General features: G+C 35.8%; 1 pseudogene; it reads left to right on the top strand.

Annotated features, from left to right (window-relative positions):
• Positions 1-23043: 23043 nt before the first annotated feature.
• On the top strand, positions 23044-143650 carry LOC149192279 (CTP synthase-like; annotated as a pseudogene).
• Positions 143651-144179: the final 529 nt, after the last annotated feature.

The following is a 144179-nucleotide window of genomic DNA, read 5'->3' as shown; positions in this document are numbered from 1 at the left end:
CTCTTATACATAAAAAAGCAGATGTTCGCCTGAGTCCGGTCTCCGGAGTACCGTCACTGCATTATGCTATATATATAAAAAAAATTGGTCTCCGGAGTACCGTCACTGTAGTATGTAGTGTGTATATAAAATTAAAATTGGTCAATTTTCAATACGTTCGCTCAATATGACATTTTCAAAAATTATTGGCCAGTGAGTGATGACGTGTAGATTTAGAAATCAATAATATTTTTTTTTTTACCAAACCTCATAGCTGCCAAATTTATGGGAGACCAAGGACCAAATCTCACCTGCAAGTCGGGTATAGAGCAGACTCACGGGAAAGGGGAATCCGCCCCTCGAGCTGCCACCACAGTAGGTCATTGTACTCAATGAGATTTGAACTTCGGTCTGCCCGGGCTTCGCCCATATGACTTACCATCAAACCACACATCACTGTACAGAAACCAATAATATTTAACGTATAAAAAAACAAAAAAACAAAAACACCGCCGTCAAATTTAACCCCTAGATGGAGGCATGTCCTCTGCATGGCCATCACGTGTCCAGGAACTCTGACACACCTATGCTACCAAGGCGAACAATATTTCCGACGCTATATGATATTTAATTACGTAAGAGCCCGGCAAGACAACCTTCGACGTACTCTGAATTGGAAGAATTAGTACATACATACACCCCTCAATACATACATGACATCTTGACGAAGCAGCCTTAAAAACTTGCCCTAAAAACTTAATAGTAAATATTAGTAAATTGGAAGAATTAGTACATTGGAAAAGTGTATTTATCTGCTTAGTAACCTACTATTTTAGGAAGTAGTGTTAATAATATGTATATTTGAATTATAAAATATTTAATTGATATTAAGAAAATTAATTAATAATTTAATTATAAAAAAAGTGGTATATTAACTCAATTTTTTTTGGAATATGGAATGTGATGATAATATGAGTAGTTGAATTATAAAATGTTTAAGTGATGTTATGAACTTAAATAGTAAAATAAGTATTATTCAATTAAATTTAATAGAAATAAATATATATTTTTGAAGTATGGGAAAATTTAAATTATTCAAGTTATTAGCATAGTAAATTTTGATAGATCTTAATATTTTTTATATAGAGTCAAGCATTACTATGTATAAATAAAATTTTGATGTGAAATTACATCATCATGTGCAAACAAAACCTATTTACTTAAAATAATTTATTTGAAAACTTCCATTATCGTTGATAGATTATTAATTTGTTTCCTTCTATTTAACATACATCACTTTTTAACTATTTTAAGCCATACTTTAAGACCTAAGAAAAACACCACAAAATTGACTGGTAATATTTATTTTAATGCTAATTTACTTATCATTATAATAAAGTATTAAAATAAATCAATTAATTTTTTTCAAGTTTTTAAAATTTCGATAAATCAAAGTTATTTAACCCAGGTTTAAAATATATAAATAGTTAAATAAATACATTGACATAAATTAAAATTTTAACATAAATATATTATTATTTTTTAAATTTAATAAATAAAAATTAATTCAACTTAACGATAATTGTCATCTTCATCATGATCATTATTGATAATGAATACAATTATTTTAATAAGAAATATGTTAAAGTGAAAATTGTGTTTATCTTATGTCCTAGAGTATGGCTTAAAATAGTTAAAAAATTATGTTGGTTAAAGAGAAAGAAACGAATTCACAATGTATCAATGAGAGTGAAAGATTTCCAATAAATTATTTCAAGTAAATAGGGTTTGTTTATACATGATGATGTAGTTTCACATCAAAATTTTATTTATACATAGTAATGCAACTTCATCAAAAGTATTGAGATCTATCAAAATAGACTAAGCCAATAACTTGAATAATTTAAATTTTCCCATACTTAAAAAAAAAATATTTATTTTCAATTAATTTTAATTCAATAATACTTATTTTACTATTTAAATGCATAACATCACTTAAATATTTTACAATTCAATTATACATATTATCATCACACTCCACCATAAAAATTGAGTTAATATATCAAAATCTAAAAAAAATTTTTGAATTAAATTATTAATTAATTTTCTTAATATCAATTAAATATTTCATAATTTAAATATACATATTATTAACACTTCCTCATAAAATAGTAAGTTACTAAGAAGATAAATACAATTTTTCTAATGTACTAATTCTTCCAATGTACTAATAAGTTCTTATCGTTGTAGCCTTAGGATTTCATGTATATCCATGTATGTATTGAAGGGTGTATTAAAGGGCAGGGTGTATTAAAGGGCGAGAGGGTATCCAACATCTAGGAGTATGTCAAAGGTTGTCCTGCGAGGTTCTTACGTGCATTAAATATCATATAGCCTGGGAAATATAGTTCACCATACTACCAAGCACCATTCCCGCTTGTCAGCTAGACTAAGAAAGGACAATTGACTCAAAACCAAATATAAACTATGAAAGGCTAGGAAAAAAATACAGAAGCTAACGAGGATAGTACAATGAAAATAGCAAAGACGGTTACACAAATCGAAATCTTAAAAATCAATCTGACAGGTGTTTGGTCCCTATATTATCAGTGTAACCCCTTATTGTTATTAGTACCCCCTTATTATATTGGTGTGCCCATGTAATCCCCATATTGTTATTATTGTGCCCCATAGAAGCCCACTATTGTTATTATTGTGCCCCATAGAAGCCTACTATTGTTATTATTGTGCCCTTACATTATTATTGTTATGTTGGCTCTGATTATATTATGACCCCTTAAACTCCTATAAATAGAAAGGAGGTCTTATCATTTGTATCGTCCAATAATTGTTCATTTGTGTTATGTAAAGGAGGTTTCCCCCTCGAAGAGGCTGAATTCTAAGGCGTTGATCATTCTTTTCTATCTTTTTATGAGTTTGTTTCATAACATTTGGTATCAGAGCTTTGGATTCTAGGGTTTTACTGCTCCAAATAGGTCATCGTGGAATTTTCACTATAACTTTTTTTCTGCAACATTTCAGAAGCTAACAACAGAACCCATTTGATAAGAAATCACACTAAACCTCGGGTCTAAATTTTAGATTTTTCATCGCTATAGTTTCGAAGATATGGTCCAAGACATTTAGGGTTTTTGCAGGCCCCTGAATTACATCCAAAATGGGTGATCTTGGAAAAATTGTCATAACTCTCTCTCGGAGTATCTGATTCAAATTTAGTAAGAAGCAACAGAAAGAAGACAGACTGTAGTTTGTTGGGTATCCATTTTAGAACCTAAGGTTGAAACAGTGACACATGGCACTTTGTACAAGTTCTCTCTACTGAACCATTCTATAATTAGGTCATCGCGGGAGATTGGGCATAACTATTCCTTCGAGAATCAAATTGTGATTGGACTTGCGGGGTTAGAAAGAAGACTTAGAGGGATATAACAAACCGAAATTTTAAAATTTGAAGATCCAAAATTACAGAGTTACAATCGTTTCAAGATCTAGCTCCTAAACTCAAGAAAAAGCGATATGAGAAAGTTTGATAGCAAGGATCTGGTAAATTGGATACTAGAGATGGAGAAATATTTTGATCTACATGAGGTGCAACTGTTACAAAAGGTACATATTGCATCTTTGTATTTAGAACCAAATCAATTTTATGGTATAAAGGGCTTTGTTCTTGTAAAGCACTTTTCACTTAGTAAATTCTCACAGAAGAAATGATAGCACATTATGAGGATACAAAGAGTAACACCTTCTTTAGCCAATTGATAAATCTCGAACAGAATGGTTCAACGGTAGAGCACATTAAGGACGTCTAAAAATTTAATACAAGGGTAAATGATATTCCAGAGAATAAAAGGATTGATGTCTTCATAGGGGCTTTAAAGGATAACATTCAACATGAGGTTCGTCTTTGGGAACCTGATTCATTGCAGAAGGCATTCAGGTTGGCAAGAAAAATTGAAAGAGAAATTATGGAAACAATGAATCCCACCACTCATGACTATAATTATGGAAGTTTTTTTTCTCCTAGCCTTCCACAACCTACAAGGTTTACACCACAACAATTGGAAGAAAAAAGAGAAAAAAGGCTTTGTTACAATTGTGATAGAAAATACACTAAAGGTCATAAGTGTGCTGAGAATAAATTATTTTACATAGATTATGAAGAGGAGGAAGAAAAGGATCAAGAAAAATCAAAAGAAGAGAATAAACACCAGGAACCAACCCCAGAGAAAGAAGAAATGAATCCGACCATATCTTGTAAAGCATTGGCAAGAATCACCGCTCCTCAAACTCTTAAGATAGAAGGACATATTAAGAAGAAAAAGGTTCAAGAAGTGAAATATTAGATCAATAAAGAAGGTATGAATCTGACCATATCTCGTAATGCATTGGTCGGAATTACCACTCCTAAAACTATCAAGATAGAAGGACATATCAAGAAGAAAAATGCTCAAGAAGTGAAAGATCACATTGAGCATCAAGAAATGAATCCGACCGTATCTTGTAATGAATTGGGAGAAATTACCACTCTCAAACTCTCAAGATAGAAGGACATATCAACAAGAAAAAGATTCAAGTAGTGAAAGATCGCATCGAGCATCAACAAGAAGTTCTCCAACTTTTAAAGGATAACGCCACTTTGGTGTAGAATCGAATGAAACAACAGGGAGATCAACATTGCAATGAAAGAAGTTTTGATGTAGGTGATTAGGTATTTTTACGGCTACATCTCAAGAAAGCTATTTATGAGAAGGAAATGTTGGAAATACTACATGCACTTAATAAATGGTGACCTTACCTAATGGGAAGACACTTCAAGGTAAAAATGGATCATGATAGTCTTAAATACCTTTTAGAACAAAGATTATCTTTAGAAGAACATAAAAAATGGGTCACAAATATGTTGGGTTATGACTTTGAAATCATATACAAAAAAGGGAAGCAAAATGTTGTTGCAGATGCACTCTCAAGAAAGGATGAGGATGTGGAAGCATTGTTTTGTGCTATTTCTATTATCCAACCAGATTGGATAGACGAAGCAAGGGATAAATGGAAGAAGGACGAAGAAGTGTGGCCACTTATTCAAAAGTTGCATAAGATCCGAGTTCATACAATATTGCTAGAACTTCATGAGGAAGGAAAAATCATACTGGAACCTAGAGCAGTCACATAAACAAGAACTCGACAGCTATGAAATTGATCAATTTCAGAGTATCTCATCAAGTGGAAGAACTTACCCGTTGAAGATTCCACATGGGAGGACACAAATTTTATACTGAAGCATCAAAAACTACTCAAGCATTGAGGACAACACTTTTTTAAGGAGAGGGGAATTTTAGGTTCCTATACTATTAGTGTAACCCCTTGTTGTTATTAGTACAACCCCCTTATTATATTGTTGTGCCCATGTAGTCCTCATATTGTTATTATTGTGCCCCATAGAAGCCCACTATTGTTATTATTTTTCCCTTACATTACTATTGTTATGTCGTCTTTGATTATATTATGACCCCTTAGACTTCTATATATAGAAATGAGGTCCTGTCATTTGTATCATCCAAGAATTGTTCATTTGTGTAATATAAAGAAGGTTGTCCCCTCAAAGAGGTTGAATTCTAAGGTGTTGATATTTATTTTCCATCTTTTTATGAGTTAGTTTCATAACAATAGGGCAGAGAAAAAAATGGCTAGAATATAACCATGTACGTACAACCATTAAATACTCCCCTCTGCCAATATGACCACCCTAAATAGAAGAGTACTTTTTAATAATACATAAATGACCCACACCTTCCCACCACTGATCAAATTTGAAGCGTTGCTCTTATTTTCAATTAGAAGGGCATATATTCATACAACCCTTCCATAATGAAAAGTAAAAAAAAAATAATCAATTTCAATTGGAAATAGTATATTATCTTTACATATCACTTTCTATCAAATTTAATGCTCCCGTGGGCACAAAATTCCTAAGACACACATGCATCACATCTACAAGTATATAATAATCTTAATGTTTTTTATATTTTTTTTCTTTTTTTTATATTCTTATAATACTACTACTATGTTGAAAAAGACAAATGAAATGTTCATATTCACTTGACTATGGTGCACTTAGAAAGGATAGATTCTTTGATTACTCATTATCATAACACTTTATTTTGGTCCTCGGTTGTCACTATGGTAAGATTCCTTATTTACAGCTTCACCAAAGCTTGACAAACTAGCCATTTCTTGAGGTCAAAACATAATAAATTTGAATAAAATTACTCAAAGTTACCCAAACATGAAGTAGCTTCAGACTTACTTTTAAAATTGTATAGAAGGGTGAACAATGTGTACCTTTACATTATGTACTTCTAATGGGCAGGACTTGATGGATTCGATCATTGGACTGTAACATTTTTTCAGAGAGATATGGGGAATGTTTTTGGTTTATAAAGTAATGTTGTCACTTTATAGAGTTTAGGAGATTGTTTTGAGATGAGCATTTTAAGCTTTGATGAATTTGATCATTGGACCGTACCTTTTTTAGAGAGCCATGGAGAATGCTTTTGGCTTATAAAGTAATGTTGTTTCTTTATAGAGTTTAGGAGATTGTTTTGAGATGAGTGTTTTAAGGTTTCATCTCATCTAGGATCTTTATTATCTTGTCAGTTATAAGGATCCTTATTATCCTTTAGCTTTAATCTCAGCTAGGATCCCTATTATACTATGAGTTATAAGGATCCTTATTATCCTTATATTTTTAATAGTCACTTAAATGTATTCAACAACATAAAATGATTTTTTGTCATATTTCAATTTTGACACCAAAAATTAAGGTGCTCATCTGAATTGGATCATTGGATTTTTTTCATCCATCTCGATGCATTTGGAGTCGAAAAAGTGGAGGAATTAGCTCACGGAACCTTGTTTGGCGAAACAGGGTCTGAAACATTCCGAAAGAATTTGGAGGCATCACATGACATTTTTTTGGGGTACAAGTTTTCCACCTAACCCAAACACTTTTTTATCCTATTATACAAAAAAAAAATGTTTCCAACGTTGCAAGAATCATGTGAATCGGAGTCCGTATGCAAAAGTTAAGCCACTCATAAGTTGACCTTCCTGTTTTCACACCTATAGTTCGAGAGGATTCCGCATCAACCCCCATTACTCATAGAAAAGGGGCTAGCCATGTGTTTGTGATGTAAAAGACTCTACAAGAGTCTATTTTGTAACTCTAGTTAATAGTTGATGTAGTCAAAATTAACCACTAGTAGGCTATCGGGCTATGTTACTACCGGACCACTAGGAGGAAGAGACATTCCATTCTTTCAAGAGCATTTTGTTCCATAGTTGAGAAAAGATAGCTAGGATATATAGGAGGTAGATCACACAGAGAGGATTTGTGCACTGTAGCATCCCATGGGCCACAGACATTACTTATTTATATCTGCAGCCATATTTCCAGACAGAGAAAGAGAGAGAAGTGACCTCACCTTCCAGTTGGGTTTTCTCTTGAAAGGGTTTCCCAGTAAGAATATCTTGTGTATTATGTTTATGTGAGCTTATCTTTTTGTTCTCTACTTTTATGCTTGATTTCATTTTACATACATGCATTAATTACAATTAATTTTACAGATCTAAAAATTAAATAAAACTGTAATAGTGTAGAATCTCATATTTTTGATATAATATTATCAGATCTGTCATGACGAACTATCCAGTGGAATATCCACGAATGTTTATAGATAATTTGGTATCAGAGCAGGTTTCTTTAGGTATTTTGTGGAGATTGTAAGGATCTAGATCAGCGTGGCCAAAAATTGTAAAACCCTAATCATGGGTGACGAATCTATAAACGAACCTCGTGATACTGGATTGGTGAGGTTTTTGTGGCTCAAAGAAAAAGTCGTGGATATAAAGTACAAATACAACACAACCTCCTCATGGTGGCCCTAAGCAATAAGTTAGGGATATTTGGAGAAGAAGGGGGTTCGAATGTAGAGGATAAATCAGAAGGGGGATCGGGAGACTGGGAAGACGTAGATAATTCGTTGAAGAAAGAACATGGAAAATATCAACCCAGTTCGAGTGCTGTAAACCAATCCCTATTTAAAGTGGACGAAAAAGTTGATATCAAGCCATACCATGGTGATATTGACGCTCTGAAGTTGAACCATTGGTTGCAGCAACTCAAAGTTTTTTCAGTGTCCATCAAATTGAGGAAGGGGAGAAGATCTCATTTGTACAAATCAAATTGGAGGTCCATGCACTAACTTGGTGGGAGAGCCACACTAAAACCTTGAGGTTGGAGGAAGAACCTCCAGTGACTAAGTGGGAGGATTTTAAAACCCTTGTTAAGTCATAGATTTATCCCATTGAGTACATGGAAGACCAATGGATCCAGTGGCATTACTTCAGGCAAAGCTGGTCCAAAGCGTGCATGAGTACATCATAGAATTCAGAAAGATGGCTATAATGTTCAGTATCTCTCCAAAGAACCCAGATGTACTCAAGCATTTTCGGGGTCTGCACTACCATCTCCATGAGAAAGTGATTTTGTTCAAGCCCAAAACGGTGGATGAGGCTTGTGTAAAGGAACAATACCTGGAGAACATAGGCTTGAAAAGAGTGCAATCAAGTGGATCGAAGAAAAAGGAGCAACATGATGCTTCTGAGGGGAAGAAGAAGAAAAAGGGGGGAAAAGATAAAAGGACAGAAGTCACAACACACCAGTGTAGAGATCCTAGAAACCACTGTAACATTAATGGCCATACAGAGGAGAAGTGTTGGAAATTTCATCAGAAGCTAAACATGAAGAAAAAGAAGAAAGATATTAAGAAGAAGAATCTAACGGCCACTAATTTGAGCAACCAAGTTGAAAGCAACTCATATGTGGATGGGAATATTGTCTGTACATTAGTATAGAAGGAGGTGAATCTGAGTAGCCTTCAACAACAGGAAGAGAAAGAAATGACCGAAGTCTTCCATGTAAAGATACAGGTGAAGAAGACAAAGATTGATGGTCTCTTTGACTTAGGATCACAAGGAAATATCATTGTAGTAGATCTAGTCAAGAAGTTGGGGCTGGAATTTTGTGACCATCCAAACCCATATCCACTGGGATGGGTACATAAGGATGTAGAGATGAAGGTAACAAACCAGTGTAAAATTAGATTTTCTATGAGTGATGATTTTATTGATGAAGTAGATCTAGATGTGGTTCCACTTGATATATGTGGAGTCGTGTTTGGGAGTCCATACATGTAAATGTGTGATGAAATATTCATGAGGAGAGATAACTAGTACCGAATCATCAAGGATGGAAAATCATTCATCATCAACCCGCACAAAGGAAAGTAAAAAATTTCACTAGTAAGTGCCAACCAAGCCAAGCAATTGATTAGTTCTAGCAAGAAGTATGCTTTTTTGTTTTTAAGAGAAAATAAGTTTGTAGAGGAGTCAATAATAGGTAAGGCATTCGTAGAGGGGTGTATTAAGAAACAAAAACAACAATTAGAGGATTTCTTATAGGCATACAAGGATGTGTTCTAAAAGCCTAAAGGGATACTCCCTAAGAGAGAAGTGGAGCATGAGATCGAGTTATTGCTAGACTGTCCATTGCCAAATATTGGGTCATATAGGTAATCTATTATAGAAGCAAGTGAGGTGAAGAAATAATTGCAGCAACTGCTGGAATAGGGTGTCATTCAACTGAGTACATCATCATGTGGTCCACTCATCATCATTGTGCTAAAGAAGTATGGGACTTGGCCGATGCATATAGATTACAGGGCATTGAATAAAATCAAGTTCAAGAACAGATACCCCTTACCCACGATAGATGATATGCTAGATCAGTTGCAGCAAGCAAAGTATTTCACCAAGGTGGAATTGAAGTCTGGATACCACCAAGTCCAACTTAAAGAAGAAGGTCATTGAAGCACCAGTTTTTGCATTACCAAACTTGCAACGACCCTTTGAAGTGGAGACAAATGTGAGTGGGTATGCTAAGTGACTTGTCTTGATGTACGAAGGAAGGCACATTTGCTACCATTTTGAAGTATTTCATGGGGAAGTTCTTAGATACCCTACCAACGACAAGGAGCTCTATGCCATGGTGCAAGATGTGACGAAGTGGACGCAGTATCTGATGCGAAAGGAGACAATAATCCACACTGATCACTAATTGTTACAGTACCTGCAGGCACAAAACAAGCTACAAAAGACCATGCATTACAAGGGGATGGGATTTTTACAATAGTTTCATTTGGTGATCAAGTATAAGAAGGTCATCACAAAAAAGTTGGCTGATATCCTTTCAAGGCCACCCACATCAAAGATTATAGCTTTGGGTACTCTTGTGCACATGGATCCATTCACCCATGATGCATACATAGAGGCATATTCGGAAGATGAGGACTTCAAGGAGGTGTATCAACAGTTGCAGATTCAGATTCATGTGCACGATGGATAGAACACCGTGGACTACCATCTCTAGGATGGGTTACTCTACAGGTTAGATAAGTTATGTGTTGTTAAAGATGAACGTTTGGAGCTGATTAGAGAGGCTCACATCTCCAAGGTTGCAGGGAACTTTTGTGTAGGGAAGACCATGGCTAACTTGCAGAGGTATGTGTATTCGCTCAAGATGTAAGAACAAGTAGATAGGTTCATAATAGGATGCATGTTTTGTTGTCCCAACAAATCCTAGCAGTAGGAAATAGGGCTTGTATCATCCCTTACTTGTACCTATTCGTCCTTGGGAAAGAATTTCCATGGACTTTATGGGAGGTTTACTGACAACCAGGAAGGGACATGACTACCTGTTTGTGGTAGTTGATAGGTTCAACAAGATGTGTGCTCTGATGCCATGTAAAAAGACCATCATTGGACAAGAAGCAACAAACTTGTTGTTTGGATAGGTCTAGGTACACTTTGGGATACCAAGGAGCATCATTTTAAATAGGGATACAAGATTTCTCAGTGCATTTTGGACTACATTGTGGGATAAGATGGACACAAAGTTGAAGATATCTACAAAATTCCATCCACAACTATATGGTAAGATAGAAGTAGTCAACATGACTTTGGTTCAGCTTCAAAGGGGTTACAAACAGAAGCATTTGAAGACCTAGGATGAAAATATGGTATATATAGCATTATTATAATAGAGTGGTCCACACTTCTACAGGAAAGTCCCCCTTTGAAACTTGTTTTGGATATTTTCCACCTTCACATTTGGATATTGCATATGGGAGACAAGAAGAAGTGAAGGAAGACATTATAGGAGATGCTTTGAGGGATGGAAAATTTATAGAGAAGATTAGGCAGATCCATATACATGTATAGAAAATACTGCAGAAGTCACAGGTGAAGTATAAGGCCAGGTATGATTAGCATAGAACAAAGAAATCATTCAAGGTGGGAGACAGAGTATGGCTACAGTTGAACAAGGAGAGGTTGTAGGGGCCTGATAAGAAAATCAAGGCTCTAAGGTATGGTCCCTTTGAGATACTAGAAAAGGTCAATGATAATGCCTATTGACTCAGTTTACCACCATATATGCACATTTACTTAGTTGTCAATGTAGAGAATTTAAAACTCTATGAGCCTTCCATGCTAGATCAGGAAGAGGAACAATTCCTACATTCTATGGAGGATTTGGCCCCAGATGCTTAGGCAAAGTTCACAGAAGATACAGTTTTGTAGAAGAGGTCCAAAACTACAAGACAAGGGCAACAAGACCTTTGGTAGATTAGGTTAAAGGGACAACTTCGAAGCAAAGCTAAATGGTACACTAGAGAGAAGGTGGAGGAAAAATTTCCTCACCTCATTCAGTAAAAGATTTTGGGGACCAAAATCCTCCTAAAATGCAGAGGTGTGATTCGATGGACTAGCTTCAACCCTCTTATTCAACCCAGTGATTGATCAAGGGGATGCTTCTCATTCTTATAAAAATGTCAAAAATACATAAGATTAATCAGTCACAATTTATTAGCTCAAAAATTCCTCTTGGATACAAAAAAAGTCAAATCATAATGAGGCCCTAAGCTTGGTTATTTATACAACTTAAGCTACCAACAACTTCCTTAAAATTAGGGAGGCTTGGCTCCCAAAATCAAGATTAACTTGTCTTCAACTATCACTGGCTTGGCTGCCAATGACCTCGGTGGGCTTGGCTTCTTGTAACTCCGAGCTAATGAGATATTGTGGGGAAATATTTGAGTGATTGAGGAGTTAAGGAGGGAGATCCAATCTCCTAAAATCCCTCTTTCTTGTTTACTTTCAGTTCCTGCACTTAAATTAACCAAAATTTCTCCAAATCCTAAAATTAATGCACATTAGGCCACATGACATAACATCTCATCTTTACCCTTCTCACTAAGAAAAATATAATAAAATATGTAAATAAATGTGAGAAATGTTGATTTAAACAAGTTGGAGAGTGGTATTAAGGTCCATATAATTTACCTATTGATGAGCCTCATCATCACCCCCATACTGAAAGTGTTGCTCATCCTTTGAGCAACTTAATCTATGTCCATGTCTTTAATTTCTCTTGTGGCCTCTCTGACATCCCATGCTTCCGTTGATGTAGTCTCCTCTTGTGGATAAAATCTTGCATGCTTCTCTATTTCCTCCCACTTCTTTCTTTCCTCTTCCTCCTCTCTTCCTTCTCACATGGCCAATAACATTGGTGGATTGAGTTTCAAACCAATCCAGTTGATTTTGAGTATTTGTAGTCCCTTCTTATACAGTGGGGTCCTTTGTAGTGCATCTCTCATTGTTTCAGGGGAATGATACTCCTTGATCCTTAGGTTGTATGGTATGGTGCCCCATCTCCTTTCACATGCTTGATGGCTTTCATTCCCTAGCAATCTCAAGGTGTCTTCAAAATGAGTGACTTATTTCGCTTGTGTAACTAGGTATCTTGGTGCAAGTTGGGGATCATTAGTGATGATTTTGTGGGTGCTAATTGTTATCTCAAAATCAGGCCCTGGAAGGCTGTAGACCAGGAAGACTACAAGTAATTGTTTCAAACCTACTTTAGGCTGAGGTTTAGCCTCCCCAACCTGAGAGGGCTCTCTCAAAGGATTAAAGGTTTTTTGATTATGATCAAGATGGCTAACTCTTGTGAAACAAATAAAAAAATGAAAATGGTGGAAACACAACTAACAAGTATCCATTGGGCTTATGGAGTCATATATGATTCAGTATTAACAGCAGGGTTGGATTTACATAGAAGTCAAGGCATTTAGATTTCAACACACCAAACATATAGAAGTCAGTTTACGAGTATATGAAGGAAATTAGAGAACTGTTAATGATTTCTAAGTAATCATATCCTCATAACACTGTAGATAACATGAAAAGACAACAAAAGAAACTCATTACATTGAACTCTTTATGATTCTTGAGAAGCATAAGCCAGTACTGTATTACCAACAAAAACAAAGTCTTTACATAAGCCAAATATCAGAGTTTTTTTCCATAAATTTCCAACCCCTGGTACATTGCTCTTTCTCCTATATATAGAATTCTTTTACAAGGCTGAGATTCCTCCTCCAACATGAGGGGAACTCGAATTCTACTTCTTATGACACCTATTCAAATTTTAACTACCTATTAAATGTAACAAACTGCTAACTGGACTTTTTAGAGATGTAAGTCAAATAGGAGTCTAACTCCATATCATGCTAATAATAGCCTTAATTACAATCAATTCTCATTCTTTGACAAGTGGTATTTTTTAGTTTGGCTATGGTGGGTGTTTGTAGCTGCTTGCTGGCCCTTAATGTCACATCTTCTCCATTACTCCTGAAAAGTAGGAAAGTGCCCCTGTTTACCTGCTTTTGGTTTTCCTCAAAGATACTCGAAACCAATGAACCATGACCTTCTTATTTGATTATACAAAAATATATTAGGATGCCACGTCCTTGATGTGTTGTCAACCTTTTCCATGTGTGAAGACAAGACCTCCTCCATGCTGTCTGATATATCATGAACTATAGTAACTATGATCACTTTATAACAAAAAGTTTAGAGTTCAAATATAGGTCGTTTCCACCTGTTTCTTCCTTTGTTGAATGTTGACACCTGTTACATGATCCTTTGAAAAGATTCCTTTTTCAAAAATTTCCCCTCGGTCCCTCAAAATTGGTTGACTGGGTTTTAATTATGTAGCTACAACAGTTTCATAGCGCGCTACGAAACTGCTGTGCGTTAGGCATCATTTTCAGCAGTTTCGCAGCGCGCTACGAAACTGCTGTGTAATCACCAAAACACAACCTAATACCAAAAATCTGCTATCTTCAGCTTCTTTATATTTAAACATCCTTTTCAATTGCTCCAAAGCTTTTCAAAACTGCGTGAAAATGTATGATTCTTCAAGAAAGATTATAACAAGGAAAACCATCAAAATTTGAAACATAACCTTACTTGATGTGTGACTTCCTTAAGGAGATTCTTTCTGCTGGATTAATTGTATCTTTAAGTCCTCAATTTGTTTCTTCATGACTTTGATCCCAACTCTCAGGTTTGTATTGACCTTTTTGATGAATTGTGCTTCCTTTATTATAGGGACAGTCCAGCTACGGAATTGAACATTACAATCAACCACCTCGGGTATTTGAAATGTTTTGTCCTCCCACCGAGCTTGCATTTGGTTAAAATAAACCTCCTTGATTGCAAATTTCCTGGAGGCTTTCTTCAGTCTACCAATTTCAAAGTTTGCCAATTCCAACCTCCTTTTCAACTCTTCCACACTATCTTCTTCTTGAAGGGTAATTGCTTTGCCTTTATCTTTTCCTTCATGAGGCTGTGTTACCTCCCATGTTTCATCTGCTCTTGGCAGTACCTCCTGTATGTGTTTAAAATTCCTCGTTATGGGTCTTCTTGGCTTAAAGACAAATTGATCAACCTGATCATCAAACTTGAGTTTTTTCGAGGCTTTGACTCTCTTAGCCTTGTCTTTTCCTGACTCTATCAAATCTGCTTGAACCAGGGGAGATTCTTCAATATCAATGGCTTGCAGTAAGTCATTCAAGTCTCACTTTGAAACAGGGCTTTCCTCAATAATCACTGACTTGCCTTTTTCTTTAGCTACCGAGCTCCTAGTCCTTCTTCTTTGGACTCCTTCACCTGTGTTTGATTCATGTGCACCTTCTTTGACCTGAGTTTTCTCTTTAAGGGACTGCTGGGGTGTATCTTAGATAGTCAGTGGCTTGGTGGATTCCCTTACTTGTTTCCTAGCCTTCAACTTTGCAAACCTCCTGGATCTTGTTTCTACCTGATGACCAGTTGCTGTCAGAAGATCTTTTGCAGCTTGAGGACTAAGACCGGTCTCGTTCTTGAAACCAAACATGAATATGAATGTGGGCCAGTCCCTACCTACTCTCTGGAGTTCATGCAGAACGATCAGCTTAATTAAACCGTGGTGAAACAATGAGGTCTCACAGGCTTCTTTCCTTAGCTGCACCTTATCACACATTTTTCTTAAGCTATGAAATAAGTAAAAAGGTAAATCAAGGGATATCTTTCCTGTAAAATGTAGCAGAAGCTTGAAATGATATGAATACACCTTATTATATCTCCCTTCACAGGTAAGGTACCTATGTATACAGGTAAGCAGATTGGCATATGAGTCCTTGACATAATTTCTAGGCACAGACTTGTTTAAATCTGAGTCAATGTACTCTGGCTTCAGGAATTCTTTGCAGGGGGTCATATCAAATTTGAAATTCTTAAACCAAGTTTCTTGTCCCCTTGGAATCTGAGTAACTATGGATATTACCTCTGGTGAGATTTGCAATTCGAGCATCCCAACCTTTGAATTCAACCCTATGAAATTCAAAGCAAATTCCTTGGTGATTTGTGCATGACCTCCTTGGAGTTCTCACAAAAATTCCAACATCCAACCTGCTTGAATTCATGCTCAACTTCTTTGTTTTTCAAGATAGTGTCTACACCTTCAGGTTCGTTTCTCAAACATTTGCATGATCTGTGGTCTTTTCTTTCTGCAGATCCCTCCATGAGACTTCAGCGTAATGAAGGTTTGAAATACTGGCGCTGCTCAATCTTCAATCTCTGCCTTGCTTGAATGGCTGCCTCGCTTGAAAACTGCCTCGCTTGATAACTTCCTCCCTTGATAACAATACATTCAAATTGAAAACTTGCAGACTTGTTCCTCATGCAACGAATACAATCATCATTAAGATTGTGAATACCTGGCTTTTGTTGGAACTTGCAATCTGAGCGTACCAAGGTATCTAGCGGCTGTAATGATGGAGATAAGCGGTTGGACATGATATTTGGAGTGTATAAGATGACAGTGAATGATGCAACCATAACTGAACTTGACAGATTTGACAGTTAGGAAAGATTTGCTACGGATTGCACGAATCTCCGATTTCGTAGCGCAGCCTGCGTAGGATCTGAATTATGCGCTATGAAATCACTTAAAACATGTTGTGCTGCAAAACTGCTAAAAAAGATTTATGCGTTGCGAAAACACTTCAAAATGATTTATGCGCTACGAAATCACCTAAAGAGCTTTGTGGCACATAGTAACCTTTGAACAAAGCTGACACATGGTTATGAGACTGGTGATGAATGAGAATGCATAGTTGACCTTTATTTAAGTATACCATCAAGACTCCTAAGACTCAAACTCTAAGGCAAACAAAAATCAAACTTAGACTAGCACCGACCTTTACCATCAAACTAATGTGAGAAATTTGGGCATTAGAATTCTTAAGTGATAACAGTAATGACAACCATGGAATTGATTTGTTCTACTCTGATGTAAAGGGGTTGTTTTTCTTCTCTTTCCAGCAGCCTCTTTACTTATCCCCGGCCTTCGCATGACTCATCCATGATGAAAAGGCCATTAGTTGTAAGTCCCCCATCTTTTCATTGGGGTCCCACACATTCAAGTCTATTAAGGCCAAGTTGTGTAAGTAGAATTCAGATATCTTGGCCTTATCCTCTAGGGTGCTTTGGTCACAGAGCTTAATGAACTGCCTATAGTCTTGGAAAGGCATAGTCCCTCATTATGATAAGGTCTTTATCTAAAATTGAAACCATTGATCTTTTTGGTACAAGAAAAATGAATTTGGTGGCATCCTACACTAGAGTGCCTCCATAAAGAGGCTTTCCATAGTGGCCAATTGGCTCTTATTTTCCTATATCTTCCTCCTCAGCCATGTGTTTTCAGCCTCTAGTTGAGATTTCATAACTCTTTCTCTGTCTCTTGTATTACTCAACTCCTTGCCCATCTCTAGTAGCTTCTCTTCCATATGGCCCATATCCCCTATATTCTTTGATTTAGAAATTTTTATCCAGCGCTGTGTCCTTCCTCTCTCCTTCTCAAGCTCAAAGAAGAAATGGATGGAAAATTTCTCTGGTATTACTCTACCTCCCTCAATGAATCTGTAATAGGAGTTGACATTGGGTTGTGGGCTAGGTTTCTACAACTCTTGGGATTCTCTCTTTAATGTCTTTAGAGCATCTTCCTCCTCCTATACTTGTGTTGATGCTTCCTTACTTTTCCTCTATCCTTGTTGTCCTTCCTGCTACTTTTTCTGTGTTTCTTGTAGTGCTGACAAAGTTTCTTGTACAATTGTATTTGTTTCCTGTAGGATGTTTTTTCCTTTCTGAGATGGGATCAAATTTTTTTTGATTAACTTTGCTGAGGTTGACCATGTGACAAGCCTCCTCACATAGGTGATTGACTACTTTGGGGAAGCATGTTTTGATGTGTCCCCTTCACCTTTCATTTCTAGGGAGACTAGCTTTTCTTGTCCTTTTGGTGAACCTTCAATGATTATAGGAGTATTGGTAGGTGTTTGTGGTCTCCTCTATTTGATCTTAGTGCTCCTCCTTGTTTTGAAATACAGGGGAGTCTACCTCTACCTTTTTCCTGTTGACTTTATCGGTGTTCTTAGGGAAATCAAGGCAATAATTACCTCCTTTTCTGTGGGTTCAGGAGACACTCTTGGAGATTCGTCCCCTACATTGGTATGTTTTTCAGAGCTTGCCTCATCCTTTTTTTCTTCTTCCCCACTGTTCTCTTCTTGTTACTCTTCTTCCTCTGTTTTATTTGTATTTGCCCCCTCTTCTTCTTTAGGTTCTTCCTCTTCTCCTTCCTCAAGTTCTTATTCTTCCTCTTTAGGTTCTTCTTCTTCCTCACCAGTAGAAGTTGGGTCCCTCTCATATTCAGTTTCTTCAATCACAACCTCCCTGTACATGACCATAAATGTGGACCATAGAATAAGGACTCTTGATTGGCCTAAGGAATCTTCTAGTATGAGCTTGATTAGTCCATGATGTGCTAGTTGCTGATGTTTTCCTTCCTGTACCTTTATTCTCATGTCTATTATTGATTGCAACAAGAAGTAGGGCATAATAAGCCTTCTATTAAGGGGTAACTCTTTTCCAAATATCAACTCATGGAGGAGTCTAAATTGGTAACCATAGACTATATTGAGCCTTCCTTCACAAGAAATATACTTGAGAATGTGATAGCTTACTTCATCACAAGGATAGGGAAGGCTCTCACTTCTAATCCTCAATTAGCTCTTCATCTCTCAAGAAAAATTTCTTCTTAGCATAAGTGCTACTAGCTTTATCCTCCTTTCTCTATTGCATGCCTAGAGGAAGTGTAGTGATTCTACTAATGATTTCAGGGGTAATTGTTACTGACAATCCTTTTACCACAAAAGTAGAATTGACTTTAGATTGAGGTGTGAGTGACATGGAAAATTCTCGAGCTACATCATCATCATATCCTCTGAGTAGCTTGAAGAATCCCAACCATTGATGCCTTCTAAATATCTCTACCATAGGGGGATGGAGGTGTATTATGGATGTCCCTATGGGATCCCTTCCATTGAAACCTCCTATCATTTTCTCCTCCCCGGAAAGATGACTGTAGTTAGTTTGGTGGCCTAGCTCTAGATATTTCCAAGGTGATTGTGGGTTTAGAGTTTAGGAGGGTGATGATTGCAATTCTCTCTTTATCCCCACACAATTCCTCCACATAATTCTGTCTACCCAAGCCCACTTTAATTAATAGAAAGAAATGCAGATTTTTTTTTATTTTTATTTTTTTCTCTTTCCTAGATATCTAGTAAAAAAACATAGGATATGGGCCACATACCTTTCACTATGATACCCTGGATGAGGAGAAGTTCTGAATAGTTGGGCCCTAGGCACACCCTTGCATAGTTTTTTGACAATTCCCTCTGTTTCCTATAGTTCTCTGTGTTTCCTATAGGTGTTCCCTGTAGGATGGCTAAAGCTAGTGTTGACAAGGTTAGTCCCCTCTGTTGACATAGATGATCCCTCTAGCCCAATGAGTGGGTCTAGCAACTGAAGGGACAATCAACTAGACATCTTCCTAGATTATGATTGAAAAATAGAAGAAGAGAGAAGGCCTACCTTGCTCTGATGCTAATCTGATTTCCTTTGTTGAGATCCTCGAACTGCTTGTGTCAAGGTATTTTTCTTGCTTCTTTCAATGCTTATGTACCTGCACAAAAAACCAAGATACAACAAAGAATGTCAAAACCAATAGAAAATCCAATAATAATATATTTAGCTGATCAAGGAATGCCAAAACAATACATACATGAACATATATATTTTGGGAAGACAAAACAACAGTTGTATTATTATTTAAAGAATAAAGGGGAAGCTTACAACCTTAGCCTTGATGTTGAAAGGCTCTCCTTGAGTGGTAATCCAAGTCCAAGCCAAGAAACTCTCCAACACTCCTTCTCCAAGTCTAATGAATAACCTCTAAGCACAAGCTAAGCATAGGGGTGCAAATGGACATAGATCAACCATTTGGGGATGGTAGAGGGGAAATTTATAGGCTGGGAGAGGGAGTTAGGCCTCCTCCAAAGATAGGATTAGGCCCACATCTTAAGGAGCTCACTCATAGGGATGAGACCAAGAGGTCAAAATATGAGGGTTCGACCTCATATATGTGAAGCCACCTCAATCTGGAAGCTTCTAGATCGCAAAAGCTTCTCATCCTCTTTGGTAAAACTTCCTTTTTGAGACCATTGAGGGTATGAGAGAGAAAAAAGTGATTCCATCACTAGCTTGACAAGGTGCAACAAGTGATCATCCTGGTTTGAGCTTCATAAGGGTGATGACCTTCATTTTATGGTTTCATGTGCCATTTCTTTAGGGAAAGATCCAGATATTTTCCAAGCAAAGTTATAGGAGGGATTTGAGTTATATACTTTGATGAGTATACTGTATGATGATCATGTTTCGGGAACTTTAGGGTATGCCAAAGGGAAATCTAGGAGGTGTTACAAAATATTGTGTAACACATGGGGGATCCACTCAATGTACCTCTAACATATCACGTTCATTTGTGGCATACTAAAAATTACCCCTAATTTTACTACATATTGGAAAATACCTCTAAAAATCACATTATTTAACCCCCTGCCAATACGAAACCAATATTCCTTCCCAAATTAAAAACCCCCACTTTCACTAGATATGGTAGGTATCCATTCTTTCATTAACATTTTTTATACCCCTTCATATTTTTTTGTTAACTTTGAGCTCCATTTTGTATACCTTCCAATATAAAAACCCTTTACCCCCTATACATCCCCCAATATATTTTGTCATTTTTTCTTCATTATATATCCCCCAATAGGAACCCACGTGGTATGGTATTGCTTCCCTAGTGAAGCCCCTGTGGTTTAACAGATGCCCCCTAAAGCATGAAGGAAGAATGAGGAGTGATGGCTGAAATACTTTACGAGCTCTCGGCAAGGATGTGGACACGCACTATCAAGAGACCTGCAAATCAAGGACGCATATACATATACATATTTGAAATCAAGACATGAATCCACAGCATAGAAGCAGCCATCCAGCTGATGAATATTAAATAAAAGATCCATGGTATGGGTGCAACCATCCAGATAACGAGGATCATCGTGAATATAAAGTCTCGCAGTATGGTAACATCCATCCGTATAGTAGAAACATGTGTACAATCATGAATAACTTAAAACTCCATGGACACTGAGCCATAACATAGAAGACTTAGGGTCTTCTGCTCCATCTCAACCCGATCAATGTATGAATCCCAACATGCGAATAAATGTGTTGAAGTTGAACATGCTAGCAAACCACCTGATTACCGACCAATGATGTGGGTCGTTAACAGTTACGAGAGAAACCATGAATAATGACAATGGCACTCAAGGTACAATAGTACACTCTATGAATGTGATAATTAATTTGAGATTGAACACTAATGGAATCACCCGATCGAAATCCAATAATGAAGACCCATTGTCAGATGTGAAGAAATGACCATTAAGGCATGCCAAATCTAAGGTACTGAAAGGGAGTTCCTAAATCATCTTCCTCGATAGTGAGCTGAAGTCAACAGGAAGTGACCCATTGAAAGAGGGAGATGATGAGCCCCCCATCATTGACACAAAACAAGGAATAAAGTATAATGATATTCAGTACTGTAGCAATGACTCAAAAAATCTATAGGTAATTAACTACAGATTGGACATTTCTTGAACATATTGGCAACATGACTTCGGAGTGTGGTAGAATTTGACTCAAAATAAGACTAAAGGTCATCATGAAAGAGTGAAATAGTCAAATGAGAGGTAATATGGATCACCCAAGCCCGGGAGGACAAGTGACTGAGTGAGGATATCCCAAACCTGACACGAGAGTAGAAGAGTGTCATGTTCAACAACACATGATGCCTATACAAAGGATGTCTCATCTTCATTTTCCCCGTTATTTCTAGTGAATACCTCAATTATTTTTATCACAAGCTTGAAGGGGATAGAATATGCTTGTTATGTAAGTTCATTCTTCAAATGAATCCATCCTATTAAGTTTGACGATCCCTAGGAAGGAGAAGCTCGGTCTTGTCATGGTGACAAGCCTTTCGTCGCGAAATTTTAACGAGGCCGACATAAGAATAACTCGGTATCTTTTTCACGTTTAGAGAGTTTGAAAAAGAAACGAGAAAGAAAACTTCATCATGTGCCTTTTCATAATTTTTCCCTCAAACCCAAAAAGGTAGAAAACAATATTCGAGGGAACCTCTTAACCATGTCGATCAAGGTGTAGCTTTTTCCTAAATAGTCCGTCTCAACCCAAAAAAAGGGTAAACATATACTAAGGTGACGTTGATTCATTTACTTTAATGAGTTTGAAATGACAAGTACTCGAAAATATTTTCAATTTTCAAGAGTCAACAAAGACCTGAAGGATGACTCGAGGGGGGTTCCTTTTTTGTTAATTTAAGGAGTTCGAAAAATAGATAAAATAAAACTCCTAGAATCGGTCAATTATGATCACTGTTGACATTGAAGGCACCTATAACTACATAAGAAATGCACCCATCACTGAGATCAAGAAAATATTAAAATATTACAAAAATATTTGACAAAATAACTTTCAAAACTTATAGATAGGTAAAAGTAATTTCATTTTTAACCATTTTACCAAACTGAGCTCTAAAAGTGTTTTTGTGCCCTAATTTCCTCGATTTTCATTGGCTGTTGCAAAAGATCTAGTTACCATTTCACGATTCGTTTGCAATAGGTAAGAGCCTCATCCCTTCTCTTGCATTTCATTAACATTTTATGGAATTTAAACGATGAATTTTAAGCTAAAAAAGGCATTTTTAAAATTTTGGTCGCCCATGACCATCGTGAGTATGGTCATCGACCCATGACGGTCACGCTTGAGCCCAAAGGCTCTCATGATGCCATCGAATTGTTTTGAAAAACAAGCGCAATGGTACCGAGAGCGATTTTTGGAGATTAAAAACTCATTTTAAAGCAAAAAATGTTGAATTTTATCCATGGAAAAAGCATTAAAAAGTGTTTAAATGTTGTTTGCGAGAGAAATATGGTTCTAGAGTGGAAATAAAGAGGCCATGAGGCCGAGAATCACCAAGCATCTTAAGATTTGGCATGCATAAATGCTTTGAGGGATTGTGGCCTACTGAAATTCTTCTGAACCACAGGGTTGAGGGCACAGATGGAGTTGCTACCCTATCTGATCAGCGTTTGGGATGTAGATCCCGAGATCTTCATCATCAAAGGGAAAGAAATGGAACTGGGGGAGATGGACATCTATTTCACCGTGGGATTAGCCCGTCAAGGAGAAGTCATTCAACTCTTTGGATCTCACCAAGGAGGTGAGAGTACTAGGATTCTAGTCCATAGATATTGTCCTGGTGCTGAGATAACTAACGAAGGTAAGGTGAAGATTGCAAAAATCACCAATAACCTTGTTCTGAGAACAATATTGTTCACCATGGCGTGCATATTTGGCACACAATCTCTTCATGAGCCTTCCAAGTCTTAGTGCCAGTATGCTATTGCTTGTTTGACCCCCACCGTCTTCAACTGGAGTGGAGGCCTTTTGGTGAACATGAAACACCAACTGACCAAGGGTAAGCATGGACACCTGAAGAATTTTGGCTTTGGTTCCATAGTGGGTACCTTCTTCTTGGAGCAAATACCGCTCTTTTGGTATCAATGGGCAAAAGTACCACATCCTACCCCCCGAGATCCGAGGCTCGTGAGATGGAGCTAGCTAATGCCTCGAGGAGGCAAGGGTCGACATATGCACTATCCACCAAAATTCTTCCCTTGGCTTGATGCCATCTGCTTATGGTGGATGGCTATGCTTATGTTGGCATATATATGGATCCAAATCTACCTCTGCCACAAGGCGAACAGTGGACTGACACAGGTAAAAAATTGTTTTTTGATTTTTCTCAAGTTTTACGATTTTTATGAGTGTAAACTAAGACTCAACTTATGATAAATGTGTAGATGTGGGACTAGAGAGACCGCGAGGCATGTCGCCAATAGCATGATGAGTTTCCCATTCAATAGTGGCTACGAAGAAGGGGTTGACCCCTTAGCTGAGATGGAGCACAAATCCGGAAGCCATCACTCGAGGGGTTCCAGATTACGCCACTATTGACGATGTTCCACTGCGATGGAAGAGACAAACAGTGGGAGTCTCTGTGAGATTGCATTGGCTACTAGGCCGAGTGATCGAAGCAGTCGTGTGCTACCATGACCACCGTGTAGTTTGATAGTTCTTCTAGTCTTTTACACATTTTGTAGGCTTTGGAAGCCAAGTGTCTAGAAACACTCTATTTTTTGACATTTTGATGTAAACACTCCCGCAGACATGACATATATATATATATATATATATATATATATATATATATATATATATATATATATATATATATATATATATATATTTCTACTTATGTGTTCATAACATGATTCAGTTTTACAGATGACGCAAATGTCTATCAAGAACCAAATTTGCTAATGCATCATTTAATGTATTAAAATTACGTGGAATATGTTGATATGTAATGTAATCATATTTTTTTTCCAGCAATCTAACACGCAGATACATATGCAATATTTGTGTATTCCTTATTGAATAATGATTGTTTAATTGTAACACAACGAGGTGTGAATCCAACATAACAACTAAATCCTTAATGCCAAGAGCAACTTCTTCTGACATGAGTTCAATAATTGCACTATACTCAGCGATATTATTGGTTGTTTGACCAAGACAAATACCTTGTAAGTTAATCAACTCGCCATTAGGGTCATAGAGTACCCATGGTGCGGAAGAGAGGTTCTGTGTGCTATGACAAGCACCATCAACAAAACCAATGTAATGACCTAATGACATCTGCAAAATGAGTGGAACACAAGATAAGTAGAAGAAAATATGTCTACAAAGCAAACAAACACACCAAAAAATCAAAATGCACACTATTGAATTAACACACTAATGTACAAAAGTTATCATATGAATTTCACGCATAATACTTTTACAGATGGGGTCCATTTCTAGACTCGGGTAATCAATCAACAGAGAATTAAACCAGAGTTTCATTGTTGAGTGAGGGTTCTGAGTCATAAGAAGAAAACCCTATTGCGATAATGGGAAAATGATAGATACTCGAGGAAAAAATCTCGTGAAAGGAGGCATGAAAAACTTGATCTCGTGACGAGGAAAAGGTACCCCTGGGTGAAAGATTTTGACAATTTCAAGGGAAACTGAAACGTCAATAATTAGGGTTGCAGTGATGTTTCCCATATTACCCTCCAACAAGATTTCATGTATCTAAATGGGTGTATGAAGTGGAGGTGTAGAAGAACGAGAAACAGATGCTTCAAGACAAGAAGGCATCCCACTGAGGCTAGGGAGGAAGGAAGAATGATGATGTAAACTGTTCCACGGAACTTCGTCCAGAGACATGACCTCCACAATACTTTCATCAGTGGGGAATTTCTCATTCAAGGGATTTGGGGAATCCCAAGAACCAAGCCACAGGGATGGGACATAAGTGTCTAGGTTCATACTAAAGACAATATGACTTTCTAAAGCGATCATTGAAGCTAACACAATTTCTTGATAATTTATCTCCAACAGACTTAAAGGCATATCATCGATAAATGAGTCAATTTGATACTTGGTAGGGATAATCCAAGGATCCGAGGAACCCGAGATCATATTGGCTGAATGAAGATTTGGAGGTGGGACAGTAAAAGTACCCATTAAAGTAGAGTCTTTGAAGAGACCTTCTCCCACACTCTCATAAGGAATTTCAGTATTACCCACATAAGGAACATTATGATTAGACAAACTAGAAGAAAAGAAAGATAGTTGATCAACTGTGACTATTTTTCCTTCATGAGGAAAATGAAGTACATGGAACAAAGAAGACACCAAAAAAAACATGGTGTGAGTCTAGCTTCACCCAAGAAGAAGGTTTTAGTTGAGATTGGCATCGACAACTTCTACTTCTAACTCAACAGTCTTGCCTTCTAATGTAATTCGTAAGTTTGTTAGAATACCATATGGTCGCGAATCTCTGCCATCAAAGGCTTCCAAGGTGTTTAGAGATTGGTTAAGAGGAGTAGAGCCAATGGCTTTCCAGCACGAAACTGACATGATGCAGGTAAAGGCACCTTCATAAATAACCATTTGATGAATTTTCTTTCCTTTGATAAGGACCTAGATCAAAAATGCAATCTGATGAGGAAGAAGAGGTACATGATTTTGTAGATCGAAAGTAATTAGACTCGAATCAGAAGGATCGATAACACCTATAGTAGACAGAAGTGACTTCTGCTGCATTGGATAGGATTGAAGAACTTCCAAGGAAGACATTATCGAAGGTGCCTGAGCTAAATCCTCAACAATATTGTAATGTTGCATAGCTCTAACATTTGGATATAAAAGATGACTTCCGAAGAACACCTTTAGGGGGTGGTTAGATGATGGACTCACATATAGGGTGCTCAATATGGATCAGACCAGAAGAGGATGGATTAAAAGTAGAAGGAGCATCGACAACTTCTTTCTCCATGGTCTTCTTAGACGTAGATTGATAGTCCTTGGTTCGAGTAGCGATCAAGATAAGTGATGAACCTTGCATCATGAACACCTAGGAACCTGAGGAAGTAGAAGACTGAAGCTGGTCTGCCAATTGGGTATGGTTTGATGGAAAGGGTTCTTTTAAGACTGTTGGATTCCCTTTCAGTAAGCGACTAATTTCATATGATTGAGGACAATCCTTAGTGTAATGATCCTCCTCACAGATAAGGCAAAGATACTTGGGCTTCCTTCGAGAAGCATCATTAGCACAAGACTTAAGACGGTTTATTTTTTGGGAATCAGTTTTGGCCTTATCTTTTCCCTTCTTCTTACTTTTATAGGATTTATCTACTATGGTATACTGGATAGCATGAACCTCAGAGGTTTTACCAGGACTGGAAGAATTCATAGATGGATTATTGGGACCAATGTTCAAGACTGATTTCTTCTTCGAAGAAGCTTTCACAAGAGTCTGAGACATGAACGAATCACACCGTCAACAGGTGGTTTATCCAGAGACTTCGATGCTTTCATACCCGATGATGGTCTCAGAGCATCAGGTAATATCTCATACGATGTGTGAGATTGGGAATAGACCAAGTCTAAATACTGTGCATGGGCGATAGCTTGCTATGCTATAACACATCCACCCATGGCTATGTCCTTAGAAATTTTGCTGATGAAGGATTTTGTGAACCATTTCATCAACAACTCATCAACAATATTGAACTTGATGAGGCAATGCCAATGTCTCCATTCATGGATATGATTGTAGATGTGGGTCGCATTGTATTTCTTAAGTGATGTAAGCAAATGGGTGGCAGTTTCATAGCGAACTGACAGTTGGAAATGAGTGAGGAAAGCCATAGAGAGAGAGTTAAAGTCACCGTAGGTACCTTGAGGCAATTCAATGTACCACTTAGAGGTAGCACCTGTGAGAGTTATTTGAAACAGTCAAAGATGGATAGAATCATCGACGTGCAAATTGGAGGCAAGGAAAATTTTAAGGATGGAAAATTTTCTTGAAGTTTAAAAACATTGGCGAATCTCACTAATCCCTAATATGAAAACTATTAAATTTTTATTGATATATTTGTAAAATTATTCAAATTTATAATGATTTTATATATAGTCTCTATATAATGTTGGTTATTTTTAAGGTAAAATAATTTTATATTCTAAAATTTGGGTGAATCATCTTTTATAAAAATTGGAAATTGGCGAATCTTTTTTGTGGAAAAATCATGGAAAATCAGCCCACTAGGTGAACATTAGCCCCTATAATTTTCCATGATTGCAGGAGCACTAGAGGTGATATATCATCACATGGGCTTGTGGATCCTCCTTCACTTTTCCATCAAATTTGGGACAATCATTCGGAATCTTCATTAGAACTGGAGGCTAGTATAGTGAATGAAGAATGGGATCGTTTGTGAGCATCGAAACATCGGGCAACTCCAACATAGCGAAGAAAGGAAATTACATGTTAAACAACATATAGGGCCTTTGAGGAGACCCAAATTGTGGAGTCCATCATTGTTGGTAAGGATTCTGCCCCCACATTGGCGGATTTTGTCCATATGGAATCTGATTTTGTCCCCACTGAGGGTTACCTTGCCCATAAGGAGGATTCGGTCCTGGGTAGGTTTGATACTGCCCTACCATAGGCCGCTAATGAGCATTGTACACAACATATGTGTTATAAGGCTACTGAACCTGTTGACCCTAGACATAAGTATTTTGAACCTACTATTGCAGGGGTTGACCTTGAAATTGCAAAGGCTAACCTTGCTGATACACATACAAGGATTGCTGCTACCAAGGTTGACCTTATTGCTTTAAAGGTTAGCTTTGCTACTGTAAAGGTTGGCCCTACAACTGCAAAGGTTGGCCTTGCGAGGAAAAAGGTTAGGAGGACTGCTGAAAAAACTGCATCTGTGTCTGCAAAGTTTGTTGCGACTGTTGCAAATATTTTCCTTTCAGTTGTAACAGTTGTCCTTGCCGTTGTAATGCTCGCCCTTGCTGCTATAAATATTTCCCTTGCTGCTGCGAAGGTTTTCCTTGTTGTTGCAAGGGTATTTGGACAGTTCCTGGGATTATACCCTCAGGGTATTGATAAATCCCAAATTGGATTTGGCCATATCCACCAGGCACAATGGATTGGCCACACTGAAAATAAGGTCCATCTTTAGGAATTTAAGGCGGATTTAACATAGCTTGTGAAACATATGGGACAAAGCCAGTTGGAATGGGAACTGAGCCATATATGGCTACTGGTATTGGACATTTCTGGACCTAGATTGACCAACAGGGTTAGGAATAATGTCATAAAAGGGTTGATTCATTCCAACCATGTGAGTTTGTAATCCACTCACACCATTTTCTCCAAAAATAATGGGGATATTCGGATCTTTCCCCCAAGGTAGTGACATAGTCTATCCACTTGCTAGAGGGATAGAAGAACTTATCGAGACCTGACCTAAGACCACCGGTTGAACTGGAAGAGTCAGTCGAAATGATGAAATAGGTTGAGACGGAATGCTAGGTTGAACTAAAACTGAAGTGATCGCAATTTACACGATCGTTCAAGAGGTCATGTTTTGAACGAACGAACCTGATGTAGGCATAGTGCTCAAAGACCAGATGGGGTTCTGATACAATGATGAGGCACTAGGAGGGCCTAAAACTAACTGAGCTAGAGAGGTATAACCATGTGGAAATATGGGTTCACTGAACCCAGGATAAGAGAGACATGAGACTCTTCCCATGAAAGGGAAACCTTCTGGAGGGAACTCATATCCGTGCTCATCATCTACGTGAGGAGTATGGGTAGCAGAAACTTCTGAATGACCTGGAGAGGAGACTGGGATCTCATATTCTGACTCCATAGATGGAAACAACTGGCGATGAGGAACTGGAGATGCCCGAGGAGATAACTCCAAAGGAATATCGGGCCGATCGTACATATTGTAAATATGTTGTGGAGATATCACAACAGGATCGAATAATATGTTTGGTGTATAGACAACTAGTCTTTGCAGACTTTCTAGACTTTGTGGACTCTCGGGTGTCTAGATAGGATTATCAGAGGAATTCGGATGATATTCTTTTGGTGACCAAGAACCTGATGGAGGCAGGTGAGAATAAAAAGGTTGGATACTCAAAAAAATTCCAAGTTCAACACCTTGATCGTCAAGCAATTGAGGAAGTTCCAGAAGGACTCCTTTTGAGGACCCTTCAATATTAGACAACAAAGGGGAACTATGAGGTGGACTCAATGATTCAGTCACGATGGCTTCCCCTCAACAACAAAAAAGGAAAGGAAACAACTTGATTATGGCTTTAACAATATTGAAATTAATAGGGAATTACTCAATTTGGTCTAAGAAGCAACTTCTTGGGATTGACATGTTTACTGTGGGCAGTTAAATTTAAGAAATAGAACATTGCCTTTTCATGTTTTAAGTGTCAAGAAAAGGGTGAAAAGGTGACTCTAGTCTCTTTCAATATTTTTTCGAGCATGAAAGGACAAGTTGCTCGATGATATCTTCAAATTTAAAGAGTCAGAAAAGATAAAATGACTTCTTAGGTGAATCTAGGAAAAAGAATACCAAGTAACCGTGAAATGCAATATAGACTTGAGCCAATAAATTGACCAAGGACTTGACGTATGTGCAGGAAATCTCCCAGAATGTTGTGTTTGGTGTATCATGTTTACAGTGTGGCAAACTCGACTTCCTATGGATAAAGGATTGCAACCTAGAGGGGTCTCCCTTTATATATGCGACAGTATGGGGAGCACAAGTTCGTGTTAGTGTTATTTAATGCTGAAGCGAATGACAACTACTAAGTTTTAAAGACGTCAAAACACGTCTCTAACCTAGACCACTAGATATGACTGTTAATGTTTCAAATTCTCCTTACGTTAATTGATAGATTTTAAAGTTGATCTTGTAATTATGTCTCAATTTCAAGGCCTTAATGATGTTTCTTCTTCCTAAAATGAAAACTAGATGATGAAATGAAATATTTCAATTCGATGAAGGCTAGCTATGTAGGGAAGAGAATCACTCATATCATGCATCAAACCAAATGCGAATATGCACCTATAACAATATTCAATTGCTAAATGAAAAATATGAAATATAATCTTTCATATGATAAGAAAATGAAATGCCAAAACAAATCTTAAAGCAAAATTTCCTTAAGATGTAATGATGATTTTTCTCTTTTTTCAAAAATGCAACTAATGTAATGTAGTGCAAAGGAAAAGAGACTGCAAGAAAACCAAGAAGTATGAAAATATCTTTCACATCAATGATTCTAATGCAACGCAAAATGTTCTGATAACTAGAAAAAGAATGGAACTTTCACTTTCAGTTCAAAACATAAACGAATTCAAAGAAAACACTTTCTTTTTATTCCAAAGAGACAATCGATTTGCAATCTATCACTTGTTGAATGAAGCTTAAGAAACTTTCACTATATCCACTAATGAAAACAACTTAAGGAACAATAATCAAAAAGTAAACTTGCAATCACGTCTGAACACATGAAGACTCTTTAGCACAGGCAATTGATCTCTGATCTCTTGTGGGAAGACCTACGAATGTACCGAGGTTGACCTAGAAGACCTAGAACCCTAAAAGGATAATCAAAATTCAAGAACATTAAAGCCAAGCTAAAATAGAATTATAATTAGACAATGGGAGGGTCAATGAGAAACAAACTGGTCAATCTCAGGGGGAAGACAACTGAAACTGAAAATCAAAGAGAAAACCCTAAATTTCTTACTTTTTTGCAATCATCGCACCTGTCAGGAGTAAAGTAGCAATCATCGCTACTGTAACTAAAAAACCCGCGATATCATTGCGACTGTCAGGCTCAAATCCATGATGGTCGAGGAAAAAAACAAAGAAATCCAAAATCTTAGGAAAAAACTCAAGTTAACAATCTTTAGGCAATGACACTGACTGCAAGCAAGCAATGAAGCCTAAAAATCAATGGTTGATCAAACTCATCAAAAGACAAGGTGAAGGGATGGAAGGAAAGGGTCATAGGTTCCCGAGTGGAGTTGCCATTTTGTTGACAAGGCTAATCCTCTCTGCAGATAGAGATGATCCCTCTAGCCCAATGAGTGGGTCTAGCAACTGAAGGGACAATCAACTAGACATCTTCCTAGATTATGATTTAAAAGTAGAACAAGAGAGAAGGCCTACCTTGCTATGATGCTAATTCGATTTCCTTTGTTGAGATCCTCGAATCGTTTGTGTAAAGGTCTTGTTCCTACTTCTTTCAATGCTTATGTACCTTCACAAACAGCTAAGAGAAAACAAAGCATACCAAACCAATAGAAAATCCAATAATAATCTATTTAGATGATCAAGGAATTCCGAACCAATACATACATGAACATATATATTTTGGGAAGATGAACCAACAGTTGTATTATTATTTAAAGAGTAAAGGGGAAGCTTACAACCATAGCCTTGATGTTGAAAGGCACTCCTTGAGTGGTAATCCAAGTCCAAGCCAAGAAACTCTCCAACACTCCTTCTCCAAGTCTAATGAATAACCTCTAAGCACAGGCTAAGCATAGGGGTGAAAATGGACATAGATCAACCATTTGGGCATGGTAGAGGGGAAATTTATAGGTTGGGAGAGGGAGTTAAGCCTCCTCCAAAGATAGGATTATGCCCACATGTTAATGACATATCTCATAGGGATGAGACAAAGAGGTCAAAATAGGATGATTCGACCTCATCTATGTGAAACCACCTCTAGCTTGTCTCTCTGGAAGCTTCTAGATCATGAAGCTTCGCATCCTCTTTGGGAAAACATCATTTTTGAGACCATCACGAGTATGAGAGAAAATAGAGCGATACAATCACTAGCTTAACAAGGTGCAACAGGTGATCATCATGGTTTTGAGCTTCATAAGGGCGATGAACTTAATTTTAGGGTTTCATGAGCCATTTCTTCGCGGAAAGCTCCAGATATTTTCCAAGCAAAGTTAAAGGAGGGATCTGAGTTGTATACATTGATGAGTATATTGTATGATGATCATGTTTCGAGCACTTTAGGGTATGCCATAGGGAACTACAGGAGGCGTGAAAAAATACTATGTAACAACTAGTTTTCTTCTTCAATGGCTCTTCCAGGTGGTCCCAGTTCTGTTAATCTCTAAATGGACTATGTGTGCATGAAATTTAGGAATTTTGACTATTTATGGTTGATTCTCTCGAGCACTGTGCTAGCTGGTAGTTTACGTGATTTCCACTTTTGGACCGTTGGCCCACCATTAGTTATCATGCAACCTTCCTGCGTAATCATCATCCACTCCTATACAAATTAAATCAACCACCTTTTCAACTTATGTTCTTTGATGTGACCTTGCCACATGGTGTGGTGACTAGGATTTTACTTTTTTTTTTTGGGCTGAGAGTGGCCAAGTTAACTGGCCACCTTTAGCTTATAAAATCAACCTTTTCATATTCCTGCACTTTTATCATATTCTTACGTAGGAAATAGTGTGGATGAAGTGCCATACCTGTGCCTTCCTTCATTTGGTTGATGCATGCTACAAGGTGGCTCTGTTGTGCTTCTTCTTTTTTAGGTACATGTTTTCCTTGGCTCTTGTTTTGTTGATTTCACCCAGCTGATATGTTTGTCTTCTTTGTTGTGGTTTGCATGTGCTTGGCCTCTTCTATTTTCGCTAAGCTCTGGATAGGTTCCATAGTTCTTGCATGGGTGATGATATTCTTTCTCTGCATGGATGCTGAAGTAGGAGCATGGAGATTGCTATTGTCATAACACAGGCTGCTACAGGAAATCCTGTAGCTCCCTCTTTCTTAATTATTTTGTTGTTTTTTTGTTGGACGAGGAAAAGGTAGTGAGGTAGGAGTGGAAGAGGTGGAAATGGGGGAGATGGAGTGGTAGGTGAGGGAGGACACTGATGGTATGGCCCTTGGACATTTCTATGTGTGTTTTTTTTTTATATGTTTCTTTTTGAGTGGTTTTTTTTATGGGCACAAAGGGTGGCATGGTCATGAGTTGGTGTTGGGTGAGATGTGGTGAGGTCAATGGTCCCCTCTTTCAACCTAGAATAGTCCCGCATCATCATTTTTCAACCAAAATTCCATTCCTATAGAGTTTCAAGACATCTTGTAGTACTACAGGAAACTCCTATAGTAACTACATGAAATCCTGTAGAAGTCAGAAAATTGCCTGCAAACTAGTTTTTGATGCTGGGAAATGAGGATGGATGATGGATACATGGTGGACATGAAAGATATGAAGTGAATGAAGGAGGGATGGGGTGTTTCTTGGCTTGCCTCCCTCTGCACTTGGTTTCCTTTGTTTCCTTGAAAACCTGCAAAAGTCACATAATTTTATTAGTGGGCAGGTTTGAGGTCACTACCATAACATTTTGTTCTTTTGTTCTTTTTTCTCTCTTTTTTTTTTATAGAGACACAAAGGTCACCTCAAAGGATGTTTTCAACCTATTTTCCCCCTTAGGTGTGTCAAGGGAGGTTTTTACCCAAGGATATTTTTTTTCACTCTTAGGCCTCCTCAAGGAGGTTTTCAACCCAAAAGTTGGCCTCAGGTTCCTCATGGAGGTTTTCACCTAGGTCCCTTATTGTTTTTTCTATTTTTTCTTCAGAAATAAACAATCTTCAAGAATTTGGTAAGTTGGAAGCTGAGACACTTCCAATCACATTCACTTCCTTAATGATAGTACTGATAAACTCTTCCTTTGACAAAGGTCTTTTGTAGGATTTCAATCTATAGCCATTGACAAGCAAGGAGATTCCTTCTTCATCAATGGTTCTTATTTGAACAACCCCATTGTCATGTCACTTTTCTATCACATATGGGCCCAGCCATATGCCCATCAATTTTCCTTTGAAATCCTTGAACCTGGAGTCATATAACAGTGCCCAATCACCCTCTTGAAAAACTTTATCTTTGATGTTCTTGTCATGACAAACATTTCTTTGTACTTGAGTCACCTCTATGTGTAGGAGGGCTTTCATCCTGAATTCATCTAACCCATTGAGTTGGAGCAACCTCTCTTGTTGTGCCCATGTAACATCCAAATCCAATTGTGTTGCTATTATCAAAGTGTTGTACTCAAACTCAATGGAGAGAAGATGCTTCTTCCCATAGACCAAATCATAAGGGGTGAAGCGATTGGTTGTCTTCCAAGTTGTATTATAGGCCAAAGTGGCCTCCAATACTCTGTCAACCCAATATTTCCTGCTGCTGCTCCCCACCTTTGTGAGAATGCTTTCCAATGCTCTGTTGGTAACCTCTACTTGTCCGTTGGCCTGAGGATGGTAAGAAGTTGACTTCCTGTGTTTGATCTTATGCTGGCTCAATAGATTCTGAATCAAGTGTGAGGTGAATTGAGCATCCTGATCAATGACTAGCTCTCTAGGGCACCCAAACTTGTAAAACAAATTATTCCTTAAGAACTTAGCCACTTTCTCTTCTATTGCTACCTTGACAGCCTTGGTTTCAGCCAACTCTGTCAAGTAATCAGTGCACACAATTATGTTCTTTTTCTACCTTGATGATCGATCAATGGGCCCAGTGAAATCCATGCCCCAACTTTCAAATGGCTCAAGAGTCACTTGAAGTTGCAAAGGCATTTCATCTTTGGGATTAGGTTTCCCCATTCTTTGGCACTAGTCACATTGACTGGTATATCTTCTTGCATCTTAGTGGAGAGTGGATTAGTAGGAGCCAACTTGTAGTACCTTGAAGGTTGTCCTCATGGCTTCAAAGTGACTTCCATAAGGCCCATCATGACAAGCTAGAAGGATGTCAAAAATTTCCTCCTCCCTGACACATCTTCTCAGAATTTGATCTCGGCCTAGCTTTAAGATATTTCCCCTAATCCAAGTGAGTGGTGTGTTTTTTATTATAATTCTACTCTTTTCCTTGGAGGACAGATTTGGAGGGAACTGTGAAACCACTAAGTAGTTGGCTATATCAGTAAACCACAGAGAGAGAACTAAAATAGAAAATAAGTGCTCATCTAGCAGCTGATCATCAACCATTCCTTCCTCACCTGTAGGCAAAGCTAGTCTAGATACAAAATTTGCAACTACATTTTCTCTATCAGGCTTATCAATGATAGTTAGATCAAACTATTGTAACAAAAGAAACCATCTAATAATTATGGCATTCACATCAGGATTTTCATCAAATATTTAATACCAGCATGGTCAATATGTACAAAGGTCTGGTAACCAGTGATGTAATGCCTAAATTTATTCAAGGAATGAACAAAATCTAGGAGCTCCTTTTCAGTCACTGTATAGTTCAATTCAACCTTGGATAGATTTTTGCTGATGAAGTAAATGGCATAAGGTAAATTATCATCTATCTAGCCTAGAGCTGCTCCTATATCTTTTTCAAAGGCATAAACATGGATGTGGAAAGGAAGAGCCCAATTTGGGCCTTGTAGTATAGGTGCAGTAGTCAACTTGTCCTTTATGGTTTCTAGGGCCTCTTAGCAGCTTCCTAACCATAAAAATTTGGAGTCCTTGGCCAATAGTCGAAAAAAATGTGAGGCTACTTTGCTGAAGTCCTTTATGAATCTCCTAGAGTATCTAGCTAAGCCTAAGAAGCTTCTGACATCCCTCTACTTCCGAGGAATAGGGACCCTCTTTATGATAGCAATTTTATTTGGGTCCACTTGTAGTCCTTCCTGGGATATTGAGTGGCCTATAATAGTCCTAACATTCATCAATAACTCACACTTCTCAGAGAAAAGGGATAAGTTAATTTTAATGAATTTGTTTAATACTTTTCCCAAGTTAGAGAGAGTCTCCAGGAAATCACACCCATAGGGGGTGAAATCATCCATATAAATTTCCACAGAGTCATGTACTATCTCTGCAAAGATGCTTAGGACTGCCCTTTGAAAAGTGGCAGGGTCATTTCATTATCCAAAAGGAAGGACCCTATAAGAAAAGGTACCCCAAGTGCAGGTGAAGGTGGTTTTATCTTGGTCCTCTAGGCTGATCTGGATCTGATTGTAATCAATGAATCCATCTTGGAAAGAGAAGAACTTCTTTCCTGCTAGACCATCTAATACTTGGTCAATGAAAGGTAGAGGGAAATGGTCATGTTTTGTGTCTTTGTTTAGTTCTATGTAGTCCACACAAATCCTCTGCTTCCCATTCTACTTTGGGACTAGAACCAGAGGAGACACCCACCCACTATCTGAGATGGGGTAAATGAATATTGCATCCAAAAACTTCTGTAGTTCTTCTTTAACTATATCTTTTAGGGTTGGTTTCATTCTCCTATGAGGTTGGCACAATGTCTTGCAACCTTCCCTGATGAAAATTTGGTGAGTACACACCAAAGTGTGCACTCCCTTTATTTCCTTATAACTCGAGGCAAAGGCATCCAAATTCTCTCTTAGCATGTTGCATAACTCCTTTTCGTAATGTGCATAGAGAGAGGGGTTGATTTTCAATCTTCTTTCTGGACCAAAATCCATCATCTTGATATGAGTAGTACTTGAGTCAGCTAGGCATAAATCATTCCAAGGGTTATGTTCAACTTTTTTTACTAACTCCTCAAGAGAAATGGTGTTGGGGGGCTAATTCGGGAGGATTTTCTCAATGAGGTCATCTTCGTCAGGTTTTCCCCTTTCTATAGTAGAATCTAGGGTACAGATTAGGGAAGAGTAGACTTCATCTTCCTCCTCCTCTTCTAACCTAAAGGTAAGTCATTCTCTAGAGATGGCTGAGCAAGAGGGTCCAAGACCAATTGTTTGGAAAATTTCCCATTTTTAATGGTCATATTCCCAGCCCTGTAACTTATGTAAGCATCAACAATGCCTAACCATGCCCTTCCAAGGATGAGAGGATAACCATTGAACTTGGTCTTAGGTTGGAGAACTAAGAAGTCAACATGGTATTCCCAGGAATCAATGGAGACCATCACATCCTCAACAATCCCCTCAACAGCTATTGTGGACTTGTTTACAAGATGCAAGACTTTTGTTCTCTTCATTAATGATACTTGGAGATTGAGTTTAAGCATAGTTTCCTTAGTCCTCACATTGATGGAAGCCCCAATATCGATCAAGGTATGGGGGACAATGATACCATCCATGTGCACATCTACCACGAGACTTCCAGGATCTAGATACTTCAGGAAAATCAATTGCACCAACATTAAGTCAGACAATTGTCCAATGACATTAATGGTATGGGTGTCTTTCTTTCCCCTCCCAGGATGTTTGAAGCATTTCTCCTTGATTAATTTTTTGTAGATGGGGACATTCTTGATAGCTTGGAGGAGCAGGATTTTAACACACAAGTTTTTCAATTCACCTTGAAGTTTAGTATCTTTTGGTGTGTGGTGGATAAGATGGATTAATCTCTCAAGAAAAGGAAGTGGATTGGATTGAGGAACACTCTACTCCTTTTACTCTTCAAGCTCCTCAGGTGGAGACGAAGGTTGATTATCTGGAAGCACTCTTCCAGAACTAAGGTTGATTTCTTGAATTTCCACAGCATAGGCAGGGTAAGATGTTTCCCCACTATAGATCTGTTGTGCCTATTTATTATTCGGGTTTCAATTTGGTTTAGTAGGCATCTAAGGTTGGCTAGGTGGAGCAGGGTGAAGGAGTTGTGGTTGAGATGGAGGTGGAGGCAGTAAGGCTGGAGATTGGTTGTATGGGCGCCTCCACCCCTGGGATGGTGTATTCCACTGAGGTTGTTGAGGATCATATGGATGAAATGATTGATTGGTAGGTTGGGAATGGTATTGAAGTGAAAAATACCAGGGAGAAGGTGTGGACCATGAAAGATGATATGGAGGGAACCGAGGGGGAATGGATTCATTCTAGTTAGGGTTGTAATATGAACAGGACACCCCTTGTATGCCTAGATGGTATGATCGAGGTCCTTTAGGCCTTCTTTGGTTGATATAGCATAATTTATTTGTCACCCCTTCAGTTCCTTGACATACAAGTTTCAATCTAGGTATAGAAGGGCACTTGTATATGGAGTGGTTCTCCTCATAGACCAAGCCAATCTCTATAAGATTCAATGGACATTAATTTGTAAGGTGACTTCTAGTGCATCTAGGGAAAAATATAGTTAAATCTCTTTCTATTTCTTCCTCCTTCTTCTTAATCTGCATGGTGTCCATTTTTAGAGCAAGAGTATGCAACATTTCACTCTTAAAGTCTTCGAACATCTTCCCGATTTTACTTTCGATGGATGTGTTGGAGGAGGATGAACTGGTCAAAGCTTGACTAGCCCTACCATTCTTTTTGGCTACCCTAGAATGATTTTTGAAAAGTGTCTTGATATAATCATAGGGTAACTGATAGATGTCTACTCTTGACAGCATGTTTAGGGTTTCTAGGAGATCTTCTCTAATACCTCTAAGAAGGACTAGCTTAAGTGATTCATGATTGAGGGTGCATCTAGCCCTTTTGTAGCTAAGTTGGAACCTTTCCTCTTAATCTTCTAAAGGCTCATCATTTCCCAAGGTCATTCTAAATATTTCCTCTTTGGTATATTTTGACCTACAATAATCCTTGTACTTATTGTTGAAGGCTTGTTGCATTTGAGCCGAGGTGGTGATTTTGTCCCCAGGTAAACTCATAAACCAGTGCAAGGTTGCATCTTTGAGGGTGGATGGTAACAATTTCAACTTCTGGTCATCAGAGGTATAATCTTAATTTTTGCATATGACAACAAACTCAAACAAAAAGGTATCTGGGTCCTCTAAGGTTAAGCCATGGAAATGAGGAAAGGCAGAGGGGCTTATGTTTTTCATCCTAACATCTCCATTAGTTTCTCTGATGCGAAAAGCACCCTCAATCCTGTTTTCAGCTCCATCTCTATTTTCAATCCCATTTATATTTTCAGCCATGGTGTAGGTTGGTGGAATGGTTTCTTCTTCTTCTTCTCCAACAGGCTCTTCAAGGATCTCTGGTTGTTCACCTAATGGGTCCTCTATCTCACAGCCACCAAAGAAGAGGGAAGGTTGGTGGTTAGATGTGGTGGGGGTATTTGGAATTGTTTTCCTAAGTTGTATCTACTCCTACGAGGCATGACAGGAATTTGTTTTTCCTTTTTTCAGGTTTTTTTTTAAATTACTCTTAGAATGGAAAGAAAGTGGGATTTACAACTATTTTCTGAATTGAACTACTTGTAGAATGGAAAGAAATAAAAGATTTGCAACTATTTGTTAAATGCAACTACTTGTAGAATGGAAAGAAAGCAAAGATTGGAACTATCTGTTGAATGAAAAACAAAAAGGAAAGAAGAAATCACATCTACTTAGACACCTCCTCGACAACGACACCAAAAATTGATGAGCTCCAATATTGCATCAAGGATGTTGCAACTCCTAGGGCTACCAACTTTACTTCATCAACCTGGGGTCCATACAAACTTGGAGGTGACAGTGATGTATACACACTGGATGCAATGGTCTACTTTTGTCACTTTTCAACTAGGGTGATAGACCACTAGGGTTTTTCAAACTAGTCTTGTATTGACTAGAAGGAGTAAGAATACCAAATAGCAAAGGGAAAACTATTCTTAATGCAGAAAGGAAATGTTGCCTACTCTAGGAAATAAAAGTGTTGAACTGCAAAGTGCTATAAAGTGACATGAAATCATCTAGCTAAGTATGTACACATATTTCTTACAAAAGAGCCCTAACTTAAGCTTGCATCTAACATCTATTTATCTTGACTAAATAAGCATGGAAATTATCCTAAACTATTGTGATTGTTGCATGTATGTACTAACTAGAAATTGCATAAAAGCCTTTTTGATCTTCAATTTTATGAATGTAAATGCTAATTGAACCTAGTTTGATCTTTGGCATGGGAGACAGGTATGGGGAAATAGGTATAGAATGGTGTTGAGGGTATGGAAGCCAAGCGGAGGCCTAACCTAAGCTTAGATGGTCATTTTTGCTTAATTCAAGATTAAAGTAGGCTGCTAGAGGGTTTCTTGTAGTACTACAAGATGTCCTACTTCTACTATAGGATGCCCTTTTTTACTACAGGAAACAAGTTGAAATTCATAAGAGGTACGAAAGGTAGAATGAAGTGTGGGAAAGGTGTCTAATGGGGGAATAGGGCACAAAGGAGGTACATACTACCCAAGTCTCAGCCCAAGACTTCAATATGGTTGGACTTGCTTAAGGAAAATGTCCACTTTGTTAAAAAAAAAAATTGGATTAGGGTTTGGTGGACTTTGGCAGCGTAGGTGGAGAGGAATTGGATCAGGCTGGTGAAATGAGGTCTCCCTGTAGATCAGAAACTCCTGCAACAACATACATTATTTATTCATTTATGCACAAATTCAGTTATATATGGACAGGATGAATTGAATCTAGGAAAAACAGAGTTATTAATAACTAATGGCTAAATCTATGAATGGAAGTGCTTCTAAACCATAGAAAACTCAAGAAACCAAAATGACAATTGCATGTACTTCTAAGGAATTGAGAAACAATGATCTATGCAACAAGAAATCTTAAGTTATGCAATGCTCAAATAATAAATCTGTTTTTGGGTTGTGAGAATGGAACCCTCAAACCATGATCCCATAAGGGAGATGAGGCAGAGGCCACTACCACAATATTTTCTGAAGTATTTACCTTCACTATTGTACCATTGAACTATCTATTCACAAGTAGAAGAAAATTAAGTAGTCATCCAAATACTTGCAGATTAAACAAAACATAAATCACTTTAGCAGCTAACTATGAATGTAATGTAAGCATACATATATAAAAAGAGGAACCTCTGCTACTAGGATTGGGCCCTAACCCAAGAGCTTTAGCCCTCTGAGTCAACTTAGTGCTGGATCAAGGGGATGCTTCTCATTCTTATCAAAATGTCAAAAATACATAAGAGTGATCAATCACGATGTCTTAGCTCGAAATGCCTCTTGGATTAAAAAAAAAAGGTTGAATCCTAATAAGACCCTAGGCCTTCTTTTTTATACAACTGAAGCTACCACCAAATTCCTTAAAATTAGGGAGGCTTGGCTCCCAAACTCAAGATTAACTTATATTCAACTATCACTCGCTTGGCTACCAATGACCTTAGTGGGCTTGGTTCCTTGTAACTTTGAGATGATGAGATCTGGTGGGAGAATCTTTGAGTGAATGAGGAGTTAATGAGGGAGATCCAATCTCCTAAAATCCCTCTTGCTTGTCTACTTCGAGTTCTTGCACTTAAATTAGCCAAAATTTCTCTAAATCCTACAATTTATGCACATTAGGCCACATGACATAACATCTCATCTTTACCCTTCTCATTAAGAAAAATATAATAAAATATGTCAATAAATGTGAGAAAAGTTGTTTTAAGTAAGTTGGAGAGTGGAATTAAGGTCCATATAATTTACCTATTAATGAGGCTCATTAGTTTTCATCGCTTGATGAACAAGTCACAGATATAAACCGCAATTTCAACCTCCCCATGGCAGCCCTAAGCAATAAGCTGGGGATATTTGGAGGAAAAGGGGGTTCGAATGTAGAGGAAAACTCTGAAAGGGGATCAGGAGGTCAGCGAGATGCAGATAACCAACCAAAGAAAGAACCCAGAAAATATCAACCTATTTCGAGTGTCGTGAACCAATCCTTGTTTAAAGTGGAAGTAAAATTTGATATCAAGCCATACCACAGCGAGATCAATGCTCTGAAATTGAACCACTGGTTGCAGTAACTTGAAGCTTATTTCAGTGTCCATCAGATCGAGGAAGGGAAGAAGATCTCATTCAAGTGGCTCAAATTAGAGGGCCATGCACTAACTTTGTGGGAGAGCCACGCGGAAACCCTGAGGTTGGACAAAGAACCTCCAGTGACTAAGTGGGAGGATTTCAAAACCCTCATTAAGTCACAGTTTTATCCCATTGGGTATGTGGAAGACCAATGGATCTGGTGTCATTTCTTTAGGAAAATTTTAGACCAGAGCATGTATTCAGAAACAGGGCTATGATGTTGGGTATCTATCCAAAGAACCAAGATGTACTCCTCAAGTATTTTGGGGCTCTGAATAGCCATCTGCATGAGCAAATGATGTTGTTCAAGCCCAAAATGGTGGATGAGACTTCTGTACAAGCATGGTACCTGGAGAACATAAGCTTGAAAAGTGTGCAATCAGGTGGATTGAAGCAAAAGGATCAACAAGACTCTTCGAAGGAGGGGAAGAAGAAGAAAAAAGGGGGAAAATATAAAAAGACGACAACAAAAACACACCAGTGCAAAGATCCTAGCAACCACTGCAACCTTGATGGCCATATAGAGGATAAGTGTTGGAAATTGCATCCAGAGCTAAACCCAAAGAAAAAGAAGAAATATAATTGGAAGAAGAATCTCATGGCCACTGATTCGAGAAACCAAGTTGAAAGCAACTTAGACATGGATGAGAAGATCTTTCGTACATTAGTGCAGAAGGAGGTGAATTTGAGTAGCCTTTAGCAACAGGAAGAGAAAGAAATTACCAAACTCTTCCATGTAAAGATACAAGTCAAGAAGATGAAGATTGATGCTCTGTTTGACTTGAGATCGAAGGGAAATCTCATTGCAGTATATCTAGCCAAGAAGTTAGGGCTGGAATTTCATGATCATCCAAACACATATCCACTTGGATGGGTATATAAGGATACAAAGCTAAAGGTAACAAAATAGTGTAAAATTAGGTTTGCTATCAGTGCTAATTTTATTGATGGAGTAGATCTATATGTGGTTTCCCTTGATGTGTCTGGAGTCGAGTTTGGGAGTCCATACATGTACATGTGTGATGCAATATTCATGAGGAGGGATAACTAGTATCCACTCATCAAGGATGGAAAATCATTTGTCATCAAAGCGCACAAAGGTAAGTTGAAAATTTGATTGGTAAGTGCCAACCAATTAAAGAAATTTATCAGTTCTAACAAAAATTATGTTTTATTGTTTTAAAGAGAAAATCAATATGTAGAGGAGTCAATAAGAGGCAAGGAATCCCTAGAGGGGTTTACTAAGAAAAAACAACAAGTGGAGGAGTTGTTACATGCATACAAGGACATTTTCTGAGAGCCTAAAGGGATACCCCCTAAGAGAGAAGTGGAGTACGAGATCAACCTATTGCCAGACTCCCTGTTGCCAAATATTTGGTTGTATAGACAGTGTGTTATAGAAGCAAGTGAGCCGAAGAAACAATTGCAACAGCTGCTGAAACAGCATGTCATTCGACTGAGTACATCACCATGTGGGTCAACCATCATCATTGTGCCAAAGAAGGATGGGACATGGCAAGTCGAAAATTTCCCTAGTAAGTGACAACCAAGCAAAGAAATTGATTAGTTCCTGCAAGAAGTATGTTTTATTATTTTTAAGAGAAGATCATTCTATAGAGGAGTCAATAAGAGGCAAGGCATCCCTAGAGAGGTGTTCTAAGAAACAAAAGTAATAATTGGAGGAGTTGTTATAGGCATACAAGGACATGTTCCAAGAGTCTAAAGGGCTACCCCTTAAGAGAGAAGTGGAGCAGGAGATCTAACTATTTTCGGACTCCCCATTGCCAAATATTGGGTTGTATAGGTAGTTTATTATAGAAGCAAGTGAGGTGAAGAAACAATTACAACATTTGCTAGAACAAAGTGCCATTCGACCAAGTACATCACCATGTCGGTCATCAATCATCATTGATTCAAAGAAGGATGGGACTTGGCAGATGTGTATAGATTACAAGGCATTGAATAAAATCACGCTCAAGAACAGATGCCCTATGCCCAAGATAGGTGATCTGTTAGATCAGTTGCAACAAGAAAATTATTTCACCAAGCTGGACTTGAACTCTGGATATCACCAAGTTCGAGTTAAAGAAGAATATCAGTGAAGCACCAGTTCTGGCAATACCAAACTTGCAACAGGCCTTTGAAGTGGAGATAGATGTGAGTGGGTATGCTATGGGAGTTGTCTTAATGCAAGGAGGAAGGCCTATTTTATACCATTCTAAATTATTTCATGGGGAAGTACGTAACCCACTGCCTAGGATAGATGATGTGCTAGATTAGTTGCAGCAAGAAAAATATTTCACCAATATCGACTTGAAGTCTGGATATCAAGAGGTTTGAGTTAGAGAAGAATTTCAATCAAGCACCAGTTATGGCATTACCAAACTTACAATGAACCTTTGAAGTGGAGAGAAATGCGAGTGGGTATGCTATCGGAGTTGTCTTATGTAAGGAGGAAGGCTTGTTTGCTACCATTCTGAAGTCTTTCATGGGGTGGTTCTTAACTACCCTACCTGTGACAAGGAGCTCTATTCCATGGTGCAAGTTGTGAAGAAGTGGAAGTGATATCTAATGGGAAAGGAGACAATAATCCACACAGATCACTAATTGTTACAACACTTGCAGGCCCAAAATAAGCTACAACAGACCAGACATTACAAGTGGATGGGGTTTTTACAATAGTTTCATTTGGTGATCAAGTATAAGAAGAGAATAAGAAGAGAAGCATAAACAAGTTGGTCGATATGCTTTCAATGCCACCCACATCAAATATTATAGTTTTGAGGAATCTAATGCACATGGATCCATTCAACCAACTTGTAGAGGTATGTGTATTAGCCCAAGATGCAATAACAAGTAGTTACGTTCATAAGAGGATGCATGCTTTGTTGTGCTAGAAAACCTAGTAATAGGAAACATGGTTTGTATGATCTATTACCTATACCTACTTGTCCTTTAGAAATAATTTCCATGGATTTTGTGGGAGGTTTACTGACAACTAAGAAGGGACATGACTAACAATTCGTGGTAGTTGACAGATTCAACAAGATGTGTGCTTTGATGCCTTGTAAAAATACCATCAGTGGATAAGAAGCAACGAAATTATTCTTTGGAAAAGTCTGGGTACACTTCGGGATACCAAGGAGCACCATTTTAGATAGGGATACACGATTTCTCATTTCATTATGGACTACATTGTGTGAGAATATGGACATGAAGTTGAAGATATCTACAACATTCCATCCACTGATGAATGGGAAGACAAAAGTAGCCAACAGTACTTTGGTGCACCTTCTAAGGGGTTACAACCAGACGCATTCGACGACTTGGGATGAAAATATGGTATATATAGAATATTATTATAATAGAGTTGTCCACACTTCTACAAGACAATCCCCATTTGAAACTTGTTTTTGATATTTGCCACCTTCATGTTTGGATATTTTATATCAGCAACAAGGAGGAGTGAAGGAAGACATTACAAGAGATGCTTTGAGGGCTAAAAGATGTATAGAGAAGATAAAAAATATCCATATATAGGTACAAGAAACACTATAGAAGTTGTAGGTGAAGTATAAGGCTAGGCATGATTAACACAGAACAGAGAAATGATTCAATGTGGGAGACACAGTGTGGCTACAGTTGAACAAGGGGAAGTCGTAGGGGTCTGGTAAGAAGATAAAGGCTCTAAGGTATGGTCCCTTTGAGATACTGGGAAATGTGGGTGATAATGCCTATCAACTATGTTGACCACCATATATGCTCATTTACTCAGTTTCAATTATAGAGAATTTGAAACTCTACGAGCCTTCCATGCTAGATCAGGAAGAGGAACAAGTCCTACCTTCTGTGGAGGATTTGGCGCCAGACTCTCATGAAGAGTTCAAAAGGATACAATTTTTCAAAACAGGTCCAAAACTACAAGACAAGGGCCAAAATACCTTTGGTAGATTGGGTTGAAGGGACAACTTCCAAGAAAAGCTAAATGGTACACCAGAGAGAAGGTGGAAGAAAAATTTCCTCACCTCATGTAGTAAACTATTTTAGGGACCAAAAACCTCCCAAAATGGGGAGGTGTGATCCGAATTGGATCATTATATTGTTTTTCATCCATCTCGATGCATTTTGAGAGGGAAAAGTGGAGGAATCAGCTCACGGGACCATTTTTACCAGTGGGATCCACTTTGGAAAAACGGGGTCTGAAACCTTCCAAGAATGTTTTGAGGCATCAAATGAAATTTATTGGGGTAAAAAATTTCCACTTAATCTCTGCACCATTTCATTCTATTCTACACACAGAAATATTTCCAATGACGTAAGAATCACGTCAATGAAAGTCCATATGCAAAAGTTATGCCACTCAGAAGTTGACCTTCCTGTTTTCACACCTATAGTTTGAGATGATGTCGCATTAGCCCCAATTATTCATGGAAAAAAAGCAAGCCACATTTTTTTTTATGTAAAATTCTCTAGAAGGGTCTATTTTGTAACTCTAGTTAAGAGTTGATGTAGTCAAACTTAACCACTAGTAGGTTAACAAGTTGTGTTATAACCGGGCCACTAGGAGGAAGAGGCGTTCCATTCTTTCGATGAGAATTTTGTTCCATAGTTGAGCAAAGATAGCCATGAGAGATAGGAGGTAGAGCACACATAGAGGAAATGTGCACTATAGCAGCCCATGGGCCATAGACATTACTTCTTTGTATCTGCAACCATATTTCCAGACAAAGAAAGGGAGCGAAGCAGCCTCACCTTCCAGATGGGTTTTCTCCCAAAAGGGTTTCCCAGAGAGAATATCTTGTGTATTATGTTTGTGTGAGCTTATTTTTCCATTCTCTATTTTTCTTCTTGATTTACTATTACACGCATGCACTAATTACAGTTAATTTTGGAGATCTAGAAATTAAATAAAATTGTAATAGTGTAGAATCTCAATTTTTTAATATAATATTATCATATCCGTTGTGATGAACTGTCCAGTGGAATATCCATGGAAATTTATGGATAATTTGGTATTAGAGTAGGTTTATTTTGGCATTTTGTGTCTATTTCAGGGATCTAGATTGGCGAGGCCGAAAATTGTAAAACCCTAATCATGGGCGACGAATCTGTAAATGAACCTCATGATCCTGTAGAGGTGAGGTTTTTGCAGCTTGAAGAAGAAGTCGTGGATATAAACCATAATGTAAGCCTCCTCATGGAATCCCTAAGCAATAATATGGGGATATTTGGAGAAGGGGGTCTGAATGCGGAGGACAAGTTAGAAGGGGGATCGGGAAATCAGGGAGACCCAGATAACCAATCGAAGAAAGAACCTAGAAAATAACAACCCAGTCCCAGTGTCATGAACCAATCCTTGTTTAAATTGGAAGAAAAAGTCGATATCAAGACATACCACAGTGAGATCAACACTCTGAAGCTGAACCACTAGTTGTAGCAACTAGAATTTTATTTTTGTGTCCATCAGATGGAGGATGGACAGAAGATCTCATTTCCACAACTGAAATTGGAGGGAAATGCACTAACTTAGTGGGAGAGCCACACGAAAACCCTGAGGTTGGAGGGTTATCCTCCAATGATTAAGTGGGAGGATTTCGAAACCATCATTAAGTCACAGTTTTATTCCATTGGGTATGTGGAAAACCAATGGATCTGGTGGACTTACTTCAGGAAAAAGTCGAGCCAAAGCGTGCAAGAGTACACCACAAAATTCAGAAATATGGCTATAATGTTGGGTATCTCTCCAAAGAACCCAGATATACTCTTCAAGTATTTGGGGGGTCTACACCACCATCTGTGTGAGCAATTGATGTTGTTCAAGCCCAAAACAGTGGATGAGGCTTGTGTACAGGCACAATACCTGGAGAACATAGGCTTGAAAAGAGCACAATCAAGTGGAACGAAGCAAAAGGAGAAACAAGATGATTTTAAGGAGGGGAAGAAGAAGAAAAAATGGGGGAAAGATAAAAAGACAGAAGCCACAACACACCAGTGAAAATATCCTATCAACCACTGCAACCACTACAACATTGATGGCCATACAGAGGAGAAGTATTAGAAATTACATCTAGAGCTAAACCCAAGGAACAAGAAGAAAGATAATAAGAAGAATAATCTCATGGAAACTAATTTGAGAAACCAAGTTGAAATCATCTAAGATGTGGATGAGAAGATTATTTTTACATCAGTGCTAAAGGAGGTGAATTTGAGTAGTCTTCAGCAACATGAAGTGAAGAAATGACCAAACTCTTCCATGCAAAGATATAGGTCAAGAAGACGAAGATTGATGCTCTGTTTGGCTCAGGACCACATGAAAATCTTATTGCAGCAGATCTAGTCAAGAATTTGGGGCTAGAAGTTCGTAATCATCCAAACCCATATCCACTGGGATGGGTGCATAAGGATGTAGAGGTGAAGGTAACAAAATAGTGTAAAAATAGATTTTCTATCAGTGTTGATTTTATTGACAAAGTAGATCTAGATGTGGTTCCCCTTGATGTATGTGGAGTCATGTTTAGGATTCCATACATGTAAATGTGTGATGAAATATTCCTGACGAGAGATAACTAGTACTGACTCATCAAAGATGGGAAATAATTCATCATCAATGCACACAAAGGAAAGTAAAAAATTTCCCTAGTAAGTGACAACCAAGCAAAGCAATTGATTAGTTCCAGCAAGAAGTATGTTTTATTCTTTTTAAGAGAAGATCAGTTTGTAGAGGAGTCAATAAGTGGCAAGGCATCCCTAGAGAGGTGTACTAAGAAACAAAAATAACAATTGGAGTAGTTGTTAAAGGCATACAAGGACGTGTTCTGAGAGCCTAAAGGGCTACACCCTAAGAGAGAAGTGGAGCACGAGATCCAACTATTTCCAGACTCCCCATTGCCAGATATTGGGCTATACAGGCAGTCTATTATAGAAGAAAGTGAGGTGAAGAAACAGTTGCAGCATTTGTTGGAACAGACTGTTATTCGATCGAGTACATCACCATGTTGGTCACCCATCATGACTGATTCAAAGAACGATGGGACTTGGAAGATGTGTATAGATTACAGGGCGTTGAATAAAATCACAGTCAAGAATAGATGCCCTGTTCATAGGATAGGTGATCTGTTAGATTAGTTGCAGCAAGAAAATTATTTCACCAAGCTAGACTTGAACTCTAGATATCACCAAGTTTGAGTTAAAGAAGAAGATCAATCAAGCACTAGTTCTGGAAATACCAAACTTGCAACAGCCCTTTGAAGTGGAGATAGATGCGAGTGGGTATGTTATGGGAGTTGTCTTAATATAAGGAGGAAGACCTATTTTCTACCATTCTAAATTATTTCATGGGGAAGTACATAACTACCCTACCTACAACATGGAGTTTTATGCCATGGTGCAAGATGTGAAGAAGTGGAAGCACTATGTGATGGGAAAGGAGACAATAATCCACATAGGTCACCAGCTGTTACAATACTTGTAGTATTAGAATAAGCTATAACAGACCAAGCATTACATGTGTATGGGGTTTCTACAACAGTTTCATTTGTTGATCAAGTATAAGAAGGGTAGCACAAAACAGTTGGCCGGTATGCTTTCAAGGCCACCGACATCAAAGATCACAACATTGGGGACTCTTATGCACATGGAGCCATTCACTCATGATGCAAATTGTTTGGTCAATTTAGTGTCCTAAATTTCTCTACATAAATTATAATTCCGGGTATCATAAACTGATGAAGTGTAGTGCACTGTTTGTGCTAGATAGCCCTTCTTACTTCATTGTTTTTATGTTTTATGTCGTTTTGGGGGTTTTTGGTCCTTTAGTACCTAATGATTTACAATGTAACTATCAAAATCCTAAATCTAACTTCTGTAAAGACTGCTAAGAATCTAAAAAATGAGAACTAAAAAGAGCTTAAGGAAGATTTGGAAGCAAAGTTTAATCAAGAAATGAAAACAGAGTTTCTATCTCTGCTCTTATCATTATTTCCAAATCATGAACAAAAAACTAAAAAGTGAACATGCAACTGTTGTTTAATCAATTACAAAAACCAAACTAAATGAAATACTAAAACTGAAAGTGAAATTTCAAATAATGTCTAATCTATTACAGAAACAAAACTAGATGAAATACTTAGTTACTCTACCTCTCAATTTTGGGAGAAAAATCTCCTTGTAATGACATTTTGAGGAATTATGTACTTCATTATTCTAAGAGAAGATAAATACAGGAATGCAGAAAAGACTCATTGCATGAATGAAGTATTCAACCACTTAGTTTAAGATGAGTTATCAACTAGAAGGTGATTTTAGAAACATTCATCTACACCATGAGTCAATAAACTAGTAATAAAATGGCAAGAATAGTAATGGCACTGATCAGTCTATTTGAAAATTTAAAGACTAGTGAAACAGTAAATGAAACAAACTACATTACACTACTAAATTTCAACTTCTACATACTGATAAAGACTAGAATGAAATTAAACAAAAAGAAGCTATTCTGCACTGAAAGAAGCTATTCTGCATTAGTAAAGAAATGATAAAAACTGCATTATAAACAAGGTTAGTACGAAAATGATTATGAACACTGTGAGAAGAAATGATGAGTTTACAGTTTAACTAGGAAAGACAAAGCAAAGCAAAATAAAACCTCAGTCAATGTAGGGGCCCTTTGCAACTGATCAGGTTATACGTGCTTAATCAATCTCCAAGAAACTCTTTCATATATCCATAAAACATGCGGTCTTCATATTAAAAACAAGAAAATGAGTTTCAAAATTATAGAATAGTAAGTCCGAGGTTAATACATGAGGAAATTCGAACTCCTTCCGAGTTCTTTACATAGGTATTTATAAGAAAATCATGCAACTGTTTGTGGAGAAAAATAAGCTATAGCCAAAAACACGTAGAAAAAAGGCACACAGAATTTTCTTCCCTGGCTGCTGGAGACATAAATCCAATATGGTGGTTGTTGGATTTGGTTGCATAGATGGCTATTGGAGTCCATGGGTTCAGGAAGTTGTTTCGGATAATGCTTCCCATCACTATGAAACGTGTTGGTTATCCATGAAATAGAGTCCTGTTACCTTCGATCTCTACATTTGACTTCTCCATTGATCGTAGTCTTGTGCCATCTTCCTTGTCAACCTCAGCTAGGTGAATAGGACATAGTATCCATGTCATGATGATTTCCAAGCTGCCCATATAGTTAGTTTCACCTTCTGACACTTGAAACCTATTAAAGCATGGAGGTAGCTGCGAAACAGTTGATTAACTGTAGAATAGGCTGTGTTTCGTAGCTAATATGCAAAAACTTATTCAAATAGAAAAAAATAAAAGCATAACATGTAAATCACTAAACTTCCTCCTTAAGGCAATATATATTGGTCATTGATGATAAGATTGCATTTTCTTCATGGAAAAACAAAGAAAAGAGATGAGAAGAGTTGCTACGAAAAGAGTAGTTTTGAGGCTCAACATACCCCCGCTGCAAAACCATTGCATGTCCCCATGCAATCAAAATTGTGAACTTCTTCCTCCTATTGCATTTGTTCTAACACTTATGCCAACACATCCAAATTCCTCTTCTTACTTTTCTTTTCACCGACTGCCATCATTGGCTTCCTCATAAGAAGTCTGTATTTGAGGTTAATAAGTGTTCTACTCAACTTCTTATTTTTCCTTTTTAGCTTCCTGGTTTTCTTGTACCATAATCCCAAGTGTAACATTGTGTTGTCATGAATATCTCTATCCAGCTTGTTCTGTTCCCTCAAGGTTTCATTTTCTTTTTGGATGTGCCTGTTCAGAATTTCTAGCTCAAAGATCTCTTATTTGAGAGAGCTACTTAGAGTTTCTTGTGCGGTGATAGGTTGCTCTGGATTAGCTGAATTTCTTGGATCTATCGAGGTATTCTTTTTCTCTAATGACTCTATGTAGTCATAAATTTGTTGTTGTATAGGATCGATGCCAAGAGAAGATCTACTTGGGCTGCCTTCAAAATTCTGTTGAGGGGAGTCTTGTGCACTGTGTTCAGATGGAATACTGTCAGAAGACTGAACTGGGGTTTCTTCCTCTAAGTTTATAAATTGGGCCTCTTTTGATTTCACCCTCTTCACCTTACCTCAGAGTCTAGAGCTCCTCCTCAAGTTTTGGAAGCTTATGGTTTCTTCTTTTGTGTCCTTTTTCCTCTTTCCTTTCTCCTTATTTTTCTTGATTTTCTTCTTGATCTTGGTTAGTCTTTCAGAGAGAAGTTGTTCATATTCTTATGGTGATGAAGGTTCAGGAATGTCCTTATTGATTTCTTCAACCCTTTCTTTCATTTTTCTCTTCTATTTAGTCTGCTTCCTAACCTATGGTTTAAGAGCTATCTCTGCGTCATCTTTTTGTGAGGAGCTTTTAATGCTGATATTTATCCTTCTACTTCTTTTGACATGATTTCCCTCAGATAAATCTAGAGCATCCTGTAAGAAATTCCTTACCAAGAAGTCTTCCAATGTATCCCCTATACTTCTCAAATGGAATTCAACTAGAATCTTCACTAATCCATGATGATATAGATTTGTTTCTATTGATTCAATTTTCTTTTGGACATTTGTTTCCATTCTTATCAGACTCTTCAGAAGGAAAAAGGGAAGATTGATGGTTCCATTCTCTAGAAAATTCATTAACAAACATATATGGTAAACATTCATAGACCCAAACCTTCCCTCACATGTAATTAATTTTTGCAATATTAACAATATTAACAACATGTTACTCCATTTCTTCTTGAGTGCTGAAATTGGAATCCCCTTTCTAAATACTGTAGCATCCATACCTGGGTTTTTAAGGATCACCTTCCAAGATTCATCATGAAATTCCTTATTTTTAAACCATCTTTCTCCTAGTCTCAGGAGCTCTATTGCTTCTGCTATGAAGGATTCTGTGACTGCAAATTTGATTTTCCCTATCTCCACTTCTGTGCCATCAAATGATCTTGCAAAAGATTTAGTAATTTCCTTGTGGTAGCCATCAAATTTTTCAATAAAACATAACCATCCGGCGTTCTATAACATTCCCTTAAGCTGCGGATACCCTTCCATATATTTTACCCCTACGGGCTCAGTTTTGACAATAAGCCCCATATCATCTGTTCTCGGTTACCCTTCAAAACTACTCTCATTGTCTAAGAAATGGAATGATTGCGTATATGGAAATAGAGTGACTGGGTATATGGAAACAGAATGACTATGGATATGGAAATAGAATGACTGTATATATGAAATGGCTGTGTGAATATGAGAGAAAAAAATTAAGAGTTGGCATGTAATAAATAAATAGTCAGGGTTTAGAGAGTCATAGATAGGTAGGTCACCTCATTATCTTGACCGTTAACAGGTGTAGCTCTGAAGGACCGTTTAAGTAAACGTTATGGAGATTGAAGTGCAGATCAGTTATGAAGGAATCATTGGACAGTTTGTCACAAAAGGCGGGAGATATGGCGGAGACATCGTGGCAGTAAAATTACATGATGGTTAATTAAGGAGACATGTGATCATACATATTATACAAGCTTATGTTTTCAAATTGCTTTTTGAAATAAATTTTTGCATTTACCTTTGGAACCTTTACCTTCCGCTTGCTAATGTTTTGATGTTTGATCCATAGGTACTTTAAGGATGATTGGTCTTCAAAGTTGTTTTTTCTTCAATTCCCTGCATACATGATTTTATTATGAACTGGACACTTGTGCCTAAACTGATAAACAAATTGTTGTTGCAGAATCAGCTTAGCTGCAGGACAGAATCAGTTGCAAAATGAAATCAGCTGCAGAACGTGAAACATAGAGTAAAATATGGCTTATGAATGAATAAAATGGAAATGGCTGTGTAAGTGAAAATAAGACAAGATGATAAATGAAAATGGAGATGAAAGAAATATTGGAAAAGGAAAAATTTATTGGTGAATATGGCAATGGAATGAAGTGAAATTGTAAAAGTAAAATAGAGTGAAGTGAGATGAGATAATGAATTTTGTAGAATTTAGAGTGACTGTGGCTTTTTGTCACCACTTATTATAGAAGGGAAATGGAAAATATAGGGTGTTAGAAACTCTTGATTTTCACCCTGTATTTTCTGTATAAGCATGCCAATCAATGATTGGTTTTCAAAATTATACATTTTTTTATTTTTTTATTTTTATTTTTATTTTTTTATCTAGATAGGAAAAATAAAGACTAAGTTGGTGGAGAAGAAGGATTCTTCTTCACTAACTTCATTTCAGAACTGTTCTGGAAGATCTTGATGAACTCCTCCTTTGAAATTGGTTTTTGATATATTTTTAATCTATGACCATTCACAAGAAGAGGAGTTTGACTTTCATCTATTGTTTTGATCATCATTGCTCCATTACTAAAGACTTTTTCAATTTCGTATGGCCCAAGCCAATGAGTTTGAAACTTCCCTTGAAAATCTTTAAACTTTGAATCAAATAACAGTGCCCAATCTCCCTCTTGAGACCTCTTGTCCTTGATGTATTTATCATGCCAGTTAGCCTTCTTTTGTTGGACTATACCAGTCCTTTGAACTGTCTCTTGCCTAATTTCATCAAGTTCATTTAATTGTTCCAGTCTATGCTTTTGAGCCTCTGATAAATCCAATCCCAACTGGACTGCCATATTGAAAGTTCTGATTTGGAACTCTATAGGGAACATGACTCGTTTCCCATAAATAGGTTCATAGGGTGTATGTCCTGTTGTGTTCCTCCATGTAGTTCTATAGGCCCATAAGGCTTCAGGAAGCCTTTATGCTCAATCTCTTCTATGTAGATGCACAGTCTTGGTGAGGATTTCTTCAATCACTTTATTTGTAGACTCCACTTGACCATTTTCTTGTGGATGATAGGGAGTAGATTTCCTATGCTTGATCTTGTATTCCTCCACAAGCCTTTCCATCATGTTGGATGTGAATTGAGATCCCTGATCTATCACAATTTCTCTTGGAACACCAAAACGAGTGAAGATGTCCTCAAAAAGAAAATTAACTACAGATTTTTCGTTAGCAAAACGTAATGCTTTGGCTTCTACCCATTTGGTGACATAATCAGTGCATACCAATATATAATTTTTCTGCTTATATGGAGGATTAATTGATCTAATAAAGTCTAAGGCCCACTTTTCAAAGGGTTCAATAAGTACCTGAGTTTGTAATGGCATTTCATTTGAGGGAGCAGGCTTCCCTACCCTTTGGTAGTTGTCACATCTCCTGACATATTCTTTGGCATCTTTGAAGATGGATGGCCAATAATATACTAAAGAAAGGATTTTATAGGTTGTCCTCTTGTCAGCAAAGTTTCCACCAAACGGCTCATCATGACATGCTTTGAGAATCTTAAGCATTTCATCTTCCCTTACACACCTTCTGATAATAAGATATGGCCCTGTTTTATACAATTCGTTAGTGATCCATGAATATCTAGCACTTTATTGAATAATCTTTCTTTTTTCTCTAGGAAACAAATGTGAAGGTAACTTCCCTGTAACCAAGTAATTAGCAATATCTATAAACCAAGGAGTTTGAGTAGTTACTGCAAAAATATATTCATCAGGAAACTTATCTTCAACCGGAGAATCTTCTTTGATATTCTGAATCCTGGACAAGAAATCAGCGACTGTGTTTTGTTTTCCAGGTCTATCTAGCACAGTAATGTTGAATTCTTGCAAAAGTAAAAGACATCTTATAACTCTACCATTAGTAATAGGTTTATTCATCAAATATATAATTCCAGAGTGATCTGTATGAACACAGGTTTCATAACCTGTTATATAGTGTCTGAACTTATTAATTGCATGAACAACGACTAAGAATTCTTTTTTAGTCACAATATAATTCAACTCAGTGGGAGTCAAACTCTTACTTGTATAGTAAATGGCATAATGAATCAAATATTTTTTTCCCAATACAGCTTCCAGAGTTGTATCTAAAGCATCCGTGGAAATATGGAAAGGAAGTTTCCAATTTGGACCTCTTAAAATAGGTGCTTCAGAAATTTTTGCTTTCAAGGTTTCAAATGCTAGTTGGCAATCAGGATTCCAACTGAATTCACAAACTTTTGTAAGAAATTTGAAGAGTGGAGATGTTATTTTAGTGAAGTTTTCTATAAACCTTCTATAGTATCTTGTAAATCCTAAAAACCTTCTAACATCCTTTTGGCAATTTGGAATTGATAACTTAGAGATGACTTCAACTTTAGATTTGTCAGTTTTAGTCCCATCTCCCGAAATGTGACGTCCTAAAACAATACCTTCTGTAAACATCATAAAACATTTTTCATGGCTTAGTGAAAGGTTTGATTCTTTACATCTTTTAAGAACTTTTTCTAAATTTTCCAAAGCTTCTTCAAATGTGTTTCCATAGACTGTAAAATCATCCATATATACCTCTACACAATCATGTATTAGATCAAAAAAAAATTCCTAGTACTACTCTTTGGAATGTTGCAGGTGCACTACACAACCCAAAAGGAAGTACTTGGTAGGCAAAAATTCCCCATGGACAAGTAAATGTGGTTTTATCCTGATCCTCAAGTGCTACTTGAATTTGATTATAACCAATAAAACCATTCAATAATGAGAAATACTTCTTACCTGCTAATGTATCTAACACTTGATCTGTAAAGGGCAAAGGAAAATGATATTTAAGGGTTTCTTTATTCAATTCTCGGTAATCAATGCACACCCTCCATTTACCATTCTTTTTAGGCACAATTGCCAAAGGAGAAACCCATTGGCTATCTGAAATTGGGTAAATGAAGTTTACATTCAGTAATTTTTGGTGCTCTTCTTTTACAATCTACCTAAGATTTGGATTCATCCTTCTCTGAGGTTGTCTAATTGATCTATTGTTTTCCTCAATATAGATATGATGGATACAAGTCTTAGGATCAATGCCTTTCATGTCAGTGTATTCCCATGGAAATGTAGCAGAATGTTTTTGTAATGTTTTGGTTAGCTCTTCTTGTTGTGGTTTCTCCCAAATTTTTGTTTATGTTTAATGTCCTACCTCGAAAAATTTGAATTGTAGAGCTACCAAACTCTTCCATAGAATAAAGAGACATCTACCAAGATGACAAGTATTCAACATTAGATTTTTCTTGAAATTGTGCATGATTATATTCTGAAGATGTTTCAAAATTTTCCAATGTATTCAAAATTTGACTATCTTCACTAATTTCTGACATAGTAAAGAGAGGCTGAATATCATCTTCATTATAAACCCATTCCTTGTCATCTATTTTTGTGATTTATTTTGCTAGAGGATACAGAATAAATTTCTTTGTTGAATTACCATCAGAAATATACATGTCACCAGATCTACAACTAATAAAAGCATCAGTTGTGGCTAGCCAAGGTCTTCCTAATATGAGTGGGTGTCCTCCTAGATTATTCTTGGGAGTTAAGATCATGAAATCAACATGATATTCCCAAGAATCTAAGGATACTGAAATATCTTCTAGCACACCATCTAGTTTGATTACTGATCTATCTGCAAGTTGTAGTAAGGTAGGTGTGTAAAGAATATTGGGAAGTTTAAGCTGCTCCATAGTTTGTCTACTCATGATGTATATTGCTGCCCCTAAGTCAATCAATGTATTTGGAATTTCAATTCCATTTATATGTGTTTTGACAATTGGACTCCTTGGATCCACATATTTCTGTATGGAAAATTTTCCCATCATTATGTCTTCTATCTTTCCTACCAGGTGAATTCTTTTTGTTTCTTTTGCTTTTCTTCCTGGTCTTTTTATGCTCAACTCCTTTATTGTTTTGGCTAGAATTGGAATTTCTCTAATGGATTGTAGCAAAGGAATTTTGATATAGACATTCTTCAATTCATTTAAAAAATCATAATTGGGCAACGAGATATGTTTTTCTACCCCTCTATCAAATTTTAATCTCTCAAGAAAAGGAGGTGTAGAAGTAGATGCTGGTTGCTCAATGATAGGAGTTGTGTTCATTGGTTCTTTGTGTTTCTCTTTTTCGATGTTTTGGTTTTGGGGAGATGTTTGCTCAAAACTTTAATTGACTTTAAGAGAATCTTCCTCAGAAGTGTCTTGTTCTGAAATAACTATAGAAGGTCTTTCCTTTTCTAATATCCTTCCAGATCTTAGTTGAACATCATTAAGATCTAGATGAGTAATCATGTAAGTTGGAAATTGTTGTCCTTCTATCATATAAGCATTCTAAGGGTTTTTATTGTTGGGGTTTGGTAATGGCTGGGTAGGTAGTTGATTTGGTTTCTGCCGAAATGGCAGTAAGAGTTGGGGATTTTGGCTTTGTTGTGGAGGTTGTTATGGAAATGGCAATGAAAGTTGAGGGTTCTGATTTTGAAGTTGTGGTTGTTGATTTTGTTGTTGATTATGTGGGGGAGGATAATTCTGATAGGATGGAGGATATTGATAATATTGATAAAATCTCCCAGAAGGATTTTGCACCCCTTGTGCCCACGGTTGAGATTAATACTGAGATTAATGTTGAGGTCAAGGTTGCTGCCAAGAATTCCAATTTTGTGGGGGTTGAAAATACATTTTATTATTAAATCCCTGAGTTTGTGGCCCCAACCAAGGTCTTCTTGTAACAAAACAAAGATATTCTACAAAATTTGGGACTGTTTCCTCTCGAAAGACAACCTTAAGACCTGGGATTGAAGGACAACCTTTGGTTTCATGGCTTTCTAAACATATCATACAAGTTTCTACAGTTTTTCCATCTAAAGGGCATTCCCTTAGAGCATGTTTCTTTCTACATTTTGGACAAAAAATGGCTAAAGCATCAGCCTCTGTTTTCTGCTTGTTTTGAATTTTAAGAGTGTCTAGTTGCTCACTAAGGCTCCCTAGAATGTCAGTTTTAAACTCGTCAAGCATATTGCCAATTTCTGCCCTGCTTACAGAACCAGTTGAAGATTTGTTTTCCCTAACAAGAGAAGGATCTCTTGGCCCTTTCCCTATTTTAGATTTCCCTCTTGAGAGATGAACACATAGTTCTCCTATATCACTCAATGGAAGTTGAGAGATATCTCCCTTCCCCATCATGTTAAGGATATCTATCCAGTCATCTCTAATGGCTTTTAATAAAAGAGCTTTCAAAGTTTCTTCATCTAAATTGTTCATCTTTTCTCTTTTCAAATTATAGTTGAATCTCTCAATCAAATCTTCTAAGTTTTCATCCTCTCTTTGCATCATTTTGAACACCTCATCTTTATGATTGGTAGGCATGCAATAATCCAAGTATCTATCCAAAAATGCCTTTTTCATGTCATTCCATGTTCTAATGGATTGAGTGACTAACCCCATGAACCATTTCAAAGCAGCTCCTTTCAATGTTGAAGGAAACAATTTAATTTTTTGAGAGTCTTCTAGATAGTCATAAGTTTTGCACAAGACTTCAAACTCAAACAAAAATGTTTCAGGGTCCTCACTTCTCAACCCATAGAAGCTTGGGAGGACAGATGATGAGATATATTTCATTATGGCATGTGTTTCCTCATCCACTATAGGGAATCCAAAAGAGTTATCTATTTCCCTATTTCCTCTGCCTCCTCCATTATTACCTCTACCTCCTCCATTATTTCCTCTACCTCTCCCTCTACCCCCTCATCCAAATAGTGAGAATTCTCCATCTTGTTCCTCTTTTGCCATTATAGTTTCTTCAGAGTCAGTATAGGGTTCAACCTACAAGGTTATTCCCTCCTCCTCTGTTCTTCAATTAATGGACTATGGGAGAGAGTTTCTAATTCTTCTTGCTCACAAGGTATTCCTAATTCTTAAACTATAATGGGCTCTCCTGTGGAGGTGAAAAGGGCTATCCATGCTATTGGAGATTCAAAATTTTTCTCTCCGAGGACTGTCTTGGTAGATGAAGTAGGAGATTCTTCTGATTGGATTTTTGACCCCTGGAATTCCAGGAGTCCTATGGCTGGGAGTATGAGTTTGGGATGGAGGTGTGTCTGAAGAAACTATAATGGCAGAAGAGGAACAAGATGGAGAATTCTCACTGTTTGGAGGAGGGGCTAGAGGGAGAGGTAGAGGAAACAATGGAGGAGGTGTGTCTTTTCTTTCTCTCGGTGGAGTAGGTGGTGTTGTAGGAATCAAACTTCTACCCCTAGCTATAAATCTACTCCTAGAGTCTCTTTCTCTATGCATGTCATTGTTTTTTTTTTGAATGTAAGAGATAAGGCTACCTAGTTACACTTCCCCAACAACGGATCCAAAATGTTTGGTCAATTTAGTGTCCTAAATTTCTCTACATAAATTATCAATCCGGGTATTGTAAACTGATGAAGTGTAGTGCACCGTTTGTGCTAGATAACCCTTCTTACTTCGTTGTTTTTATATTTTATGGTGTTTTGGGGGTTTTTGGTCCTTTAGTCCCTAATTATTTACAATGTAACTGTTAAATTCCTAAATCTAACTTCTATAAAGACTGCTAAGAATCTAAAAAATGAGAACTAAAAAGAGCTTAAGGAAGATTTGGAAGCAAATTTTAATCAAGAAATGAAAACAGAGTTTATATTTCTGATGTTATCATTATTTCCAAATCATGAACTAAAAACTAAAAAGTGAAATTGCAACTACTGTCTAATCAATTACAGAAACAAAAAAAAATGAAATACTAAAATTGAAAGTGAAATTGCAACTAATGTCTAATCTATTATAGAAACAAAACTAGATGAAATACTTAGTTACTCTGCCTCTCAATTTTGGGAGAAAAATCTCCTTGTGATGACATTTTGAGGAATTCTGTACTTCATTATTCTAAGAGAAGATAAATACATGAATGCAAAAAAGACTCATTGCATGAATGAAGTATTCAACCACTTAGTTTAAGATGAGTTATGAACTAGAAGGGCTTTTCAGAAACATTCATCTACACTATGAGTGAATAAACTAGTAATAAAATGGCAAGAACAGTAATGGCTATGATCAGTCTATTTGAAAATTTAAAGACTAGTGAAACAATAAATGAAACAAACTACATTACACTACTGAATTTCAACTTCTAACTACTGATAAAGACTAGAAAGAAATTAAACAAAAAGAAGCTATTCTGCACTGAAAGAAGCTATTCTGCATTAGTAAATAAATGATAAAAACTGCATTATAAACAAGGTTAGTACAAAAATGATTATGAACGCTGTGAGAAGAAATGATGAGTTTACAGTTTAACTAGAAAAGACAAAGCAAAATAAAATAAAACCTCAATCAGCGCAGGGGCCCTCTACAACTGATCAGGTTATATGTGCTTAATCAATCTCCAAGAAACTTTTTCATATATCCATAAAACATGTTGTCTTCATATTAAAAATAGGAAAATGAGTTTCAAAATTACAGAATAGTAAGTCTGAGCTTAATACATGAGGAAATTTGAACTCCTTCTGAGTTCCTTACATAGGTATTTATAAGAAAATCATGCAACTGTTTGTGGAGAAAAATAAGCTACAGCCAAAAACACGTAGAAGACAGGCACACAAAATTTTCTTCCTTGGCTGTTGGAGACATAAATCCAAGATGGTGGTTGTTGGATTCGGTTGCACAGATGGCTATTGGAGTCTGTGGGTTTAGGAAGTTGTTTCGGATAACACTTCCCATCACTATGAAACGTGTTGATTATCCATGAAATAGAGTCCTGTTACCTTCGGTCTCTACGTTTTACTTCTCCATTGACCATAGTCTTGTACCATCTTCCTTGTCAACCTGGGCTAGGTGAATAGGACACGGTCCATGTCATGATGATTTCCAAGCTGCCCATATAGTTAGTTTCTCCTTCTGACACCTGGAACCTGTTAAAGCATGGAGGTAGCTGTGGAACAGCCGATTAGTTGCAGAATAGGCTGCGTTCCATAGCTAATATGCAAAAACTTATTCAAACAACAAAACATAAAAGCATAACATGTAAATCACTAAATGTCCTCCTTAAGGCAATATATATTGGTCATTGATGATAAGAATGCATTTTCTTCATGGAAAAACAAAGAAAATGGATGAGAAGAGTTGCTAGGGAAAGAGTAGTTTTGAGGCTCAACACATACAGAGAGGCATATTCAAAAGATGAGGACTTCAAGGAGGTGTATCAGTAGTTGTAGAGTCAGATTCATGTGCATGATGGCAACAACATTGTTGACTACCATCTCAAATATTGGTTACTCTACATGATGGATAAGATATATCTTCCTAAATATGAGAATTTGCAGCTGATTAGAGAGGCTCACACCTCCAAGGTTGCAGGGAACTTTGGTGTATGGAATACCTTGACTAACTTCCAAAGGTATGTGTATTGGCCCAAGATGCAAGGACAAGTAGCTAGGTTCATAAGAGGATGTATGCTTTGTTGTACCAACAAGCCTAGCAACAAGAAATAGGGATTGTATTATCCCTTACAAGTACCTACCTGTCCTTGGGAAAGATGGAATTTCTAGGAGGTTTACTGATAACTAGGAAGGGACATGACTACTTGTTCATGGTAGTTGACAGGTTTAACAAGATGTGTGTTCTAGTGCCATGTAAAAAGACCATTAACAGACAAAAAGTAACAAACTTATTCTTTGGACAGGTCTGGGTACACTTTGGGATACCAAGGAGCATCATTTTAGACAGGGACACAATATTTCTCAGTGCATTCTAGACTACATTATGGGAGAAGATGGACACGAAGTTGAAGAGATCTACAACATTCCATCCACAAACATATGGGCAGACAAAAGTAGTCAATAGGACTTTGGTGCAACTTCTCAGGAGTTACAACCAGAAGAATTTGAAGCTACTATATATACAACATTCTTATAACAGAGAAATCCACACTTCTACAGCACAATCCCCATTTGAAACTTGTTTTGGATATTTTCCACCTTCACATTTGTATATTTCATATGGGAAACAAGGAGGAGTGAAGGAAGACATTACAAGAGATTCTTTGAGGGCTAAAATATGTATACAAAATATCAGAAATATCCATTTATAGGTACAAGAAACACTACAAAAGTCACAGGTGAAGTATAAGGCTAGGCATGATTAGCGCATAACAGAGAAATCATTCAAGGTGGGAAACACACTATGGCTATAGTTGAACAAGGGGAGGCTGCAGGGGCCTAGTAAGAAACTCAAGGCTCTAACATAGGGTCCCTTTGAGATATTCGAAAAGGTGGGTGATAATTCCTATCGACTAAGTTTACCACCATATATGTGCATTTACTCAATTGTAAATGTAGATAATTTGAAACTCTATTAGCCTTCCACACTAGATCAGGAAGAGGAACAAGTCCTACCTTCTGTGGAGGATTTGGCACCAAACGCTCAAGAAGAGTTCAAAAATGATACATTTTTGTACAAGAGGTCCAGAACTACAAGACAAGGGTAACAATACCTTTGGAATATTGGGTTGAAGGGATAGCTAAGCTAAATGGTACACTAGAGAGAAGGTGGAGGAAATTCTTCATCAACTCATTTAGTAAAAGATTTTGGGTACCAAAAACCTCCCAAAATGAGGAGGTGTGATCTAAATTGGCTCACCATATTGTTTATCATCCATCTCAATGCATTTGGAGTGGAAAAAGTGGAGGAATAATCTCACGAGACTATTTTTACCAATGGGACCCATTTTGGCGAAATGGGGTAAGAAACCTTTCTAGAGCATTTTGAGGCATCAAATGGCATTTTTTGGGGGTAAAAATTTGCCACTAAATCCCATCCCTTTTTAATGTTATTCTACACACAAAAATATTTCCAATGGTGCAAGAATCATGTCAATTAGAGTCCATATGCAAAATTTATGCCACTCAAAAGTTGACCTTCCTATTTTCACACCTATAGTTCAGGAGGATGTCACGTCAGCTCCCATTATTAATGGAAAAGGGGCTAGCCATGTGTTTGTCATGTGAAAGTCTCTATAAGAGTATGTTTTGTAACTCTAGTTAAGAGTTGATGTAGTCAAACTTAACCACTAGTAGGCTATCAAGTTGTGTTATAACCGGGCCACTAAGAGGAACTGGAATTCCATTCTTTTGAGAGCATTTTGTTCCATAGTTGAGAAAATATAGCCAAGAGAGATAGGAGGTAGAGCACACAGAGAGGATTTGTGCATTGTATTAGCCCATGGGCCATAGACATTACTTAATTGTATCTGCATCCATATTTCCAGACAGAGAAAGAGAGGTAAGCGACCTCACCTTCTAGTTGGGTTTTCTCATGAAAGGGTTTCCTAGAGAGAATATCTTGTGTATTATGTGTGTGTGAGATTAGTTTATCATTCTCTACTTTTATACTTGATTTAAGTTTACATGCATGCACTAATTACAATTAATTTTACAGATTTAGAAATTAAATAAAATTGTAATAGTGTAGAATCTCACATTTTTAATACAATATTATCATATCTATTGTGACGAGTTGTCCAGTGTAATATCCATGGCAGTTTATAGATCATTTGGTATCATAGCGGGTTTCTTTGGGTATTTTGTGGAGATTAGAGGGATCTAGATCGACGAGGCCGAAAATAGTAAAAAACTAATCACGGGTGATGAATCTGTAAACGAACCTCGTGATCTTGCATATGTGAGGTTTTAGCGGCTCAAATAACAAATCGTGGATACAAACCACAATTTCAACCTCCTCATGGTGGCCCTAAGAAATAATCTAGGGATATTTGGAGAAGAATGGGGTTCAAATGCAAAGGACAAATCATAAGGGGGATCGGGAGATCGGGAAGCCGCAAATAACCAGCCAAAGAAAGAACCCATAAAAGATCAACCCAGTTCGAGTGTCATGAAACAATCCTTGTTTAAAGTGGAAGAAAAAGTCAATATCAAGCCATACCATGATGAGATCAACGATATGAAGTTCAACCAACGATTTGAGCAACTAGAAGTTTATTTCAGTGTCCAGCATATCGCAGAAGGGTAGGAGATCGCATTTGTGTAGTTGAAATTGGAGTGTCGACACTAGTATAAAATGAGAAATTAGTGACTATGTGACTAAAAACATTAGTCACCACAACTTTTCCAACTGAAATACTACCAATTATGAGCAATATTAAGTGACCCAACTAAAAACAACTAACATGAGTGATTGATTTACTCTAGGAATAAAAATACAACTACCTAAAAAGTACCACAATAATACAAATTAGTCATTTATGTTAGTCATCTTAAATGTGTCACTTCAACATTCTAAACTTACAAGTGATAGGGGATTCAAAGGATGTTATAGATTGGCTAAAAGTTTATAATTCCTTAAACACTTTTTTATTGGATCAATGGATTATTAGAGTTATGGAGCTGATTAGAATCTTTAGGGTTATATCCTTTGATTACATTCACAGGGAATTAAATTCAAAAGCTAACAGATTACCCAAAATGGGAGTGGGAATACAACTGGGTCAAATACATTATGAAGAATACATGCAAGGAGAAGTGTTGGTTAATTAGTAGAGGACACATTTCCTTTAGTTGAAGACTTGACTTTTTGTACATATGTACATTTTTAATTATTAGGGTCATATCCATTGAACCTAGGATACTAGTTTTTAACTTGGATATCAAGTTGTTTAACTATCTTGAATGTATGTTATGAACATACACAACAATGGAAACATTAATAACTAAAGGAAAAACATTTATAGGTAGTGTCTAAATGTGTAATACACACATAACACAACCCTTTCCCACATATATATGGACCAATGTTGACCCATGATCTCCTCAACATTTTCCAATTGAAATATTTACTCAATACTTTATGGTAACCATGGGTACCCTAGTAGTCTGTGAGACACACATAACATTGACTACACATAGAAATATGGATTAAAGCCTACCCATGTTTTCCTTAAAGCCCACCAAAATTATGGAGGGTTATAATATAACCAATTGATAATGTCATTATTCTTACACGAGAGATATGTAAGGTTCAAATCACTCCCCCCCATGTCTTTTTTATGTTGAAATGATTACTATGGCTAAGGCCATAGTAATTTATTCTATCTATGATTTCCACCTAACTTTCAATACAATAAGACAAGAGCATGCAATTTGGGATTGGTGCTTGAACCCAGGTCATTGTTAAAGTAAGAACTCCAACTTATTTGTATACCAAAACTCAACAAATCCCCCACCCCCTCTCCCCCCTCCACATATTAAGTGGGTTCTTCCAAAGTCATTACTCTTGCAAGTGAGAGGTACAAGGTTCAAATTTATCTCCCGTTCCCATGTTTTCTCTTCACTAAAATGGCCATTGCAACTAAGCCATCATAAAAAAATTCATTGTATCCATGCATTGCCGAATTATTTTAGGACTTCCACTTAGTGTTGATATGTTAACATAGGAGAACATTTTTTTCAAGTTGTGACTTGAACTTGGGCAATCATTATAATAGGTTTTCTAACTTGCTACCAAACCATAATATGACAAACCTCTCCCCTCAATGTTAAAGTGGGTTTTTATACTATATTAATGTATGTTATTATTCTTACCTTCTTAGAGATCAAATCAAAAGCAATGATTAAAAAAATAATTAATTATTAATTGATATATATCAAATTTTGAACTCTAGCCATTTATGGCATATGTTAAACAACACACAAAATTTAACAATTTATGGCCATGATTTAGAATGGAATTCAATGATGGATTATCGTTACATTTGGATCATAGTTTAACTTATGGCCCTACCATGCTTAAAATTGTTTAAGGATATTTGATTATATTTTAAAACTCATAAAAACACGAATAATGTTACATTAATAAAATAATTAAAATTTATTTTTCCCAACAAAATTAGATTAAAATATGTGCATTTTGTCTATTAGATAGACAACATCGCGATATATTTTTCAAATATTATTTTGATAGCCTAACTCTGAGCTTCAACATTCTACAAACTAATATTTACTTTAAAAAGTCATATGTTAAAATTTTATAAAACACTACAAAAGACTAATAAATCAACATAGTAGTTTCCCATCATTTTAATAAAAAGATTAACCTCAACACATATTAATATGTTCAATATCCTTATTGCAAATATAAAAAGTAATATATATATATATATATATATATATATATATATATATATATATATATATATATATATATATATATATATATATTCTAAACAACTATCCTTAATTTAATTTTTAACAATTGACTATATAAGTATAGACAAAACAATAACAGGTGTGTATCAACCTGGAATAAAAACTTGAACATAGGGAAGTGGCCATTCTTTTCCATTAGCATCTCTTGCTGCTGAAAGGTAACAAAGTCCCCCTTGTTTCTGTGCACTTTATGGAGCCCTAATTTTACCTATTTTAGTGATCCTTTTATATTTCCCTCCACGAATTGATTAATTTGGTGGGAGCTTTACAATTTTAGAGTTTAAAAATTTGTTTAGACCGTTGTTGTCTTGCCTAAGAGAAAAAGTATCCATCCACACGCTCTCCTACCAAACTGTAAAAAGTAAATATTATCATCCGAAATGATGATAAGATTTGTTAGATTTCGATTCTGGGTGGTGGAAATCTATATTTAGGATCACTCCTTGTCTTTCTAATAAATTATGCCTGAGGTTCCCGAGAATTTTATGTAATGTTGAGGTGAATTTAGGAGATATTTGAAATGATATTATCTGGATATGATGCATGTGTAAATACCGGATTGTTATTTTATATCTAGGATTGGATTTTACTTCCAGACAAAAAATTAAACCCTATCATGGATTCGATTTGTCGTTGGTTTAATGGCTTTTAGCAGGGTTACTATATGATTGCCTTTCTGAAATAAGCTTGTAACCATGGGCATGTTTTCTCATTTTGGCTGAGAAGGGTTGTGAAGTGGATTAATATGGAAAATTGGGGGCTTTGAAGAGTGGAATGGTGCAGTTATGTCATGAACATAACCTCAAGTCACTCAATCTCCTCAATCTTAGATAGTGAATGTTGCAAGAGAGCGAGGATGTTGCAAGCGATATTGAGCACTCGGAGAGGCCATTGCCTTCGAATTCTGATGGATCAGTGAGTCATCATTTGATGAGTCATCATTCGATGAGCCATCATTAATAACCCAAAATTACCATTACAGACCGTCTAGCCCATCATTTGACTATCATCAACCTCACCTTTAGCCTCTAACTTCTCCCTGTCAACAAAATCCAAGTCCACAAAGGGAGGGAGGGACACAAGCCTAATCTCAGCAAGCCTCACCTCACTGAAGATAAGGGATTCATAGGAAGGAGCCATAGAAAGAAGAGGCCTCACCTATTACGATAAACTTACTTATTAATTCAATGAACAATACTTCATGTACCCTACTTCTACTTCTACTCCTCTTTTCATCCTCATCACTAAGAAGGTTTCAAGGGAGGGATGCGCCATCATATGCCAATATGCCTCACGAATCACCCACTTGGTCGAAAGAATGGTCCCCTGAGTAGCCACATCAATATTGAGGAATAAGTTTGCTGATGCAGTTGGCCTCTATGAAACTATCATGGAAACAGAGAACGAGGCTGACATTGGAAAAAGAATTTGTCTCCAAATGCAAGGTCTCATTTGGAAGGCATTTGAATGCTTTATAGAAGTTATTGTGCTCGATCTCCAAAACGTCTGTGCTCTCACACACTATGTAATTTTGTACAAAGATGAAGGGCACTTGCTAGATGTAGCGGATGTTTATTTCTCACATCTAACACTGTCTTGAGTTTTTTATTTTGTTTTTTACTTATTTTTGGGATTCTGTATAGTAGCATGTGTTTTATAGTGGATTTTGAAACCGAACGCATTTGAATATTACTGGGATGACTGAAATATATTTACAACAATGATGGCATCAATATAGAAATGTTAAAATTACATGATCTATGTTTGAATTTATAAAAAGAACACTATGTCAGTCCATAATAGATTCGTTTGACACAAGTTTTTGGATAACATCATTGGACCTATGAAGTTTCAAGCAAAGTCAACTTGTCCCTACCTTTTTAAGGAATACTTGCCTGTTATCATGTTAGTCAATGCTGATGGCATGGATTAACTAACATTGGAGAGACATCTAATAACTTGTGCGCTGACACTTCTACACACATCTGCTACAAATAAACCTGGAACATAACTGATAGGAGTTTCAACTTGTGGTCCTCCCATCAAATAGGTACTCTTGAGTGTTTGGCATGGCATCTTGACAACATTCATGGGCTGTGTTATTTCAGACAAAGATATTTCTTGTAAAGTATCGATACTCTTTAGAAGTACATATATGAATGAATTTTTTCTAGGGGTAAAGATATACTATCTTTAACCAACCGATCACATTGGGTTCATTTTCTTGGCAGTTTATCATCTTTATTTATTTATTTAATGGGGCATTCACATTACCATAATTTTTTTGGAATCCATTTAACAAAGTTATTGATGAAACGAGAAAGTGAACTGGTACCCGCTTTTTTCAGGTAGAAAAAAATCACCCGATTTTGAAAAGTGGTGACGCCAAAATAAACTCTCTTTTTTAAGCATATTTTTGGCACTTTAAATTTTCTCATGTATCAAGTATGAACATTTTTTTTCGATGTTAGTGACTTTCATGCTGATTTTGAAAAGTATTGATGCAGCATCATCCCCTTTTTTTTAGATGGTTGATTTTTGACACTCAAGCTTTTTTTTATATAGCAAGTATGAACACCTTGTTTAAATGTTAGTGATTTTCATCTTCATTTTGAAAAGGGTTGATGTAGCATCAAACCTTTTTGTTTAGAGGGCTTATTTTTTACCCTTCAAATTTTGTAATCTATTCAGTCTGGATATATTTTTTTAAATGTTTGTGATTTCAATGTTCGTAATAAAACATAAAACAAAAATTAAAAACATGACAAAAAAATTCAAATAATAAAAAAATATATAAAAAGAAAAACTTAAAAAAAAAGCCATAAAAATGTAAAAATAAAACAAAATTCATTTGTAAAAAAAAAAAAAAATTAAAAATAAATAGAATATTAAAAAATAAATAAAAAAATGGAAAATATTTCAGAAAAGAAAAAAGTTTAAATTAAAAATTTGAATATTACTTATTAAAAAAAAAATAATAAAAAATAAAAATAAAAACATCCTTTATGTTTAAAAAAAAATACAAAAAATTAACAATAAAATTAAAAATATATATATTTAAATTAGAAAAAAAAATCAAAACCAAAACAAATAAAAATAAAAATTAAAACAAAACAATATAAAAAAAATTAAAAAAAAGATAATAATAAAACAAAAAATTTTAAAACTTAAGTTTCGCCACGGCCAGGGCGGGGGTCGACCGCAGGCACAGGCAGGGAGGCAGGCTGCGTGATTAATTTTTTATTTTTTTTTAATTTTTTTTCTAGTTATTTATTGTTTTATTTTTATTTTTGATGTTGATTTTTTAATTTTTTTTTAATTTATTTTTATTTTTATTTTTTATTTTTTATTTTTTATTTTTTATTTTTTATTTTTTATTTTTTATTTTTTATTTTTTATTTTTTATTTTTTATTTTTTAACTTTTATTATTATTATTATTATTATTATTATTATTATTATTATTATTTTAATTCAATTTTTTTTTTGGTTATGCATTTTTTTTTATTTAAAAAAAATATTTTGTGTTAAAAAAATGATTTTTATTTAAAAACAAATGATTTTTATTTAAAAAAACTGTTTTTTATTTAAAAAAAATGTTCTTATTTTTATTTTGTTAATTTTTTATTTTTTTTGGGTTAAATTGTGTTTGTTTATTTATTTTTTTTGTCTAATTTTTTATATTTATAAGTTAATTTATGTTATCTTTTACTTCTTTTCTTTTAAGTTTTTTTGTCTCTTTTTTTTAGTCTCATTTTTTGTGTTTTTTTTACTATTTAAAAATTTATTTTTGTTATATTTTGATTTTTTTTTCTTATGTATTATTTTTTGGGGTTTTTTTATTGTCTTTATTTTTTTTTTCCAATATTCAAAATTTGCTTTCATTTTATTATTTTTTTTGCGTTTTTTTCTCATTCTTTTTTCTTTTTATCAATATTTAAAAAATATAAATATCTTTTGGATTATTTTTTGTGTTTTTCTTTTTGATTGTTTTTATTTTTTTCAATATCTGAATTTTTGTTTTTTTTTTTGTGTATTTTTAATTTTTATTTCTTTATACAATTATTTATTTATTTTGGTTTTTATTTTCATTCTTTTTCTACAGCGTATGTGTCGATGCTCGTCTAACCCGATCCCATTATGGGCAATTTGATAGTTGGTTTTAAAATTTCTGTTATAATGAATAGCGTATGCCCCCAGAATGTATCATTTTCATGGTTGGTCTTTAAGTCTTCATTGCAATGGGTCGAGTTCACGTACACCGCGTGTCAATTTGATGGTTGATTTATCATTTTTTTTTGCAATGTATCGAGTTGTCTTAGGCTAAGATTTTAAAATCGTTATATATTTTGCATTTAAAAGATAAATTACTCTTGAGTATTCATTTTTAAAGTGTTTTGTCATAAAAAAAAATTCATAATGTCATGCTTGAAATATTTTGAAAACTTGAGATTTTTTTTGTAGTCATAATCTTTGGTTTTAATTGCATGGTTGAAAATTTGTCAAGATTTTCATGTTTTTCTAAGTCATGATATTTTATTTTTAATGCTATGGTCGAAAACAATTACAATTTCAAGGTCTTTTAGAGTCAATATATTTTATCTTTAACAACATGGATGGAAATAGTGAAAATTTGAGACATGATATTTTATCTTTAACATCATGTCCAAGAATTGTTGGAATTTTATAGTTTTTCGAAGTCCGGATATTTTCTCTTTAACTCCATTGCTAAAAAATGTCAAAATTGTAACCCGATTTTTTTTTGTTATTCCAGAATAAACTAATTTTTTTAAGGGTGTTGTTTTCATCCATTTTTCAAAAAAAAAATTGGTTTTTACTTCCATTTAAAAACACCGTGGAAAATTTACCCTTGAAAAAAAACATCCTTCTCAAATAAACGATTTTCATTTTTGGGTTGTCTTTTCATGTTTTTTTGGGGTTTTTGGGCTCGAGTACCCGTTTTGAGGTAATAGTTCATGTTTCATCCGTAACTATGTTATTATAGTATTCAATACTGATGACATGGATTGACTAACATTGCAAGGACATCTAATAACTCACGGGCTGACACTTCTGCACACATCTGCTACAAAAATCCTGGAACATAACTTATAGGAGTTTGAACTTGTTACCCTTCCATAAAATACATACTCTTGATTGTTTGGCATGGCATCTTGACAACATTCATGGGCTATGTTATTTCAGACAAACATATTTCTTGTAAAGTATCAATACTCTTTAGAACTACATAAATGAATGATTTGTTTTCAGGGGTAAAGATATACTATCTTTAACCAACATATCACATTGGGTTCATTTTGTTGGTAGTTTATCATCTTTATTTATTTATTTATGTGGCATTCACATTACCATAAATTTTGTGGAATTTATGCTAGTATTTTCTTTCCAAAAGGCTACATTACAAAAGAAAAACATGTAGAATTGGTTCTTCCTACTCAGATGTCCTAGTGACTACAATATGCATCAATACATAAGCAATGCCAACAAGTTGATTTGCAACAAAAAAATGATAAATTAGTTGGACAACTTCATTTTTAATGGAATTCATGTCATAGCAATAATAATCAATATAGTAAACAATAAGAACATGGTTTTGAATTTTGAAAAACATATAAAGCTCAGAATGATTTCTTTTTGTACATTTGGAAACATATAAATCTTAATATGTTTTATTTTTGTTGAATCAAATTGTTCAATATTTCCCTTCCAAAATACTTGCAGGGTAGACAATCAAGTCTGATATGGATACACATATTCATATTATTGTGCCTTTTTTGGCCCCCCATTTTCAAATTTGATCTTCATGAAGTTGGAGATGAAATTTAATCTGAATAGATCCATAATGATGAAGATCATTCCCTTCTGTTAGTCTGTGATGGGGTTTTTTTCTATATTTATGATACCCATGAAATTTTAAGCATAATTTCGAAGAGCCATACCCACATGGGTATGAATGGGTTTATCTCCTTAGATAAACTAATGGGTTCTAGGCTCATGTTCAAGGCCTGTCTTATCTCAAATTCTGGTAGAAATGAACTGATGGACCCTGGTGATTTTTCAGTGGTAAAAAAATCAATGGGGAGACATCCCCAGTCACAATGAGAAAGTTGGGTCCTTGGAGTCAAACAATTATAATTTATATGCTTCTTGACATAGAAAAGGAGGATATATACTGTTTTACATGAATGATGTGTTTTTAGTAGTTGCATACATGCTAAATATCCCTTATATTTATGCCACCATTTCACATGTGAATAGGCTACGCCAAAAATTAAGTGAGCTATTTATTCTCTCAATCATGTTTTTTCCACGACTATGTACAGTTACACAGAACAACCAAATATTCATAGAATCACCAAACATCGGAGAATGAAAATAACAATAATCTGAATTTAAGGTCAAAAATAAAAACATAGATGAGTGTTTCCTCTTCATTAGAGGCAGCAGCTTTAAGGAGCTAGATAAGGAATACACGTGGAGTTGGGATTGTGAGATGGAACTTCAATTTGTTGAGCATTTTCTTCTCCATAACCAATACATGTTTCTTTTCAAATTTATTTTGTAAGATGTCAAGAAAGTCAATTATCTGTCACCAAAATCAAAGCAAAAGAAAATGTGAGTAAGACTGTGACATCTAAAGCCAAAAAGTATGCATTCATTTACCAAATAGAGCTTATATTCTCCAATGATCAATAAAAATACCCACTTGTGGAGACCAAATTGCCTCATACCTTCAAGCTAGAAGCATCGCAATGGCATCCACTAATTGATAGTTTCTCCTTAATAAAAGATGAGTAGCATGATATTTATCCAGAATATTTGTTGTAAGAATAAAGTCATTGGAATCAACCCGAATCTATAATGTCCCTGGAATTTCAAAGGCCAAAGTAAACTTAAACAATAATTAAATATAAAAATATTGATTATAACTCCATTCACAACTAGGAAACTCACCTCAATTAACCAAATTATTAGGATTACTCTCATTTTGGAATTAATATCTTGTTGTTTGGGCATAAAATCTGACACAAAACATATTTGCTGCAAAGAAAATACAACAAAGAGCCAAATAATTTTTATGATGGTCACTATATTCATGATAGTGAGATGTAGGAATTTTATGATGGAAATTACAATTATTTCCATATCAATGACCCATCCAATATTGTCGACCAAGGGTTTTAATTCACATTGTACATTGTCATGCACTTATTTGGTTATAAATTCCAACACAACCTAGTATCCCCAGATGGATCTCAGTGCGAAGACATCGCAAGTCTAAGAGTCATCACAACTATGGACTTTAGGAAAGAAGAAAGTGAAGTTGCCTAATAGGAGGTGGATATGAAGACAATGAGCGAAGAAATAGCATCAACACTAAAAAATAAGAAATGTGGATGATGATTGGGTAGTTGTAGATATTGAAAAAAATGATAGAGCCACATTAGAAGTTATATTATTAGTCTCATTAGGGCTTTTGTGATAGTATACAAAGCACAATTCTTAGGTTTTTAACCAACAATATGTTCTTTCAAATCATGTCTACAATGTCATCCTTCAAATACTACCAACTTTATCACTAATAGGACAAAACATTACACTACCACTAAGCATTGAACAACAATACACTAGATACACTATTACACCATTACTAGCATACAATAGAAATTTTCCAAGAATATACACCACAAAGAATCAAGAAACAACATTAATACATATGTATTCATGTTTTGGCTTTTATATTGCTAGTGAAAGCAAGATAGCTCTCGTCACTCAATAGTTTTAGATTTTGTCATGTTGGATTGATATTGTGGCATCTTTCTTAGCCTAATGTACAATGACATGGTATAAAAAATAAATACCAAAACCAGAAGCCTATAACCAAGAGGAAAGGGTTATAAACACATAAATGACAATAACAGAGACATTAAAAAAAATAACAATGTGGATGATGACTGGGTAGTTGTAGGGATTGAAAAAAATGATAGAGCCACATTAGAATTTAAATTAGTAGTATCATTAAGGCTTTTTTGATAGTATCCCAAACATAATTCTTAGGTTTTTAACCAACAATATATTCTTTCAAATCTTGTTTACAACATCAACCTTCAAATACTACCAACTCTAACACTACTACTACGTAGTGAGCAATAACGCACCAGATACATCATTACACCATTACTAGTATACATTAGAAAATTTGAAAGAATATACACCATGGGGAATCAAGGTACACCATCAATCAATAGGTATTCATATTTTGGCTTTTATAGTGCTAGTACAAGCAAGATAGGTCTCGTCATTCAATAGTTTTGAATATCATCATGTTGGAAGGATATTGTAGCATCTTACCTAGCCTAATGAAGAGGGACATGGTATAAAAAATAAATACCAAAACCAAAATCCTATAACCAAGCGGAAAGGTTTATAAACACAAAAATGACAGAGTACAAAAAATAGCTATTTATGGGAAAGGGGTAAGAATTAGTGTTTCTAATTACTTTACAAGGTGGTATTAATATGAATATGTTAATGAGCATACAATTGTTTCTTGTACAATCGTGTGAACCATATAGTGCACTAGAAATGATATCTTATCCCAAGGAAAAGATCTCTTGTCAATTTAGGAATTTCATATGGCCATTTATGCATATGAGGTTTTTAGAAGCCTAAGGCTCAGAAGAATCCTAGAGTTCTTAAAGTTCTAGATATTTATCACTCTAAGACACATGGTTACTCTGATGGGGCATGTCAATGTTTTCCAAGAATTTATGGATTTCCAGTGGAAGGCATGATTTAGGTCCTAGCAATTTCTTTTCTTAGCTTGTTGGGTAGTCATTAATTTCTCTTCCAAAGAAAAACTAGCTGAAGTTCAAAATTTTCACCAGATTTTATTTATGCCAATGTGTGAATTGCATACTAACTATTGGAGACCTTTTATGGATTGGATCCTATTCCTTAGGAATTTCTATGCAGCATGTGAAAATTGATAAATATTTGAAGAGTGAGACAAACACAATGGTTATTCTTGAAGATTATATTATACCTAGGTAAATATGATGTTAATGGGTTGGATCTCTATTATTTAAATCTAATTATTTCTTTGGTTGACTAATCTAGCTTAGATGGTGATGCAGTGTTTTTCTAGTTTTCTGATTTTTTAGTTTCCTTTTTCACACAAAAATAAGCAATGTGGATGATTACTGGGTGGTTGTAGAGATTGAAAAAAATAATAGAGCCACATTAGAATTTATATTATTAGTCTCATTAGGGATTTTTTGATAGTATACCAAGCATAATTCTTAGGGTTTTAACCAACAATAAGTTCTTTCAAAGCTTGTCTACAACGTCATCCTTCAAATACTACCAACTTTAACACTAATAGGACAAAACATTACACTACCACTAAGCATAGAGCAACAATACACTAGATACACTTTTACACCATTACTAGCATACACTAGAAATTTTCCAAGAATATACACCACAGAGAATCAAGACACAACATCAATACATATGTATTCATGTTTTGGCTTTTATAGTGCTAGTGCAAGCAAGATAGCTCTCGTCAGTAAATAGTTTTAAATTTCATCACGTTGGATGGATATTGTGGCATTTTTCCTAGCCTAATGTATAGGGACATGGTATAAAAATTAGATTCCAAAACCAAAAGCCTATAACCAAGAGGAAAGGTTTATAAACACATAAATGACAATAACAAAGACATTGCAAAAAATAGCAATGTGAATGATGAATGGGTAGTTGTAGGGATTGAAAAAAAAGATAGAACCTAATTATAAGCTATATTATTAGTCTCATTAAAGCTTTTGTGATAGTATACCAAGCATAAATATTAGGTTTTTATCCAACAATCTGTTCTTTCAAAGCTTGTTTACAGCAACAACCTTCAAATACTACCAACTCTAACACTACTACTGAGTAGTGAGAAATAACACACTACATACATCATTAGACCATTACTAGCATGCATTAGAAATCTTTCAAGAATATACACCATGGGGAATCAAGATACACCATCCATGCATAGGTATTCATCTTTTGGCTTTTATAGTGCTAGTATAAGTAAGATAGGTCTCATCAGTCAATATTTTTGAATTTCATGATGTTGGAAGGATATTGTGGCATCTTACCTAGCCTAATCCAGAGGAACATGGTATAAAAAATAAATACCAAAAGAAAAATCCTATAACTAGGAGGAAAGATTTATAAACACAAAAATGACAGACAATACAAAAAAGTGGCTATTTATGGGAAAGCGGTAAGAATTAGTCTTTCTAATTACTTTACAAGGTAGTATTAAGATGAATATGTTAATGAGAATATGGTTTTTTCTTGTACAATAGTGTGAACCATCTAGTGCACTAGAAATGATATCTTATCCAAAGGCAAAGATCTCTTGTCAATTTAGGAATTACATATGGCCATTTATGCATATGGGTTTTTTAGAAGCCTAAGGCTCAGAAGAATCCTAGAGTTCTTAAATTTCTAGATATTGATCACTCTAAGACATAGAGTTACTCTGATGGGGCATGTCAATGTTTTCCAAGAATTTATGGATTTTGAGTGGAAGGCATGATTTAGGTCCTAGCAATTTCTTTTCTTAGCTTGATGGGTAGTCGTTAATTTCTCCGCCAACGAAAATGTAGCTACAGTTCAAAATTTTCACCAGATTTTATTTATGCCAGAGTGTGAATTGCATACTAACTATTGGATACCTTTTATTAACTAGATCCTCATGAATTTCTATGCAGTGTGTGAAAATTGATAAATATTTAAAGAGAAAAACTAACACAGTGGTTCTTCTTGAATATTATATAATACCCAGGTAAATATGATGTTAATGGGTTGGATCTCTTTTATTTTCATCAAATTATTTCTTCGGTTGACTAATCTATCTTAGATGGTGCTGCAGTGTATTTCTAGTTTTCTGATTTTTTTAATTTCATTTTTCATTATTCCCTGAGGGTTAGATGAAGTAGAAAATAAAGTCACTTTCACAAGTTGCCCTGAATGTGCATACATAGAACTTAGAATCTATCCTATAGACTCAATGAAAGCCAATCTTGTTGTCCTTCCTGAGAAGTATTTTGTGACCTTTCTATACTATTGATAGCCTTTTCAGTTGGTGTAAGTGTTTCATAGAAAATTCTTATTGTTCCTATTTCAGGTTTCAAATTTCAATTTACTCCAATAGTTTATTTACATTTTAGCTACTTTACTGCGTTTATTTCTCGTATGTGTGCAATAGTCTATTGGGTGAAAACTAGTGTAGTTGTCCTTGCTAAGAAGTCTTTTGTTACCTTTCTATAATATTGATGGCCCTTTCAATCAAATTACTTGGGTCTAAAGAGTTTTGCAAGAGAAGTCATTTATTACAATTTACAATTCGTTACTATAAGAAAATTCAAATACTGCAAAGTCGGATTTAGCGCCAACTCATCCAATCAGGGTTTGATTGCCCTTGAACTTTTTTTTTCTACTATGAAATAATGAATTAACTTGGAAGGTATGCATGTTTTCCATTTTACACTAATAAAAAAAGTATGATTAAGTAGCGTAGTGAATTTAGAAAATTTTAGAAGTGATTATATGCCAAATTTTCTATGACATCTTTTCATATATATTATATGCGTTGCAAGGCTTGTCATCTATCCAAGAAAGCTTTTGATGAAGCTATTGCATAGCTTGACACCTTGAGTGAAGAGTCATACAACGATAAAAATTGAATCATCCATCTCTTGAGGGATAATATCACTTTTTCGACCTCTAATCTCTAGGATGGTGGAGGTAGGATTGACTTTACTATTAACTTATCCATGTTTTGTATGGGAAAGCATCAAATAATTTAGCAAACCGTATTAATCATAAATATTTTTGTTTAATTCCAAAAGTCTTTTAGATAGCATATGTTTAATATTATTCCACGGTGAGGAAACCTTCGAAATAGTCTTAATATTTGTTGCCCCTTGTCCTATAAGACAGTCTTGAATATTTTGTATGCTTTTTGTACTCCTTCGTACTCCGTCTTTCATAAATATTGTTTGCTTCTCAAAAACTAATAGTAGTTTTTTCTTTTGCCAAAACGACTAAAATTCATGTTAAGGAATTTTTTGGATTATCAAATGTCACATTGCAACTTACTTTCCATATAAGAGAGAAGTGCATTTAAGAACATACCAAAACCATTGAGTTAACTTTGTATGCAACCAAGGGTTGTTGACATTAGCTTCCCTCCAATGAAAATAACTAGAGAAGATATTATGAAAACCACCAGCTGACATGAGACCATAAACTGTATGGAAAATCCACTGTTCCAAAACATATTCTTTAAATTCTCTCCTATCCACACTGAATAGACAAACCATTGTTGAGACCAATTCTAGGAAGTCTATACATTCTATCCAGCCTTGGGGTAGATTCTTGTCATCTAATTATTTTAAGATTAAAAGATTTAGTGTTGAGTAGATAATATTTAGGATTTTATTATTTTCAACCATGAGTTTTCTTGATTATAACCAATGGTGAAAACAACTTTACTTTATCATGAAAAAATTGTGAAATCATCGTTTTTTGGCCTAGCTAATGTTTGCCAAGTTTTACTGATATTTTGGTGGAATCTTAATTTTGTCGATGTTTGTTGATTTTTACCGATATTATCTATTTTTATGATGTTTTGGATTTTTGAACCCTTTTTTATTTATCCCGATGTCGATGTTTGTAATATTGATTTAAACTAACCATCTAGAATTGAATGTTGCGGCGATACTACTAGGATTGGGGTTCAAATGAAAATATTGTTGGAATTATGATGCATGTGTTGTCCTTGATGGCAACTCACTTATAAAAGAACAAGTATAAGGTAACTAGATGACTCCATAGGAAAGTTCAGATGTGATAGAGTGTTGGAAGAGAATAATAGAATGATGGGACAAAGGTTTACACATCAGAATTAAAAGTTTGATACAGGTGAATTTTTGAAGATCTATACGCAGGTTTTTCAAGGCCAAGTCACGTATACACGAGTTTAAAGGAGAAAAGGTGCGTACAGTTTCCACACCATGGTATTATAAATACCAAGGGTAATTACCATGATATTTCCTTGTGGTATTGATCCCAACAATGGTTGTTTTGATCTCGTCTAAGAAAACCATAGCAGGAGTATGGTTTTTACATGTGGTACTGAAAAAGGCTAAACTATATAAGGAGGTGAAGATCAATGTGCTAAGTGTGCATGTGAAAGGGTTTTTGTTAAATACTTCAATCTAAAGTGTATTTTCATTGTAAGGGCCATAGTTGACACACAGATCTGAAATAACTATGCACCGATGAATACAATGATGGATCAGGAGCATGAGAGATGAAATGACTTTCCATTGTATGATCTGCTCATAGATTGACTATATCTAAGTATTGACACATGTTTTTTTATCTCTGAATATTATGATATAGGTCTTTCTAAATTTCTGAAGATCTGCAAAATTTTAGGTCAAAATTTTCATATCTGTACGCAGGTTGGTCTTGGTGAAGTCACTTATACACACGGGTTCGTTTCTTCAAAGTCATGTATATAAAGGAAAGGTTTTTGTCCATAAAAAATTGATCAACCTGATCAATTCTATTGTATCTCTGTTGTTTGTCAATGATGTCCTCATGTTGATTTGGGTTAAGTGATAATGTTTCAAGTAGAATTGATTGAATGATGAAGTTGAATTTGGTTACATGTTGATTGGTTGAAAATATTAGTGATGATTCTAACTCTATGAGGGTTTTGTAAGCTAACAAAATATTTCAGAATATCTCAAGTCAACTTTGTGTCTGATTTAGAATTACAAGTATTTAGTATATTGAAATCTATACGCAGGTTGCTCTATAGAAAAGAGTGTATACACACAGGTTTCCTTACGTGAAGTAGCATATACATGTTGGCCTATGAATGATCAAGGTTGTAGTTCATTCTATGTGTTGATGTAGTATTTTAGTTCAGTTCTGTGTTCTGGTTATAGTGATCTCACTGTTATATTTGAATTAAGTTGGTGTTTGCTTTAGTTGATCTACAAGTTGTGATGTATTAAATCAAGTGGATCTAGTGTGAAAATTTATGAAACGTGGTCCACGGATGTTGATGAGGGTTGGCGCCTTCAGTGAGGAAGTTGAAGCTTCCTGCCAATAGTAGCTAGTATTTGGATCAGTGTGTTGGAGATCCCTTCTAGTTGGAGATGGAGAACAAGTGAAGGTTGTAGCCTTTAGCAGGTGGGTATATGCGTACTTGCATGAGTCTGCACCTGTAAAAAAATGTAAGATTTTTTTTATATTAATAAGTTTGAAGACTGAGACGACAACAGTGGTGGTTTTCTCCCACATTTGGTTTCCACCTTAAATCTTGGTGTTCATGTGTGTTGCTTATGTGTGATACTTTATTTTTTTCTTACTGCACCGGCTTACTACTTATCAAATGCTTGATAAATCTCTTACATTTTTATTTAAGTTTAACAGATAAAGAATTAGTTGTTTTACAAGTTTACTAAGCATACACTAGTTTCTATTACAATAGTTGTGTATGTACGCGAGTTGGGTTTAGTAAAGTTGCGTATATTTTTTAGAAAAGAAAATTATTATTGTGAGTTTTTAAAAATACTAATTCACCCCCCCTCTTAGTATTTTTCCCAACAATTGATATCAGAGGAGGTCCTTCAAAAGAAGCTTTATTGCTTGAAGGAAGATCTCCCAATATGAGAAATCAAGATGAAACGACATCTATCAGACCACCATTCTTAAACGGAAATAATTTCATATATTGGAATACAAGAACCAGCTCCTATCTTCAGTGCCTTGGAGCAGATTTTGGGTAATTGTGGAAGGAGGTTACCAATATCCAGTAGTAGTTCCCACATATGTAGCATAAAAGAAGATGTATGAAACTAATGCCAAAGCTGTCAATGCATTATTGGGAAGTCTGACAGAATCAAAATTTTTCAAAGTTATGTAATTAAACATAGCAAAAGAAATATGGGACATAATCATTCAAAGCTATGAAGTCGATACCGAGGTGAAAAGTGCTAAACTCCAAACTATCAGAATTCAATATGAAACTCTCTGAATGCATAATGATGAAAGTATTTCTAGTTTATTTTGACATATAGATGAGATTGTAAATCACATGAAAAATATGGGTGAAGAAATAAAGGAAACCAATTTAGTAAACAAAATATCAAGATCTCAAAATCCTAAATTCGAGTCAAAAGCGTCTACCATTGAAGAGAAGTAGGATCTGTGGACTCTTAGTGCTATGCAACTTCACGGGATCCTGACTTCTTTTGAAATAAGGAAAGGAGGTCCCTCATAAGTTAGAGAAGCCTGATTTAAAGCATCTTCAAAAGGAAAACAAAAGGAAGAACACAAGGAATCATGATATATATTAGAAGAATATGTGATGAACTTTGTAAGGAACTTCAACAGTGCACTAGAAGGTTCAGAGGTAAGCTTCCCTTCAAATGTTTTGCTTATGGTAGAGTTGGTCATTATGCTGCTAAATGTCCTCATAAAGACAACCATGACAAAGGGAAGGATACTATAAAAGGTAATAGGAGACTATTTGACAATAGAATAAGTTATTATACTCATGAATATAGTTATGGCTTGTCAAATAGTGAAGAAGGAGATTCTAATCAAGATCTTAAATTACTCATGGCTTTTGAGAAAAATACTAATGAGTCTAATGATAAATTTGTGGATGGTTTAGAGGAAAAAGATTTCTTTGAAGAAATTACTCAACTCAAAATTTGTTTGGAAGAAAAAAAATAGCCATAGATACATTGAAGAATCAACTCATAGAAAAGGAAAAGCATAATGAGAGGTTAGAATGTGAAGTAGTAAGTCTAAGAAAGGAACTTGAGAAAATAAAAACTTTTAATATTAGATTTTCTAAAGGACCTAAAACCTTAGATGAAATTATCAAGGTAAAACACTCTCCTCTTATGAAGATAGGTCTTGGATACACTGGAGAAACATATCAAATAGAAAAGTCTCCAACCATCATTGGAAGCTATCTAAATGCAACAAAAAAAAGTCAACAAAGCTTCAATCCTCAGCAAAATAATAAAGGCATTCCACAGGTAAATCATGTTCACTCTAATCCAAGGATGAAAAACAACAGAAGCACCAGTCACAAGGAAAATAACACCACAATATTCTATGATCATGGAAATTTATTCTTTAATGGACAATGTTTCTCATGTCCTAATTTTGGTCATAAGTTTGCTCAATGTGTTGCATACAGAACCATCATGACTAGAGAAGCAAGTAAACAAAGGAATTAGATAGGAGTCAAGAAGAACACTTATAATAAATTCTCACCTCTTAAAGATGAAATTGAATGCTCAATTTGCAATAACTTTGGATATGAAGAATCTGAATGGAGGAGAAAATTGCGGCCAACATCTCAAAATGAGAAAATATCAACAAATTCTAAGGTATGGAAAAGGAAGGACTTACAGTCTAAAAGTTGTGGCATAGCATTGTTTGCAGAAGGACAAGAAAATCAATGGTACGTTGATTTTGAATTCTCAAAACACGTGATAGGTGATAAAGATAAAGTTATTGCATACAATGCTTTAGAGAAAGAAAAGAATGTCACTTTTGAAAATGACTCACCTGTTGTCATAAAGGGTAAAGGTTCTATTTTTCTAAAAGAAAAAGTTAAAGCTGGTAATGTTATGTATGTTTATGGATTAAAGCATAACTTGTTGAGTGTTAGCCGAATGTGTAACCAAGGAAATGAGGTGGTATTTTGATCAAAAGAATGTGTGCTTTGTGAACTTCACAGAGGAAAGACCATAATAAAAGGAACAAGAACCCTGAGAAATATGTATATATTGAAAGGAGGCCAAGAACAATGTTACCTAGGCAAGGTAGAGGTAAAATGGTTATGGTAAAGAATGTTGGGATATTCAAGCTTCTCTCAAATAAGCAAATCAAGAAGGCTCAAAGCTATTCGTGATCTAACCAACAACGCCCTACCAGAAATACCATATGTAAGTCATGTCAATGCGGTAAGCAAACCAGAGTTCAATTCAATGCCAAAGAAGGATCAGCAAGTAAGCCTCTTGAACTTATACATACTGATTTGTGTGGACCATTAAGGAAAAATTCACCCCATGGAAAACAATGCTATATCTTATTCATTGACGACTTTTCTAGAATGTGATGGATCGATTTATTGAAACAAAAAGATGAAGAACTTGATAAATTAAAGTCTTCAAAGAATTAGTTGAAAATAAATTAGAACTAAAAATCAAATGTCTTAGATCTGACCGAGGAGAATACATATCAGATGAATTTTTTTATTTCTATGAACAACGTGGCATAAAAAGACAACTTTATGTAGCTAAAATTCCTCAACAAAATGGTGTTGTAGAAAGAATGAATAGAAATGTTCAATAAATGACTCATGCTATTCTTGATGAATCTAGAACTCTTGACACCTTCTGGGGTGAAATTGCACATACCACAGTAAATATTCTCAACAAGGCTCATGTTCGTGTGAATAGTGATAAAACTTTGTATGAAATTTGGTATGGTAAGCCTCCCACTGTAAAGCATTTTAGAGTTTTCGGAAGAAAATGTTTCATAAAAAATAATGGTGAAAAACTTGGTAAGTTTGAAGCTAGAGCAGATGAAGGAATACTTCTTGGTTACTCATTTGGAAACAAAGGATACAATTGTTACAATAAGAGACTTTAGAAAAATGTTTAATGTATTGATGTTGTGATTGATGAAGCATGCATAGATCCCAAATAGGTAACATCGAAAAAATAGGACGATGATGATGAATGCTTTCCCACATCAAACCGCAATGATATGAAAGAATAAACTAATGGAGCAGCAAAAGAAGACACATCAGACAAATAAAAGGCTCCAGCTAGGTATGTTCAAAATAATCATCCAGAAAGTCAAATTCTAGGAGAAAAGGAATATGGGGTACAAACACGAAGAACCCTTGTAGGATCTACTAGTTATCTAGCTTTAATATACACCATTGAACCACAAAATGTAAATCAAGCTAGTAAAGATGAATGTTGGGTTAAGGCCATGAATGAAGAACTTGATCAAATTGAAAAGAATGATATTTGGGAATTCGTTCCAAGGCCTCATGATAAAAATGTTATTGGGACAAAATGGATATTCAAAAATAAGTTAAATGAAAATGGAGAGGTCATTAGGAACAAAGCTAGACTTGTTTATAAAGGTTATGCTCAACAAGAAGGTATAGACTTTGAAGAAACATTTGCACCAGTAGGCAGACTTGAAGCCATCAAAATGTTTATTGCATTATCAAGTTTTCAACATTTCAAAGTCTATCAAATGGATGTAAAACCCGCTTTCCTTAATGGAGATCTCGAAGAAGAAGTATATATTGAACAACTAGAAGGATTTATTTTTGGGAATGATGAAAACCTTGTATGCAAACTCAAAAAGGATTTATATGGGCTAAAACAAGCTCGGTGGGAATGGTATTATCATCTTGACAAATATCTTCAACAACAAGGTTTCACAAAAGGATCCACATACAAAATCTTGTACACAAAAATTGAGGATGATAAACTCCTAATTATTGTTGTTTATGTTGATGATATCATTTTTGGAAGCAATGAAGAATCTATGATTCAAAAATTTTCTTCTATTATGCAACAAGAATTTGAAATGTATTTACTTGGGGAGTTAACCTATTTTCTTTGTCTACAAGTGTAGCAAGAAAAAGATGGCATCTTTCTCTCACAAACAAAATATCTCAAGTAGATTCTGAAGAAGTATGAGATGGAAAATTGCAAACCTGTATGTACTCACATGATGAAAGGATGTAGCCTCAGTTCTAATGGTGATTCTACTACATTAAACCAGCTAGAGTACAGGTCTATGATTGGAAGTTTGGTTTACTTAACAGGTACTAGACTAGATCATGCATGCAGTTGAGATTGTTGGATGTTTCCAAGCCAATCCAAAGGAATCATATCTTCATGCAGTAAAGAAAATATTCATATATCATTGAGGATCCGAAGACTTTGGTCTATGGTATCCTAAAGATGCATATTTTACCCTTCATGCATACACATATGAAAATTGGGCTGGAAATTTTGATGACGAGTAAAGCACTAGTAAAGAAACACAGTTCCATTGACTTATCTATAGTGGATGTGGAATATGTGGTTGTTGAATCTTGTTGCACACAACTTCTTTGGATGATGCAATTATTACAAGATATACAAATCAAATTCTCTCTACCCATCTCCATCCTATGTGATAATACAAGTTCTATTAGTATTTCGAAAAATATTTTTATGCACTCTAAGATCAAGCATATTCCAATTAAGTATCACTTTCTATGAGAACAAGTGCTTGAGAAAAAGGTTAAATTGAAGTATGTTCCCTCCAAAGAACAAGTTGTTGATATATTTACTAAACCTCTTCCCAGAGAAGCATTTGAATATCTCAGAAAGAAACTAGTAGTTGTCTCTACTTCATTTTGTTGATAATCTAGTCCGCTCAATCTAAGTATCACTTTCTACAAGAACAAGTTCTTGAGTAAACGGTTAAATTGGAGTATGTTCCCCCCAAAGAACAAGTTGTTGATATATTTACAAAACCTCTTCCCAGAGAATCATTTGAATATCTTAGACAAAAATTGGTAGTTTTCTCTACGTGATTTTGTTGTTAATCTACTATGCTTAATCTACAGGTGAAAATTCAGAAGGTTACTTTCTATATGCGGGTTCATGAAGTATAGTCATGTATATATGCGATTTTCTGCACATACAGTCATGTATGTTTTTCTTTGATACAAAAATAGTGGGACAGAATCAAGATCAGCCTCTGACATGCTACTAACAACTATGATTTGATTTTTCTTAGTCTGTTGTTGATGGGTATAGTCTACAGATATGATATTGAGTTATGTTTTTCTTAATGATATTTATCTGATTGATATGCTTTGATGAATGAGTTGTTGACAATAAACAAGTAGCACAAGTTCAGGGGGAGCATTAGCCTTGAAGAATATAATGCATTGTTGGCATTATGGTTGTTGAATTATGGTACTATTATGATCTTTTGGTCTTAGTTATTAATGTCATTTGATGTAAAGCTCATGTGGAGACCTATGATTTAATAATTTTCATATTCAGTCATGTATTGACTTTTGAGGTCATGTCAAAAATGTAATCCCAGTTGGTTGGGTGGTTGAGTCAAATATGTATTCCCACTTGGTTGGGTTATTAATATAAGTATGAGCCCTTGGTGATAGATTTAATAATTTTCATATTCAGTCATGTATGGAATTTTGAGGTTATGTCAAAAATGTAATCCCACTTGGTTGGGTGGTTGATTCAAATATGTATCCCCACATGGTTGGGTCATTGATGTATGTATGAGTCTTTGGTGATAGGAAGGTCATATTCAGTTGAGTTATAGAGTCATGTTCTTCATTTGAAAATATTTCTGAAGATTCAGCATGTGCTCAGGGGGAGCATGGATAGTGTAGTGCAAATCAGATCCAAAGAGGGAGATTTGGTCCGCCCTTTTCCAAAGGCAGAGAGTATCTTGGTGTTTGAATAATGGTTATTTGATGTATCTAACAGGTTTCTACATCTTAAGGTGATCAACACCAACATGGTTTCCATCAAGTCCAAAGGGGGAGATTGTTGGCATTATGATGCACTTGTTGTGCTTGATGGAAACTAGATGGCTCCACATGTTATGAAACCAGCTCAAGAAAAGATAGAAAAGATAGATCAACGCCTTAGAATTTAGCCTCTTTGAGGGGGCAACCTCCTTTACATTACATAAATGAACAATTCTTGGATGATACAAATGACAAAACCTCCTTTCTATATATAGGAGTCTAAGGAGTCACAATATAATCCAGCCGACCTAACAATAATAATATAAAGCCACAAAAATAACAATAGAGGGATTCTATGGGGCACAGAAATAACAATATGGGGGTAATAGGGGCACAACAATATAAATAAGGGGTATAACTACAATAGTAATGGGGTAATCACTAGTATAATAGGGACCCAACATGCCCCACAAAAAAGAAACTATAGTCCGTCCTCTTTCTGTACCTTTTTACGAAATTTCAATCCGATCCTCAGAGAGAGAGTTACGACGATTTTCCCCAGGTCACCTATTTTGAATGTAATTCAGGAGTCTGCAAAAAGGCCAACTTCATCAAATCATATCTCCGAAAATATCGCGCGAAAAGCTCTGAAATTTGGACCCAAGGTTCAGCGCCAATTCTTCTCAAATGGGTTTTTTTTGCGACTTCTGAAACGTCACAGAAAAAAGTTATAGCGAAAATGCCATGATGACCTGTTTGGAGCAGCGAAACCCTAGAACCCAAAGCTCTGATACCAAATGTTATGAAACCAACTCAAGAAAAGATAGAAAAGAGATATCAACGCCTTAGAATTTAGCCTCTTCGAGGGGGCAACCTCCTTTACATTACATAAATGAACAATTCTTGGATGATACAAATGACAAAACCTCCTTTCTATATATAAGAGTCTAAGGAGTCACAATATAATCTAGCCGACCTAACAATAATAATATATAGCCACAAAAATAACAATAGAGGGATTCTATGGGGCACAGAAATAACAATATGGGGGTAATAGGGGCACAACAATATAAATAAGGGGTATAACTACAATAGTAATGGGGTAATCACTAGTATTATAGGGACCCAACATGCCCCACACACAAGAAACTACAGTCCGTCCTCTTTCTGTACCTTTTTATGAAATTTCAATCTGATCCTCAGAGAGAGAGTTATGACGATTTTCCCCAGGTCACCTATTTTGAATGTAATTCAGGAGTCTGCAAAAAGGCCAACTTCCTTAGATCATATCTCCGAAAATATCATTGCGAAAAGCTCTGAAATTCGGACCCAAGGTTCAACACCAATTCTTCTCAAATGGTTTTTTTTTTGCGACTTCTGAAACCTCGCAGAAAAACAGTTATAGCGAAAATGCAACGATGACCTGTTTGGAGCAGCGAAACCCTAGAATCCAAAGCTCTGATACCAAATGTTATGAAACCAGCTCAAGAAAAGATAGAAAAGATAGATCAACGCCTTAGAATTCAGCCTCTTCGAGGGGGCAACCTCCTTTACAATTACATAAATGAACAATTCTTGGATGATACAAATGACAAAACCTCCTTTCTATATATAGGAGTCTAAGGAGTCACAATATAATCCAGCCAACCTAACAATAATAATATAAAGCCACAAAAATAACAATAGAGGGATTCTATGGGGCACAAAAATAACAATATGGGGGTAATAGGGGCACAAAAATATAAATAAGGGGTATAACTACAATAGTAATGGGGCAATCACTAGTATTATAGGGACCCAACACCACATGTCAGTTCAGAGGTGATAGAGTGATGGAATAAAATAACAGAATGATGGGACAAAGGTTTACAGATCAGAATCAGAAGTTTGATACAAGTGAATATTTGAATATCTATACTCGGGTTCATCAAGGCCAAGTCGCGTAGACACGTGAGTTTAAAGAAGCAAATGTGCACATAGTTTCCACGCCATGGTATTATAAATACCAAGGGTACTTACCATGGTATTTCCTTGTGGTATTGAGCCCAACAACGGTTTTTTTGATCCCATCTAAGAAAACCATTGGTTGGAGCATGGTTTTGACATGTGGTATTGAAAAATGCTAAACTACATAAGAAGGTGAATATCAAAGTGATAAGTGTGCATGTGAAAGTGTTTTTGTTGAATAATTCAATCTAAAGTGTATTTGCATTGTAAGGGCCATAGTTGACACATAGATCTGAAATAATTATGCACCGATGAATACAATGATGGATCAAGATCATGAGACCCAAAATGACTTCCCATTCTATGATCTGCTCATAGATTGAATAGATCTAAGTATTGACGAATGTTTTTTATCTCTGAATATTATGATCTAGGTCTTTCTAAAGTTCTAAATAGTTGTGCAATTTTAGGTAAAAATTTACAGTTCTGTACGGAGGTTAGTCTCGGTGAAGTCGCGTACACACATGAGTTATTTTCTTCAAAGTTGTGTATATAAAGGAAGGGATTTTTTCATAAATGACTGATCAAAATGATCAGTGTTGTTGTATGTTTATCAAGGATGTCCTCATGTTGATCTGAGTTGAGTGATAATGTCTAAAGTAGAACTAATTGAATGATGAAGTTGAATTTAGTTACATGTTGATTGGTTGAAAATATTATTGATGATGCTAACTGTATGAGGGTTCTGTAAGCTAACATCATATTTTAGAATATCTTAGGACAACTCTGTGTCTGATTCAGAATTACAAGTTTTTAGTATATTGAAATCTAAATGCAGGTCTCTCTAGAGAAGAGCATCTATACACACAGGTTGCCTTAAGTGAAGTAGCATATACATGTTGGCATATGAATGATCATGGTTGCAGTTGATTCTATGTGTTGATGAAGTATTCTAAGTTCAGTTCTGTGTTCTAGTTACAATGATCTCATTGTTCTGTTTGAATTAAGTAGGTGTTTGCTTCAGTTGATATACAAGTTGTGATGTATTAAAGCAGGTGGATCTAGTGTGAAAATTTATTAAACATGGTCAATAGATGTTGTTGAGGGTTGGGGCCTCAGTGAGGAAGTCAAAGCTTCCTACCAGTAGTATCTAGTATTCAGATCAGGAGGTTGGACCTCCCTTCCTGTAGGAGCTGGAGAATGAGTGAAGGTTGTAGCCTTCAACAGGTGGGTGTCTACGTACTCACATGAGTCTAAACTAGTACAAGAATGTAGGAAGTTTTTGATATTAATAAGTTTGAAGACTGAGATGACAATAGTGGTGGTTTTCTCCCACATTAGGTTTCCACCTTAAATCATGGTGTTCATGTGTGTTTCTTATGTGTGATACTTTATTCTATTCTTACTGCACTTGCTTACTGCTTATCAAATGCTTGATAAATCTCTTACATTCTTATTTAAGTTTAATAGATAAAGAATTAGTTGTTATGCTAGTTTTACTAAGCATACGCTAGTTTCTGTTACAGCAATCGCATATGTACACCATTTGGGTTTAGTAAAGTCGCGTATATTTTTCAGAAAAGAAAATTATTATTGTGAGTTTTTAAAAATACTGATTCACACCCCCCCCCCCCCCGCCCATCATTTTTCCCAACAAGTATGGCATATGAGAGTTAGAGTATATGATAGATTAACAATTATGCCACACTTCAAAGTTTGTTTCTCCAAATTGACACAAAGCTTGTGATGGCTACCTTAACTTTGCCATGAGTGTTAATCATTTTGATTATTTCTAGGTAATTAGTTTTCTACTTCTTAATATTTATCACAATCCTAGAAATATCCTTCCATGCAAAGTAATTAATCTGATATGGGCCTCATAGTTCGTTCCATTCACAATGTCGTTTAATTGAGACGAAACTGCTATCCAACTTTAGAAGTGAGCCATCAGATCCATAAGAAGTCCAAGAACACCAAATATTCTGCTACTAAAACTCAAGCCATATCTTAATACCCATAGAGTCCAACTCATATGAAAATGTATGATTGGCCAAGAATCAAAATATTGTAATTCTCTTAAGAAGGGAAACCTAAAATATGAGTGCTATCCATTAGAGAAATGTAACACTAATACTAAAAATATTGATGGGAAAAATAATATGATTTCTGATTGCATTTACCGTGAAAAATACCCACTGACAGTCCTAACCACTTTGCTGTTGAAACAAAATCCCTAGGTGCTAACATCTAATAGCCCAAGATTTTCATGTTCTTTATCCAGTTTAGAGATTTGCAAGGAAACAATAGGTAAGACTTTCCACCCTCCTGGTATGTCTGTGGATTTGTTATGAAACCAGCTCACAAAATGATAGAAAAGATAGATCAATGCCTTAGAATTAAACCTCTTCGAGGGGGCAACCTCATTTACATTACATAAATGAACAATTCTTGGATGATTCAAATGACAAAACCTCCTTTCTATATATAGGAGTCTAAGGGGTCAAAATATAACCAAGCCGACCTAACAATAATAATATAAGGGTACAAAAATAACAATAGAGGGATTCTATGGGGCACAATAATAACAATATGGGGATAATAGGGGCACAAAAGTATTAATAAGGGATACAAATACAATATTAATGGGGGAATCTCTAGTATTATAGGGACCTAACATGCCCCTCTCTTTCAAAAAACTGTTTTCCTCAACGCTTGAGTAGTTCTGGATGCTTCTGCATAAAATTCTCATCCTCCCATGTGGAATATTTAGCGGATAAGTTCTTCCACTTGATGAGATACTTTGAAATGGATCGATTTCATAGTTGTCAAGTTCTTGTTTCTATGACTACTTCCAGCTCCAATATAATTTTTCCTTCCTCGTCAAGTTTTGGCAATATTGTTTGAACTAGGAGCTTTTCGCATATAACCTTCTTTAAACATGAAACACAGAAAATTGGGTGCACTCGAGAAGCTGCAGGAAGCTCCAATTTGTATGCCATAGTACCAATATTTTGCAACACATTATACAGACCATAATACTTTGGTGAAAATTAGTTATCCTTCTTAGCTTGCTTGATGGACATTTGTTTATATGGTTGTAGCCATAGGAATACCTAATCACCTACATCAAAACTTCTTTCATTGCGATGTTGATCTGTCTGTTGTTCCATTCTATTTTGCGCCAACACGAGGTTATCCTTTAAGAGTTGGAGAACTTGCTTTTGATGCTCAATGTGATGTTCCACTGCTTGAACCTTAGAATTTTCTCTTAAATATGATGTGATGGATGGTGGCTGATATCCATAAAGTGCCATAAATTAGGTCATTTTTGTTGTAGTATGGAAGGAAGTGTTATACCACCATTCAGCCAAAGGCAACCATTTGACCCATTGTGTCTATTTATCAGATACAAAGCAATGAAGATTTCCTTCCAAACATTTGTTTACTATCTCTGTTTGCCCATCAGATTGAGGATGATAAGATGAGCTATGAGCTAACTGAGTACCAAGACAAGAAAATAATTCTGTCCAAAAATTTGCTGTAAAAATGGGATCTCTGTCACTTACAATAATTTTTGGGTTTCCATGTAGATTTTGAATTGTTTCCATAAATGCTGTAGAAACTGTACTAGCTTTAAATGGATGTGATAATGCACAAAAGTGTGCATACTTGGTAAGTATGTCAACTACCACCATGATGACACTCTTTCCCTCAGACTTAGGTAAACCTGTGATAAAATCCATTGAAACCTCCCCCCAATGTTGGCTTGGAATGGATAAAGGTTGTAATAGACCTGGTGTCTTAATTGTTTTAGCTTTATTTTGTTGGCATACCAAACATTCCACCAAAAACTTTTGAATATCCGATTTAAGGCCATCCCAAAAAATTTCCTTCTTAACCCTATGGTAAGTTTTTAAAAATCCCGAGTGCCCTCCTAAGGGAGAAGTGTGCAATTCCAGAAGAATATTTTGTTTGAGTTGGGAATTCTTACAAAGGTATAAGTGATCTTTGTACCATAACGAATCATTTTTCCAGCTAAATGTATTAGATGTACTGGAATCTTGTTGTAACTTTCGAATAAGTTCCCACACTTCTTCATCATTCTTCCATTCCTCCCTTGCTTCGTTTATCCAATTTGGTTGGATAATAGAAATGGTGCACAACAATGCTATCACATCCTCATCCTTTCTTGAGAGTGCATCTGCCACAACATTTTGCTTCCCTTTTTTGTATGTGATTTCAAAATCATAACCCAACATATTTGTGACCCATTTTTTTGTTCTTCAGAGGATAATCTTTGTTTTAAAAAGTATTTAAGGCTATCATAATCCGTTTTTACCTTGAAGTGTCTTCCCATTAGGTAGGGTCACCATTTCTTAAGTGCATGTAGTATTGCCAACATTTCCTTCTCATAAATAGCTTTGTGTAGATACTTTCCCTTGATTGGATGACTTTCGAAAGCAATGGGTCTTTCATATTGCATTAAAATAGCACCAATTCCATTTCCAAAAGCATCACATTCCACAATAAAGGTTTTTGTGAAGTCTGGTGTAGCTAAGACCAATGCTTGGCACATTGCCTCTTTAAGATCTTCGAAGGCCTTTGTTGCTTTTGGAGTCCATGAAAATGCATCTTTCTTCAATAATTTTGTTAGAGGTGCTACTATTTTCCCATAATTCTTAACAAACTTGCGATAATACACTGTCAACCCAAGAAATCCTCGCAAATGCTTTATGGATGTGGGGATTTCCCATTCCTTAATGGCTTTAATTATGCTAGGGTCTACCTTAACTCCTTCATGAGATACAATATGACCCAGATATTCCACCTCTTGTACTCCAAAAATACATTTGGATCTTTTTAAATATAATTGTTTCTCCTCCAATAGTTGTATCACTCTGTCAACCTGTTCAACATGATCCTTCCAAGACTTGCTGTAGATTAGTATATCATCAAAAAATACTAACACAAATTTTCTAAGGAAGGGTTTGAAAATGGAATTCATCAAACTTTGAAATGTAGAAGGTGCATTGGTAAGGCCAAAAGGCATGACCAAAAACTCATAGTGACCCTCATGAGTTCTAAATGTTGTTTTTGGAATGTCTTGAGTCTTCATTCTGATTTGGTGATATCTTGAACGAAGATCTAACTTGGTGAAGTAAATTTATCCATGCAATTCATCCAATAATTCATCAATGACATGAATGGGAAACTTATCTTTAATAGTGAGCTTGTTGAGCTCCCTATAATCCAGACACATGTGCCATGATCCATCCTTCTTGTGCACCAATACTACTGGAGCAGAGAAATAACTTTGGCTAGGTTGAATTATACTAGCCTCAAGCATTTCTACAACCATACGTTCAATTTCACTCTTTTGGGCATAGGGATATCTATACAGTCTGATGTTTGGAGGAGCACTTCCTGGAATCAAATAAATAGCATGATCATGATCACGAATAGGTGGGAGACCCTTGGGAGTCTCAAATACCTTGGAATGATTTTCCAAGACTTTTTGGAGATCTGGAGCAATAGATTAATTCGATGTGGAAACATCTAGCGAACGTAATTGTGCAATTACACCTCATTGTTCCTTTTTTAGAAGCTTTGTCATACCGTTAGAGCTTATTATCTTTCTCGGTTTCCCTACAGTACCCCTTAATTCAACTTCCTTTCCTTCCACATAAAATTTCATGAAAAATTTTGAAAGTTAAAATCTATCGCACCCAAGGATTGTAGCCATTGGAATCCTAGTACAACATCAACACCTCCCGTTGGAATGGAAAGCATTGGGCTTTTCAATGTATATTCTCCCATGTATAGCTTGATATTATGGAACTTTCTAGAGAAATTTATCGTTCATCCATTTGCAACCATCACTTGACACTCTGGTGCTGGATATAGGAAGCAATTCAATTCTATTTCTATCTTACAATGAATAAAATTGTGGGTACTTCTTGAATCAATCAACACTATTACCTTTTTCTTCTTGATTTGTCCTTCTATCTTGATGGTTTGAGGAGTGGTAATTCCAGCCAATTCATTACAAGAGATGGTTGGATTCATTTCTTCTTTATCTAGGCTTTTTTCCTGGAGTATATCCTCTTCTTTTGACCTTTCTTGCTTCTTTTCTTCTTCCTCTTCACAATCTATGTAGAATAATTTCTTCTCAACACACTTATGACCTTTAGTGTATTTGTTATCACAACTGTAACAAAGCCCTTTTGATATTTTTTCTTCCAATTGTTGTGGTGTCAACCTTATACGTTGTGGAAGGCTAGGGGCAACAACACTTCCAACTTTATAGTTGTGAGTGGTATGCTTCTTGGTTGCCATAATTTTGCTTTCCATTTTCCTTGCTAACCTGAATGTCTTCTCTAATGAGTCAGGTTCCCAAAGGCGAACATCATGTTGGATATTATCCTTTAAAGTCCCTATGAACACATCAATCCTATGCTCCTCTGGATATTTTTTACCCTTATGTTCAATTTTTGGAACTCCTCAATGTGCTCCATTATTGAACTCTTTTGTTTGAGACTTATCGATTGGCTAAAAAAAGTGTTGCTTTTTGTATCTTCATAATGTGCTGTCAATTCTTCTATAAAAATTGCCCAAGTGATAATTTGTTTGCGAGGTTAAAGCCATTGATACCATACAAACTGATTTGGTTCCAAATATAAAGTTGCAATACGTACCTTTTGTGTGTTTTGCACATTATTGAGATCAAAAAATTGCTCCATCTGTAATATCCATGTTGCGGGATCTTTGACATCAAACTTCCTCAAATCGATTTTTGGAATATGGTGGGTCTTCGATCCAACATTAGATTCTATGGAATCATGATTAACATTTCTTTTGTTTTCATCATGACTTTCCTTTACTACCCTTTCACCATTAGTGACCATTTCTTGTAGCAACTTATTCATATTTATCTTCAATTCTTCCATCTTATCATCCATGCCATCTATTTTAGCATCCATGCCATTCATCTTAGCTTCCATGCCATTCATCTTAGCTTCCATGCCATCCATCTTAGCTTCTACGCCTTACTTTAGACAATCCATCTTAACTTCTACACATTTCTTTAAATAAATAAATAATATCTTAGCTTCTACGCCTTTCTTTAAACAATCCATCTTAACTTCTACACATTTCTTTAAATAAATAAATATTAAATAAATAAATAAATAATAATTTCTTCAAATACGTTCAGATTTATTCAATCATTAAAACCTAAAATTTAAATCATAATATTAATATTAAACAAATTCTTAAATAAAATTTATTAAATAATTATATATATATATATATATATATATATATATATATATATATATATATATATAGATATAGATATAGATATAGATATAGATATAGATATAGATATAGATATAGATATAAATAAAAATAAAAATAAAATCAATTAATTATTATAAATCAATCAGGCCGACATTATAAGCTAAAAGATATCAGATATCTTTCTAAACAACTATTAATAGCTTCATAATTTTCTTGTCTCTCTCTTCTCAAAATACAGATCTCATTGCCCTGATGATGGACTCACCTAGATAGTCCGAAACGTTGGTTTCATAAATTGTTCACAGGTTTTTCCACTAGCATAAAAAACATCCATCTTAGCTTCTACATCTTTCTTTAAACCATCCATCTTAGATTCTATTACTTTTTGTGCAAGTTTCTTAGATTCTGAAGGACCTTCTCAAGCTTGTACTACTTGGAGTCATTAGGGAATCAACGAAGGAGTAATGAACATGACTAGCTACCAGGTGGGAATCCATGGTGTTCTTGTCAGCCAATGAAAACTTCATATTTTAGCACCTTACAATCTTATTCTCAATTTTTTCAAGAAGACACTCTCACATTAAGTAGTTGACAAGTAAAATTCATTGTGTTTCTTCCACAAAACGAAAATAATTTTAATACAAACAAGTCTCCAATCATATTGAAACTCTAGGGATCAAGGAAGACAATATATTAAATCATAAGCCTGCCAAGAAATCAAAGTTGAGAGGATATTGGCCACATAGGGAGTATGCTCTGGGCCATGCAACCTTGGCTAAGAGACAAAAAAACATTTTTTAAGGTTTTAACCTGCCTAAGATGGGGACAACATAGATTTTGAACTCGATTCCAAGGTAAGGGAATATTTTGTCTATAGACAGACCCACCTTTGACTAATGACCAAATGAAAAAAGATTTCTTGGGTTCTAATTCTGGCTTCCACATGCATCACAGTGGGAAGAGTCAAGTATTCTACTTGGATATGAGGTGCTAGATATTATTGAGATGGCCATCAAGAATTGGTCTAGTGCAAAGCCTATTGTAGTTTTTGATAGCCTATTAGTCCACTCAATTTCTTGCTCATTCTATTTACCATATAAACAAAGAAACAAAGAAAATAGACCACTACACCTTGTTTGTCTCTACACACACTTCACTACCATATACTATTTCAAAATAAAAACACACCAAAAGAAAAGAAAAAGAGGATAGGACTACCATTCACAGACTATTAAAATAAAATACTATTAGATAATCTGAGTTGTGAGATATTTCATCATATAGAAGAATACAATTTCCATCTAGGGCACTTATAGTGTACTTTTTTATCGGTAAGCATGCCTAGAGAAACTCTCAAAAACCATCAACACTATCACATACAAGACAAGCCATCGAGATTTTTGGAAATTGCAAGAAATTATTTAGTCTACTAAAGATGTCCCTTATTCATCCTTCCAGATCAACAAAAGAAGTAAAAGGAATACATATGCATCATGAATATCAGTACGTGAATAAAATCACTTGCCTAAGATTACATGAGACTATACCATCTTGTCAAAAGCACCACACAAGGATTATGTGTGGGCCGCGGATCTGAAAATTGACCTTTAATCCTATTTTCCGTTGCATCAAGGGTTGGTGTTCACACTGGCATAACAATTTCTTAGGGAAAAATGAACATTGAGAGGTGTTGTCCATCAAAAAATCTTACCAAGTCACTATAAAAGTTTAAGTGGAGTATTCAATTATAAATTGATTCCTGTGATGGGAAAGGATTCCTCTTATCCATCCACTATGATACATTCTTGCATGCAGTCTCATGAGCACTCCATTTTGGAAGTATGATGATAAATAACTTTAACTACATGTTGATATGGATTGCTTTGGGGAGGATGGATAATTGGATGAAAATGTGGCATCATTTTTGCATGATGAGATATATTTAGGAGATCTAGTTGTGAGATGCATGGGTGTCACTAAAGGTACCGGAAAAAGGTCCAAGCTAGAGATGTACAAGTTAGCATATTACTACAACACTATAAATGTTGCATCAAGAAAGAAATAGAGAGACTATTTGTAAATATTCTATCATTATTTGAGGTTCTGCTGATATTTGTTGGCATCCTTTGGCTTAAATGAAATGTTATAAATACCAATCATATCAACACATAAACACATTGTTTTAACTTACAAGGTTTTTCTTTAGTGAGTTTGGTTTCCTTTGTGAGATTCTAGCTTAGGAAATTCCTCAATCTTCACTGTAATTTTGGGTTTATAATTGAATTTTTCGATGACAATTTTCTTCAAATAGTTTTCTTGAACAATGTTGTAGGTGAGAAGTATTTACTAGTGCCCAAAAAAGATACACACAGTGACATATACACATGGAAATCACCCAACAACCATGATTGATATTCCAATGAGTTCAGAAATACAATAAGAAATTGATAAAATTTAGGACCATTAGAATTATGAGCATGTTATGAGCCTTTACAATGGAATATCAATGAAATGATGCAATAGATAATGTATGGGAGAAACCTGGTTTATTGATGGCATCATATCCTTTAATGTCTGGCAAACGTACACAGAGACCCTCAATAAACAAAACTTGGGTGGATGTCCACAATATTTCAGCTTCTATTCTTGTTTTTCAGGTCCTTCAACGCCTTCAGATCATATGCTAAGCTAACAGAGAAATATGTGAAGGTTCTTGGTTGGCTATATAGTGAATTTCAAACCCCTTACAGGTGTTGACTTGACCCACAAAGGTAAGAATTCTCCCACAACTTCACATGTTGGTTTGTTGTAGCAGCTCAAATGGTTCTGGAGAGAGATTGCACCAGTAGCTAACACAATTTCCAACAAGGATTAAATACACCCAAGTATCACATAAATTTTCTTTAATCACGTCCAACAGAGATGAAGGATAGTGTGGGAAAAGTTCATGGATTTTCAAGGTGTTTTTTCATGTCTTTAGTGTTATTTAATCCATGTAGTTTGGATAGTTTTCCAACCATAGTGCTCTTCCTTTTGGAGGGTTGTAGTTAGAACACTATACAATAGTGTTCAGTATAATAAACAATGTTATCTTTTAGTGCTCTTTACAATAGTGTTGAGGGTACACTAGTATTTGTGAAGGAGAGAGATATAGTGCTTTAGGGTAGACTAGTGCTTTCTTTTCCATATATTGTCACAGATGCACAAATACAGACTCACTCTTCTTTTTACCTAGATATTTAAATGATGACAGCTTTGTATTTTCCAATTACAAGGATAAATATGTAATGGAACTAGACCTTGAGCCCTTCAATGCATCCTTTCCTCGCCCAACATGACCATATTCCATTGCTAGTGGAGTTTATTTTTTGAACCGACATTTGTCTTCAATACTATTTCATCATAAATAAAGCATGCAACCATTATTGGATTTCCTTCGAGCATAGAAATATCATGGCCAGTTCATTTTTCTTTCCTTGGTTAATATATTTCATGGTTGTGTTTGATAGGTAATTTATTATTATTTTGTGCACGATAAATCTATATCAAATAGCAGTGAAGGATGGTTTGCCTGTTTTAGAGATATATAATATGAATTGATTAAAAATTCACAAGATTATTTCGATTCTCATCTTACTATTTCACTTCTTTATATAAAACTATATATTCAAATACAAACTCAACTCAAATCAAACTAAATAGAGAAGCCTAATTATGAAGATGTTTCTCTCTCCACTACCTTGCAAAGTTATTTTTCTAAATTATACCTAAATTTCACTGATAATAACCTAGATTTAAGTATTTCTTCTAGCATCGAATTTATCACAATAAACATACGAATATCCCATTAAGTATGACCTAAATATGATTGAAAGAATTTCACCTTTATCCTAAGGACATGGAAGAGTAATTTCTGAGGTGTGAATTTTTGTTAGAGGCATTGTTTGTTTGTTTGTTTGCTTTGGTTAGAAAAAGTCTTGTTCTTGGTTTTTGTGACTTTCAATTTACCATTTGTAGCATGTTGAGAAATGGGAAAGAATAACATGTGACAGTTATCGTGCAGAAACTAATGCTGAATGAAAGAATATAGAGTTTAACGAAGCCAAAATTAGCTTTGGTAAAGGAGGAGGAACATCTTAAAATTTTTCCTAAGAATGCGCCATATACAGAGTTTGAACACAAGTAATATATGAATTTTTGTTTTGCAGATATGTTCTTTTTTCTACTCAAGATATTACAACAAGAAAAATATTAATATTGTAGGAACTATTTCAGGACCACATTAAGGTTGATTTTCCTAATGTATAATTGTTGAAATGTGGCAACAAGAATATTCCAATTTTAATTTGTCCTTGAATTAAAATTGAGAATTGAAATTCGAATTTAGTCTCACTAGCTGCTTGAAAAATAATTAATTAATTCATCTTGAGTTAATTAGTTGGAAAAATTCAAGCTAGAAGATTTTTTGAAGTCATGCAATAGTTATCCCTTTGATTGAGGAAGTTATCCCTTAATTAAGGAGATATGGATGAGTTGTATTTGAGTTGTAATTAGTTTTCTCAGTTAACTGAGTTGAGTCCAGTTAAATTAGTTCTAAACAGTTTGAGGAACTAATTGTGAGTTCAGTCAGTTAATGCATGCATGCATGAAATTAGTGTACTCCAGATAACTGAATATTATCTCATAAATAACTCATGCATGTCAGTTCAAACAAAGACCCAGTTGAGATTAAAGGCAGGGATAGTGTGCTATGAGTTGCAAGAATTTTCCTATAAGAAAATCTCTTGCATGAAGAAGGAATTCATTCCTTGAGATTTGCACAGTTCTACAGTGTGTTGGAGCAGTGTGTGAGATCAGTGTCACACAAGGTTACAGCTGGAACACCCATGGAAAACAATGTAAGGAAACAGGATGCTTGGAGGGTAGAGGAGAAGATATATGAGTTGTCTAGTTTGTCTATGAAGAGAGTGAGAGGGATTGTATTGGGAGCTAGATAGCTATGAGAGCTAAAGCTTTGTGTAATACTAAGATATTTCCACTTGTATGATAATACAAATAGCGGGGTTTTTAGCTGAGGTTTTCCCTAGAGTATTCTTCTGTGTTTCATGTGTATTGATTCTTCTCTGTTATATGTGTTCTGCTTGATCCTTTTCAAATCAATTAAGCTTCCGCAAGTTTGATTGTAGAAGTAGATTAAGTATTTTGCTTTAGTTATATTGCATAATCAAGTTAATCTACAGTGAGAATTTCTACATGGTATCGGAGCGAAGGTGATGAGAGATGTGAACAGTATACTGAGAAGGGAAATTTGAAGTTTGAAGTTCTTGAATGTAGGTACAAAATCGAATTCTTATCACACCTCAAAGTTCAGCAATGGCGTTCAATGGCTTGAGACTCAAGTATGCACTTAATGGCATCTTGAATTACATATCATGGACGGATCACATGGAAGTGGTATTAGAAGACAATGGTTTGAAGGATTTCATTGATCAAGAAATCCCCAAGCCAGCTGCAGCTAATGCATAAGAATTGGCTGAATGGAAGAAGTGTGTGGCGAAGGTGAGAAGGATTCTTCTGGAGGGAGTTCAAGACCATATTGTCTCTAGTCTCCATGGGAAGGATACTTTATTTTCAATGTGGAAGAAATTGAAGGACCTATATCAAAATAGTAGTGACCAGAGGAAACTAGCGCTCAAGAATAAGCTTCGGTAAATCAAGTGTGAGAAGGGCGACACTATTTCTACATATTTGAAAAAGCTCACCACCTATAGAGATGAGCTTGGTAGTGTGGGAATAACGACAGCCGATGATGATATGGTGAGCCTTTCTCTCCTCGGTCTTCCAAAGAGTTGACACAGCTACTAGGACTCTGTGAATGGAAGAGAGAAACTACCAATTGGGAACGACTGTGGTCGGATCTAATGCAGGAGGAGATTAGGAGGAGAACAAGAGATGGTTCTTCATCTAAGCATGATTACGAATAAAATCTAGCCTTAACAAGTAAGGCAAGGAAAGGGAAAGGGAAGGCTTCCCACTCCAAATCGAATTCTTCCCATGGAGGGAAGAAGATTGACAAATCTAAAGTGAGATGCTTTAATTGTCATGAGGTAGGCCATTATGCAACTAATTGTCCATTAAAGAAATCCAAGAAGGGATCCTCGAAAGGATCAGAAGGTGAGGCACTAGCCTTTCAGTTCGAATTGGATTTTACCCTCATCACATGCATGGTTTCATCGATGGTGGGCTTTGTTTGGTATCTGGACAGTGGAGCCTCATTCCACATGACCGACAATACAAGTTTATTCAGTACCTTGGAGGAGAAATACCTAAAGATGCACATAGATATGGGCGATGATGGAAAGTACTATGTTTTAGGAGAAGGCATGGTTGCTTTTCAGAGGGAGCATAGAGCTCCTCTCACCCTGACTGATGTAAAGTATGTGCTTGGACTGAAGAAGAACTCGGTATCGGTCACAATGTTGGAGGACAAAGGCTACGATGTTGTCTTCATTAAAGGGAAGGTGTTCCTAAGACACATAGCCACGGGTGAGACCAAGAGGATTGGGATTCGAGTGAAGAATCACTATAAGCTAGAGGTAGATGACTGTGCTGCATTAAGTTCGAAAGAATAATTGGTGCAAAGGCAAGACATTGGCGAGTTATGGCATAGGTGGTTGGGCCACTTGCATCATGGGGCCTTGAAGATAATGCAGCAAATCTCTACCAGACTTCCCAAAGGTAAGCTTGAGCAAGTGGACACGTGAAAAGGTTGCACCTTGGGAAAGTATGCCAAGTCTTCCTTTCATGATCGAGACATTCAAGCTGAAACAATCATGGAGTGAGTTCATACTGATGTGTGTGGACCATTCTGGATAGCATCCACCACGAAACAAAGGTATTATGTGATTTTCATTGATGATTTTTCTCGTAAATGTTGGATCTATTTCATGTAGAAGAAGGATCAAACCTTCTCAAAGTTTTGTGAGTTCAAATCTTTGGTTGAGAAAGAATCAGGGAAGAAGATCAAGGCCTTGAGAAGCGACAATGGTGGAGAGTATGTCTCTCAAGAGTTTAAGGACTTCTATGCACTAGAAGGAAATAAACAGGAGTTGATGGCACCTCATAACCCACAGCAGAATGGGGTGGACAAGAGGAAGAATAGAACGATTGTGGGGGCAGCTCGGGCAATGATGCATGACCAAGGCCTACTATTTCATTTGTGGGTTGACGCATGCAACACAACGGTCTATTTTCAGAATATAATCCCGCATCACATTCTTGGGATGAAGACACCAGAGGAAGCTTTCTCTGGAAAGAGACCAGAGTTGGGAATATTTGTAGGGTACACTGATAAACCTCACAACTATCAGGTGTACTTGCCTACCAATCGGAGGACAGTGGTTCGTAGAGATCTCAAGATGAGCAGAAGGCCATGCAAGTTTCCCTTGAGATGGAGCTCCAACTACAGGCTATGGAGGAACTTTTGGTTCCTAAGGAGGAAGAGCCTCAGACTGATGTAGAGCAGCTACATGCAAAGGTTCTAGGAGTGGAGACAACCACTCAAGCAGAGTCTTCTAGAGAGGGACGGAAGCGCACAAGAGAAGCTGAAAAATTATTGTCGGATGTAAGAGAGAATGTGGAAGAACCATCTTATCAGTGCAGACAAAGGTGGTCACCTGAGAGGTACATTGGATACATGGCCCTTGTTAGGGAATGTGTTGAGACTGATCCATCTTCCTTTGAGGAAGCAGTGCAACACCTGATTTGGGTTAATGCTATGGTGGAGGAGTATGACTCCATAATTCTGAACAATGTTTGGGATGTGGTTCTGTTGAGGCCTTGAAAATCGCTGCAACAACATTGGGGGATAACCACCCGGTCCGGACCTTAAAAGCAGCTCCTTTTCCGTTTGGTGTGGTGGCTCCGACTGTTCATCTAGGTCCAGTTACCTTCTCCCTATTGCTATTGGTTTATAATGTATCTTTAACTACCAATAGACATGGACATCAGATCACTTCTCCTTGCTGATCAGGCAAGAGAGTGACCCTTAAGCTGATTTGGGTTCAGCCAAGCCACAACTAAAATTTTGCCTCTTTGAGGAGAGGACTTAAAAGAATGTAGAATTTACTCTAAATGCAAGATTATTCTATGATGCAAGCAAAAGAAACTAATCTAAATCCTATCTTAATTAGGCAGATATAGATCTAACCCAACTAAGAGCAAGATAATTAAAGTATTGGGATTTAGATATGTCTTGTTTATAATGAATACCAAGTTAATGAAGTAGTTCAATTAACTGATATTATGGATATCAAAACACATCCTATTGAGACCTCTTAACTGAAATAATAAACCAACAACACTTAGGAAGTAGTTCACATAAATGATATTGATTATCAAATCAGCGAATCCAATAATTGAATAATGATATGTGGAAATAGTTCACAACATATTACCACTCAATAAATCAGTTTTAATAAGGCAGATTTCTGAGTAAATAGTTATTCAGAAATCAGAAATTAATCCATAAGAACAGAGATACATGATAACAACATTGAGACAAACTACCCATATTGACAATAGTGCACAAACATGAATAAAATTACACATTCCTGTTACCATAAAAATGAAACTGATATTTAAAACAGTAGTATTAAAAATACCAATTTATTGCATCCATTTCTCTGTCCTTGGTCTCCAACAGCCCTTTACATTTCTTGAACTTCTGCTTTCAAAACTAGAGCCACAATAGTGCAAGCTTTGTTCTTCATGCATAATTCAATATACAAAGGGAAAATCCTCAATAATCCCCAGATCTGAGATTTTTCACTCCTCTCTCCTACAACTCTAAATTCCAATTACAATAGTGCTTTTAGAAGCTCTAAAATTGCAGAGGAGAGCCGCCCTTTTTACATTCTGCAATCTGTTATTTATAATATTTGTGAAGGAATTTTTGGAGAGGAGAGTTTGTTGAAGAGAAATCTGCCAAATATAATTTTAATTGCTCCTAATTCTGATCTTCAATCGCTGGAGCAATCTCATTGCTTGAAATCCTTTTCTCCATATCTTTTCCACTGTTTTCCTGCAAAAGAAATCAAAATAAATTAAAATGCAATCAAAATATAAGCTCTGTATTGATGCTTGGAATGGTTTGATTGGTAAATGATATCATTGACCAATGGATCTGCAATTAGAAGAGGCTTTGGACAAATGAAATTGAAAACAATAACTCAGAAAATTGATTTTGTTTTCAAAATTCGGAGCCTGATCTTCTGCCTGATTTTTGGCCCAATAAATGATCAAATCTGTTGGTGAAACCTCTTCCAAAATGTTCTCCTTGATTTTCTCTTTCCAATGAGCCGTCCTGGGCCTCATTTGGCCAAGTATAACTCAATTTATGATCTTCCAAAGTTGATGAGTCAAATCTGGCATGAATCTGGAAATTCTGTTGCTGGGCTAAAAAAAATTGTAATAAAAAAACTAATTCTAAATTAGTCCCTAATTAATTCTAATTTAATTGCTAATTATAAACTAAACTGATTATTAATAAACTGTTTATTAATTTAATTAACTAATATTTAATTGACTAATTACAAACTAATTTAATCTAATTAAAAACTAATTAATATTAATCTAAATGATAATTAAATTTAAATTAAATTAATTAAATATTACATACTAATTTAAATAATATAATACATTACATATTATTAATTAAGTAAATTAATATAATACATATTAATATTCAAACTAATATACTAACCTATATAATAACCTACACTCCCACTAACCTACACTCCCACTTCCTTCATACGTAAGTGAGTTTGAAACTAAAACTAATCATAAAGCTTGTAACGAAACTTAAAGTTAATGCCTTTCAAACTTAAAGTTAATGCCTTTGAAACTTATTATCGGCCATCGGCATCGGGAGGGAGGGGTGTCGGCCCTTTTAATGCATGCGAAATCCCGATGCGATATATCGCATCGGGGAATGAGGGATATCGGAGGCATATAATTCATATCACATAAAAACTCCCGATGCGAAGTCCCGACGCGATCAAAATAATTTTATTATATGTTTTGTTTTGTTTTAAATTTTAATTTAATTATATTAATTATATTTAATATATAAATTAATATAATTAATTTAAAATTTAATTTTAAACATAAATTTTTTATTTTTGTTTTATTATTATGAATATAAGTTTCTAAACTACAGCCACTTGAATGTTTGGATTTTTTAAGATTAGGATTCGATTTGAAAATTGGAGTGAATTTCTTAACAATCCTGATAATTAATGTTTGGCTGCATAATGAAAAATGTTAGTAAAACTCTCTACAAGTTAATATTTAAACTAAATGCATTATTGAACTAATTTATTTACAAAATGCGATATTGTACATTTATGCATTTTTAACCCAGGCTAGATAAATGGTGAGACTTCAAAGGAGTGCCATTTTCAAACCAGTTGACCAAATGAGGCGAAACAAGCGTCAATGAGAAGCTTATAAAAAATCGACTCTAACAAAGCAATCAAAACAAGAATCCAAAGAAAATGTAAAATTAACCAAAGCGTAGTGCAATCAACTAAAATAAAAATCCAAAAAGGTGCTTAGCCAAAATTTTTATAGAAAGGGTCCCCATTATTCGAAGTGGACGCATCAATAATGGGGGGTGTTGTGTTTTTACCACAACAGGTTCCAAGACCAGAGAACAAGTCAGTTGTGAGTTCCCGTTGGCTTTACAAGGTAAAGCAAGCTGTTGATGCTAGTGTGGAGAAACATAAGGCAAGATTTGTTTCCCTTGGTTTCTCACAGGTCAAGGGGATCGACTATGATGAGACACTTTCCCCTATAGCAAGGTACTCATCTATCAGATCGATGTTGGCACTATCTGCATAGATGGGTTGGAAGATCCATTAGATGGATGTGATGATTGCATTCCTCAATGGAAATATTGAGGAGGAGGAGTACATAGAGTAGCCAGAAGGTTTTGAGACCCTTGATCGTGAGTTGCATGTGTGCCAACTCAAGAGAGCTTTGTACAGGCTGAAGCAAGCACCTAGTGCTTGGTACACCAGGATTGACAACTACTTCACCGAGTTGGGCTTCATAAAGAGTGAAGCAGATGCGAACCTGTACCACATCATGGTAGAAGGTAAGCAGTTGATCATTTTTCTTTATGTTGATGATCTCATATTGACAGATGATGATCAGTTGATCATTTCTTGCAAGGAGGACCTTGCAAGAGAATTCGAGATGAAAGAAATGGGTCTCATGCACTACTTCCTTGGCATGGAAGTGTGGCAGAAGGATGGGGAGTTGTTTGTGTCTCACGAAAAGTATGCCAATGAGATACTCAGGAGATTCCACATGGAGAAGTGCAAGCCCATGTAGACTCCTCTAGCAGGTAGCTGGAGGAAGGAGGATGCTACTTCAAGAGAAGTAGTAGAGGCTACTATGTATTGGTAGCTTGTGGGTTCACTGATGTACTTAGTGAACACATGACCAGATTTGTGCTATGAGGTGAGCCAGCTGAGTCAAGCTATGGTTCAGCCTACCAAGATGTTTTGGAAGGAAGATAAGCATGTTTTGAGATACCTTAGAGACACATCTCAGTATGGATTATGGTAGAGATGGACAAAGGAAGTGAAGCTATAGGGCTTCACAGATGTAGATTGGGTAGGGAGTTCATCAGATCGGAAGAGCACACCAGGAGGAAATTTCAACCTTGGGTCAGATGTAGATTCTTGGTAGAGCAGGAAATAGAAGTTGGTTTCACTCAGTTCAGTAGAGGTTGAATACATGGCTGCAAGTTAGGCATCATGTGAGGCCATTTGGATGCGGAAAATTCTAGTTGGTTTGTTTGATAAGAGAATCGATCCAACTATGATCTATTGTGATAATTAGAGTTGTATCAAACTCTTTGAGAATCTAGTATTTCATGACAGGTCCAAGCACATTGACATTCAGTATCATCATCTGAGAGACTGTTTGTCGAGGAGGATCATGTTGTTGTAGTATATTTTGATCGAAAAGCAAGATTCTGACATTTTTACTAAGGCATTGTCAAAGTGTAAATTCGAGTTCCATAGAGATAGGATCGGGGTGGCAGATAATCCCTTTCTTGTTGAGAGGGAGTGTTGAAATGTGGCAAAGAGAATATTCCAATTTTAATTTGTCCTTGAATTAAAATTCGAATTTAGTCTCACCAGCTGCTTGAAAAATAATTAATTAATTTATCTTGAGTTAATTAGTTGGATAAATTCAAGCTATAAGTTTTTGTGAAGTCATGCAACATTTATCCCTTTTATTGAGGAAGTTATCCCTTAATTAAGGAGATAAGGATGAGTTTCATTTGAGTTGTAATTAGTTAGCTCAGTTAACTGAGTTAAGTCCAGTTAAATTAGTTCCAAATAGTTTGAGGAACTAATTGTGAGTTCAGTCAGTTAATGCATGCATGCATGAAACTAGTGTATTCCAGATAACTGGATATTCTCTCACAAATAACTTATGCATGTTAGTTCAAACAAAGACCCAATTGAGATTAAAGGCAGGGACAATGTACTATCAGTTGCACAAATTTTCCTATAAGAAATCTCATGCATGCAGAAGGAATTCATTCCTTGAGATTTGCGCAGTTTTACAGTGTGTTGGAGCAGTGTGTGATATCAATGTCACACAAGGTTAGAGCTAGAACACCCAGGGAAAACAACGCAAGGAAATAGGAGGCTTGGAGGGCAGAGGAGAAGACATATGAGTTGTCTAGTCTGTCTATCAGTAGAGTGAGAAGGATTGTACTGAGAGTTGGATAACTATGAGAGCTAAAGCTTTGTGTAATCCTAAGATATTTCCACTTTTATGATAATATAGATAGCCAGGTTTTAAGTTGAGGCTTTCCCCAGAGTATTCTTCTATGTTTCATGTGTATTGATTCTTCTTCTCTGTTATATGTGTTCTTCTTGATCTTTCTCAAATCGATTAAGCTTCCATAAGTTTGATTGTAGAAGTAGATTAAGTATTTTACTTTAGTTATATTGCATAATCAGGTTAATCTACAGTGAGACTTTCTACAATAATTTCATGGGAGCTTATTCTTAATAGAAGGCATAAATGGATATTTTTATATACTGCATTCTAGTTTCATGGGAGTGTCTTCTTAATAGAAGACATAAATGGAGAATTTTGTAGACTGAGTTCTAATTTCATGGGAGCTTCTTCTTAATAGAAGGCATAAATGGAGAATTTTGTTCTATTTCTAGACCACTGGCAATGCATGCTATAACTTGTCAGAGTATATGGATGTCAAGGCCTCCTCATTTTTGGTCTTCTTCCTTGCTGCCAAGTGTCGGTCTTAGGAAGGGGATTTATTTTAATATAACCATTGAGAACCAAATACTTTTTAAAACAATACTAGGTTCTAATTTCATGGGAGCTTCTTCTTAATAAGAGGCATCATTTCTCCTTGAAATGGAAATTTGATACCTCTCATTTTCCTTAATCCTAGAGCACTCCATTCATATCAACTAAGCCATCAAATGGAAGATCTAGCATGGAAACATGTACAAGAGAGATAAATGGTTGTGACAACAACCCTCTTTATATATGGTTTTCTCAAAATGTTTATCAATAAATCCACAATGTTTTCTTCCAAATTTAGGCACATTTTCTCATTTAAGGAAAAAATTTGTAGATCCTTGATCATTTGTTATGATCAGACATCCTAAATTTTGAATGGTACATCTAGGCATTCCCCATGGAGGGTATAAAACTTTTCTCCAATCAAATATGCTACACATAGGAACAATAACCCTCTATTTGTAGTATGAACTAGGAAAATCACAGGAAAGGAAGCACTATTTTTCAAAATCAGTGACCAACCAACATGTGTGAACAAATCCTTCCTCAAATCATATGCATTCAGTATCCTTCTTTGTTAAGAATTTTATGAAGAACATCAAATGCTCCTTTTTTTTTTAAGTACAAGGATTAACCCTTGGTGAAGTTGAAAATGCATCCTTCCTTGAACTTGGGAGGCATCGATGAACTGCTAAGTTATTTCTCAGCTTCCTTCATCACACATGTGGTCCAGGTCTGTGTTACTTTAATCTTTACCTGTGAAGTCCCCTACAATAAAGGATAGTTATTTCTAGCTTGAAGTAGAACCAGAAATCCTTCCATCCCATTATTGAATGCAATGAATCTTGCCAACAAAATAAAGGTTACTGCAGGGGAAACAAGGAGAGAAAGGCTTCCTACACGAATGTTCTCATCACTTATATTCATAGGACAAATATCTTGTAAAATATTCATAGTATATGATGAAAAAATTTTGTAACAGATTACATGGAATGAAGTGCTATTATGGCCTTAGGAGAGGATAATTTTCATCTCAAGGCTCAGAAAAAAGATTAGAAACACCACAACTGTTATGTTCGTAATTAGGTTCTTACTGAAAGATGATATATCATGCAATATGCATCAGACCCATCTGTATCTCTTGCATAATGTCCTCTATATGCTCCATTAGATCACCGATGCAAATATCATATTACCTTTATATGAGGAGTACCAAGCTCAAATTTTCCAAATGTATAACCTCGATAACTTTTCACTACAACACCCCTAATTGTGAAGATATATCTCAGCTACTTAAATTTCTCTGTAGATGAGCTACCTTCAATTCACCAAATAGCTCATATTGCATTATGTGGCAAATTATATTTTTCTAGCTTCTTTGTGGCTGGAATTTATAGCACTAGAAGTGATACACATGAACAAGAGATTGGAAACTATAAACAACTGCAATAATTGTTTTTGTAAATCACTCATGTAATCCATTTTTGCAACAATGCAAGTCAGGTTTATCTGGGTTCTGTAATTATATGGTAAAATCTTGCACGCTTGAATGTCCATTGGACCAAAGTGTTGAAATTCATCAACTAGATATATTCTTACCAAAAAACAAACTAATTTGATTTCTCCTTCAAGTATCCAAGTAGTCTTTGCAGTCCTTCAAGTATGATTCCTTTGGCATTTTTTCTCTATTTACTAGTCCATGTCCTACATTCCTCTTGAAAGTCTTATATTTTAACGATAGTGTGTAATATTGAGAAGTCTCATTCTAGGTAGTATGAATATGTGCATTCCTATTATTACACCACTTCAGCTTGATTGAAGGAGGGGCTCAGAAAAATCAACCTTTTACCTCCCTTAGGGTCATTCACCTCAATTAGTAATTCATTCCACTAAACCAATGATAAAAAGGGAATGTTTGTCTTTTATTATTAGTCTGTGAATTTGTAAGGAATAAGTATATTTCAAGAAGAACGAGAGAAAAAAAATCAATTAGAAAGACACGCTCTGTTTTAATGGCCTCATATCTCAAAGCATAAATATTTTCCCTCGACCTCAGGAAGAGATTTTTAGTAGTAAATGTTTATGGATTGTAACAAGAAAGCATCGTATTTCTAGAGAAATTGTAAGTTTGAACTTTTTAAGCACTAGAAATTTGATATTGTGGGGGGGCTCAACCTTACAATCAAACAAAAAGAGACAATAGGAAAGGAGGTTGGATCTAGTAGACTCTTTGCACGATTTTGAGGGAGTTGGCCATATTGATTTTGAGCCCATCAAGATGGATTCAACCTAGAGTAAATGGATGATTGGAAAGGAAATGATAAAAAAACGGTAGATAGGTTCTTGGTTTTTGGTGATGAGAAACTCTAAAATAATTAGATCATGGATTGAGGTGAGAGCGGGTGAATACCATTTCCTAATTATATTGTAAATTAAAGGGAAAACAAGCTCAGTGGTCCTTTCAAATTCAACACAAGTTGGGTCGAAGATGAAGGGTTCATAAAAAATCCCCTGAGTCCTTTCAAATTCAACCTAATATGGGTCGATGATGAGGGCTCATAAACCTTGTGCATGACTGGGTGAGGTACGATGACAATTCAGTGGAGTTGACAAGTATTCAATTTTTTATTGATTTAAAAAGAGTGAAAGGGATTGTATCAAATTGGGATCATGGTGCAACACTATTAAAAAATTTATTAGGTTGTAGTGTGCATTAGGAGGATCTTGATTTGTTAAAAGAATTTATAGGTTGGTATTGTATTATGTAGGGAGAATACAACAAAGTCAATGTTAAAGAGATCTACAAAGATAATAAAAGTGTAGGGTTATTAATGGGCGAGTCTATTTGTAGTGTCTGTTGTTTTGACCTCCATTGTTTATGCATACCTAGAAACTTGCAAGACTAGAAGAAGTCAGGCACCAACACTCTAAGAGGAAACCCACAAGAATTATTCTTCTCATAGAATCTTTGATTGAAAAATTCCAAGACCTAGACCCTTGAACAAAAAATTCTCCAAGACCAAGTCACACTTGCCTCAAGTCAAAATTAACCTTTTCTTGATTCGACTGCAATCTATTCTTCAACTTCAACCTTCAACCTTGCAATGTTGGTCTAAAATTCTTGGCCTCCTTGATTACAACTCTCAGCCTCTTGCAATTAACTGAACCTTTCACGCATGTGATAGATTTGAGGATGTTTGAAACTTTTTCTTTCCTTCACTTGGGCAGACTTCCTTCCTTTGATGATTCAACTTACCGTTAAAACTTCTTTCACCTGATTCAACTCTTTGACCTGACTGTAATTTTTTCCTTCTGCTGCTAAGAATGTGTTGTAGTTATAGTCCATACATGTGAGGAATGGGCCCAAAGAACTGACCTGAAAAATTGTGACTTTATCCTTCCTCTTATCTCTTTCTTTTCACTAGATGTGATACCCCTTCTTTTCCAATGATTGAACTTCTGTGATTTTTCTTGAATGTAATTAAAAGTGGTTGACTAGCCTTGTATATATAGGCTTCTTGTCACATCAAATAGGTTGACTTGTCACTGTCCCTTAGGGAGACTTGTCTTTTGTGAAGGCCGACTTGTTGCATGCATTTTGACTTTGTCTTGGAGGGTTCCTTGACTCTATTTTGACTCAAATAATTTTCTTTTACAATATGTAACTTGCCCAAATGGGTATTTCATACATGACAATGACTTATAAGCCCTAGAAACTCTCAATGGGAGCTTGACATATAAAATAAATTCCTCTTGAGCATGAAACCCATGCCTCAAGAAAAAAATAATAAATTTATTTTTCTTATTACATAAAATCATGATTACATATGTCATTATGAAGACCGAACCTAGTTACATATTTCAACACATTTGCCTTCAAGCTATCTCATGATAAAGGAAGCATCTGTTAATTTTAGATAACAATGGTATGTTCTATGCTTAAGATAAATTTTACTTCAATTTTATTATTAGCCCAATATCAATTTCCAGATTAGCAATCACATTAACATGATAGTAAAATGAATATATAACATAAATAATAACCATAAGATAAGCCAAGACAAGAGGACACAAAATTTGGCAGATGCTAGGGAAAAACCCCAATGCGGGGAAAAACCTTTGATCAAATATTCTTATTATTCTTCAAAAGTTTAGTAGAGAGAGAGTATAATATACCAATTTACTTGTCTAACCACAGTCAAAATATGTCTTGTCAACTAGCAGTCAACAGGATGCCCTAACCAGAAAGTCAATGTTGGTCAACATGGTAGAATTTCTCCTTCAAATCAGCTCGTCAAACCCAATAAACTCGGCCTCCTAGGACAGTCTGAATCAGCCCAAAATAGTTCCGAAAATATCAATCAAACTTGGTCAACGCAGAGTCAAGCCTGTAGTCAACTCTCCTACAGTCAACATTGGTCAAACAACTCTAATTGCCTTGATTTCTATGCCTAGAATAGTGGCCTGCCCAAACAGAATATTCCTAAAGAAAAACACAGTCAAAGCTAGTCAACTGCTATCTTGTCAAACTTGGTCAAACCTTCCTACAATTCGGTCAACACCCAAAACAGAAAATCACAGTCAAACTTTGTATGTGTGGAGGAGAAGAAGGCTACCTTGAAGTTGTACGACCCAATCAGATGAGGAGAGAGAGATATGTGTGAGAATGAATGGTGTCCAAATGAGGTAGATGCACCTTCTATTTATATGCAATGTTGAGGATGAGTAGACATGTCTTTTGGGCTTTTGAGCCTACATTATATTGTTGGCCAACCTTGACAATTTGTCATAAATAAATTCATAATTCCATTGTACATTTCAGAATGAGATGATATTTAGATCAATCCTACACCTCTTGAAAAGAGGAATCCAATAAAAATATCAACTGCATCATATGAGCTATCCAAGGTGGAGTTTTGCCCTAATTGCCAAATTTAATACTCCCTCTCAACTAAGGAGAACTCCAGCTGCCAAATCATTTGTCAATCTATACCATCTCTGACATCATTTTTATACAGTTCTCTTCTCTGCTAAACAATGAAGAAATAATGAAGAAGAAATGATCGAGAATAATTGAGAGTGTATCATACCATGCACCACTAACCCAAAGTCAATCTCCATTGGTCCCAGATCAATCTCAAACATCCTAGCAGAGGGAGTATGGTAGTACATGATGCTCCCATCAGTATTACTATGGTACCTATCTTCATTTCCCTTCTCATTCGCCATATGAGAGGTACTTCCCATGGCTCCCGGATTGTATGGATAGGACGTACCAACGGGAGAAGGTGAACCACTCATCCTACTCATATTCCATAGGATAAGATGAACCACTCATCCAATGCATATATCAAAATGGGGTATCACAGGGGAAGGTGAACCACTCACCCTGTACACAGTGCACCACTAGGGGAAGGTGAACCACTCACCCTGTGGTCGCTCATCACTCGAAGAAGTACCCCAAGCCACCGAGAGCTCCCAGAGCTCAATATCCATCTCATATGGGAGCCTCATAAGAGGGTCTCTCCACTACTCAAAATCTTTCATGAAAGGTTAAGAATTTGACCTTCCCCAGGGGTTTTGTAAGAATATCTGCAACCTGTACATTAGTCCTAATGTGATGGAGCCTTATTGCTACCTGTTGTACCATATCCCAAATAAAGTGGTACCTTATATCAATATGCTTGGAGTGGTCATGAAACACGAGATTCTCAGAAGTACAAATCCCACTTTGGCTGTTGCAAAAGATCACTATGGTATCCAGCACATGTACAAACTACTCACTAAAGTGATTCCTTAACCAAATAGCTTCACAAGAGGCCATACTAGCAGCGATATATTCTCAGGCCTCAACGGTGCTTAAAGCAACTGATTTCTGCTTCCTTCTCACCCAAGATATCGAAGCATAACCTAGAGAGAAGCAACGTCCATATGTTCTTTTACGATCCAGCACACTACCAACCTAGTTTGCATCAGAGTAACCATGGAGCCTCACATTCTTGGTAGTGTATCTCAATCCATAAGTGATTGTGCCTCAAAGATATCTTAAGATATTCTTGGCAGCAATCCAATGTACGTGATGATGCTTGACCATAAACTGACTCAATGTATTCACTGCAAAACATATGTGTGGACGGGATTTCAAACATCAGGACCCCCATGAGTTGACAATACTCAGAAGGATTTCCCAAATCGTGCCCAACAACAATTTTGAATAACTTTTTGAACTTAAGTTGCATTGGAGTAGTCATAGACTTGCAGTCCACCATCCCAAATATTTCAGGTAGCTTCACAATATATTTTCTTTGAGAAAGAAAAATATCACCTTCCTTTTGCCAAACCTCCAACCCTAGGAAATAATGCATCATTCCTAGGTCCTTCATTTCAAACTCAGAAGCCAACTACCTCTTACATTTATGAATAAGAGGGCCTGCACCTATCAGAAAGAGATTGTCCACACAAAGTACCAAGATGAGAGGTCTGTCACTCTCAACCTTAAAGTAAAGGTTCAGATCAGCTTCACTTCTTGTAAATCCCAGCTTCATCAGATAGTTGTTGATCCTCTCATACCAAGCTCGGGGTGCTTACTTCAACCCATAGAGGGCTTTCTTCAACCTGCATACATGTGTCTCACCATCTTGAACTTCAAACCCCTCAGGTTGTTCTACATAGACTTCCTCTTTAAGTGAACCATGTAAGAAGGTAGTCTTGACATACATCTAGTGTAGGTTCCATCCTTACAAGGCAGTAAGGGCTATAATTGAACGAATGGTGGTATATTGCCTAACTGGTGCAAATATATCATCATAGTCCACACTTTCCTTTTGACAAAAGCCTTGAGCAACAAATCTGGCCCTGAACTTTTCATCATTTCCATTTGCTCCATGCTTGATCTTGTAGATCCATTTAGAGGTGACAACATATTTTCCCTGGGATCTATGGACCAAATCCCATACATCATTCTTCATAATACACTCTTACTCTTCATTCATAACATCCTTCCATACTTGGTGCTTCACATCTTCTTCAAATGAGCAAGGCTCTGATTGAATAATGGTGCTCATGGAAGTTAAGTACCCTTGGTACCTATTCGACTTCTTACTTTCACCAAATGTCCCCCTTGGTGAAATATGTCACCAAATGTCCCCTAAGCCATGAGGGTATCCTTTTAGAGGAGGAGGGCTCATGAGGAGATGGATCAATGGGATCCATTGGTTCTTCAACATTGGGCATGGACTCATCCTATGTTTCTCCCTATTTTCATGTATCTGCTTCCTTTTTCTTCCTTGGAATAGGAAGGCTTCTAATTTTTCAAAGGGAATCATCTTCATTGGAGGTGACATCATGACTTATCTCCACTTCCTCTTGACCGGGCACATAGATCCTATATGCCTTTGAAGTTTCAATCTAGCCCAAAAATGTTCCTTTCTTCCCAGATGCATCGAATTTTCTTCTCTTTTCTTTCGAAACATGAAAATATTCGGGACTACCAAAAATTTTAAAATGAGAAACATCAAGTTTCTTACTGGTGAAAACTTCTCCATGAGTTTTGGATTCCAATGCTTGATGAGGTCATCTATTTTGAACGTACACGATAGTGTTGGTAGCTTCACCCCATAGGAACTTCAGAAGGATTTGATCATGAAGCATGGCATGAGTGGCTTCTATAATAGAATGATCCTTCCTTTCAGCAACACCATTTTACTCAGAAGTATATGTGGTAGTAGGCTCCCTCTTAATTTCATCTTCTCTACAATAGTCATTGAACTCATTTGATTCATATTCGGTTCCATTATCAGTCCTCAATTTTTTTATCTTCTTGCTGGTTTCATTTTCAACCAAGGATTTGAAAGAATAGAACAATGAGAATAATTCATCCTTATTTTTCAAGAAATAAATCCAAGTTTTGTGAGAGAAGTCAGCCAAAAATATAGCATAATATAAGTATCCTCCCAATGATGTCACAGGAAACATACCAACTAGATCAGAATGAATTAATTGTAAAATGTCAGTAGTCTTGATACAACTTGACGGGAATGGTCCCCTTGCATGTTTTCCTTCAACACGTCCCTGACAAACACCTTCACGTTCTAATTTGAATTCGGGCATACCTGTAACCATCTTCCCTGCATCGGGTAGAGCCTTATAATGAAGATAAGAAAACCTCTAGTGCCATAGTTCAGATTGAAGAGATGTGCCACAAGACATAGCTCCCAATGGACTTCCTACAACTTGATATAAGTTGTCATCCCTAAATCAAAGAGTAAATGCTTCTTTGAAATTTATTTTCCAAACACGTACATTTCCATCAATGAATAACACCTTGAATCCTTTCTCTTCCATTGCCAAGATAGATACCAGGTTCTTCTTTTGATTGGGTACATAGAGTACTTCTTGTAAATGAATGGTGTTGCCTTGATTCAATTGAGGATTCAAATTCCCAACTCCCTTTACAAGATAGGTGGCATTGTATCCGAGTATAATTTCCAAATTTGTATCATTTTCTATCATATTTGAAAGAGCCTCATTGTACCGAGTGAAGTTCCTTGAGCCACCACAATCAATCAACCAATTTCCCAAGGTGTTCAAATGAGAGGCAGTAGAGAGGAAGATATAAGATAAAATTATTTTTGCTTGTTATCTACAACATTAGATTCATCATACCTAGATTTTCTTGATCTTTTGGGAGGTTGATCATTTCCAAGTTGAGTAGCCGAAGAATTCCTTTTTCCTTTGTTGTTGAACCTATCATTCCTTTGATTGTTGTTGCCCTTGAAATTGTTGCGGTTGTTGTTGTCATCATCATGAGGTGTATCCATTCTATTAGGACACTCCCTAGCATAGTGGCCAAACTTGTTACAAATGAAGCATATTCCCTTCCTTCCATTTTTGAATCCCGGTCTTCCTTGACATTACTTCTTTGAACCTACATTGTTCTTCTTCTTAGCATAAGTGAAGAATTTAGTAGGATCATTCCTATTTGAAGGCATTTCCATTTCCATCATCCTTGTCTCTTCTTGAGAACATCTAGTCAGCAATTCTTCAAAACCTATAATCATTTCATTGTTGAGGATAGTTGTGTTGAAAACATGTCATTCATGAGGGAGACCTCTAAGGGAAACGAGAGTGAGCTCCTTGTCAGAAATAACTTCTCCAATTGAAAGTAGATCATTTTTTATCTTCATAATCCTCATGAAGTAGGATTTGATATATTCACCTTTTCCCTTCTTTATGTCCTTCAATTTGTTTTTGAGAAAAAGGACTTGGTTTGCATTGCTAGCTTTGAACATGCCAACCAACTTATCATATATCTCCTTTGATGTGTTTAAATCAGAGATGTAAGAAACTAAATTCTTTTGAATAGAATCCTTGATGATCTTCTTGGCTTTGAATTCACCTTTCTTGTAATTTATCTTAGCAGTAGGTTCAATCATCTTTCCCTGAACATAGTCCATAACATCTTGCTCTTCTAAATTCAAATCAAGAGACATATTCCATGCATGATAATCAGACTTATCATGAAGCTTTTCATTATATCTGAAGTAGGATGTGGAAACCATTGAATCTTGTCCTTGATCAATAGATCTCAGTGATTTCTCTTCTCACTCTTGATTGGGCTTTTTTTTCACCTCAACTCCAATACCATGTTAATTTTAGATAACAATGGTATGTTCTATGGATAAGCGCAATTTGACTTCAATTTTCTTATGAGCACAATATCTATTTCTAAATTATAAATCACATTAACATGATAGTAATTCACATTGAACATATCCAATAACCGAGAGACAAGCTAAGACAAAAGGACTCAATATTTCGTAGATGCCCGGGAAAAACCCCAATGCGAGAAAAATCCTTTGATAAAATCTTATTATTATTTTTGAAAGGTTCAGCAGAGAGAGAGTACAGTATATAAATTTACTTGCTCAATCATAGTCAAAATTTGTCCAGTCAAATAGCAATCAACATGATTCCCTAACTAGAAAGACAACATGGTCAACGTGGCAGAATTTCTCCTTCAAATCAACTTAGTCAAACCTAGTAAACTTGGTGTTCTAGGACAGTCTGAATCGGCCCAAAATAATCATGAAAATATTAGTCAAAATCAGTCAACACAGAGTCAAACATGCAGTCAACATTGGTCAAAAAAATCTGGTTTCCTCGATTTATGTGCCCAAAAATGTGGCTTTCCCAAACAAAATATTCCCTAAGAAAAAAACGCAATCCAACATAGTCAATTTTTGCCGAGTCAACGTTGTTCAAACCTTCATGCAATTTGGTCAACACCCAAAATAGAAAATCACTGTCAAACTTTGCACGTGTGGAGGAGAAGAATGCTACCCTAAAGTTGTACGACCCAATCAGTTGAGGAGAGAGAGATATGTGTGAGAATGAATGATTTCTAAATGAGGAAGATGCACCTTCTATTTATATGCAATGTTGAGGATGAGTAGACATGTCTTTTGGGCTTATGAGCCTATGTGAGATTGTTGGCCAACCGTGAAAATTTGTCCATAACAGAAATAAATTCATAATTCCATTTGTACATGTCAGAATGAGATTATCTTTAGATCAATCCTACACCTCTCAAAAACAAGAATCCAATAAAAATATCAGCTGCATCATATGAGTTGTCCAAGGTGTTGTTTGGCCCTAGTTTCCAAATTTAACAACATGCAACAATTGTTGGATTTCCTTCGAGCACACTAATACCACATCCATGTATTTTTCTTTCCTTGGTTAGTATTTTGCATCATTATGTTTGATAGTTAATTCCTTATTATTTTATGCACAATAAATATCTATCAAATATTTAAGAAGGATGGCTTACCAGTTTTAGATATATATAATATGAATTGATTAAAAATTCATCAGGTTATTTCGACTCTCATATTTCTATTTCACTTATTTAGAGAAAACTATATATTTAAATAAAAACTCAATTAAAATCAGACTAAAATAGAGAAGCCTAATTATGAAGATGCTTCTCTCCACTACCTTGCAATGACGTTATTTTTCTAAATTATACTTGAATTTCACTTATAATAACCTGGATTTATATATTTCTTTTAACACCAAATCGACATCACGTAAACATATGAATATCCCATTAAATATGACCTAAAGATGATGCAAATAATTTCAACTTTAGCCTATGCATGTGCCAGATTAATTTATGAGGTGTGAAGTTTTATTAGAGGCATTGTTTGTTTTCTTGTTTTGATTGGAAAGTGGTTTGCTCTTGGTTTTATGCGACTTTCAATTTATCATATGTAGCATGCTGAGAAATGGGAAAAAATAATGTGTGACATTTATCTTGAAAAAATTGATGTTGAATGAAAGGATACATAGTTTAACCAAGATAAAATCCTCTTTGGTAAAGGTAGAGGAACTGTGATTGATTGTTACTTGACTCTGTTGTGGGCGGGCTACAAGGAATGTGATTGGGAAAAGGATGGGGAGACAATGAGGAGCATGTCTTGGATATGATTAATTTGTTGTTGGAGATCCTTCATGCACTTTAGCCATCGACTTTGGAAATGTTTCTAGTAGGGATTCCCATGGTTTTTAATGTTGTGATTCTTTCACCTCATGGTCATTTTGGGCAAGCAAATTTTTTTAGGAATTCTAGACAAGACATTAGTGGACAGGTAAACAATTTTTTTAAAATTGGAATGTTTATTCGATGGTATCCTCTCTTTATTGCTTGGTTGTATTTTGAACGTTTCTTTTGATTTTGTTTTGTCTTGGAAATATGAAATTGAAAATACTTGGTATCATGTCCATTTAAACAACAACCAAAGATTGAAGATGAAATTAGTATTACATGATATTGATTGAAATCCTTTTAGTTTTTTTGTGTTAAAAGGTTTTCATGACTATTAGAAAAGTTCACTTTCATGTTGTTGATTGAGAATGTGTTGTTTATATACGTGACCAAGTTCATGCATTAGAGAATGAAATGTTGTTGTGAATAAAATGACAAGGATTAGACATCATGCATTAGATTATTTGTTTTCACAAGTTATCTACAACTTAGTTAACATGATTATGCCTAAGCTTTCCCTAAATATTGAATATTAAGTTATTAAGGTGTTCTTTGCTATGGTGACATTTTCTTTACTTTCTTTATACAGTCATCTGGCCACATAGTGGCCATTATCACCCAACTTAAGAAAATTTGTTCAAGTTTCTTTCTTTTATGGAGGAAAATGGCTTTGACATTGTTGTTGTCGAGGTATATGTCATATAAATACTTTATAGTCAACTTTAGTTTATATTATAGTGTACATCATCTTTCATGTCTTACACTCTGCATTGTATCTTCTTTTGTTTTCAGAAAAGGAACTCAATATTCATGGTAAGAAGTAGGAATTGAAGAAAGAGGAAAACAATAACATTGGAATGACAAATGAAAAAAAAGTGAGAGAAGAGACCCGGTCTAGTGATACACGTAGAGACAATATCCCACATAAGACACACACATAGAGACTAATGGTCAAGTCTTCAGAGTTGGTGAATTCCCCTGCAATGCCTTGGCAACACAAAGATAATGTTTTGAAGTGATGAAACAATATTTCATGTGTAAATTGTAGTCCAACCAATATTAGGTTGGAAACTCATATTGTAATACTTGACATTTCATATAATATAATTTATGCGGTTGAAATTATTTATAGTTGCACTTGATATTGTTTAGTATTGTAATTAACATATGTAACTTTGTGTTTTCATATTAGATGAACATGCACATTGTATGATTTTTTTTAATTTAATTGCAAAGTCATAATAATTAATTTATGTTGATTAATAATGAACACATAAAATAAATATAAAACTACTAAATTAGTAGTTTATATTGATTAATGATGAACATAAATAAAATAAATATACGATTAAATTTGTCGTTTATAATGATTATTAATGAAAGTAAATGAAATGAATATAAACTACTAAATTAGTCATTTGTATAATGAATATGAAATTACCACGAAAAATAAATGACTACTACAAATAATAAATTTGTGATTATAAATGATGACAAAATGTTTCATATATACGACTATTAGTAGCTAATTTACAGTATCTTATAACACAACCAAAATTTAGTCATATTTCTTTTATCATTAATTGGTTTTAAACAATGACTAAAATTTGCATATATATGACTATTAGTAGTTAATTTACAGTATCTTATAACACGACAAACATTTTGGTCATATTTCCTTGGTTATTAATTGGTTTTCTCAGGTGATCATATAGTAATATATTTTATTGTATATTTGGTCATTAATTATGGCAATTGATGACTAAGTAAATGACTAAATTTATGATTAAATATACTACTAGATGATAAAATTGACACAATCAATTAATTACTAAGCTAAAACGACTAAAAGTTGGTCGCGTTATAAGATAGTGTAAATTAACTACTACTGATCACCAACTGAAAAATAGTCTATATGCAAATTTTAGTCCCTTTTTTAGTAACTAATTATCTATTTTTTATTAGTGGCCATGCACTGACTTGGTGGGAGAGACACACAAAAACCCCGAGGTTGGAGGGAGAACCTCTAGTAAATAAGTGGGAGGATTTAAAAAACATCATTAAGTCACATTTTTATCCCATTGGGTACATGTAAGGCTAATGAATCTGATGGCATTACTTCAGGAAAAAGTCGGGCCAAAGCATGCAGGAGTACACCATAGAATTCAGAAAGATGGCTATAATGTTGGGAATCTCTCCAAATAACCCATAAGTACTCCTCAAGCATTTGGGGGGTCTACACCGCCATCTACGTGAGCAAGTGATATTGTTGAAACCCAAAACGATGGAAAAGGCTTCTATACAACCACAATACCTAGAGAACATAGGCCTTAAAAGAGCAAAATCAAGTGGATCGAAGCAAAAGGAGAAAAATGATGCTTCTAAGAAGAGGAAGAAGAAGCAAAAAAGTGGAAAAGATAAAAATGTGGCAAGCACAACACACTAGTGAAAATATCCTAGAAGCCACTGCAACCACTACAACATTGATGCCATACATAGGAGAAGTGTTGGAAATTGCATCCACAGCTAAACACAGAGAACAAGAAGAAATATAATAAGAAGAAGAATCTCATGGCCACTAATTTGAGCAACCAAGTTGAAAGAAGCTCAGACGTGGATGAGAAGATCGTATGTATGGTAGTGGAGAAGGAGGTGAATCTAAGTAGCATTCAGCAACAGGAAGATAAGGAAATGACCAAACTCTTCAATTTAAAGATAAAGGTCAAGAAGACGAAGATTGATGCTTTGTTTGACTCAGGATCGTAGGCAAATCTCATTGCAACAGATCTATTCAAGAAGTTGGGGATGGACGGTTGTGATCATCCAAACCCATATCCACTGGGATGAGTACATAAGGATGCAGAGCTGAAGGTAACAAAATAGTGTAAAATTAGATTTGATATGAGTGCTAATTTTATTGATGAAGTATCTAGATGTGGCTCTGCTTGAGGTATGTGGAGTCGTGTTTGGGAGTCCATACATGTACATGTCTGATGCAATATTCATGAGGAGATCTAACCAATATCGACTCATCAAGGATGGAAAATAATTCATCATCAATGTGAACAAAAGAAAGTTGGAAATTTCATTGTTAAGTGACAAACAAGCCAGGAAATTGATCAGTTCTAGCAAGAAGTATGTTTTATTGTTTTTAAGAGAATCAATCTGTAGAGGAGTCAATAAGAGGCAGCGCATCCCTAGAGGGGTTTGCTGAGAAACAAAAACAACAATTAGAGGAGTTTTTGCAGGAATACAAGGACATGTTCTTAGAGCCTAAAGGGATACCCCCTAAGAGAGAAGTGGAGCACAAGATCCAATTATTTCCAGACTCCCCATTGCTAAATATTGGGTTGTACAGGTAGTCTGTTATAGAAGCAAGTGAAGTGAAGAAACACGTGCATCGACTACTGGAATAGGGTGTCACTCGACCAAGTACATCACCATGTGGGTCACCCATCATCATTGTGACAAATAATGATGGAAGTTGGTGGATGTCTATAGATTACAGGGCGCTGAATAAAATCACGCTTAAGAACAGATACACCCTGCCCAGGATAAAAAATCTCCTAGATCAATTGTAGCAATAAAATTATTTCACCAATATGGACTTGAAGTCTAGATATCACCAAGTTCGCATTAAAGAAGAATATTTGTGAAGCACTAGGTCTAGCATTACCAAACTTGCAATAGCCCTTTGAATTGGAGACATATGTGAGTGGGTATGCTATGGGGGTTGTCTTGATGCAAGGAGGAAGGCATGTTTGCTACCATTCTGACGTATTTCATAGGGAATTTCTTAACTACCCTACCTACAACAAGGATCTTTATGCCATCATGAAAGCTATGAAGAAGTGGGAGCACTATCTGATGGGAAAGGAGACAATAATGTAAACATATCACTAGTCGTTATAGTACCTTCAGGCCAAGAATAAGCTACAACAGACGAGACATTACAAGTAGATGGGGTTTTTACAACAATTTCATTTGGTGATCAATTATTAGAAGGGAAACACAAACAAGTTGGTCGATATTATTTCAAGGCCACCCACATCAATTATTATAGCTTTGGGGACTCTTATGCACATGAAGCCATTCACCCATGATGCATATAGAGAGGCATATTTAGAAGATGAGGACTTCAAGGAGGTGTATTAGTAGTTGCAGAGTCAGAGTCATGTGCACGATTGTGACAACACCATTGACTAACATCTCCAAGATGGGTTACTCTACAGGATGGATAAGCTATGTGCCCCTAAAGATGAGTGTTTATAGCTGATTAGAGAGGATCACACCTCCAAGGTTGCAGGTCACTTTGGTGTAGGGAAGATCGTGGCTAACTTGTAGAGGTATGTGTATGGGCCCAAGGTGCAAGAACAAGTAGCTAGGTTCATAAGAGGATGCATGCTTTGTTGTACTAGCAAGCCTAGAAATAGGAAACAAGGTTTGTATCATCCCTTACCTATACATAGTTGTCCTTATGAAATCATTTATGTGGAATTTGTGGGAGTTTTACTGAAAACTAGGAAGGGACATGACTACTTGTTCGTGGTAGTTGATAGGTTCAGAAAGATGTGTGTTCTAATTCCATGTAAAAAGGTCATCAACAGACAAGAAGCAACAAAACTGTTGTCTGGGTTTGGTTACACTTTGGGATACCAAGGAGCATCATTTCAAATAGGGATACAAGATTTCTCAATGCACTCTGGACTACATTGTGGGAGAATATGGACATGAAATTGAAGATATCTACAACATTCCATCCACAGACAGATGGGTAGACATGAGTTGTCAATAGGACTTTGGCGCAGCTTCTGAGGGGTTACAACTAGAAGCATCCAAAGATTTAGGATGAAAATTGGGTATATATACATCATTCTTATAATAAAGAGGTCCACACTTCTACATGAAAGTCACCATTTAAAACTTGTTTTGCATATTTTCCACCTTCACCTTTGGATATTTCATATGGGCAACAAGGAGGAGTGAAGGAAGACATTACTTGAGATGCTTTGAGGGCTGAAAAATTTATAGAGAAGATCAGGCATATCCATCTACAGGTATAGGAAACACTGCAGAAGTCACAGGTGAAGTATAAGGCTAGGCATGATTAGCACAGAACAAAGAAATCATTAAAGGTGGGAGACAGAGTATGGCTATAGTTGAGTAGGGAGAGGTTGCAAGGGTTTGGTACGAAAATCAAGGCTCTAAGGTATGGTCCATATGAGATACTGGAAAAGGTGGGTGATAATGCCTATCGACTTAGTTTACCACCATATATGTACATTTACTCAATTGTAAACGTAGATAATTGCAAACTCTATGAGCCTTCCATGGTAGATCAGGAAGAGGAACAAGTCCTACCTTTCGTGGAGGATTTGGCACCAAACGTTGAAGTCGAGCTCACGGAAGATACATTTTTTCAGAAGAGGACCAGAACTTACAAGACAATGGAAACAAGACCTTTGGCATATTAGGTTGAAGGATAACTTCCAGGCAAAGCTAAATGGTACACGAGAGAGAAGGTGGAGGAAAAATTTCCTCACCTCATTCAGTAAAAGCTTTTGGGGACCAAAAGCCTCTGAAAATGGGGAGGTGTGATCTGAATTTCATCATTATATTTTTTCTCATCCATCTCGATGAATTTGGAGTGGAAAAAATGGAGGAATCAACTCACGAGATTCTTTTTACTAGTGGGACATAGTTTGGTGAAACATGCTCTGAAACCTTCCGAGAGCATTTTGAGGCATCAAACAACATTTTTTTGGGCAAAACTTTTTTTCTTAATCCCAAAAAATCTTCATGCTATTCTACACATAGAAATCTTTCCAACGATGTAAGAATCGCGTCAATCAGAGTCTGTATGCAAAAGTTATGCCACTCAGAATTTGACCTTCCTGTTTTCACACCTATAGTTCCAAAGGATGTCGCGTCATGCCCCATTATTCATGGAAAAGGGTATAGACACGTGTTTTTGATGTAAAATACTCTAGAAGAGTCTATTTTCTAACTCTATTTAAGAGTTTATGTAGTCAAACTTTACAACTAGTAGGCTATCGAGCTGTGTTATAACCAGGCCACCAGGAAAAAAAGGCATTCCATTATTTCAAGAGAATTTTGCTCCATAGTTGAGGAAATATAGCCATGAGAGATAGGAGGTAGAGCACACAGAGAGGATCTGTGTACTGTAGCAGCCCACAGGCCAAAGAAATTACTTATTTGTATCTACAGCCATATTTCTAGGTAAAGAAAGAGAGCGAAGTAGACTCACCTTCCAGCTAGTTTTTCTCCCGAAAGGGTTTCCTCAAGAGATTATCTTTTTGTTCTCTACTTCTCTGCTTGATTTACTTTTACATGCATGCACTAATTATAGTTAATTTTACAGCTCTAGAAATTAAATAGAACAACAATAATGTAGAATCTCATATTTTTAATATAATATTATCAGATCTGTTTTGACAAACTGTCCAGTGGAATATCCACAATAGTTTATGGATCAGGTGATTACAATCTTGTGTTATGAATTTCCTCTTGGTAATGTGCTGCTCAATTTCCCACTGTGATAATCTTTTAGATGTGTTCCTTGTACTAGTCCTTTTTTTTAATGTTTTCTTTACCCTTAACTCCTTTAAATTTAAAATGATTATGTTCCTTCTTTTTTTAATGTATTTTTTACACTTAAATATTTTTTATTTAAAATGCTTCTGTTACACTTAGCTTATCTACATAAAATGATGCTTTCTTGCAACATATCATTTGTGAAAATCAAATTGGAATGAAGCATAACAAAGCTCCATTTTAACAACCCAAGCCATTTTGTTTGTCAAAGTGCTCCAAATCCAAATAAAAAAACAATTCACCCATGTCCACATAATATTCCACCTAATTCAATTGAAAAATATACCAACAAACTAGTTTTTGGAATTTTCTTCATATGATCATTTTTCCCTTTATATTAAGGTGATCTAATAATCTGCTAGCTAATCTCACCTAGCAGCACTTTTTGATTTGAAACACTTTCATCGCGTCCACTAATGTATGAAAGTAATGGGATTAATAACACTTTTAACCATTCAAGTGATTTTATGCGCAAAAATGATTAAAAAGCTTCACTTTGTACAGATAGTGCACCTAAATCAATCGAGCAATATAAAATCTGGGGAGGTTTTGAAACACTTTCATTGCATCAACTAATGTATGAAACTAGTGGGATTAACAATACTTTTAATCATTCAAGTGATTTTATTTGCGAAAATGTTAAAAAAGCGTCACTCTATACACAATAAAATCTAGGGAAACTTGAATCATTTGAACAATATAAAAATGGAGGAAGTTAAAAAAAAACAAGGCTTTTTCAAGTGCAGTCGCTCTTGGAAGTGACAATCTTGATTCATGTTTGATGCATTTTTCTTGCAATACAATCAAAACCCTCATGCCGAAGGGGCTGACCCATGTGTTCAACACCTTCACCTGCTCCTCCTCGCCACACTGAAACTAAATAAATGAGAACAGAGTTATATGAATCAGTGAATGCCTCTGTGTGTGTAGAGTGTGGCTTGAATTGTTGGAGAGGCATCCAAAAAACGTTGTAGGGAGGCCAGAATGTCATGTTCTTGATGGGTTGTGAGAGGTTCAATTTTGAACTATGCTTCCCACCACGTACAATGACAATAAATTGAGATAATAAATATTGATTCCATGATCAAACAACCCCAAAGGATCGAAACCAAAAACCTCCAAACGATGCGTGAAAGTAAAGAAATTAGATCAGAATACATGGATCCATGACCCCATATCAACCTATAACACCCGTCAGACAACCACCATTCACCCAAGAGTCTAGAATATTGGTGCTCTGATCCTTCCTGTGAATGGAGCATAGAAGCCAATGACCTACTTCTAAAATAGGAAGAGAGGAGAAGAATAATCCACCTACACCAATGCCTGTGACATGTAAATATTCACCTTTACATCTAAATGAAACCCTAATCCTAGATTGACCCTTCTACAACTCCCACACCTTCGAACCAAATCATCATGGTACACTCTCAATCAAGGATTAAATCACGCTCCACAACTCAAAGGATTTGCTCTCCTTGTTACACTTTCTTACTAGATATCATGAAAGTAATCTCATTGCACTCCCAAGCAATAATTACTGCACACTCCATAACCCATAAGATCCATTTTCCTCATTACACTTTATTGTTGTATAAGAATTCTCCCAATCTCAGCCTCTTGATGATGCCCTCGTCCTATCTACTACAATGATAACAATCCACAACTTTTCTTTACTACCTTGCTATGGATACTAAATTAAATCCCCTAATGTTGAACGTTGTTTCTGCCACTGCTTTGTTTATTTCGCTAGATGTTTTCCCTACCAAAAATCTTTGATCTTCTAAAAAAACCCTACCTTTCTCCTACATATAGAAGACTTGCCTAAATTTCCATTGTTTCTGTCTCGAGGAATTGGTGGAGGACTCAATGACATAACATTGTGACCTGATTCACCCTCCTTCCTAACCTCCATCTTAGGCTCCCCTAGCTATGCTTCCCAATCTAAAGGAACTATTCCTTGAATCAGAACCTTATCAAAGTGAAAAAAGTTTACCTATAACAACACAGATGAGGTTTTTCATTCAGTGGGATTTCTCCCCCCATAACTGAAATTCCCACTCCGCCCGTAACTGAAGACTGTGAATAAATACAGTTGAACACATGTGAAGTGGAATAGATGTCAAAACCTTGCCTGTCATCGGTTTGTCTCATCATATTGCCACCAAGAGACAATTGTCAAATTAAAGTAAGAAGGTAGACAAAATTTGGAGATGCACTGATTCAAAAGGAAGGCCTATCGGCCTAAATATATTTTAATTTTTTCTATTAAATTTCATAATACATCCAACATTATTATTTTAATATTTTATAAATATTAATAATACACCCATTAAATTAAAATTGGACCCGTAAAAGCTACGAAATATAAATTTGATAAAGACGGAATTTCCTCCCAAACATTATTATTATTAAATATCATAATGTTATTAATAATTTTTTTATAAATATTAAAAGCCATAAAAACATAACACAATTCTCTATTTCTTTTGAGTTTCATATTTTAAAATTTACGATTTCAAAAATATTATCACTATCCTATATTCGCTTGTGAGTTTTGTATTTTAAAATTTACAATTTGAAAAATATTATTACTATCCTCAATTGAACGTTTAACGTTTAGGATGCATGTGTGACAGAATGTATATTATTATTATATTGATAGGAATGTTTATTTCAGAATAAATCAATTATTGGTAATTATTAAATGGATGGTGGTGATTTAATCTCTATAAGAATATAGTTAAATATTTATAGTAGTATTCACATATCAAGGGCTAAGATTGATTGCCCAGTTAGTTGTGCTCTTTGAATTAATTTATGTCAAAATAGTTCATTAAATTATTTTTCATATGAACACATGTCATATTCGACATGCATTTTGGATAAGCCATGGTATTGGCCCATAGTACTAATACAAGATTTATTTACAAGTTATGAATCTATATATTAAAGTGGGGGTGAATATATAATTTTAAGAATATTGTCACATGTTTTTTAAAATGTATGTATGTTTAACACATATATTAATTATTTTTACTACTACTACTACTACTACTACTAATAATAATAATAATAATAATAATAATAATAATTTAAAATAAACTCGAATGGGGTGACTATCAAGGTTGAAATGGAAGTGGGAGCGGAATGGGTAGGGGGCGATGTGTGGGCAACCACTAGTCTTCTTAACTAATGTGCCAAGGGACGTGGAAACCCATCCCTAATGAGTCTAAATGATAAAAAGGGTGGAAATTAAAATTCACTTGCCTACGTAGATGAAATTATAGTGGCATATAGTTTGTCAGTTGGTCGAAGCCTTCAAGCATGTGCAACATGTGAATATTCTAGATCAAATCATGGCAATTCACTCCTTGGTATTTGCAAATTTTAATGAGGTGTGTGAAGGGTCTCAAATGCCAATTGAACAAATTCATGCAGTGGTGTATCACCTATCTGAGCGGCTTCAGGTGGTGATAAGTGGGGAAAGTCCACAAAATGGAAGAGTGCATTATATCCATTTGAGCACGAATCATGGATAAACTATTGTGAGCTTACAAGCTCTGCAAAAAATTCCAATGACAAATAAAACTATGGAGTATCAATGTGTGGTAGGAGTGCATATACTAAAGGAGACCATATGCAATAGGTTTTTGGACGAAATATGCTTTTTGAGATAGTTTAGGATGAGGGAACATCAAACCCAGTTGAGGATACACCTAGAGGTGGTAGCAATTAGCTTCCAACCATGGTGGATTTAGCTAAGTAAAGGTATAGTTGAATGGTGTCTCATAATTGGTTTTCTTATGTTCAATAGGATAATAGGAAATAGGGTCGTATGGGATACCATGTAGGATAGAAACCTTCAAATTTTTCCTTATCATTCTTGGTATATGTTCACTACCCCTCCTTTCTAGTGTTTGCAATGTAATTGGGCCCTTTTCTTGGTTGAATACAAGAGGTATAAACCTTGGTTTCCATTTTCTAGTAATGAATATGATTTTTTTTCCTTCTTATTTTTCAAAGATTATATTATGTTCACAAGTTTGTTATAATGACTCTATGAAGAGTATGTGAGTGTGTTTGTAACTATCTAACTTCGTTTCGGGGAAATGGTTGGTAGCGGGAGTGGTTATATGAAATTTTTGGTGATGTATTCCCCTCTCAACCAACACCTTTATCTTTGTTTTTACACCTTGTTGGTGTGTTGTGGTTGATTTGGTTCTCTTGTTGGTTTTTTAATATGTTTCTACAGTGGCGGATCGTTTTCCAGAGGTAGGGAGAAAGTAAAATTGTCTTTGGCGTTGTTGGCACAATCGAAGAGGGGGGTCATAATCTTGGTCTTCCTTTGGTATGAAATTGGATATCTACCAAGTGGTTTAAGGGCCTTTTGTGGGCCTGTAGGATGGTATGAGGCACCTATAGTTGGTTATCAAGATACTTATTTAGGTTGACCCCCACTCCCTTCCTTACATGGTTCTGAGGCTGTGGAGCTTGGGTCGCTCTCGTTATCCCTATGGTCTAAATGGTCTAGTGGAGCTTCGACAGACATCAAGGAATTCATCTAGTAGGTTAGTCATGTCAAGGCAAAGGGGTCATGTTAGAAGGGGGGCAGCCTAATACCAAGAGAGATCCCACTGGGAACATACTCGAATGCACTATCATATAGAGGAGATTGCTTCTCATTACTAGGAACTAACAATAGGCCATATATAGGAAGAACTTACTTAGGTGGAAGGGGAGGCCTCTTCTCATATGAAATTCCTCTGGAATATGGAGGTCTTAATTGAATGGGTAGAATGGGTAGAAATTAATTGAATGGGTAGAATGGGTAGAAATTAATTGAATGTTACTGTTACACAATATTTTGTTGTACCTCCTATTCACTTCCTATACCATACCCTAAACTGCCAAAACATTGACTTCTATGGAGCATGTCCATCATGATATACATACCATAACCTCCCTGAAGAATTAAAGAAAAACTGCCCTAAATCCATTTTGGAGAAGGTTGCCCAAAAACCTAATTTTTTGCATCAATGTGTTTTGCTCCACTGCCTTCCTGTGCCGATGGCAGTTTTCTCAATTATACACTCACACGTCTAGCATGGGTTTTCATAGGAAAACCCACATTGAACCTATTTTGGTAGGTTTTCCCAAACTAGAGGAGAAGCTTCGCTCATTATAACTTTCAAGAACAAAGAGATGGATATTGGTTGTTGTGGATATGGTCAAGCTCTCTCTTTTGGGCCTCTTGATCTTATCATCATGGGCTTTCCCCTTGAGATGTGAACGTTCATCCCTCTTTTGTGGATCCCTAACTCCGTATCCCTTCCTATAAATTCACTACCTTCCATTCCCAAATGGTTGGTCATTGATTGTTGCATCCCTATGCTAAGATTATGCTTGCATACTACCCATTCTAGCTTGGAGAAGGAGTACTTGAAGAGTCCTTTCTTGGACTTGGACATCCACCAAAAGGAGATCTCTAACATCAAGGCATAGCTTGTATGCTTCCATTTTTAGTTTATTAATACATACATCTGATGTTCACTTTCCATAATTGTGTAAATGTTTATGCTATTAGCTTAATGCTCCTTGATCTGTTAAGTAGTTTATGTTTTATGTATGCCATATATGCTCTTGTATCTTGCATAGTAATTTGATCTTCCTTGCAGGTATTCGGACGTGAAGAACAACTAAAGAGTGAGGCATGGAGAAAAATATTCAAATCCATCACCAAGGATCGAGCGATTAGCATCAGAGCGAGGTAGGTTTTTCCTTCTCTCTGCATTAGTCAAACATATAATAGGAAATTGTATGTTAGTTTGTTTAGTTCATTGCTAGACCCACTCATTGGGCTAGAGGGGTTGCTTCTCTCCGTAGAGGGGATTTTCCTTCAAAAAAAAATGGTGACTCCATTGGGGAAGCTATAGCATGTTCATCCTCCTTTCTCAACTAATCTCTTGATCAGTTTGACCGACCATCATGTTCTCAATTAGTTTGGGTTGATATAGGTCTGCACAATCACTGGTTGCTATCTTAGAGTGCTCATTCTAGAAGTGTTTATGAAATTATTTTTATTTTTTTCCTTATTCCTCACCCAACTCACTTTTGGATTTGGTAGTCTCACTGCCAAAACGATTTTGATTAAAACAGTCATGAAGATCCCCTTAATAGCCACACTAACCCCTGAGATTGGCAAAAATCTAGGGTTTCTCTATTAAACCCCAATGTGTCTGAGTCCTTGATGTCCTGCTTTGTCCTGGATGACTGGAATTTATAAAAATGTTTTGATTTATTACCTCATTTTATTGGAAAATTTTGATTCCTTTGAACTTTCAAGTTTTTGAGTGAAATTTGATTGATTTTAGGGTTTATAGGTCGATTGGTTGTCACTTGCCACTTGTGAGTGTCTTTGGGTCTCTGGTTTGCTGAATGATTAGGTATGTTCATCTGGTAAAATCACTTGAAACATTGACTTACATTGGTTTCAGTTTGTCTTGTGCAAATTTGTTTTTCATGTGTATTAGGTCATCTTGCATTTGAAATCCATCTTTGTCATTTATCAAACATAGATTACATTGTTTGGTTTGCAAACTGAAATGAGTATATTTTCTTATCTATTTGAAAGAGAAAGTGAAAGACATTTTCATTGAGTGCTTTTGAATTTTGTGTTACTTTGATTGATGCCTTGTTTTCATTAGGAGTATTTTGAATCAAAATATTCGTTTTTTCTTTAGTTGAAGCTTAGTTGCATGTGAGCATTTGAAAATCAAAGAGAACATCATATAAGTAAAGTGCATCTTAGTGAAGTGAAGATCATTTTTTCTTTCAATAGATTTCATATTCATTGGTGAAAGTGAAGTTTAGTTTTACTTTTGGCATTGCATTTGGAAGACGAAGCTAAAAGTTAGTGGAAGGCATGTTGTTTGATGCATTCTCTTGTTTGATGCATTAATTGCTTGAATTACCTTCCCTTGTTAGTATAGAATTCATTGAAATGAAAGGTTTCCTTTTTCTCATATAGTTGCATTATAGGATTCAGGTGACATCGTTTGAGCCCAAAATTAAAACTTAATTCAAGAAAAACTTTAAAATTTATTGAATTAACCTAAGGAGAATTTGGAAGTTAACACAAATATTTAGAGGTCTAGGCTAGAGACCTATTCCGGCATCTATAAACCTAGCAGTTGTCATTAATTACCTGCATTGTATCCCGGCGGTGAAATCTCATTCCAGTATGGAAGTATATTGAAGGTTCTCCAGTACTTTAGGGTATATCGGAGGCACTCTAGTATGGAAATTATATGGGAATGCTCTCATCGAATGGTTATGCATTAGAGAGTGCTAAAATGAACTTGTGCTCCTCATACTATCATGTATATATTGGGAGATCCCACTAGGTTGCTATCCTTTAGCCAAAGGTAACCGAGTTATTCTTCTTGTAGACTTGATACATTGAACACAAAATTCGGGGAGATTGGTTGTCGTAGATTAAGTCCTTGGTTTTAGCTAACGTGTATATAGCAGTTCACGGATACCTGGTAAACCCTTTTTCCTAGTTACCCCATTTTTATTATTTTTTGTTAATTTCTAAAATTAATTGACCGCGGAACAACATCCTTCCCATGGAAATACTCCTTAGCAGATATTAGGTTGATATTGATGGAAACATTTCCTGAGTCTACCAGTCAAGGAAACCCCTCTGCCAGGAATCCTAGTCCTTTTCCTTCTTTTGGAAATACTAGTGCTCTCTATATGGCGATGTTGTCCCTTCTTGGATTGACCATTGGTCTGCCAGTTTGGTTATTTTCGGCCTAAGTGATACCAAGTGTCCAAACCGCTTTTCAACCAAGTTCTCCTCCACTTTAACAACATCAACCTCATGTTGATCCTAGATTTGACCCCTCACCTTCTTGACCTATTTCTTCACCTCATTCTTCCTATTTTCCTGGTGAAATTCTCGATTCTAGTAACTAGGAAGCTAAGAAGAAGAAGAAGGGGACAAAGAAGAAGAAGAAAAATAAGCAAGGGGGAAACCAGGTAGCCATTGCTATAGATGCAACTGATGTATAAAATCTTCTAACTGACCCCAAAAAGTGAAATTCCCGTGCATTCTTTGTAAGGGTGACCACCTTCTTCGAGATTGTCCTAGTATTCCCAAGGTCTTAGAAGTTCGGTCTATAGGTTCACATCGCCCTTTATCATCAGCCTCCAGAGGCCATGCTCATGATAAACCTTCAACTAGTGTCAGTAAAACCCATGGGAAAAAGGGAAAAGTCAATTTCCTTGTAGTTTGTGTGAAGGTAATCATCCCATTCACCTATGTCCTCTTCTAGATGAGGCTTCCAAAGAGTTGGAAAACCTTACAGCTTCTCAACCTTGTTTTTAGGCTAGGTATCGAAAGCCTTCCCTTGATCCTTCACTATTTGATCCAATGATTGATCAAAAGTAATCTCTTGTCAACCCCACTCTCTCTGAACGTGAGTGTCGTGATTCCATTCTCGACCAACCAGTGCTTAAGAAACCAATAGACCTAGCTCATTCTTCAGTTAATTGTACCTTTCCAGTAGAGAGTGAACCTCAACTGCTCAGGTTCTTCTGGTTTCTTTAGTTTCAAATGAACTGGATCAAAATACGCCCCTTCCCGAGGTGCATGAGAGTAGTTCTCATGTTCCCAAGTGCTAGAAGGCATCTCTCACATTCCTATGACACCCCCTCCAAGTAGTTTAGTCACTTCTTTTGATTGGAGTCGACTGGCAAGATATCGTCTTCCATATTATGTGCCTTTCCAAATTACTATATAGGCTTATAATATGGTTGTATCGAGCACAGTCATAGACAAGGTGGCATATGTTAGTATTTTGTCCTCAACTACTTGGAAAGCTTTAGGTTCTCCGCAACTTGTCCACGTCACCCAAAATATGTTAGCTTTTAACAGAGGAATTAGTCAACCGTTAGGGATCCTTCCTAAGTTACCTATTACTTTGGGAGGAAAGGATGTCTATATAGATGTTATGCTTTTCCATGGCCCTTTAGACTTTAATCTACTCCTTGGCCATGACTATTTTTATGTCATGGGAGCTCTTGTCTCTTCTCTCTTTTGTTCAATGTGTTTCCCGTATGAGGGAAGAATTGTGATCATTGATAAGCTTACATTCATTGGTCCTGAATCAACTCCCAATCAACCATCATCCCTAAAAGGTTATTTTATGCAAGCAGTATCACCCCTGCCATAGGTTAATTGCATGGCCACCTATTCCATGCCCACATCTACTGATGATCTAGTAGGTGATGTAGTACATCATGTATAGGGGGCATTGGGGCCCGATTTTTCATTTGGATCCCTGGACATGTATCCCTTCCAGATTTTTTTTTCTCCCATATGATGAGAACCTCTTGGAAGCCATGGCTTCTTTTGGTCTGTGATCAAGGGCTTGGATCAAAGTTCCTTGTCATGTGTCAAGCTCATTAAAAACTGGAACAAGGGATATGAGGATAGTTCTTTTACTATGCCAACCTCGTTAAAAATGAAATAGGTGTTATGAGGATAGTTCTCTTACTATGTCAACCTCGTTAAAAAATGAAATAGGTGTTATGAGAATAGTTCTTTTACTATGTCAACCTCGTTAAAAAATGAAATAAGATCCCATGAGTAGAGTTCCATTACTTGTGTGAAGCTCGTTAAACAAGGAAACAAGGTGTCATGAGAATTGTTCTTTTCCTTTGTCAAACTGCTTAAAAGACGAAACAAATCCCTTCCAATTTGAGGCTTTGATTAGATCTCATAAAATCTCAGTCAAGTCTTTCAGTTGATCTCGTAAGTGAACCTTCATTCCATCCACCTATTCATAACTAGTAGTATACTTAAGTGAATGAAACGAAGCTTGGGGGGCATGTACCTTGAATTGAGTCATTATGCTGGGGGCATTCAAACTCATCTCAAGCATAATTTATCTTAGTTTCAAGCTTGTGTAAAAATGAAACCAAATCCAAGCATATTTTGTTTCCATTTCAAGATTGTGTAAAAATAAAACTAAATCCAAGCATAGTTTTTTTTTGGTCATGTTTCAATCTTGTGAAAAAATGAAACCATCCTCAAGTATACTCAAGTATAGTTTCCCATGTTTCAAGCTTGTGTAAAAATAAAACCATTTCCCTCTTTACATCTCGTGATGACTAGCTTATTTTTTCCAGATGAGCCTTGGTTTGTCCATTCCATCACAACCATCTCTTTTGTTGATCATTCGCTTTCACTTGGTTGTTTGACCTTTTCCTGAGGAACATTTGCAATGAGTTGTGTTATTTGCTAGCCTCTTGACCTTTACATGTTTTGAGTAGTTACATCATGACTGGGACCAATTGTTATCCTTTTATACCACTCTTTCTTCAAGGTGGAGTCATCCTTCAGCCCTCTTATGACTCTTGAAAAATGAGAAGATTGTCGAGTACTCGTTATTTCAAACTCGTAAAATTAAATGAAATGACATCTACTTAGTATAAGTTTAACCCTTTTCTGGACTGAGATAGCCTATTGTACAGAAAAGGAATACCTTAGTCGAACATGGCTAAGAGGTTCTCTTGGATATTATTTTCTACCTTTTTGGATTCAAGAGATGATTTATGAAAAGGGACCTTTGGAGTTTTATTTTCCGCTTCTTTTTCAAACTCTCTAAACATGGAAAATATCCTGAGTTTCCCCTATACTGGAGTCGTAAAACATAAACGAAGCAAGACTTATCACCATGACGAGAATGAGTTCCTCCTTCCTAGGGCTCACAAAACTCACTAGGATGGATTCATCTGAAGGATGAACTTATATGGAAAGCATATGTTATCCCCTTCAAGTTTGTGATAAAAAACATATGGGGTACTAACCAAAATGGTGGGGGAAAATGTGAAAGTATTCATCTTTTGTATTTTGTAAAGGCAACATTTCACTCTTGAACATGATACTCATCTCTTACTCGTGTTGAGTTTGGGACATCCTCACTTCGTCACTTGCCTTGCTAGGTTTGAGGAATCCATTTTTCCTCTCATCTGATCATATCATTCCATCATTATGACCTCTGGTCCTATGTTGAGCCAAATGTTTCCAAACTTCGGACTCGTGTCCCTGATATGTTCAAGAGAAGTCCTATATGTAGTTATTTACCACCTATACAATGTCTAACTTTCTACTACAGTCCTGGATCACACTTATCTACTCTACTACATCCTGTTGTTTCGTATCGATGATGTGGGATTCATTATGTCTCTCCTTCGATGGATCACTTCCTGTCGAATTGAACTCATTATCTAGGAAGATGATCTAGAAACTCCCTTCTGGTACCTTAGATCTTGCATGCCTCAATGGAAATTTCTTCACATTCAATGACAATTTTACATCATTGACCTTCAGTTGGATTATTCCACGCGTGTTTCACTTCACTTTCACTATTCATAGTTGTGGATTGTGCTAATTGTAGCTTGAGAGCCATTGTCATTATTGGTGGTTTCTCTCGTGCCTATTAATAGTTTAAATCATTGACTGGTAATCAGGTGGCTTTCTTTCATGTTCAACTTCGACACATATATTTGCATGATTAGAATTCATATATTGATCGGGTCGAGACAGAGCATAAGACCCTGGATTTTATTTGATGAAGTCCAAGTTCGTGGAGTTATGAGTCATTCATGATTGTACACATGTTTCCTATGGATGGATGGTTGTCGCCATACTGTGGGTCCATATTCATGATCCTTTCTATTCGGATGGTTGTGACCATACAGAGTATCTTTGCACATGATCCCTCTTGTCTAGATGGCTGCATCCATACCACATATTCATATATTATTATATGCCTATTCATGTAACATTAGGCATGGTCATAAAAGATGTCAGATATGTATATGTATATGTATATGCTTGATTTGTAGGTATCCTGATGGTGTTGTTCTTGTCCTTTCACTGACTTGTAAAGAATCTTAGGCATCACTCCACGTTCTACCTTCATGCTTTAAGGGACATTTGTTACACATTATTTTGTCATACCTCCTGTTCACTTCCCATACCATATCCCAAACTACAAAAACATTGAATACTGTGTAACATATCCATCATTATATACAGACCATAACCTCCCCAAAGAATCAAAGGAAAATTGCCTTGAATCCATTTTGTAGAAGGTTGCCTAAAAACCTAATTTTTGGCATCAGCGCATTTTTCTCCACTGCTTTCCCGTGCTAATGGAAGGTTTCTCAGTTATGCACTTGTGCTTCCAACAGAGGTTTTCATAGGAAAACCCATGCTGAACCTCTTCTGGCAGGTTTTCCCAAACTCAAGGAGAAGATTCACTCACTAGAACCTTCGGGAACACCGAGCTGCATATTGGTTGTTGTTGATATGGTTGAGATATCTCACTTGGGCCTCTTGATCTTATCCTCATGGGCTTTCCACTTGAGATGTGGACCTTCCTCCCTCATTTGTGGATCCCTAACTCCCTCACCCTTCCTATAAATTCACTCCCTTCCATTCCTAAATGGTTGGTCATTGATTGGTGCATCCCTATGCTGAGATCATGCTTACATGCTACCCATTCCATCTTGGAGAAGGAGTGCTTGAACATTCTTTTCTTGGACTTGGACATCCACCAAGAGGAGGTCTCAAACATCAAGGCATAATCTGTATGCTTCCCTTTTTAGCTTATTAATACATACATCTAATGTTCACTTCCCATAATTTTGTAAATGTTTATGCTCTTAGATTAATGCTCCTTGATATATTAAGTAGTTTATGTTTGATGTATGCCATATATGCTCTTGTATATTGCATAGTACTTTGATCTTCCTTGCAGGTACCCATTCATGAAGAAAAACTAAAGAGCGAGGTCTGAAGTGAAAGATTCAAAGCCATCACCAAGGATCAAGCAATTAGCATTAGAGCGAGGTAGGTTTCTCCTTCTCTCTGTATTAGTCAAAAAAAGCTAGGAAAGTGTATGTTAGTTTGTTTAGTTCATCGTTAGACCCACTCATCGGTCTAGAGGGATTGCCTCTGTCCATAGAGGGGATTTTCCTTCACAACAATTATGATTATAGTTTATATAAAATAGAATAAATAGAGATTAAAGAAAACTAAATAATAATTGTAGTTAATTAATGAGTAGTTAAAGAAGAGGCATGTCTTAATGGACATGGTCATTCATGAAAGGGCACCTGCCTAGGTATGTAAGTAGGGCCCCATTGTAACATTCATCATCCTTGTACATCTCATGTATTAATAAAATATTATTTATAAATACCTTTGTGTATTTTTACATTTAAATTCATCAAGCTACAATTTTGTTGCTTTAGTGGCATCAAATACATGCGAGCCTTTGGATGTTATCCACTGCCCAATATGCCATTATGCTTATGTCCCCAATTCATTAATAAATTAAGTGAAATTCAATAAATGTTTCAGCAATTAAAAAATTTATGTGCGGAAATTACATGTCTAAAGGAATAATACATTGACATGAAAGGAACTAACAATGAAGAATGTTCTAACACGGAAAATTTTCAACATGTTGGATTAACAACTCCTCAAGGTGACATAAATAATACTGTTGGATAAGATGATAAAAATGAATTGACATAAAATATCCATGAAGAAATACTACATTTTACAAAAGATAAAGAAGAGGTTTTATCAATTTTTTATAATAAAAATGATATTACCAAGGTGTCTTCAATACCATCTCTTGTTTCTTTCACCGTAGTAGATCAAAATACCAAGGTTGATTTGGATCTTGTTAACTATGAGCGCATTTTATATGTGACATTGACTCGAAATAACAATATCACCATCGGGAAGATATACCATTCTGTTATTTACAATAAATGGATGGAAAACTACCAATGAAAGAGTGTACATGTAATTCCACATATTACAGATGCCATTCGAGATTGGATTATAGCTGTAGCGGGAATTCCTATTGATGGGAAAGAAGGCCTAGCATATGTCTGTGTCATTGAATTGGGTGGAACAGTTGGGGATATTGAATCAATGCTATTCATTGAGTCCTTATGTCAACTGATATATTAAGTTGGGCCAGAAAACTTTTTCTTTGTCCATGTAAGCCTTGAACCTATTATAAATGTTGTTTGACACCTCATCTACTAGTTTGTCGAATTTCTTAACCCTTACTCGAGAATACTAAGGAGGACTTGTCTCAGTTTTGACATGTTATGGAAAGCAACATTCTTAATATTTATGATGTATCAAACATTTTGCATGTCCCTTTATTGCTAAGGGATCAAAAGGCACATGAGGAAATAATGAAACAATTGAATATATTAAGTTTTTATAAAAACCATGATTTAGAGGAGTGGGCTGTGAGAGAAGTGTGCTATGATAAACTTACAACTCCTATAAAAATTTCCATGATTGGAAACTATACTAGGTTGTCAGAATCTTACCTTTCTATATTCAAGGCTCTTTTACATGCTTGTGTTGCATGTTCGTTGAAATTGTCTGTAGAATGGATTACAACTTCCCATCTTGAAGATGAAACTGCAAAAGAGAGACCACACATTCATGCTTTTGCATGTAAGGCTCTGAAGGGTGAAAATGGTGTTCTTATTCCAGGGGGATTTGGTGATTGAGGTGTGAAAGTAAAAAGACTGGCAACAAAATATGCACGCTAAAATCGAATACCCTATCTTGGCATTTTCTTGGGGATGAAGATTGTTGTCATTGAATTTGCACATTCTGATCTTGGTTTTGAGGGTGCCAACAGTGCAAAAATTGACCCAAAAATTCAACACCCTTGTGTCATTTTCATGTCGGAGGGGTCAAAGGCCTCTTCTTATATGAACTACCTCTCAAATATGGAGGTCTTAATTGAATGGGTAGACTAGGTCCTTGATATATGTCATATGAGGGGTTGGTTCAACCACTACATGCAGATGATGCATCTATATTTGAAAATGAACCTTTTTTTAGCGACGACTCTCTCAAACAATCATGAATCTTGCTTGGACATTCTCCATTAGTAGGAAAATCTAGATGGAAATTTCAAGGAAGTAGATCGGAGTATTGAGCAAATTGAGCACCATCGAGGCATTTCCCTAATGGTTGGAAGGCTTCCTGATGGTCCACAAGAACCTATTCGGGTTGCCTCAAAGTGACAGTGAAATGGGTATGTTTATTGTTTTCCTTTGTTTTTCTCCTCTTATACAAGGCGTCACCATTAGCTTGGATATTTTTGTATCTATTTTCTCTTAACTATATGTTCACTTTAAGGAGAGAATATTTTCGGCTAATGTCAGGTATCCCATGCGAGAGAATGAATGAAAGATTGTAATCCCCCATGTAAAGGTCAATTCATTTTTCTTAACATAATTTCACCCCACAAAAAAAAGAACTATATTTTAGTTTATTTTTATG

Source organism: Pinus tabuliformis, chromosome 2_2 (assembly GCF_031772625.1).
Source record: "Pinus tabuliformis cultivar Carrire ecotype Pingquan chromosome 2_2, CPIR1, whole genome shotgun sequence".
NCBI lineage: Eukaryota > Viridiplantae > Streptophyta > Pinopsida > Pinales > Pinaceae > Pinus > Pinus tabuliformis.
Note: the sequence above shows the minus strand (reverse complement) of the source record. Positions and strands in the feature narration are given on the sequence as shown.